General features: G+C 37.7%; 2 protein-coding genes across 2 annotated transcripts; both read right to left on the reverse strand.

Moving 5' to 3' along the window:
- Window positions 1-22,396: 22,396 nt before the first annotated feature.
- Window positions 22,397-104,253, reverse strand: IPO8 (importin 8). Its single transcript, XM_042992040.1, has 25 exons — window positions 103,966-104,253; window positions 97,774-97,855; window positions 91,661-91,817; window positions 88,454-88,612; window positions 87,298-87,454; window positions 83,750-83,839; window positions 81,901-81,995; window positions 80,964-81,048; window positions 78,536-78,670; window positions 76,614-76,713; window positions 73,532-73,608; window positions 73,128-73,244; window positions 72,607-72,696; window positions 71,001-71,166; window positions 69,661-69,821; window positions 68,702-68,827; window positions 64,964-65,030; window positions 61,342-61,467; window positions 60,569-60,666; window positions 57,497-57,592; window positions 41,833-42,053; window positions 37,535-37,740; window positions 34,718-34,921; window positions 34,040-34,156; window positions 22,397-24,346 (listed from the first exon to the last, which is right to left on the reverse strand). Exons 1-25 carry the CDS (start codon window positions 104,047-104,049, stop codon window positions 24,249-24,251), a joined length of 3,114 nt encoding a protein of 1,037 aa, XP_042847974.1. The 5' UTR covers window positions 104,050-104,253; the 3' UTR covers window positions 22,397-24,248.
- Window positions 38,353-40,351, reverse strand: LOC102968139 (BOP1 ribosomal biogenesis factor; the record flags this gene model as incomplete). Its single annotated transcript, XM_007099169.2, is given in 9 exon segments — window positions 38,353-38,551; window positions 38,554-38,741; window positions 38,744-39,155; window positions 39,157-39,473; window positions 39,476-39,622; window positions 39,625-39,804; window positions 39,807-39,869; window positions 39,872-39,941; window positions 39,944-40,351. Coding segments are annotated over 9 exon segments (1,839 nt in total), but the record flags the coding sequence as incomplete, so codon positions are not given.
- Window positions 104,254-110,676: the final 6,423 nt, after the last annotated feature.

A 110,676-nucleotide genomic window follows, 5' to 3' on the forward strand; every position in this document is an offset into this window, starting at 1 on the left:
AAGCAGGCTCCACGCTGCCAGTATGGAGCTGAATGTGGGGCTTGAACTCACAGACCACAAGATCATGACCCAATATGAAACCAAAAGCTGGGCACTTAACTGAGCCACCCTGGCACCCCTTAATTTATTCTATTTATTGATTGACCCATTCATTGTTTAGTAGCATGTTATTTAACCTCCATGTGCTTGTGGTCTTTCCAGATTTTTTCCTGTGGTTTATTTCTAGTTTCATAGCCTTATGGTCAGAAAAGATGAACTATATGATTTTAATCTTCTTGAATTTGTTGTGGGATAATATGTGATGTATTCTGGAGAATGTTCCATGTGCACTTGAAAAGAATGTATATTCTGCTGTTTTAGGATGGAGTGTTGTGAATATATCTGTTAGATCTGTCTGTACCAATGTGTCATTTAAAGCCATTGTTTCCTTGTTGATTTTCTTAGGATAATACATTGGTGTAAGTGGGTGTTAAAGTCCCCTATTATTATTGTAATATTATTTATTAGTTCTTTGTTATCAACTGTTTCATGTATTTGGGTCCTCCTATGTTGTGTGCATAAGTATTTACAATTGTTGTATCTTCTTATTGGATTGTCCTCTTAATTATTATATAGCACCCTTCTTTGTCTCTTGTACAGTCTGTTTCAAAGTCTACTTTGTCTGATGTAAGTATTGCTACTCTGGCTGTCTTTTAACATTCATTTACATGATAGATGTTTATCCTCTCACTTTCAATCTTCAGGTGTCATCAGTCTAAAATGAGTCTCTTGTTGGCAGCATTGGTCTTGGTTTTTGTTTTTGTTTTTTTTTTAATCTATTTTGATACCCTATGTCTTTTGATTGGAGTTTTAGTCCATTTGCATCCAAAGTAATTATTGATATGTATTTATTGCCATTTTATTATTTGTTTTGTGGTTGTTTCTGAAGACTATCTCTGACCCTTTCTTCTCTTTCTTTCATGTTTTGCTGATTATCTTTAGTGATTTATTTCTCTTGATCCTCCACATATTTATTAGTGGTTTTTATACGTGGTTACCATTAGGTTCGTATATAACTTCTTCTGTGTATAGCATTATAACTTATGTTGATAGTCACTCAAGTTTGAACCCATTCTCTTCTCCTCTCCTCCTCATGTTTTAGGTATATGTTATTATCTTTTGTATCCTTTTTTGTGAGTTTTCCACTGATTTTTTTTTTTACAGAAATATTCATTTTTACTGCTTTTGTGTTTCCTACCTCTTTACTGTCACTTGGTCTCTTCTTTCCACTCAGCGAGTCCCTTTTAACATATCTTGCAGAACTGGTTTAGTGGTCACAAACTCCTTTAGTTTTTATTTGTCTAGGAAACTCTTTATCTTTCTTTTTCTAAATGATAGCCTTGTCAGATAGAGCTGGGGGTAGGAGGCTTGGAGTTGGCTAATCCTCAGGAGAACTCATGGGCTTGGTGTACTGCTAGTGGGTTAGGTAGTAAGTTTCTCTGCAGCCCTGCCTCTCATGGGTGGCTCTGTGTTTATGCTGGGGGACAGGAGAGGAAAATGCCATCTGCCAGCTCCTTCGTTTTCAGGGAAGTCTCCCAACATGCTCCAAAATCAGATCTGTTACCTGTTTGCCCCTTGCATCCTGTGAACTGCCATTTTTATATTGCCTTTCCATGCAGGCTGCTGTCTCTTTAAGGGCACTGATAGAGCTGTCACCCTCCTGGCTCACCCAGTGCTGATTCAGACCTTTAAAGCTCCAGGCTCAAAGTACCACTGGTTTTACAAAATCATGGAATTCAGCCCCTCTGGTTTTTAAAGCCAAACATTCTGGGGATTAGTCTTCCCTGTGTGAGCTCCCTGGTATGAGGGCCCATTTCTCTGCCCTCTCCACACACATGCAGATACCTCTACCTTTCTGACTTTCCTGAACTTTCAGATGCAGCTTCTTCTCTATATTTAGTTATAGAGTTTTTTTGCCAGTCTTTGGATCGCTCTCGGGTTTGTTGACTTAGACATGGATAATATCTAGTTGAAAATGTAAGAGAGGATGCGTTCAGGGTCCTCCTGCCCCGCCATCTTTCCAAGTCTCCCCTGGACCCCACTTTCTTACACTATACACAAAGATAAACTCAAAATGGATTCAAGATCTAAGTGTGATATGTAAGATCATAAAAATCCTAGAAGAGAACACAGGAGATAATTTCTCTGACATTGACCTTTCTCTGACATTGACCAACATTTTTCTAGATACATCTCCTAAAGCAAGGGAAATAAACACAACAGTAAACTATTGGAACTACATCAAAATTAAAAGCTTGTACACAGCAAAGGACATCATCAACAAAACTAAAAAACAACCTACTGAGTGGGAGAAGATATTTGCAAATGATACGTCCAATAAGGAGTTAATATCCAATAATACATAAAGAACTTCTTTGGGTTCTTCTCAACACCAAAAAAACTCCCAAATAATCCAATTAATAATTGGGCAAAAGACATGAACAGACATTTCTCCAGTGAAAATATACAGATAGTCAACAGACACACGAAAAGATGATCATCATCACTAATCAGGGAAAAGCAAGTCAAAACCACAATGAGATATCAGAATGGCTAGAATCTAAAATATAAGAAGCAAGTGTTGGTGAGGATGTGGAGAAAAAGGAAACTTTGTGCACTGTTGGTGGGAATGCAAACTGGTGCAGTCACTGTGGAAAACAGTATGGAGAATCTTCAAAAAATTAAAAATGGAATTACCATATGATCCATTCATTCCTCTACTAGGAATTTACCCAAAGACTGTGAAAACACTAGTTCAAAAAGATATATGCATCCCTATGTTTTTTGCAACATTATTTAGAATAGCTAAGATATGAAGCAACACAAGTTTTCATCAATAGATGAATGGGTAAAGAAGAGGTGGTATGTATGCACAATGGAATATTACTCAGCCTTAAAAAGAATGAAATATTGCCATTTGTAATAACATGGATGGGTCTCAAGGGTATAATGCTAAGTTAAGTCAGAGAAAGACAAAAACCATATGATTCGTTCACATGTGGAATTTAAGAAACAAAACAAACAAATGGGAAAAAAGACCAACAAAAAACACTCTTTAACATAGAGAACAAACTAGTAGTTACCAGATGGGAAGTGGGGGGGGGGGGGCGGTGGATAAAATAGCTGATGAGGATTAAGAGTACACTTATCATGGTGAGTATTGATAATGTATAGAATTGGTGAATCACTATATTGTACACCTGAAACTAATATAACACTGTATTATAATTATACTGGAATAAATGAATGAATAAAGGACAAAAGACTTGAACAGACATTTCTCCAAAAAAGTTATACAAATGGACAACAACCATATGAAAAAATGGTTAACATCACTAATTAGAAAAATGCAAATCAAAACCACAATGAGATGCTACCTTATTCCTATTAGGGTGGCCACTATTAAAAAAATTATCAGGGGCGCCTGGTGGCTCAGCCGGTTAAGCATCAACTTCAGCTCAGGTCATGATCTCACAGTCCGTGAGTTTGAGCCCCACTTCTGGCTTTGTGCTGACAGCTCAGAGCCTGGAGCCGCTTCGGATTCTGTGTCTCCCTCTCTGCCCCTCCCCCACTCATGCTCGCTTGCTCTCTCTCTCTCTCTCTCTGTCAAAAATAAATAAACGTTAAAAAAATTTTTTAAATAAAAAAAAATTCTTAAAAAATAAATAAATAAAAACATTCTAAAGTTCTACCTTTCTACTCCTCCAACCAAATTATATGAGTTTGTTTATTTATTTTAATTTCAGTATAATTAACATACAGTGTTATACTAGGTTCATATGTACAATTTAGCGATTCAACAGTTCTATACATTACTCAGTGCTGGTCATGATAAGTGTACTCTTAATCCTCCTCACTTATTTCACCCGTCCTCCCACCCACCTCTCCTCTGGTAACCACCAGTTTGTTCTCTATATTTAAGAGCTTGCTTTTAAGTTTGCCTCTTTTTTTCCTTGCTCATTAGTTATGTTTCTTAAATTCCACATATGAATGAAATCATATAGTACTTCTCTTTCTCTGACTTATTTCACTTAGCATTATATCCTCTAGTTTGATCCATGTTGTTGCATATGGCAAGATTTCTTTTTTTATGGCTAAGTAATATTCCATTGTATATATGTACCACATCTTTCTCCATTCATCTCTTTTTTGTATATAATTTTTATTTTTATTTATTTTGAGAAAAAGAGGGAGAAAAAGAATCCTAAGGAGGCTCCATGCTGTCAGCTGAGCTGGACATGGGGCTGGGTCTCAAAACCCATGAGATGCTGACCTGAGCTGAAACCAAGAGTTGGGTGCTTAGCAGACTGAGCCAACCAGTCACCCCATCCATTTATCTCTTGATGAACACTTGGATTGCTTCCATATATTTACTATCCTAAATAAGGCTGCAGTAAATATAGGGGCACATACATGTTTCTGAATTAGTGTTTTTCTATTGTTTGAGTAAATATCCAATAGTGAAATTACTGGATCATATGGTGACTCTATTTTTAATTTTTTGAGGAATCTCCATACTCTTTTGCACCAGTCTGCATTCCCATCAACAGTGCATAAAGGTTCCTTTTTTCTCCACATCCTTGCCAATATCTGTTGTTTCTTATGTTGTTGATTTTAGACATTCTGACAGGTGTGAAGTAATATCTCATTGTGGTTTTGATTTGCATTTCCATGATTAGTGATGTTGAGCATCTTTTCAAATGTCTATTCGTGTCTTCTGCCCATTTTTTTAAAGTAGGCTTCATGCCCAGCATGGAGCTCAACACAGGGCTTGAAATCACAACCCTGAGATCAAGACTTGAGCTGAGATCAAGAATCAGATGCTTAACCAACTGAGCCATCCATCTGCCCTTTTTTTAATTGGATTATTTGGGGCTTTTGCTGTTGGGTAGTGTAAGCTCTTTATATGTTTTTGGATATTAACCCCATAGCACATATGCCATTTGCAAATCTCTTCTTCCATTCAGTAGGTTATCTTTTTGTTCTCTTGATTGTTTCCTTTGCTGTGCAAAAGTTTTTAATTTTTATATAGTCCCAATAATTTATTTTTGCTTCTGTTTCCCTTGCCTCAGGAGACATAGCTAGAAAAATATTGCTACTGCAGATGTCAGGAAAATTACTGCCTGTGCTCTCTTCTAGGAGTTTTATGGCTTCAGGTCCCACATTTTGGTCTTTAATTCATGTTGAGTTTATATTTGTGTATGGTGTGAGAAAGTGGTCTAGTTTCATTCTTTGGCATTTAGCTGTCCAGTTTTTCCAACATCGTCTGTTGAAGAGACTGTCTCTTTTCAATTTCCTGTTCTTTCCCCCATTGTAGTAGATCAATTGATGATGGGTTTATTTCTGGGCTCTCTATTCTATTCCATTGATCTATATGTCTGTTTTTTGTGCTAGGACCATATTGTTTTGATTACTACAACTTTGTAGTATAACCTGAAATCTTGGATTGTGATACCTCCAGTTTTGTTCTTTTTCAAGATTGCTTTGGCTGTTTGGGTTCTTTTGTGGTTCTATAAAATTTTAGTATTACTTGTTCTTGCTATGTGAAAAATGCTATTGGAACTTTGATATAGGGATTGCATTAGATGTATAGAGTGCTTTAGGTAGTATAGACATATTAACAATATTTGTTCCCTCAATCCATGAGTATAGGCTACCTGTCCATTTGTTTGTATCATCTTCAATTTCTTTCATCAGTGTTTTACAGTTTTCAGAGTACAGGCCTTTCACCTCCTTGGTTAACTTTATTCCTAGGTATTTTATTTTTTTTGGTGCAATTGTAAGTGGGATGGCTTTCTTAATTTCTCTTTCTGCCACTTTATTAGTAGTGTATAGAAATGCAATAAATTTCTTTATATTGATTTTGAATCCTGCAACCTTATTGAATTCATTTTTCAGTTCTAGTAGTTTTTGGATGGAGTCTTTAGGGTTTTCTATATAGTCTTATGTCATCTCCAAATAGAGGCAATTTCACTTCTTCCTTACCAACTTGGACTCCTTTTATTTCTCTTTTTTTGTGTGATTGCTATAGCTACAACTTCTAGTACTATGTTAAGTAAAAGTGGTGAGTGTGGACATTCTTGTCTTCTTCCTGACCTTAGGGGAAAAGCTCTCAATTTTTCACCATTGAGCATGATGTTAGTTGTAGGTTTTTCACTGTGGTCTTTATTATGTTGAGGTATGTCCCCTCTTAACCTACTTTGTTGGAGATAAGTGGATATTGTACTTTCTCAAATGCTTTTTTTTACATCTATTGAAACAATTATATGGTTTTTATCATTTCTCTTGCTGATATGATGTATCACATTGATTGATTTGTGAATATTGAACCACCCTTGCATCCCAGAAATAAATCCCACTTGATGGTGTTGAGTGATTTTTTTTTTTAATTGTTGGATTCAGTTTGCTACCATTTTGGTGAGGATTTTTTGTGGTGTCTTTATTTGGTTTTGGTATCAGGGTAATGTTGGCCTCATAGAATGAATTTGGAAGCTTTCCTTCCTCTTATAATTTTTGGAATAGTTTCAGAAGATAGGCATTAACTCATCTTTAAATACTCAGTAGAATTCACCTCTGAAGCCATCTAGTCCTGGGCTTTTGTTTCTTGGGAGTTCTTTTATTACTGATTTAATTTCATTGCCAATGACACTCTTCAAATATTCTATTTCTTCCTGGTTCGGTTTTGAAAGGTTATATGATTCTAGAAATTTATCCATTTCTTCTAGGCTGTCCAATTTGCTGGCATATCATATTTCATAATATTCTCTTACAACTGTTTATATTTCTGTGGTGTTGGTTATTTCTCACCTTTCATTTCTGATTTTGTTTGAATCCTCTCTTTCTATGTTTCTCTCTCTCTCTCTCTCTCTCTCTCTCTTTATGAGTCTGGCAAAAAGTTTATCAAATTTGTTCATCTTTTCACAGAACCAGCTCCTGGTTTCATTGATCTGTTCTATTGTTTTTTTAGTTTCTTTTTCATTTATTTCTGCTCTAATCTTCATTATTTCTTTCCTTCTGTTAGAGGAGTTAGTTAGTTAGATTCTAACAGGATGCCTAGAGGCCAGCAAAGAAGAAGTCATGGCCAGCTATTGGGAAAGTCAGAGGCCTGTCCAGGCAGCACTCCAAAACAAAACTTACCACACTCGATCAAACCAGACAGGCCAAGATGGCTGACAAAATGGGCCAGAAATCCCTGAACAAATAAGAAAGAAAAAGCTCGAAACACTGTTTCCAAGAATTCCCTGCCTCAAGTAACAAAAGTTCCTCCCCGATGCTAACAACTGTTGATAAAAGGTAGAAGAAACTCAAACCCCAGGGCACGGATGTCTCTCTGCCTTTCTCCCTCTCCCACTCTCACATCTTGAGAGTGTACTTTTGCTTTAACAAACTTTTCTGCTTGTGTCTCTTACCCACTGTGTTGCATCTGTCCTTGAATTCTTCCTTGTCATGAGACCAAGAACCATCAGCAACATCTTTGGGATGGGCTGTGTCAAGGCGTCAGCGTCTAGAGTCTCCCCAGTTAACCTGGCAACATTTCTACTGGTTTTTGGATTTTGTTTTTTCTTCTTTTTCTTGCTTATTCAGGTTTAAGGTTAGGTTGTATATTTGAGATTTTTCTTGCTTCCTGAGGTAGACCTGTATTGCTATAAAGTTCCTGTTAAGGACAGCTTTGGTTGCATCTTAAATATTTTGGATCATTAATTTCTATTTTCATTTGTCTCCATGTATTTTTATTTCTTCTTGGATTTCTTGGTTAACCCATTCATTGTTTAGTACCATGTTATTTAAGTTCCGTGTATTTGTGTTCTTTCCAGGTGTTTTTGTTATGGTTGATTTCTAGTTTCATAGCGTTGTTGTTGGAAAGGATACAGTATCTCTTTGAATTGGTTGAGGCTTGTTTTATGGCCTAATATTGTGGACAATGTTCCATGTGCAACTTGAAGAGAATGTATTTCTGTTTAGGATGGAATGTTCTAAATACATCTATTAGATCCATCTATTCCAATGTGTCCTCAAAGCCATTGTTTCCTTGTTGATTTCCTGTTTGGATGATCTATCCACTGATGTAAGTGGGGTGTTAAAGTCCCCTACTATTATTGTATTCCTATCGATTTGTTCCTTTATGCTTGTTAATAGCTGTTTATATATTTGGGAGCTTTCATGTTGGGTGCATAAATATTTACAATTGTTATATCTTCTTGTTGGATTATTCCTTTTACGATTTTTGTAGCATCCTTCTTTGTCCCTTGTAATAGTCTTTGTTTTAAGGTATATTTTGTCCAAAATAATATTGCTACCCTGGCTTTCTTTTCACTTCCATTTATATGATAAATACTTCATCCCTTCACTTTCAGTCTGCATGTGTGTGTAGGTCTGAAATGAGTCTCTTTTGGGCAGCATATAGAGGGCCTTGCTTTTTTATCCATTCTGTCACCCTTTGTCTTTGGATAATGAGCAGTTAGTCCATTTACATTCAAAGTAATTATTGATTGGTATGTATTTATTGCCATTTTGTTACTTGACTTACTGTTGTTTTTGTAGTTCTTCTCTGTTCATTTGTCTTTAGTTGCATATCTATTACTGGTTTTGATTTGTGGTCACTGTTAGGTTTATATATACATTTATACATATAGCAGTCCTCAGATTAGGGAAGTTTTTAGCTATTATTTCTTCAAATACATTTTCTGCCCCTTTGTCCCTTCTCTTTCTGTGATCCCTATAATACGAATGATGTTACCATTGATGGTGTCACTGAGTTCCCTTAATCTATTCTCTTCTTTTAGTCTTTTTTATTTCTCCTGGTTAGCTTGATTGCTTTCCATTTCTCTGTCTCCAGATCACTAATCTGTTCATTTGTACTCTCTAGTCTAGTATTTATTCCATCTGGTATATTTTTCATTTTAATTATTAAATTCGTCATCTCTAATTGGTTCTCTTTTATATTTTCTGTCTCTTTGTTGAGGGTTTCACTGAGGTTCTCCACACTTTTCTCAAATCCAATGAATATCTTTATGGCCATTACTTCAAATTCTCTATCAGGCATATAACTTATCTCTGTTTTGCTTAGCTCTCTTGCTCTGATTGTGTCCTGTTCTTTAATTTGAGACATATTCCTCTATCTCCTATTTTTGTCTAACTCTCTGTGTCTGTTTCTGTGCATTAAGAAAGTCAGTTATGTCTCCTATTCTTGAAAGTAGTGGTCTTATGAAGAAAAGGTCTGTGGTGTCCTGCAGTGCAATATACCCTGTTCATCAGAAACTGGCACTTCAGGGGTGTCTCCTCTGTGTGTTGCATGCACCTTACTGTTGTGATTAAGCCACATTTCCTTTCTGTCCAGTTATCTTCAATGGCTGTCTTTGCCTGTTGTGGGGAGGGTTTGGCCCCGTATTGATAATAGGCCAGTCTGGGGCTGCCTTGGGTTTGAGTTGAGTCAGAGGAGGCATTTGCCAGAACTGTGGTCACATCAAACTGCAGAACACTTTCCCTGTGTTGCCCTGTGAGAGGCTTTCACTGGTGGGCAGGGCCTGCAGTCAGATCAGGTGTCTACCCCCAGCTCACTTCTAGGGCTGCAGTGGAAACTGTCTGTGTGATATCTTCCCCTCTTCCCATGGCAAAAGACAATTTGGGGTGGTGCTGACCAGTGTAAGGGCTTCTTGCGCATTACCAGGCTTATGGCATCACTTTGGATGATCCCCTGCTGAGGGCAGGTTTGAAGGGGTGTCTTTGCAGGAGAACATGGGGGTGGGGTTCACAATGTTAGCAAGGTTTATACTTTCTACTGTGGGAAGAGTACTGGAGCTGCTTTGGGGAACTCCTGGGGAGATGAAGTCAAAGGGGGCAGTTTCACTGGAGAATGTGGGGGTGGGACATAACAGGGTATTAGCATTGCGTGCACAGGTCTGCTATGGGAGGGAATGTGTTGCTACCTTGGAGAATAGCTGAGGGTTGGTTGTAGGGGTGGATCCAAAGAAGAGCATGAGGTGAGCTGCTGTTAACAAGCTAGGTGTAGAGTGTTGGCACTGCACGTATTCCCACAATTCCGAGTCATGTATCTCGGCTGGTGGGCAGGGAGGGAAATGGTACACACTGCCTCTTTAGTTCTCAGAGAAGTCTCCTAAAGATACCTGCCCCTCCAGCATACATTCTGAGGTTACTAAATAAATCTTCTTCCCATATACCCCGGGTGTTTTTTCAAACCACTGCTTCTATGCTGTATCTCTACAGGGCTATTTGTTATGCTGTCCCTTTAAGGGCAGAGACTCATTTTTCTATTGCCCTCTCTTTCTCCCCAAGTTGAGCCACTGGTTTTTAAAGTTCCTAGTGTTGAGCCCCACTGATTGCAAGAACTCCTTAATTAAGCCCCTCTGGTTTTTAGAGTCAAATGTTATGGGGATTTGTCTCCCCATTGTGAGTCCCTGTGTCTGGGGTGCCTGGGGTGGGATCTGCTCCTCTCCGTTCTCTGTGTCTGTGGTGTCCCTCCCTCCCACGGCCAGTCTCATAGGTCAGTTTTGTTCCTAATGATGTCTCTACCCATCAATTTGATTCCTGATCACATGTCCACCCTTCCTACCATTTTTCAATGTGGCCTCTTCTCTATGATTAGCAGGGGAGAGTCCACTAGTCGTTTTCTAGGTTCTTGACAATGGTGTGGGTGTTATCTAGGTGTATCCATGCGACCAGGTGAACTTAGAATCTTCCTACTCCACCATCTTTTCCAGACAGATGGGTTTTTGATGTAAAACAAAGTTTTACAGCCTTGTGATATCTCAGAAAATTTTCATTTTAAACTTGAAAGCCAAGAGTAGGTCATTTCAATTGATAAGCTTTAAGTTAAATACGTAGCGTGTAATTCTTTTAAATCTTCCTATATGTTATATTCTGCATTAGCTAGTACTCATTTTAACAGAAAAGGCATAAATGACAAGATTAGAAACCTCATCATGTCTCAGTTATCCATTCCAAACTCAATGCATCACCTTTGACTAGATGACAAGGTCATATCTGAAAGTCTTGTGCTTTGGAGACAGAAACAACCAGCTTCTTTAGCAACAAAAATGTCAGGAAGTAGGAAATTCCCTCAAGACCTGGATTTTAGATACCCTTATGAAGGTAGTGGAGATACAGGGATCCTTTTCATAATCCTCTGAATCACAGTGTAGGTGGTTGCCTAATAATTCTTGGTCCCTAGGGCATCTGGGTGGCTCAGTCAGTTAAGCATTTGACTTCGGCTTGGGTCATGATCTCTCAGTTCATGAGTTCAGGCCCCATGTTGTGCTCTGTGCTGACAGCTTAGAGCCTGGAGCCTGATTCGGATTCTGTGTCTCCTTCTCTCTCTCTGCCCCTTCCCCACTTGTGCTCTGTCTCTGTCTCTCTCAAAAATAAATAAAGTTTTAAAAAATAATAATTCTTGGTCCCTAAGTATAATGCTCATAGCCCCTGATAAACTCACCCAGACAAGAGGGGAAGGCCTAACACAGAATGCCAAGACGGGAGAGAGGGCAAAGAAGGGCTGCTGGGGTAATGTGATCTCTCCAGATGGATTCTTTCATCTTAGATGAAAAGGTCAGTCCTATGATCTTACTATTCTTTTGCAAACATTGCAGTGGTTGACTTTAATACAGGGATTAAGGTCTATCCTTTAAGTGATGTAATGTGAACAATTCTTTCTTAATCTTATATTGATTTAAGGCTCTGCATAGGCTTTGATTTAGTTAAGTGTGCGGAGTAGTTCACAGATAGCTGAATTCCAGCAACAACGACAATTGCTATACTTACACTGCAGCTGTTGAGCTGCTAACTTTTCTTTATAACAGTGTTATAGAATAGAAAGATAGTAGTTGTTTGAATACAACAGACATGATTCTCCATTTGTCTGTACTGTATTAAAATGTTTTAAAATCACATATTTTTTTAATTTTGAAAACACTCAAACCTTGAGTTACAGACTAGATTGTTTCCAGACTTTTTCATGAAACTTTAAAATACAGTAAATAATATTACTCCACTGATAATTTTTTAAATAATTATTTAAGGGGATTTCATAATGTCTTAATGATAAGTGACACCTACACATAAGTGCTCCTTTTGAATTGGACTCAGAGTGATTTAAAAAATAATATCTTGGGGCACCTGGGTGGCTCAGTTAAGCATCTGACTCTTGATTTCGGCTCATGTCATGATGTCACAGTTCGTGAGTTCAAGGCCCGTGTCGGGCTCCAAACTGACAGCACAGAGCTTACTTGGGATTCTCTCTCTCTCCCTCCCTGCCCCTCTCCTGCTTGCTTGTTCTCATTCTCTTTCTCTCTCAGAATAAATAAATAAACTTAAAGAAATAATAGCACGGATGTTTCTCTTCCTTTACTAGCTAAATTCTGGGTCAATATACTATGAGTGGCAAAGCTGAGAGAGCGTAGTGGAGAACCAGGGGGTAGGTAGGGGAAATTAAACATAAGTGCTCTGAAGTCTTGTGATGGCTGAAAGAATGTAAAACAAAAATGTAAGAATGCATGAGATAGCATGTTTACATTGTGCCAAAAAAAAAAAAAAAAACCACCCAAAAACAAAAACCAAAACCCAAAAGCCAATACCATACTTATTATTTCAAGGAATACATCACAATATTGTGATGTTACTTGTATCATTTGCCTTGAAGTAACAGGTACGCCCACTCATTGCCCGCCACACCCATATCTCACCTCTAAAGAAAATCAGGGAGGCCAAATGCCTTTTGGGGGTTTGGGGCAAAACCATGCTCTATAGAGGAATTCCACAGAAGGTAGTGACAAACTGACCAATTTCATTCTTTCTTTATAATAGACACAGATTCAAAGAACTATGCAGAAATGGAAGTTCTGTCCTAACGTTTACCAACGTATGTGCTGGTGCTCCGTGAGCCCTGCTGTGTAGCTATCTTTGGGAGCAAGGGTGAGTGAGTAGCTAAGAGGGAGATGATAACCTGTTAGACCTAACATGTTCATGAATCCTTGTGAAAGAGACCCTTGTCACTGAAGGTAACCAGGAATGTCTTTTGCAATCCTGAAAAACCAGAAACTGGGCTTCTGCTTCAGAAATGCCCACTAAGGCTGGAACAGGATGCTTGTTTTCGCCTCCCATTAATCTCTTACAGATAACATAGTCTTTCCCCTTCCTGAAACACAGATGGTGACACAAGGTCTAATTAAAGGTTAGCTGCCGATTAGGTGCATGTGAGCCCTTTGATCTCACTACAGTGCCTTTCTGTGCATCCCCTCACTCTAAAACTTCTGCACAGTAAAGCCCGAACTTTGCAGAGAATAACTATATACAGAGCCCGGATCATCTTCCACCCCATCCCCACTGTCAGTAAGTTACCCTGATAAAACTGTGCAAATTGTATGGAGTTGCCTGCTTCATTTCCGGTCTCACAGTGTCTTCTCAGTTTGGGGAATAGCTTCCTGTCCCTCCCCTAGCTTCTAACGGTAGAGATGAGAGTGTTCCACAGACAACACCTTCCCTCCAGCAGCAAATCATCTACTTCACCATCCAACTGTGGGGGTGGCTGCTGCTGTGGAGCTGTTTTCTCCTCCTAAAGGTCAGGTGCCTGCACAGAAAACTACCTGTCTCTGAGATCGTATTTAGCCTCTGAGAAGCTCAAAGTTCCAAGCTCATTGGCAGAACCTCAAATACCCATTTATTCATTTGTTCATATTAATCATGCTTGGTCTCCAGATACAGGGTATATAAAGAAGGCAAAATGTGTACAAAATACTATATAAAACATAGTCTCTTCCCTCAAATCCCTTACAATCAATGGCATGAGCAATTCAAGGCAGATCAGAAAAAATACAAGTGCTGTGAAAAAGAAGAGGAAGGACCTAACAGCAAGGCCAGCGATTACCCACTGTGAAGGAATTCTAATTTGCTAACATGCACGAGGAGAGACCAGTTGGAGTCAGATGGTCTGGAAATCAGCAGATAGATAGAGCTGCAGAAGTTTCCAGAATGAATGACTGCCAAGCAAGAGAAATGACGGTACTGTCCTCACTCACTAGACTGTACGAATGGGAGTCACTATAAACTAAGAGAGCTGAGTTGGGGACACTGGGCCACAGCTGAAAGGTGCCCATAAGGCCTTACTGCTTAGTTCTCATCTGCCCCAGTTCTTCCCTTCATCCTCAAGGATATCTTTTGGGAAAAGGCCACTCTTGCCTCAGTTGCTCTTAGCTCCCTGCATATTCCAAACCCTTTGGAAATCCTCCAATTTCTAGCTCTTGAGGGGCATCCATCTACTTGTGAAATCTTTTTCACACAGATCTCCAGGGTGAATTTCCTCTCACATGACCTGCAGGGAGCACATGCATTCTCTCACCTCCTCCATCCACAGCAGAGCCTCTCACCCCCTCCTCCCTTCAACACAGCCTTCTCCTCCCTCCGATGCCACTGCTGCCTGCCCCAGACTCTCCCACTGCCCAGTCACTGACTCTCTGTTGCACACACACCTCTCTTCTGGCTATGGGATCAGCCACACACACCTCTCTTCTGGCTATGGGATCAGCCACAGCTGCCCTGGTGTCTGAGCTGCGTCCAACCCTTTGCTCACTGATTTTTGTGGCCTCACTCCCTAGCAGACTGCCCAAGAAGATTCCAACCCATCCAGAGTCAGCACTTACACACTGATCTTAATGGAGAGAATGAAATGGGGATGGGAGCCATTTCAGACCCATCTGGATTTTTTTTTTAACAGATGAAACATATGTGTATGTGTAGTGGTCTCTGGTCACATGACCAAGTTCCCCTTGATTTTCTCCATGGATTTTTTAGTTTTCACCCTCCCTTACTGAAGAGAAAAGTGGACTGTAATTCACTATATTGCTTAAACGACATAATTTAAAATAATTGTTTTCTATCTTAGGAATTTTCCCTGATCAACAATTTACTGGTTTCAGTGTGGTCTTAACATAAGAGATGGGGAAAGGAACTTGCTGTCACGATAGGTAAGTACATGAGAATCAAAGGGCCAGCGTTTACCATTGCACTCAGCTTTATTGTATTGTTATTCCATTTTTTTATTATCTTTTCATTATTTTTGAATTCCAGTATAATTAACGTACTGTGCTATATTAGTTTCTGGTTGAATCACTATATTGTAGTATATATATATACTGTGATTCAACAATCCTGTGAACACTGAATATGTATCAAGATAAGTATACTCTTAGTCCTTCACCTATTTTACTCATCCCCTCACCCACCTCCCCTCTAGTAAATACCCGTTTGTTCACTCTACTTAAGAGTTTTGGGTTGTCTTTTTTTCTTTGTTCATTTGTTTTGTTACTTAAATTTGACATATGAGTGAAATCATATGGTATTTGTCTTTCTCTAATGGACTTATTTCACTGAGCATTATACTCTCTAGTTCCATCGGTGTTGTTGCAAATGGCAAGATTTCATTCTTTTTATGGCTCAGTAATATTCCGGTGTATGGAATCCCTTCATCTAGTGATGGACACTGGACACATGAATTGCTTTCATATATTTAGCTCTTGTAAATAATTGTGCAATAAACACAGGAGTCCATGTATCTTTCCAGATTATTGTTTTCATATTAACTGGGTCAATACCGAGTCATGAAATTACTGGATCATATGGTTATTTTATTTTCAATTTTTTGAGGAACCTCCATACTGCTTTCTACAGTGGCTGCACCAGTTTGCATTCCTACCAACAATGCATGAGGGTACCTTTTTCTACTCATCCTTACCAGCACTAGTTGTTTCTTCTGTGTTTTGTTTTGTTTTGTTCTGTTTTGTTTTAGTCATTTTGATAGCTATGAGGTGATATCTCATTGTGGTTTTTATTTGCATTTCTCTGATGATGAGTGATATTGAGCATGTTTTCATGTGTCTATTGGCTATTTGGATGTCTTCTTTGGATAAATCTCTATTATGTCTTCTGCCCATTTTTTAATTGAGTTGTTTGGTTTTGAGGTGTTGAGTTGTAGACTTATTTATATATTTTTTACACTAAACCCTTGTCAGATATATCATTTACAAATCTCTTCTTCCATTCAGTAGGTTGTCTTTTAGTTTTGTTGGTTGTTTCCTTTGCTGTACAGAAACTTTTTATTTTGATGAGCTCTTAATAGTTTATTTTTGCTTTCATTTTCCTTGCCACAGGACACATGTCTAGAAAAATATCGTTACAGCCAATGTCAGAGAAATTACTGTCTGTGCTCTCTTTGAGGAGTTTTATGGTTTCAGGTCTCACATTTAGGTCTTTAATCCACGTTGAGGTTATCTTTGTGTGTGATACAAGAAAATGGTCCAGGGTGCCTGGGTGGCTCAGTCAGTTAAGCTTCCAACTCTTGATTTCAGCTCAGGTCATGATCTGACCTCAGGCTCAGGAGCCTGCTTGGGATTCTTTATTTCCCTGTCTCTCTGCCCCTCTTCTCCCGCAAAAATAAACTTGAAAAAAAAAGAAAATGGTCCCGTTTCATTCTTCTGCATTTAGCTGTCCAGTTTTCCCAACACCATTTCCCATTGCATATTCTTGCCTTCTTTGTAGTAGATCAATTGACCATATAATCATGGGTTTATTTCTGGACTCTCTATTCTGTTCTGGTGATTTATGTGTCTATTTTTGTGGTGATACCACACCATTTTGATTACTATAGCTTTCTAGTATGTCTTGGAAACTAGAATTGTGATGCCTCTAGTTTTGATTTAGCTATTAGTGGTCTTTTGTGTTTCCATGCAAATTTTAGGATTCTTTGTTCTACTATTGTGAAAAATTTTATTGGTATTTTCATAGAGATTGCATTAAATTTCTGTAGATTACTTTGAGTATTAACAATATTTTAATATTTGTTTTCCCAATCCAGAGCATGGAATATCTTTCCATTTGTTTGTGTCATCTTCAATCTCTTTCATTAATGTTTTATACTTTTCAGAGTACAGGTCTTTCACTTCCTTAGTTTAGTCTTAGGTATTTTACTCTTTTTAGTGCAGTCATAAATGGGATTATTTTCTTAATTTCTTCTTCTGCTACTTCATTATTAGTGTACACAAATGCAATGAATTTCTGTATATTGATTTTGGATTCTGCAACCTTACTTAATTCATTTATCGGTTCTAGTAGTTTTTTGATGGAGTGCTTAGGGTTTTCTACATATAGTCTCCTGTCATCTGCAAACAGTGAAAGTTTTACTTCTTCCTCACCAGTTTCAATACATTTTATTCCTTTTTCTTGTATGAATGCTGTGGCTACAACCTCCAGCACTCTCCTGAATAAAAATAGTGAGAATGGACATTCTTGTCTTGTTCCTGAAAAGCTCTCAATTTTTCACCATTGAGTATGATGTTAGCCGTGGGTTTTTCATATGTAGTCTTTATTATGTTGAGCTACTTTCCCTCTAAACCTACTTTGTTGAGGACTTCTATCTTAAATGGATGTTGTACTTGTCAACTGCTGTTTCAGCATCTATTGAAATGATCATATGGTTTTTATCATCTCCTATTGATGATGTATCATGTTGATAGATTTGCAAATATTGAATTACACTTGTATCCCAGAAATAAATCCCACTTGATCATAGTGAATGATTTAGTGTATTATTGTATTTAGTATGCTAATATTTTGTTGAGGATGTTTGCACCAATGTTGATCGGAGATACTGGCCTATAGTTCTCTTTTTTTTTTTTAGTAGTGTCTTTAGTTGGTTTTGGTATCAGAGTAATGCTGGCCTCATAGAATGAATTTGGAAGCTGTCCTTCCTCTTATATTTTTTGGAATAGTTTGAGAAGAAAAGGTATTAACTCTTTTTTAGATGTTCAGTAGAATTAATCTGTGAAGCCATCTGGTCCTGGACTGGGAATTTTCTTATTACTAACTCAATTTCATTCTGGTAATCAGTCTGTTCACATATTCTATTTCTTCCTGTTTCAGGAAGGTTGTTTGGGAGGTTGTATGTTTCTAGAAATTTATCCATTTCTTGTAAGTTGTCCAGTTTGTTGCCATTTTTCATAATAGTCTCTTAGAATTCTTTGTATTTCTGTAGTGTTAGGTGATATTTCTCCTCTTTAACTTCTGATTTTGTTTATTTTAGTTCTCTCTCTCTCTCTCTTTTTTTGGATGAGTTTGGCTGAAAGTTTTTCAATTTTGTTGATCCTTTCAAAGAACCAGCTCCTGGCTCCGTTGATTAGTTCTATTGGGTGTTGTTGTTGCTGATGTTGTTGTTTCTATTTCATTTATTTCTGCCCAATCTATTATTTCCTTCCTTCTGCTTGTTTGGGGACTTGTTTGCTCTTTTTCTTGTTCCCTCAGGTGTAAGGTTAGGTTGTTTATTTAAGATTTTTCTTCTTTCTTGAGATATTGTTATAATCTCTCTTAGAAAAGCTTTTACTGCATCCTTGAATGAATGAATGTGGACCATTGTGTTTTCATTTTCATTTGTTTCCATGTATTTTTTTATTTCCTCTTTGATTTTTTTTTGGTTGACCCATTTATTGTTTAATAGCATGATATTTAACCTCCATGTATTTGTGTTCTTTCCAGATTTTTTGTTTGGTCAATTTCTAGTTTCATAGCATTGTGTTCAGAAGAGATGCATTGTATAGCTTCTATCTTTTATTTTTATTTTTTTTTATTTTTTTCAACGTTTTTTATTTATTTTTGGGACAGAGAGAGACAGAGCATGAACGGGGGAGGGGCAGAGAGAGACGGAGACACAGAATCGGAAACAGGCTCCAGGCTCCGAGCCATCAGCCCAGAGCCTGACGCGGGGCTCGAACTCACGGACCGCGAGATCGTGACCTGGCTGAAGTCGGACGCTTAACCGACTGCGCCACCCAGGCGCCCCTAGCTTCTATCTTTTAAAATTTGTTGAGACTTGCTTTGTGGCCTAATACGTGATCTATTGTGGAGAATGTTTCATGTGCACTTGAAAAGAATGTGTATTCTGTTGTTTAGGATGGAATGTTCTGAATATATGTTAAATCCATCTGGTCCAGTGTGTCATTTAAAGGCATTGTTTCCTTGTTGATTTTCTGTTTGGATGATCTGTCCATTGTTGTAAGTGGAGTGTTAAAGTCCCCTACTATTACTTACTTTGTTAATAGCTGCTTTATATATTTGGGAGCTTTCATGTTGGGTGCATAAATATTTGAAATTGTTATATCCTCTTGTTGGATTAGTCCCTTTATGATTATGTAGGGTTCTTCTTTGTCTCTTGTAAAGGTCTTTGTTTTAAGGTCTATTTTCTCCAATATAAGTATTGCTACCCTTGCTTTCTTTTCACTTCCATTTGCATGAGAATTGTTTTTCCATCTCTTCACTTTCAGTCTGCATGTATGTTTAGGTCTGAAATGAGTCTCTTGTGGGCAGCATATATATGGGTCTTGCTTTTTTATCTACTCAGTCACCCTTTGTCTTTTGATATGAGCATTTATTTGGTCCATTTACATTCAAAGTAATCATTGAGAGGCATGTACTTATTACCATTTTGTTACTTTAAGTTGTTTTTGTAGTTCTTCTTTTCTTCTCTTGCCCTCTTCTCTTGTGGTTTGCTGGCATTCTTTAGTGGTATACTTGGATTCCTTTCTCTTTATTTTTTGCATATCTATTACTGGTTTTTGATTTCTGGTTTCCATTAGGTTTATATATAATATCTTATACATATAGGTGTCTATGCTAAGCTGATGGTCACTTAAGTTTGAACTCATTCTAAAAGCACATAAAGTTTTATTCCTCTCTCTCTCTCTCTCTCTCTCATGTTTTAGGCACATTATGTCATACTTTAAATCCTTTTATTTTGTGAATCCTTGACTGATTTTTATAGATATACTTGATTTTACTGATTCGACTTGTGCTTTCTATTTTTCCTACTCCTGCCTATGGTCTTCCCTTTCCACTCAAAGAATCCCCTTTCAGATTTCCTCTAAGGTTTACTGGCGGTGAATTCCTTTAACTTTTGTTTTTGTAGAAAACTCTTTATCTCTCCTTCCATTCTGAATGATAGCCTTGCCAGATAAGGTATTCTTGGTTGTAGGTTATTTTCTTTCAACACTTCGAATAAATCATGCCACTCCCATCTGGTCAGCAAAGTTTCTGCTGAAAAACCACCTGATAGTCCTTAAGGGGTTTTCTTTCCTGTAACTGTTTTCTCCTGCTGCTTTTAAAATTCTCTTTATCACTACTTTTTGCCATTTTAATTACTCTGTGTCATGGTGTGGACCTCCTTGGGTTGATTTTGTTGGGTGCTCTCTGTGCCTCCTGGATCTGAATTTCTGTTTCCCTCCCCAGATTGAGGAAGTTTTTAGCTCTTAGTTCTTCAAATAAACTTTCTGCCCCTTTCCCTCTCTTCTTCAGGGATCCCTATAATGTAAATGTTATGCTAGATAGCGTCATTGAGTCCCCTTAATCTAGTCCCATTTTTTCTTTTTTCTTTCTCCTGTTCATCATAATTGCTCTCCATCCATTACTCTGTTCTCCAGATCACTGATCCGTTCTGCTTTCTCTGGTCTTATTCCAATTTTTCATTTCAGTTATTGAGATTTTCATCTCTGTTTGGTTCTCTTTTATGTTTTCTGTCTCTTCGTTGAGGGTGTCACTGAGGTCCTCCACTCTTTTCTCAAATCTGATGAGAATTTTTATGGCCACTACTTTAAATTCCCTATCAGGCATATTACTTATTTCTGCTTGTTTAGCTTTCTTGGTGTGATTTTGTCCTATTCTTTCTTTTGGAACAAATCATCTGTCTCCTCATTTTGTCTAACTCTCTGGGTCTGTTTCTGGGTGTTAGAAAAATTAGCTATGTCTCCTACTCTTGAAAGTATTGTCCTTATGAAAAAGAGGCCCTGTGGTGCCCTGCAGTGCAGAGACCCCCGCTTACAGAAACAGGTGCTTCAGGGGCGTCTCCTATATGCGTTGCATGCACCCTATTGTGGCTGAGCTGCATTTGCTTTCAGTCTAGTTGTCCGCAATGGCTGTTCCTGACTATTGTGGGTACGGTTTGGTCCCTGTGTCAATGGGCCAATACGGGGAATACCTTGGGCTTGAGTTGAGCCAGACCAGGTGTTTGCCAGAGCTGCAGTAGCACCCAATTGCAGGGCACTCTCCCTATGTTGAACCCTGAGATGTTCACTGCTGGGTAGGGCCTGCAGTCAGACCACATATCTTCACACAGTCACTGCTGGCACATTTGGACTGGTATGTATGGTTTTCCTCACCCTTCCTCAGGGCAGGAGTCATTTCAGAGTGGTGCTGGCCAGGGCTGCTTTCATACTATCAAGCTTGTGGCACTGCTTCGGATGGACTTCTGAGTGTGGTTTGGGGGGAGATGGGTGCACTTGTTAGCAAAGCTAGATGGAGAGTGTCCATGCTACGCTGGTTCCTGCAGGTATCTAGGCTAGGGGGCAGAGGAGAGAAATGGTGCTTGCTAGCTCTTTTGTTCTTGGAGAAATCTAAGATCCCTGCCCCTCCAGCACACATTCTGAGATTAGTAAATATATCTTCCTGTATATCCCAGGCATTTTTAAAACTGCTGCTTCTATGCCATATCTCAGTAGGGTTGTTTGCTATGCTGTCTCTTTAAGGGTGAGGACTCAGTTTCCTCTTGCCCTCTTGCTCTGAGCAAAGCCTGATGATTTTTAAAGTTCCCAGTGTTGAGCCCCATTGATCGTAAAAACTCATAAAGTTCAGTCCTTCCCGCTTTCAAAGGCAAAAATTATGGGGATTCATCTTCCCATGGTGGATCCCCCATGCCTGGGGTGCTGGATGTAGAGTCTGCTAGTCTCTTCTATCCATGCCTGAGGTGTGCCTCCCTCCCCTCCTCAGTTTTGAGAGGCGGTTTGGTTTCTAACTGCATTGCTGCCCTTCCTACACTCTTTGAAGTGGCCTCTTCTCTACATTAAGCAGTGAAAGTCTGTTCTGCGAGTCTTTGGGTCATTTTCTGGCTTATTTACACTGATGTGGATTTTATCTAAGTGTATTCATGGTAGTAAGTGAGGTAAGGATCTTTCTACTCTGCCATCTTCCCTGGAAGTCCCCGTTCCACTCAACTTTGACCTCTCCTAATCTGATGACAGTCTATCAGAAAATGGCTCTCTTTCCAGCACCTTTTTTATTTTCCTTCAAAGTCCTGCTGTGGCTTAATGGCCTTAGCTTTTTCAGAGTTTGTATCTTTCTCATCGGGATACCACAGTTGATGAGACGGGCTCTAGCTCCCAACCGCTCCCCACTCTCGCCGCTCCTGATGAGCCCTTGTTACCCTCCCAGGCCAACAGTTACCTTGCTCCACCTGCCCCCAAATAAGGATTTTTATCACCTGCTTAAAGCACCTCCGCATTTCAGATTTCACACAAAGGGGTTCAGAATCCTGGGAATCAGTCCATGTTTTATTTTACAGTACATTCATATAAGTTCCTGCATTTCCAAGGTAACCAGATCACATTCAGGTTAGCACTGCTGGTAACAAAATTATACAACTACCCTGGCTTCAAAAACAAGATAGGATGATACACATTAATATCTGTTTCCCTTTAATACTGTAGAAGACAATACCTCACAAAAATAAAATCACATGCCTTTTACAATCCAGTGTGAAGGCATATTTATGTTAAAAGAAACCATTTTAGACATGTGGAGAAGAAGAGTTTCAAAGCTTAAGATATCTAAAATGTCCCCCCAGTGCCATCTGTCTCTTCTGTCAGCTGGCACATTCAATATCAATGCCTTGGGAAGAGAGGGACAGAGGAAAGCAAGGGACCATTTAGCTCTGAAACTCATGGCTTCTTAGGCTACTTCTGTAAAAACTACTTAAATAACCTAAAATGCTAAAAAGAGTTAATATTAACAAGGGATGGTAATATAGGAAGCACCTGGAGAAAATTCCTCCAGTAACTGAGGGGAAATAGAAGCTGCAGACATTTCACAAAAATGGAAAACTGTATCACATCCAGTAATACATTAAGTTTTGAAAATACACTTTCACTTTACTGTACGAAAAGACTATGATCCATGTTCTAGTCTTGAATCTGTTCATAAAAAGAGCCACAGCCTCCATCTGCAATATTTTCTGTAGGCATCATTACCATCAAAGAGTGACCAATATCCCAACCCTTGAAGAATATAACAAGCCAAACTGAGCTATAATAAAGGCTAGAATGAATTAGGTAGGAGAAAATTCAGATGTGTGAGAAGTAGAAGTTAAATTCATTTGGGTCATTTTTTCTAGATAAAAAAGGTTAGAAAATGTTTTGGACCCAGGTCCAACATAGCTGGAATGATAAGTTGTTGAAAATGCAAGCCCCCATCCAGAAACCACGTGCTTAACGTAGCACCCTTCTCCCGGAAGTTCAATGTGCTTTTGTATTATTACCAATTCATTACATAATGAAGTACATGATTCAGAATATACTTGGACTTATTGTTAATTCCAATGACTAAAGAGTTCCTGCCACTTGCTGCCAAGAAATTTTTGAGTCCTTCACTTATTAGGTTATAAATGGAATTTATACTCATATTTTCTGACCCCAATAGAAACACCACCCCTTTCAAGGCTCAAATATATGATGGAAGAGGGAATAAGACACTTAGTAAGAAAGCCTCAAAACATACAATGAAAAACCAGAGCCAGTGCATGTTACAACCCCTGAAGACAGCCCCCAGCAGCAGGGTGAGCAAGGGGAGCAGTGATGTTTTTGAAACCAGAGTGACTTGTAACTAACTGCCTAACAGTAAAATCACACAGTAAAATGCAGAATAAGTCAACAAATAGCCAAGGTTTACATTATATCTAGAAATATGTTTTATGCTTTAAAAAAAATTGCAATGCACTCCAAAAAAATTTTTCAGATAATTCATGTACAACAGAAGGCACTGTTATCCGCATAAATCCATTGATTCTGCATGGCAAAAACCTGAGACGTGCAATTCAATCCTTTAAATCCACCTTGGTCATTCATCCTTTGGAGAATATGATTTGTCCTTTTCAATCCACTGATTTTGTTCTTCTTTAATTTCATACATTACAGTAGCTGCTTAGAATATATATTTCAGGGTGAGAACGGTCAAAGGGGAAGAGGGAGTGGATAAATGTGCTGCCCAATGTCAGTTATCCGGCACAGCAGCAGGGTGCTGAAAAGCAGCCCACTGTCATCCTCCCCTTGACCTTCACATTCCCCCCGGTGAAGGAAAACATAGTGATGACATTCGGTAGGCTGATGTTCCTTCTTTCAGTTGTTGCTGGGCACAGTCCCAAAGTTAAATGCGGAGAGGACTCCTTTGTTTTCAAACGTGAAGCCTCCCTGTTGTTCAATCTTCTTCTTGGCCTCTAGTATTTGTCAAGAGAAAGGGAGGGGACAAAATTAGAGTATTTAAGGTGACAAAGTTGGAAATAACCTAAAATGAGCTAGATTTATTTATACTTAGCATTGTGAAGGACTGTGACTTATGATATTAGTTATCCTGCCCAACCAAGCATTAGCCTTTTTTGGTTTTAATTCTAGTGTAGTTACTATACAGTGTTCTATTAGTTTCAGGTGTATAATACAGTGATTTAACACTTCCACACAACACTCACTGCTCATCAAGGTAAGTATATTCCTGAACTCTTTCACCTATTTTGCCCACTCCCCACCCCCGTACCTCCCCTCTGGTAACCATCTGTTTGTTCTCTTTAGTTACGAGTGGGTTTTTTGGTTTGTCTCTCTTTTTTTCCCCTTTGTCCATGTGTTTCTTAAATTTCGCATATGAGTGAAATCATATGGCATTTATCCTTCTCTGACTGGCTTATCTTCCTTGGCATTATACTCTCTAGATCCATCCGTATTGTTGCAAATGACAGGATTTCATTCTTATTTATAGCTGAATAATATTCCATTGTACATATATATACACAATTTCTTTATCCATTCACCTATTGATGGACACCTGGGCTGCTTCTATCAATTGGCTATTGTAAATAATAATAGCAATAAACACAGGTGTGTGTGTGTGTGTGTATATATATATATATATATATACATACATACATATATATATGTATACATATATATACACACATACATATATACATACATATATATACACACATACATATATACACACATACATATATATACACACATACATGTGCACATACATGTACATATACATATACATATCTTTGATTAGTGTTTTTGTATTCCTTATAGCTAAATACCCAGTAGTGCAATTACTGGATCATATGGTAGTTCTATTTTTCACTTTTTGAGGAACCTCCATACTGTCTCCCACAGTGGCTGCACCAATTTGCATTCCCATCAACAGTGCACAGGGTTTCCTTTTTCTCTACATCCTTGACAACACTTGTTGTTTCTTGTGTTTTTTATTCTAGCCAGTCTGATAGGTGTAAGGTGATCTCTCATCATGCTTTTGATTTGCAATTCTCTGATGATGAGTGATGTTGAGCATCTTTTTACATTGTCTGTTGGCCATCTGGATATCTTCTTTGGACAAATGTCTGTTCAAGTGTTCTGACCATTTTTTAAATGGATTGTTTTCTGGGTGTTGTGTTGTATGAATAACTTACACTAACCATTTACTGGACTGTCATTTGCAAATCTCTTTCCCATTCAGTAGGCTTTTAGTTTTGTTGGTTGTTTCCTTTGCTGTGCAGAAGTTTTTATCATGATGTAATCCCAACAGTTTATTTTTGCTTTTGTTTCCCTTACCTCAGGAAACTGATCTAGAGAGACGTTGTTATAGCTGATGTCAGAAAAATTACTGCCTGTGCTCTCTTCTGTAAGTTTATGGTTCCAGGTCTCACATTTATGTCCTTAATATATTTTGAGTTTATTTTTGTATATGGTGTAAGAAAGTGGTCCACTTTTCCCAAAACCATTGAAGAGACTCTGTTCTATTGCATATTCTTGCCTCCTTTGTCACAGATTTACTGGCCATATAATTATGCGTTTATTTATGAGCTTTCCATTCTTGATCTTGATCTGTGTGTCTATTTTTGTGCCAGTACCATACCGTCTTGATTACTACAGCTTTGTAATATACCTTGGAATCTAGGATTGTGATACCTCCAGTTTTTTTCTTTTTCAAGACTGCTTTGATTATTTGGGGTCTTCTGTGGTTCATACAAATTTTAAGACTGTTTGTTCTAGGGGCACATGGGTGGCTCAGTTGGTAAGCGTCCGACTTCAGCTCAGGTCATGATCTCACAGTTCACAAGTTTGAGCCCTGCATCGGGCTCTATGCTGACAACTCAGAGCCTGGAACCTGCTTCAGATTCTGCGTCTCCCTCTCTTTCTGCACCTCCCCTGCTCCCTTTCTCTCAAAAATAAATAAAACATTAAAAAAAGACTTAAATAATTTAAAAAAAGATTGTTCTAGTTCTGTGAAAACTACTGTTGGTACTTTGATAGGGATTGCCTTAAATCTGTAGATTACTTTGAGTAGTATGGACTTTTTAACAACATTCTTCCAATGTTTTATACTTTTCAAACTATAGGTCTTTTACCTTCTTGGTTAAGTTTATTCCTAGGTATTTTACTCTTTTTGGTGTGATTGTAAATGGGATTGTTTTCTTAATTTCTCTGACATTTCATTATTAGTGTATACAAATGCACCAGTTTTCTGCATGTTGATTTTGTATCCCACGACCTTAATGAACTCATTTATCAGTTCTAGTAGGTTTTCAATGGAGACTTTAAGTTTTCTATGTATACAATCCCCATGTTATCTGCAAATAGTGAAAGTTTTACTTCCTCCTTATGAATTTGGATGCCTTTATCCCTTTTTGTCTCAAGCTGTGGCTAGAACTTCCAGTACTATGTTGAATAAAAGTGGTGAGAGTGGACATCCTTGTCTTGTTCCTGATCTTAGAAGAAAAACTGTTTTTCACCATTCAGTCTGATGTTAGCTGTGGGTTTTTCACATGTAGTCTTTATTATATTGAGCTATGTTCCATCTACCACTTTGTTGAATGTTATCATGAATGGATGTTGTACTTTGTCAAATGTTTTTTCTGCGTCTACTGAAATGATCATATGGTTTTTATACTTTCTCTTATTAATGTGATATATCACATTGGTTGATTTGCAAGTATCAAACCACTCTTGCATCCTGGGAATAAATCTCACTTGATTGTGATGAATGATTTTTTTAACATAGTGTTGGATTTAGTGTGCTAATATTTTGTTCAGGATTGTTGAATCTGTCTTCACCAGAGATATTGGCCCAGTAGTTCTTTTTGTGGTATCTTTATCTGGTTTTGGTATCAGAGTAATGCTGGCCTCATAGAATGAATTTGGAAGTTTTGCCTCCTCTTCTATTTGTTTGAAAAGTTTAAGAAGAATAGGTATTAACTCTTCTTTAAATGTCTGGTAGAATTCACCTGGGAAGTCATGTGGTCCTGGACTTTTGTTTGTTGGGAGTCTTTTGATTACTGATTCAATTTCATTGCCAGTAACTGATCTGTTCAAATAGTCTATCTCTTCCTGGTTCAGTTTTTGGAGAACTGGTTCAGTACTGGCAATGTTTCTAAGAAGTTATCCATTTCTTATAGGTTGTCCAATTCATTGGCATATAATTTTTCACAATATTCTCTTACAATCCTTTGTATTTCTGTGGTGTTACTTCTCCTCTTTCATTTCTGATTTTGAGTCCTCTCTTTCTCTCTCTGATGGGTACAGCTAAAGGTTTGTTAATTTTTGTTGATCTTTTCACAGAACCAGCTCCTGGTTTTATTGATCTATTGTTTTTCAGTTTCTATATCATTTATTTCTGCTCTAATCATTATTATTTCCTTCCTTCTGCTAGTTTGGGGATTTGTTCTTTTTTTCTTGTTTCCTCGGGTGTAAGGTTAAGATTTTTCTTGTTTCTTGAAGTAGACTGGTATCATTCTTATCTTCTCTGTTGAGAATGACTTTTGCTGCTCCCAACAATCTTTGACCACTGTGTTTTCATTTTCATTTGTCTCCATGTATCTTTTTATTTCTTCTTTGATTTCTTGGTTGACTCATTCATTGTTTAGTAGCATGTTATTTAATCTCCATGTACTTGTGTTCTTTCCAGGTTTTTTCTTGTGGTTCATTTCTACTTTCATAGCATTCTGCTCAGAAAAGATGCATATGACTTCAATCTTTTTGAATTTGTCAAAACTTGTTTTGTGGCCTGATACGTGATCTGTGGAGAATGTTTCATGTGCAGTTGAAAAAATGTGTATTCTGCCGTTTAAGGACAGAATGTTCTGAATATATCTGTTAAATCCATCTGATCCAGTATGTCCTTCAAAGCCATTATTACCATCTTGATTTTCTGTTTGGATATCTCTTCTTTGATATAAGGGGGGGGGGGGGGGTCTTGGAGTCCCTTCCTATTACTGTATTACTATCAGTTAATAACAAATAAAGGAACTAATTGTTTCATGTATTTGTGTGGTCCCATGTTGGGTGCATAAATATTTACAATTATTTTATCTTCTTATTGTTCCCTTTAAAATTATGTAGGGTCCTTTCTTTGTCTCTTGTTAAGTCTTTGTTTTAACATCTATTTTGTCCAATATAAATATTGCTACCCTGGCTTTCTTTTTGCTTCCATTTGCATGATAACTGTTTTTCCTTCAGTCTGCACATGCCTTTGGGTCTGAAATGAGTCTCTTGAAGGCAGCATATAGATTGGTCTTGTTTTTTCATCTGTTCCATCACCCTCAGTCTTTGACTAGAGAATTTATTCCATTTATTTTTTAGGGTTTTTTTTTTAATGTTTTATTTATTTTTGAGACAGAGAGAGACAGAGCATGAGCAGGGGAGGGGCAGAGAGAGCGAGACACAGAATCCGAAGCAGGCTCCAGGCCCTGAGCTCTCAGCACAGAGCCCGATGCAAGGTTCAAACTCACAAACCACGAGATCATGACCTGAGCCGAAGTCGGACACTTAATCGACTGAGCCACCCAGGTGCCCCTAGTCCATTTGAAGTAATTATTTATAGGTATGTATTTATTGCCATTTTGTGACTTGTTTTGTGGTTATTTTTGTAGTTCTTCGCCATTCCTTTCTTCCCTTGCTCTCTTCCCTCCCCATAAGCTGGCTTTCTTTAGTGATACACTTGGATTCCTTTCTCTTTATTTTTTGCATATTACTGGTTTTGATTTGTGGTTACCATTAGGTTTGCATATAACATCTGCTATATATAGCAGTCTATGTTAAGTTGATGGTCACTTAAGTTTGAAACCATTCTTTAGTCCTGTCCTTCCCCGCCCCCCCCACCCGCATATATTAGGTATATGGTGTCATACTTTATATCCTTTTGTGAGTCTTTTACTGGTATTTACAGATATAGTTATTTTTACTTCTTTTGTGTGCTTCCTACTTTTATTACTCATGGTTTTTGTTTTCCACTAAAAGAGTCCCCTTTAACATTTCTTGTAGTGCTGGTTTAGTGGTCATGAATTTCTTTACCTTTTGTTTGTCTGGGAACCTCTTTATCTCTCCTTCTATTCTGCATGATAGCCTTGCTGGATAGAATATTATTGGTTACAGATTTTTTTCCTTCCAGCACTCTAAATATATCTTGTCGCTCGCATCTGGCCTGCAAAATTTCTGCTGAAAAATCCACTGATAGCCTTGTACATAACTTTCTCCTTCTCTGTTGCTGCTTTTAAAATTCTCTTTGTCACTACTTTTTGCCATCTTAATTACTATGTATCTTGGAATGGACCTCCTTTGGTTGTTTTTGTTGGGAAATCTCTGTACCTCCTGGATCTGGATTTGTTTTCTTCCCCAGATTGGGGAAGCTTTCAGCTATTATTTCTTCAAATGAACTTTCTGCCCCCTTTTCTCTCTTCTTCTGGCATCCCTATAATGTGAATGTTATCAAACCTGATGGAGTCACTGAGTTCCCTAAGTCTATTCTCATTTTGCATAATTTGTCTTCCTCTCACCCGCTCACCTTAATTTCCATTATTCTGTCCTCCAGGTCACTGATCCATTCTGTTTCCTCTAGTCTACTATTTATTCCACTTACAGTAATTTTAATTTCAATTTATCATGTTCTTCATCTCTGACTGGTTCTTTTTCAATGTTTTCTCTTTGTTAAAAATCCTCCACTGTTACTTCAAGTCCAGCAAGTATCTTTATGACCATTACTTTAATTTCTCTATCAAGCATATTACTTATCTCTGTTTGGCTTAGGTGTCTTGCTATTGTTTTTTTCTTTTCTTTCATTTGGGACATATTTCTCTCATTTTGTGTAACTTTCTGTGTTTCTCTGTGTTAGGAAATTCAGCTACATCTCTTGCTCTTGAAGGTAGTGGGTAGAGCATGGCATGCAGTTTTAACAAGGTGGTGCCGGTCCTCTGCCAGAGGGGATGTGTCTCTGCCCCGGAGACCATGGCTGGCCAGACCGATCTGCAAAGCATGCAGAGGCAGGGTGCACAGTGTGTGTGTGTTGGCTTTTTTTTAATTTACATCTAAGTTAGCACATAGCACAACAATTTCAGGAGTAGATTCCTTAATGCCCCTTACCCATTTAGCCCATCCCCCCTCCCGTAACCCTCTGTTTGTTCTCCATATTTAAGAGTCTCTTATGTTTTGTCCCCATCCCTGTTTTTATATTATTTTTGCTTCTCTTCCCTTGTGTTCATCTGTTTTGCATCTTAAAGTCCTCATATGAATGAAGTCATATGACATTTGTCTTTCTCTAATTTCGCCTAGCATAATACCCTCTAGTTCCATCCACGTAGTTGCAACTGGCAAGATTTCATTCTTGATTGCTGAGTAATACTCCATTGTGTGTGTGTGTGTGTGTACACACACACACACACACACCCCACATCTTCTTTATCCATTTATCCATCGATGGACATTTGGGCTCTTTCCATACTTTCGTTATTGTCAATAGTGCTGCTATAAACACTGGGGTGCATGCGTCCCTTCGAAACAGCACACCTGTATCTCTTGGATAAATACCTAGCAGTGCAATGGCTGGGTTGTAGGGTAGTTCTATTTTTGGATTTTTGAGGAACCTCCATCCTGTTTTCCAGGGTGGCTGCACCAGTTTGCATTCCCACCAGCAGTGCAAAAGAAATCCTCTTTCTCTGCATCCTTGCCAATATCTGTTGTTGCCTGAGTTGTTAATGTTAGCCATTCTGACAGGTGTGAGGTGGTATCCCATGGTGGTTTTGATCTGTATTTCCCGGATGATGAGTGATGTTGAGCATTTTTTCATGTGTCAGTTGGCCATCTGGATGTCTCTGGAGAAGTGTCTATTCATGCCTTTTGCCCATTTCTTCACTGGATTGTTTTTGGGGTGTTGAGTTTGATAAGTTCTTTATAGATTTTGGACACTGGGGCGCCTGGGTGGCTCAGTCAGTTAAGCGTCTGACTTCGGCTCAGGTCATGGTTTCACGGTTCGTGGGTTCGAATCCTGCACCGGGCTCTGTGCTGACAGCTCAGAGCCTGCAGCCTGCTTCCAATTCTGTGTCTCCCTCTCTCTCTGCCCCTCCCCTGTTCATACTCTGTTTCTGTCTCTCAAAAATAAATAAATATTTAAAAAAATTATAGATTTTGGATGCTAACCCTTTGTCTGATATGTCATTTGCAAATATCTTCTCCCATTCCATTGGTTGCCTTTTAGTTTTGATGATTGTTTCCTTCACTGTGCAGAAGCTTTTTATTTTGATGAGGTTCCAATAGTTCATTTTTGTTTTTGTTTTCCTTTGCTCTGGAGATGTGTTGAGTAAGAAGTTGCTGTGGCCAAGATCAAAGAGGTTTTTGCCTGCTTTCTCCTCAAGGATTTTCCTGTCTTACATTTAGGTCTTTTATCCCCTTAGGTTGAGTTTATTTTTGTGTATGGTGTAAAAAAGTGGTCCAGGTTCACTTAACAGCATGTTGCTGTCCAGTTTCCCCAGCAACATCTGCTGAAGTGACAGTCTTTTTTTCCATTGGATATTCTTTCCTGCTTTGTCAAAGATTAGTTAGCCATACATTTGTGGGTCCATTTCTGGGTTTTCTATTCTGTTCCACTGATCTGAGTGTCTGCTTTTGTGCCAGATCTGTTCGTGTTATCTTGATGATTACAGCTTTATAATACAGCTTAAAGTCCGGGATTGTGATGCCTCCTGCTTTGGTTTTCTTTTATCAAGATTGCTTTGGCTATTCGGGGTCTTTTCTGGTTCCATACAAATTTTAGGATTGTTTGATCTAGCTCTGTGAAGAATGCTGGTGTTATTTTGATAGGTATTGCAATGAATATGTAGATTGCTTTGAGTAGTATTAACATTTTAACAATATTTGTTCTTCCTATCCAGGAGCATGGAATCTTTTTCCATTTTTTTTGTGTCTTCTTCAATTTCTTTCATAAGCTTTCTATAGTTTTCAGTGTATAGATTTTTCACCTCTTTGGTTAGATTTATTCCTAGGTATTTTATGGTTTTTGGTGCAGCGTGCACAGTTTTAATAAGGTTCTTGCGTCCTCCACAGGTGACCAGCTGCCACTGCTGGGACTGAGACCCCACAATGCGCACAGTAGAGAGGCATGGTGTTGGCAGTTTGCAATGGTCTTCTAGGGAAGGGGGCCCACAGCACCAGAACTGAGGCAGGCCCAGCTAAAAAGGATGGGGCATAGTATAAGCAAATTAGGTAGTGAATTCCGGCTCCAGGCTGGTTCCTGCAGGTGTCTGAGTGTTTATGCCGGAGGGAAAGGAAGGGAAATGGCACCCACCAGCTCCTTGTTCCTGGAGGAGTCTTCCAGCAATCTCAGTCTCTCTGGGACACAAAGATTAGTAAATAATTTCCCTCTTGTATGCCCCGGGCATTTTTCAAAGTACTGCTTCTATGCTGTGTTTCTGCAGGCTGTTGGCTGTGCTGTGTCTTTAAAGGGATGAGGACTCAGTTTCCTATCACCCTCCAGACTCTCCCAGAACTGAACCTGCTGTCAGAACTCATGAAATTTGGTCCCTCTGGTTTCCAAAGCCAAACGTTATAGGGATTCATCTTCCCATGCAAGCTCGCACCATGATGGTCTGTTCTCTCTCTTCTCCACACCTGCGGATCCCTCCCTCCAGTGGACAGACCCGTAGTCCATTTAGCTCCCCACTGCATCTCCACTCTTCTATCTTCTCTGATGTGGACTCTTCTCTACAGTTAGTTGTAGAGTTTGTTCTGCCGTCTCTGGGTCATTTTCCGGGTTATTTACCCTGATGTGAGCGTTACCTAGTTGTATCTGTGGGATGACGTGAGCTCAGGATCCACCCATTTCACCACCTTCCCTGGAAGTCCCTGAGTATCAGCTTTTAATAGGGCTATCTCAGTAAGTAGTTATGTTTACTATTACAGAAAAACTGCTAAAAATGAACAAAATGGAAAAACTTTACCTCCCCCAACTTCCAGGAAAAATGACAAAATGAAAAGGTGCAAAGTGGGTTTTTTAATAGTTCTATAGGCTACTGCTGAAAGTGTACCCAGAATTCTCCTGATACAGACTCTGTGCAGGGCTGACAAGAGAACTCTATGCAGAAGAACTTAGGTTCTAAATTCCAGGTGCCTATTCCATGTTTTCCACTAAAGTATTTTTGTAATTACAAATTTTTTTCCACTGATTTTCTAGGAGTGACCATAATAATGTCTGCATAGAACAATTTCTCCAAGTCAAAAACTGAAAATCAACAAGAATCACTAACATGTAAATCCCAGCAAAAGAAATGAAGAGTGTTTCTTTTCCAGGAAGACAAGCTCCTTATAAGAATTCATGAAGTGAACTGGCTCCAAAACAGAGGGTAAGTACATGAATACCACCACCACTAAAAGACACCTATTAATGCACAGGGTTTTGCAGAGCTAAGATATCATGATCAGTGATTAAAAAAAAAAAAAAATCATACAATAATAATTATCTTGAAAGGCTGGCCTCTAACAATTTTTAAAACAGTCTTTATGTGCCACAAGGCTCATTAAGAAGGTAAGAAGGTTGCTCATTAATAAGACTGACTACTGGCACGCTGATGCCCTCCAATCTGGGAATGCAGCTGGCTGACCTGCTACTGTCCTCCGGTGCTCTGCCAGGGTATACACCTCCTGCAGCGCCCTCCTCTGGTCCTCACTGAGCGGTGCCATCAGCAGCTGGTACCAGGCAGCATCCCGATTCTGCACAGCTGTTGCATTTGGGGAGTGTGTAGAAGAAGAAAAAGATAAGAGTCTAGTGAAAATTATCATTACAGAGAACAAAAGTACATGATCAAATTACGATGAAATGATTGCAGAAATTAAGAGACAAACTTATTCCAGCAAAGGATTATTTCTGAGTACCCACTCCATATCTAACCATGTGGGGCTATCAGAGGAAGGTTAGGACATTGCAAATCTCTGTGTTGCCCAGTTCTCGACCTCCTTCACCATCTCTTCCTCCTGGGGTTTTACTATGCTCCCTAAAATCCAGATCTTGGCAAACACCTCTACTCACATGCTACCATGTTCCGCCAGATTTTCCCAGTACCTGCAGTTTCGGCTTCACTCCCACACCAAGAACTCAAGTTGGTGCTTGAGGCAAAACCATGCTCTAAGCCTCCCAGATTTTTCCATTTGGACATCTCACCACTACTAAAACCAAACTTAACATCTAAACTGATTTTGGACAGATCCCAAAACAATTTTTAAACCAAAGGAAATAAAGAATTTAGAGAAAATATCTAAAAATTTAGGGAGTAAAGACATACTTAGCAGAGCTTGTGTAAAAATTTGATATTCATCCACACTATTGTCAAGGTCAAGTGGAGTGCTGAATCCCTCAAGGGCAGTTTCTTCCAACACTTCTTCATCCCAGTCATCCTCCTCCTCCTCCTCATCTTCACCTCTTCCGTTATTCGACTGCATTGCTTGAGCGGTTACATTCGTCTCCTCTTCATCACTTGAAATCTCCTCTGGCAATCCATTAATTATTTAAAAAGAATCAGAACACAAAAGGACAAAACATAAAATTCCACAGAACAAAAATTATAAAATGACATTCTGGAAATGGAAAAACTACCGCCTATTTTTACATGAAATTCTAAAAATAAAACTTTATAGTTTGTTAAATTGAAAATGACTTTAGAGGCACCTGGGTGGCTCAGTCAGTTAAGCATCCAACTTCAACTCAGGTCATGATCTCATAGTTCATGAGTTCTAGCCCCGCATCAGGCTCTGTGCTGACAGCTCAGAGCCTGGAGCCTGCTTCAGATTCTGTGTCTCCTCCTCTCTCTGCCCCTCCCTGCTCACACTCTTTCTCTCTCTCAAAACTAAATAAACATTTAAAAAAAAAAAAATGACTTTATACTCCTCACTGAAAACATTTTCCAAGTAACCCTAAATCTATAGTCCACTGGACATTACTACTGTTTTGCTATGGCTGTCTCATATTCATTTATATAAAAATGCTAATTAATCAGAGTCCCAAATTTTTTGTCAAAAAAAAAAAAATTGTGCAGTCAGTGAATTTTTTTTTAATGTTTATTTTTGAGAGAGAGAGAGAGTGCAAGCAGGGGAGAGGCAGAGAGAGAGGGAAATATAGAATCCAAAGCAGGCTCCAGGCTCTAAGCTGTCAGCACACAGCCTGATACAGGGCTCCAACGCACGAACCGCAAGATCATGACCTGAGCCAAAGTCGGACACTTAACTGACTGGGCCACCCAGGTGCCCCAGTGCATGTGTTTTAAGTAACAATGAGTTCCCACTGAGAATTTGGGTCTCTCAACAGTTAATTCAGTTGATTACAAACTACTCAGAAGTGTGCAAATGAGGTCATTTCTGCTAATAGAAACATAAAAATACAGAAATAAAAAATAGCTACATGTGTGTTGAAAAGTGGAAAGCTGAATTGCATATCACCATGGATTCTGTTTCTATGTTCAGGGCTGATCTGTTCTAAGCAGTTAGCCCAATATTATAAATAACTGGAAGATAGTAAATGCACAACAAAATCAACCCAAGACGGAAAAACCTAGAGTAAAACCCAAACCAGGCAGTATTATTCCAAAACTATTTCTATAAAACATACCACACTAAAGCACCTGAATTAAATGGCAAAGTAGTTTTAGGGATAAGGCGAGAAACAGAAGTTTTGATCATACACACACACACACACACACACACACACACACACACACACATATATATGTATATATGACACATATATATGACAAAGATAGCAAGAAATACCTTTCCTAATTAATTCTATACTTCAGCACAAATTGAACAGGAAAGTCTGGAAAATTACCAGAAATTTTTTCTCACATATTAGTTATAAGCCAACAGTTTACAAAACAAAAAATTAGAACTGAAAAAAAGAATTCTATAATTGTTGGCCTATACTTAGCAAAAGAATAAAAACCCTTCTAGTAAAGATGTCCTACATAGAATTCAGGAAAGCAAATTAGATCAGAAGTTGTGCTCTATGTTAGGAGTTAAAGAGTACCATTCCTCGTACCCAAACTAGGATGATGCTAATTAAGTGCAAAATGTTTAAATCTACACTTGTATGTTTTACATGAAACATTCTGATTTTTCTCATTTAAAGAAATTCTGTTTTTAACAGATATCATAAGTTTCTCAAATTCCACATGAGTGAAAACGTAACAGAAGACCATGGGGGAAGGGAAGGAAACAAAAAATAGTTACAAATGGAGAGGGAGACAAACATAAGAGACTCTTAAATACAGAGCACAAACTGAGGGTTGATGGAAGCAGGGGGATGGGGAAAATGGGTGATGGGCACTGAAGAGGGCACTTGCTGGGATGAGCACAGGGTGTTGTATGTAAGAGATGAATCATGGGAATCTACTCCTGAAGCCAAGAGCACACTGTATGCTAGCTAATTTGACAATAAATTATATGAAGGAAGGGAGGAGAAGGGAAGGGGAAGAAATTCTGCTTTTAACCTGAAGAGGGAAAACTCCATTTGGAGTTGGATTTGGTTACTTCCTGCACCCAAGCAAGTAGTTTTGCAATTACCATCAAATAAAGATCTAATATCCTTGACTCTAACAATCTTATTCTGTCAATTAAGCAAATAACCTTCATTTATGTACTTTACTCCAAATTTAATAATATGTAAACCATAAATTTCTCCCAATTACAATTTTTAAGAACCATTAAAAAAAAACATCAGGCATTCTATTAATCTGTTATACTGATACTTCCCTTAACTAATGGTTCATTGAATTCATGCTGCCGACTTCACAGAGACTATTGGCACAAACAAGAAAATGAAATACTGGTTCCTAACTCATTGTCAAAACTATGTGATTCTGTTATAAATGTATCTGAATTTCTCAGAGTTTAACAACATTCATTAAGCTCAATAATTATTTAAATGTCAAAAAATTAACAGATTTAAATTTACATTACAGGGTATGTCAACCAAACCCAAAATATTTGTTAAATGTGCAACAAGCCAAAGAATGTAACTGAATGATTCCAAATAGACTAAAATTCAGAGAAAATGCATGCTCAAATCAAAATCAATTCTAGCATTCATTACAATTAGAAGATTTTACCGTTTTCTTCCATATCAGCCTTCTCTGCTTTTGAGCGATCTTCCTGGTTTACCAGTTGTCTGGTAGCACAAACCTGCTTTAGGCCAAGGAAAAGGAAAAGAATTGAGGGTACAATCTGTCCCACCACAGCATCTACTGCAGGAGGTCGATTTTGCAATTCCAAAAGGATACTCAGTCCTATTATACACATCTTCCGGTCATGATGCCTACAAATCACAAAGAAAAAAAGGTACTCATGAGAAATGGGGACAACTGAAGATTCTACAAGAAAAAATTGCCAAGGTGATTTTTAAGGTTCACTCAATGGAATTATACAGAGGGATCCTCCATCTTGTACTATGTGAAATCCTATATAAACCAAGTTTTGTAAACCAATTATCATCAAAGAGCTATAAAAGTCTGTAATCAATATGGTGAATTTTACTATAGTATCAATTTATAACTGATTTAAATGCTTTATCTGTGCCTTGGCATAACAAGTTCTATTAAAGCAGGAATACCTGTATTTGACAGCATAAAATTCCTATCCAATAGAAAAAAGGAAAAATTCAGACTGTGTCTTCATTAGATTGGTCTACAAGGTTTCTCAGCACATACACTGTATACTAACCCCCCAGTGCCAAAAGCTATTCAGAAACTCAGCATATAATAAGCAAGCTAAACTTAATGACTATAAGTAAATCAATTAAATATAGTCTGCTATAACCTAGCATAAAATTTGATTCTGAAGGGAAAAAAAATTTTTTTAATGTTTATTTTTGAGAGAGAGGGAGAGACAAAGCACTAGCAGGGGAGGGACAGAGGGAGAGAGGGAGGCTGAATCCGAAGCAGATGAAATGATGAATATATTATAAGCTACTACTATTAGCATTGCTCTTTTTTTTTTTCCCCCCAAGCTGGGCGAACACCTCTATTAAGATCCTGAGCAAACACATGGCCTGGCCCCTGAGGAAACAGGATGGCTTAGGTGAAGAGGCAGACGGTGCCATTGGCCCCTGAGAAAACCCACAGCTGGGGCCAGGGCGGAAAGCCACATCCAGTACACCCAGGTCTTGGCTCAGCATGTGTCCCCGCAGCACCTTCACAGGCACCAGCAGTTGGTTCTGCAGCAGGTCACTGTGTACCATCCTATGGCAGACAATGACACTCCCGTGGTCAGAGCTAGATGTGAAGACCTGGTACCAGGTGTGGAAGGCCACAGCCCTTGGGTCCTCCTGTGGTGCCTCACCACCCTGTAAGGCTCACCAGAAAGGTCCAGATCAAACCACACCAGCTTGCTGTCATAGCTCCCACAGATGACCTTGTCCCCTGCAGGGTGCACTGCCAGGCTGGACACCCACTTACAGTTGGGTCTCAGCTTCTGGGTGAGCTCCTGGCACAGGAGACAGTAAAGGCAGATGCTGCACTCGAAAGTCACTAACACAAAGGATGGGACAGAGTAGAAGGCCACCCACGGAACCTGGCCATGGCTGCAGAAGGGGGTCTGCCTGCAGCGCCAGCTCAGCTAGTGGATCAGCACCCGTGTGTGGCCTGCAGGGGCCAGGACCACAGCCAAGAAGTCCCCACACCCATGCCAGGTCAACAGAGTCACAAGCTTCCCATGGCGGATGTGCAGCCACAGGTCCCCCCTGGCGTTTCTCCTCTGGGGCCTCCAGCCAGTAGGCAGGCTGAACGGCCGGCATCTCAGGTGGGATGAAGGCAGACAGCAGCTGGTCCTCGCTGCCCACCACCAGCTGGGCCCCCAAGGCCAGAATCAGTAGCAGCACCACGTCCTCTACAGCCACAGCCACCAGGCAGATGATGGGGTGAGTGTTCCAGCCAATACTCCTCAGCATACCCACAACGGGCACGGTCCTCGTGCAGCGGGTGGCAGCCACCTCCCAGAGTCATAGTAAGCCATCGTCAGAGCCTGAAGCCAGCCACTGGCCCTCTCCAGGATGACACTAAGGTGGTGGACAAGGTTGCTGGGGCCTCTAGAGACCAGGACCTGACATGCGAGGAAAGGCTGCGGGTCCTGCAGCTGGGACAGTTTGGTGACGAGGTCTTCAGGGTTCACATTCACCCTCACCTTGCACTGCCGTGGACACAGTAGAGGTCAAGGCAGCATGTGAAGCATTCCTGGAGGAAACAGCTATACACAGGCACACCCCGCAGGTTCGGAAACTTGTGTGGCAGGAAGGTAGGCTTCCTCTCACCTGGCTCCCATTGCTCCCACACCTCTTTGCTGGGCAGATACGCAGGAGGTGGGCCGTAGAACTCAGTGTGACGCCGAGGACCAGCTTGGGACTGGGTATGTGTATCTTGTGCCCATCCGGCCCAACATCGGGGTCTTCCACACCCACAGATTACTGAAGCTAGGGGTGGGGTTCTGGGGCCCGTGAAGCTGCATCTGGCCCATCTTAATGGCATATGCCCCAAGTGAGAGACCCTCTCCTTCTCCACCAGGGATGGGATGAAGCTGTGCTTGTCAGCAGGTCAGCTGGTTACTGAGTGGAGCACCAGGTCCCCAGTGAAGAAGTCCAGCTCATACAGATCAAAGCTCATGTCCCCCAACTGGCCCCTCTGCAGCCACCATGCCAGAGCCACCTGCTCATCGGTCAGCCATAAGTCGTGCCCTGTCATCCAGTCCTGCATCATGCACCGGTAGTCAGGATCATCCATTTTGCGCAGAACCTGGTCCAGCTTGTCATGAGTACACAGGGGCTTGTAGCTGTGCCTGCCATCCGTGCCCAATGCCCATGCCCACCATGTTCCAGATGTCCTCTGTCCTTGGGGAAGAGGTCCCGGCCTGCACCTGTGGCCCAGTGGTCTTCTCCATCACTGCTGATCCTATCTTCTCCCTCTGCCGAGTCATCTTCACTCCTGTCACTGCTAGAATCTTCCAAGCCTGAGAACGTGCTCTCTGTCAGAGAAGCGACAATCTCTGCCATCCTGGAGGCTAGGAGGAGGGGCACAGATCAAAGAGAACTCCACCAGCTCCAACTCCAGCTCTGGCTCCAGTGGCCGCTTCCCAGGCCGTGCCTGTGTCACCGCCACACGCCTGCCACACTACCCAGCCGGTCCCAGCCCACTGCATTGCCTGATTCAAGTTACTAAAGCCAAAGGAGTATATTATAACAGGAACTGCACTGGACCTGAGGATGCCCCCCAATAGGGGTGCACATTAGGTGTCAAGAGGATCACAGCAGGAAAGATGATTATCAAGTAGGACTCTAAAGAATCCAAGGAAGCATAAGCCAAGCCTGTCCAGTCTGTGCAATAGTAGAAATGGCCTTTCTATCTTTGGAAAACTGCTTCTAGATGCTAATAAAGAGAGAAGCATTCCAACTGCATAACTGTGAGTGACAAAGCCTCTGCTCCCTAAATCTTTGTCAGAGATAACTTCAAGCACAATTTTTTAAAGTATGTTCTTCCCTTCAAGTCTTTAATAAAAAATCTAAACCAATGACAAATTCCAGTATCCTACAAGTAGAAAAACTAGAATACATACAGCAGCTTGTTAGTATCTTCCCCCATACCTGTTATGCCATGCTAATTCACACCTGTATCACTTGGCAGTGTCCTGACTACTCCTACTGGAATTCTCCTTCCTCAGCATTTCTAAATGGTATCATTTCTAAATGTTATCTTACAAAACTTAAAAAACAAAACACTAGTTGTATCTAATGTTTTAAACAAATTAATTGCAATCTAGCTCAAATTCTAGCATAACAATCACTATTAGGTGTGGGGTCACTTGAGGTGAGCATGTACCTACTACTCGGCATCTCATTTTTCTTATGTTTGAGAAGTAGGAGAGTGCTTCACATGAAGACAAACTCTCGCACCAGGGAAGCACCCAAGCTACAACGAACAATCCTTCTTTCTGACCTCACATTTGAGAACAAGCTCCCTTGAGATATGCAGAGTTCCAATATCCAATAACCTGGGCCAGTACATTTTTACCAGACTGGCATTTTCCTTAGAAACCTGACCCCATTTAGAATGTTTTTACCTATACACACTTAATAGTCATGGAACCTGCTGGACACTTAGTTCTCATTGCCTAAAGATCTAACGCTATCATGCAAGTAAAAAACAACTAGGGACAGACTATACCTAATTTTCAGAGCCTGCATTCTTTCCACTAGATTATACTACTGAAACACAGTTTAATTCTCTAAAAATTAAAATTTGTGTTTACAATGCACTAAAAATAATCCTTAAAAATGAAAATTACCTCTTTATATGCTATTTTACATTTTTAAAATCAATGTTCCAGAAACAGAAATGTAGAGTAAAATCCAAAAGACACATACCCAAGAAAACAATCCGTATCATTCATCCACTGATTTATAAACTGTACAGTTAACGGTCCAGGATTGTGAGGCAACTGAATTTGTTCTAAAGTATGTAGCAGCAAATCAGGGTTGTAGTACAAGGCAGCAATGGCAACCTGAAGACACATGGTGCGGAGCTCACTAGTTTTCACTCCTCGGGTTAGTCTCTCCAAAACAAGTTGAACAAAGAGAGGAATGCACTAGAGAAAACAATAAAGAAGAGAGTCAGCCATACACAGAGAAACCAGATAACTTTTATAGAAAGCAGTATGTTGGTAGAGAGTATTCTCAAATAAGATACCTTAAGGACAATTAAACCTTTGCTTACCTTGTTCTTATGGTATTAAACAAATTTATATTCTCATAAAGCCCAGAGATTAAATGGCCAAAAAGAGGTCCTACAAAGGGCTAATATCCAAAATCTATAAAGAGCTCACCAAACTCCACACCCGAAAAACAAATAACCCAGTGAAGAAATGGGCAGAAAACATGAATAGACACTTCTCTAAAGAAGACATCCAGATGGCCAACAGGCACATGAAAAGATGTTCAACGTCGCTCCTTATCAGGGAAATACAAATCAAAACCACACTCAGATATCACCTCATGCCAGTCAGAGTGGCCAAAATGAACAAATCAGGAGACTATAGATGCTGGAGAGGATGTGGAGAAACGGGAACCCTCTTGCACTGTTGGTGGGAATGCAAATTGGTGCAGCCGCTCTGGAAAGCAGTGTGGAGGTTCCTCAGAAAATTAAAAATAGACCTACCCTATGACCCAGCAATAGCACTGCTAGGAATTTATCCAAGGGATACAGGAATACTGATGCATAGGGGCACTTGTACCCCAATGTTTATAGCAGCACTCTCAACGATAGCCAAATTATGGAAAGAGCCTAAATGTCCATCAACTGATGAATGGATAAAGAAATTGTGGTTTATATACACAATGGAATACTACGTGGCAATGAGAAAGAATGAAATATGGCCTTTTGTAGCAACGTGGATGGAACTGGAGAGTGTGATGCTAAGTGAAATAAGCCATACAGAGAAAGACAGATACCATATGATTTCACTCTTATGTGGATCCTGAGAAACTTAACAGAAACCCATGGGGGAGGGGAAGGGAAAAAAAAAAAAAAGAGGTTAGAGTGGGAGAGAGCCAAAGCATAAGAGACTGTTAAAAACTAAGAACAAACTGAGGGTTGATGGGGGGTGGGAGGGAGGGGGGGGTGGGAGGGAGGGGGGGTGGGTGATGGGTATTGAGGAGGGCACCTTTTGGGATGAGCACTGGGTGTTGTATGGAAACCAATTTGACAATAAACTTCATATATTGAAAAATAAATAAATAAATAAATAAATAAACGTTAAAAAAAAAAAAAAAAAGAGGTCCTAGAGCAGTGAGAGGAAGTCTCCTTCCCTTGTCTTTTTTAATGTTTATTTATTTATTTTCAAAGACAGAATGAGGGAAGGGCAGAGGGAAAGGGAAAATCACAAGCAGTCTCCGTGCTGTCAGCGCAGAGCCTGATATGGGGCTCGATCTCACAAACTATGATCGTGACCTGAGCCTAAACTGAGTCAGACACTTAATCAACTGGGCCACCCAGATGCCCCAACAAGTGTCCTTCCTTTTTGAGTGCAGATTACAGTGAAGACTATCCCACAAGAATCCACACTCAAATGATGGCAACAATCCAAATATAGACCCAGCCACTTCCACATTTAAGGTAAAATGACTAGGTTGGAATTTTTGTGAAATCAGATTAAATGGGACTTAGAAAATAAATAAGCATGACATGACCAGAATTTCTCTTGAGAAAGAAAATTCCTAAGTCACAGAATGTAAAGTACAGCATGGTGACTGCATTTCATAATGCTGTATTACAGCCACCTGGGTGGCTCAGTCAGTTAAGCATCTGACTTCAGCTCAGGTCATGATCTCACAGTTCATGAGTTTGAGCCCTGCTTTGGTTGAGCCCTGCTTCTCTCTCTCTCTCTCTCTGCCCCTTGTGGGATTCCCTCTCTCTCCCCCCTCCCCTCTGCCCCTCCCTCACTTGCTCACTCTCTCTCTCAAAAAACAATAATAATGCTGTATTACATATTTGAAAGTTGCTAAGAGTAGATATTAGAAGATCTTATCACAAAGAAAAACAATTTGTAACTGTGTATGGTGCTGGATATAACTAGACTTATTGTGATCATTTTACAACATATATAAATATCAAATCATTGTTATATTATCTCAATAAAATAAGAAAATTCCTATTAATAGAAGACTGAAGAAAAAATGGTAGACTTCGCATTTGAAAATAAAGGCATCTGACTCCAATTCTACCATTGATGAACCACTTTCATTAGAAGTATTTCCTTTTTTTCAAAAATTTTTTAATGTTTTTATTTATTCTTGAGAGAGAGAGAGGGAAAGAGTGTGAGTGGTGGAGGGGCAGAGAGGGATACACAGAATATGAAGCAGGTTTCGGGCTCCAAGCTGTCAGCACAGAGCCCACTTCAGATCCTCTGTCCTCTCTCTCTCTCTACCCCTCCACCACTCACACGCTCTCTCTTGCTCACTCTTTCTCAAAAAAAATAAACAAAAAAAAAATTTTTTTTAAAGAACTAGTTCCTAATAGTTATTTTCACTAAAAGGGATGGGCTGAAATGATTTGTGTAAAATAAAATCCTGAGGTGTTCATATAAGCTCATTTTAAAATTAAACTTTAGCAGAAAAAAATAAAAAAATAAAAAAATAAAATTAAACTTTAATCCTCAGGGAGGATTGGAGGACTAGGCAGAGCACAGAGGTGGTTGAGGGCAGTGAAGACACTCTGTATGTTACTAGAATGGCGGTTGCATATCATTATACATCTGTCCAAACCCATAAAATATACAACACCAAGAATGAAGCCTAGTGTCCAGCGTGGGCTCTGGGTGATAACGATGCATTATCAACATAGGCACATCGACCATAACCAATGTACCACCCTCGTGTATATGTTGATAATGGAGGACACTATGCATGTGTGGGTAAGGGGTATATGGGATATCTCTGTACCATCTGCTCAATTTTGCTGTGAACCTGTAACTGCTCTAAATAATACTCTATTAAACAACAAAGTTTCACGTAGAAATTTACGAGTTAAATTTAATATTTTTTTTGTGGTCCAAGTTATAAATATATTAGGAGCAGCAGAATACTAACTAGCCTTATTTAGGAGGATACATAAAAGTACCATGTATAGTTATGTGTTTTAGTTTTAAGATTGAGATTTTAGGGATGCCTGGGTGGCTCAGTCTAGGTTAAGTGTCCAACTCCCGATTTCGGTTCAGGTTATGATCCCACAGTCGTGACATCAAGCCCCATGTTTGGCTCCGCACTGATTGTGGAGCCTGCTTGGGATTCTCTCTCCATATCTGCCCCTCCCCTGCTCATTCTCATTCTCTCTCTCTCAAAATAAATAAACGTTAAAAAAAATTGAGATTTTATAAAGAGATGACTAGTTTGATGTTTGATTAGCCCTACTGGTTTCTTCTCAAATTCCAATACAGAGCATTCAGATAGCACAACACATGTAGGATGTAGGCTACATTAAAAATTATTACTATGGGAGAAAGGGGAACCCTCTTACAGTGTTGGTGGGAATGAAAACTGGTGCAGCCACTTGTGGAAAACAGTATGAAGGTTCCCCAAAAAGTTAAAAATACAACTACCCTATGATCTAGTAATCATACTACTGGGTATTTACCCAAAAAACAAAAACACTAATTCAAAGGGATACATGCACCCCTGCTTATAGCACCATTATTTACAATAGCCAAATTATGGAAGCAGCCCAAATGTCTATCAATTGATGAATGGATAAAGAAGATGTGGTGTGTGTATATATATGTGTATACACACACACACACACACACACACACACACACACACACACACACAAATAGAATATTCAGCCATAAAAAAGAATGAAATCTTGCCACTTGTAATGACATAGATGGAACTAGAGAGTTCTTCAGCAAAAGAAGTCAGTAAGAGAAAGACAAATACCATATGATTTCACTCATATGTGGAATTTAAGAAACAAAACAAATGAGCAAAGGAAAAAGGGAGAGAGGCAAACCAAGAACAGACTCAAATATAGAGAACAAACTGATGGTTACCAGAGGGGAGGTGAGTGGGGGGATGGGTTAAACAAGTGATGGGAATTAAGGAGGGCACTTTTTTTTTTTTTTGTCCAATAACTCTTTATTTTTTTTTCAATATATGAAATTTATTGTCAAATTGGTTTCCATACAACACCCAGTGCTCATCCCAAAAGGTGCCCTCCTCAATACCCATCACCTACCCTCCCCTCCCTCCCACCCCCCATCAACCCTCAGTTTGTTCTCAGTTTTCAACAGTCTCTTATGCTTTGGCTCTCTCCCACTCTAACCTCTTTTTTTTTTTTTTTTCCCTTCCCCTCCCCCATGGGTTTCTGTTAAGTTTCTCAGGATCCACCTAAGAGTGAAACCATATGGTATCTGTCTTTCTCTGTATGGCTTATTTCACTTAGCATCACACCCTCCAGTTCCATCCACGTTGCTACAAAAGGCCATATTTCATTCTTTCTCATTGCCACGTAGTATTCCATTGTGTATATAAACCACAATTTCTTTATCCATTCATCAGTTGATGGACATTTAGGCTCTTTCCATAATTTGGCTATAGTTGAGAGCGCTGCTATAAACATTGGGGTATAAGTGCCCCTGTGCATCAGTACTCCTGTATCCCTTGGATAAATTCCTAGCAGTGCTATTGCTGGGTCATAGGGTAGGTCTATTTTTAATTTTCTGAGGAACCTCCACACTGTTTTCCAGAGTGGCTGTACCAGTTTGCATTCCCACCAACAGTGCAAGAGGGTAAGGAGGGCACTTGTGATGAGCACGGAGTGTTGCATGGAAGTGCTGAATCACTATATTGTACACCTGAAACTAACATTACACTGTGAAAAATTTTAAATTAAAAAATTTTTAAATTATTATGGTAAAATAATTATAGTAAATCAATGAAGCCATAAGAAAATGTAAACTAAACTTGAAAAGCTCTTCTTGAGATACTCTAATAATAAAGCTTCATTTTAACAAATGTTTACTATTACTTGCAAAGCCATTAAGAATACAAAGAAACTCTGAGGTTTTAAAACTAATAAAACTAAAATTACCCTTTTACATTAATACACCATCAATTGTGGGGACTGATTATGCAGAATACTTCTATATACTACTATGGATGGATATATCATTATGTGAAGAAGGTAAGATGGGAAAAAAAATATGTACAGTATGCGGCTGTTTAAAAAGGTGAGGAAAGAAAAAAGTGAGGAAGGAAGAATGAATACACCTCTTTGCTTACCTTTTATCTTAAATGTTTAGTTTTGAGAGGGAGAGACAGAGCACAAGTGTGGAAGGGGCAGAGAGAGAGGGAGACCCAGAATGCAAAGTAGGCTTCAGGCTCTAAGCTCCGAGCTGTCAGCACAGAGCCCGACACAGGGCTCGAACCCACAAACCGTGAGATCATGACCTGAGCCAAACAAAGTCAGACACTTAACAGAGTGAGCCACCCAGGCGCCCCTGCTTACTTTTTAAAATGAAAGGATAACTAGACACTGGGGGTGGGCAGACAGGGAGAGAGAATAAGGGGAGAGGGGAGAAGGATGGAAGCCAGACTTCTCTGAATACACCTTGTTTCATAAATTAGATTTCAGAATTATGTACATGTTTTATATAGTTAGAAAAAAAATTAAAGCAATTCCTAAAAGTTAAAATAAAATGAAATAAATGAATCAAACAGCGATTATTTTAAATGACTTTAAAATTTATGATCTGACTATATTTTGGCTATATATATTCCTAGCATATGGACATACCCTGGAGATAAAAACAGCCAGTAGAAAATTTTAAACTGTTAATAATCATCATGTGTTAGAGATAATGTTGGTATAATTACTCTGAGACTGTACGTCCATATTAGTGGGATAAAGAAAGTGAATAATTGTGATGAGAACCAGGATTTCGGGTATGGCAGATACAGATTCAGATCAATTAGGTTAAGTAAAAATAACGAAGTCCTGAATTTGAACTAGAAATGTCTGTGTGTGCTAATGATAAGTAAATCTTAAAATGATACAATATGTATTTCTTGGATCTCTTTGGAAATAATGACCAACTCATTAACAATAAATATCCCTTGTGTTTATAGTCTTGAATACCATTTCCCAAGGTAGGGCAGGACATGTACAAGATGAACCTGGAACATCTAGTCATACCAGACAGCAAGAACACTACTAAACACTACTGGAGTCACTTAAGGTGGGCATGTATGCTCCCAACTGGCCCAAGTTTAAGCAACTTTGTATACCTGAAATACACTGAAATACATAAAACAAATTTGAACCTGTAAGTTCATAATAATATTTAAAAAGCAAAAAAAAAAAGCAAAACACCTCACTGGTCATCTTTGGAGAATGTTAGGAAACAAACTTATTATCTTGAATCATAGAAAATAAAAGGAAATACTCAAACTGTTCCTCAGAGTAACCCCAATAATTGACGAAAAGACATTTCATAGAAATATTTCAGCTAATAAATGAAAAAGAAATGACAGAATAATCACCACCAACAGCAGTAACATCATAAGATGAGAGACAACCAGACATTCTGTGCCTCCTGGTAGAAATAGAAACCACCATCTATGAAGCATTCTTGCCAAAAGTATCACAAATGCATCTGACCAAATCTCTAGATCTAACTACCAAGTTACAGGAAATAAGAGGAATGTAATTTCAAGGCAATACAGCCGTGCAGCTCTACTTAAGTGCACCAGAACTGTAGCTTCCCTAACATTCAAGATTCCCTAGTGACCCTAACTTTCTGACATAGAAATACCAACTTTCCAATCCCTCTGGAACCCAGTTTTAGGAGCAAAAACCCACTGTATTATACTAGAAATTTTTATTTGCTAACTTCAAATGGATCTATCCAACTAAAAGCATTTTTTTTTTCAGCTTCAGGTATAGAATTTAGTGATTTAACACTTACATACAACATCCAGTGTTCATCACAAGTACCCTCCTTATTCCCCATCATCCATTTAACTCATCTCCCTACCCACCTCCCCTCTGGTAACCATCAGTTTGTTCTCTATATTCAGGAATCTGTTTCTTGGTTTGCTTCTCTTTTTTTCCCATGTTTATTTGTTTTGTTTCTTAAATTCCAAACATGAGTAAAATCATATGCTATTTGTCCTTCTCTTACTGACTTATTTCGCTTAGCATAACACTCTCTAGCCCCATCCATATCATTGCAAATGGCAAGATTTAACTCTTCTTTTTATGGCTAATATTCCATCATATATATATATACACACACACACATATATATGTGTATATATATATATATACATATATATATACATATATACATATATATATACATATATATATATACACACACACATATACATATACATACACACACACACACCACATCTTCTTTATCCATTCATCAGTCGATGGGAATTTGGAGTCGATGGGCATTTGGGCTCTTTCCATTGGGCTATTGTTGATAATGCTACTATAAACACTGGGGTGCATGTATCCTTGCTTCCAATTAGTATTTTTGGATCCTTTGTGTAAATACCTAGTAGAGCAATTGCTGGACCGTAGGGTAGTTCTATTTTCAATAAAAGCAATTCTTTAATTCAACTTTTTATTACCTATCAGACTCCTCCAAATGAAATTTCAACTTGTTCCACTTTCCACAACCTCTCCTACTTTACTGAAAAGATAAAGCTATTGGATTTAAGCTTCCACACCCCTTCTTTCTACCTCAAGACATCTCTCGAGCATTATTCAAACAGCACTTTCACAACATTAGATGTTCTTGGGTTTGGAAAACAAAAACATTCCAGAGTTAAATTAATTTGGAATACACAGATACTAACACACTCTTAGACACATTTTCAGATAAAGGCACAAGAAGTCAAGCAATAATGAAATCTGTTGAATATTGTTTTATCTAGTATTTCCTAGACTTATCTGACCATTGAATACTTTTTTGTAATGAACACCTACTAATACCATTAAATGGTCACAGTTTGAGTAATATCATCACTCTATTCCCATCTACTGGTATCCATACAATCTGTAACTGTGGGAAAAGTCATCTTTATAACTTTCCAAGGAAAACCTGTGCCCTCAAGCTTTTCCCTGGCCTCCTCATCTAACACCTTGTTTTTTCAGGTGTTTTCTATGCAATGTTTGCAATGGCACCCACTATAAATCTTATTCTAGGTTTCTCTTTCCAATGCTTCTCACCTAGAACAGAAGCAGTACCCTCAGACTGCAACTAGCAATAGCCTCCTTGCTCCTCTTCACAGCCAGTGTATGCAGAAGACCAGTTTAGATTAAGGCTACTGCTAGCAAACTCATTATCCTAAGTCCCTAACTTTGATCATGTCATTTCTCTGCTCAATGGATTCTCTGTTCAATTGCTTACAGCAAGGGTTGGTAAACTTACAGTAGATATTTAATAATACTTTCAACTTTGCAGGCTATATACAGTCTCTGTTGCACACTTTTTTTTTCTTTAAACATCCCTTCAAAAATGTGAAAACCACTCTTCATTCCTAGGCCATACATACAGGTCACAGGCTGGATTTGGCCCACAGGCCATAGCTTGCCTACTTCTGGCTTAGAGGAGAGATTCTGAACTCTTTGGTATGGGTATATTCCACACCTTCCAGGCATGATTAGATTCTACTGCTGAGGACTTTCCAAAAGCCAGTCAACAGAACTGAACCCTTCTCTACTTTCACTCAACTTCCGTTCTTTACTCTCTCCTTGTTCTGTTGACATCACAATGTCTTTCTACCTCACCTACATCACCTAAAACAGTACTCATTGAAGGAGAAAATGAGCCTTCAAAAATACATGTAAAACTTTATCAACCCGGAAAGGAGGCTGGAGGGTCACTCTTCTAAAAAATAATGGAGAACTTGGTGGTAAGCAGCAAATAAGAGGAGGCTGGTGGTTCCTCCTAATTAAAATAAAAAGATAAACCATAAGCTAGAAGTTCACATGAGAAAAACAGGAAAGAGACAGTCAAGAAGAATCCTCCTGGGGTCAGAACTAACTCAAACATGGGCTTTGAAAACCTCAAAACAGCCATTATAAATGTTTAAAAAATAAAACATTTTCTTAATGTTTATTTATTTTTGAGAAAGAGAGCATGAGCAGGGGAAGGGTAGAGGCAATGGGAGACACAGAATCCAAAGCAGGTTTCAGGCTTGAACCCACAGACCACAAGATCATGACCTGAGCTCAAGTCGGATGCTAAACTGAGTCACCCAGACACTCCTAAAAGAAAACATCTTTAAAATATAGGAAGCTATGATGACCATGTCTCATCAAACAGAAAATATCTATTAGGACATGCAAATTGCAAAAAAGCATCAAATGGAAATTCTAGAGTTAAAAAATGCTATAGGGGCACTTGACTCAGACAGTAGAGTATGTAGCTCTTGATCATGGGGTTCTAAGTTCAAGCCCCACGTTGAGCATGGAGCTCACTTAAAAAAAAAAAATGAAAAAAAAAAAAGAAAAATTCATTAGAAGGGCTCAACAATAGATCTGAACTGGCAGAAGAGAGAATAAGCAAACCTGAAGATAGATTGAAAAAGAGTATGTAATCCAAACACCAGAGAAAAGAGAATATAAAGAAAAATTATCAGAGCCTCAAAGAAATGTGGAACACCATTAAGCACACCAATGTATATGTAGAGGGAGAATCAGAAGGAGAGAAGAGAGAAAAAGAAGAAAAAATACTTGAAGAAATAATGGCTGGAAACATTCCCAGTCTGACAAAAAACAATCTATATATCCAAGAAAGTCAACAAATCCAAGTAAGATAAAAACAAAGACATTTCATAGTAAAAATGGTAAAAGACAAAGAGATAACATTTATAGCAGCATGAGAAAAAACATAGATAGCGACCAAGTACAAGGGAATGCTAGTAAGACCGGCTCAGTTAAGGGTCCAACTCTTGATCTTGGCTCAGGTCATGATCTCACAGTTTGTGAGTTTGAGCCCCAAGTGCAGAACCTGCTTAGGATTCTGTCTCTCCATCTCTCTGTCCCTCCCCCACTTGTGCACACACATGTGTTCTCTCTCTCTCAAAATAAATAAATAAACTTAAAAAAATAAGATACTGGAAATAAAAGAGCAAACTAAACTCAAAGCAAATGGAAGAGAATAAATGGTAAAGATTAGACCAGAAACTAATGAAATAGAAAACAGAAAAACAATAGTGAATAAAACCATAAATTGGTTCTTTGAAAAGATCGACAAAATTGGAAAACCTTTATTTAGCTCAACTGACCAAAAGATAAAAAAGAGAGAGAGAAGACACTAATTACCAAAACTGGGAACATACTACCAACCTACAGAAATAAAAAAAATATGAACTTCATGCCAACAAATTAGTTAACATAAATTACACCAACAAATTCCTAGAAAGGTGCAAACTACTGAAATTAACTCAAAAATAAATAGAAATATGAATACACCTATAATAAAGGTGTAGAAAAAGCCATTTGACAAAATTCAACATGCTTCATGATAAAAATAGTCAACAAAGTACAAACAAACAGGAACTCCCTCAACCTGATACAAAGCGTCTATGAAAAACCCACAGCTAACATCAGACTTAATGGTGAAAGGAATGTTTCCCCTTAAGATTAGGAACAACACCTCTCCTTTCACCACATCTCTTCAACATTGCACTAGAGGTTCTAGCCAAGGCAATTAGGCGAAAAAAATAAAAAGCACCCAGACTGGTAATCCTAAAAAGTTTACTGAAACATTAATCTAATAAACAAGCTTGGCAAGGTTGCAGGATACACAATAAATACATATTTTTAAAATGTATTTCTAAGCATGGGCAATAAACTTGAAAATGAAATTAAGAAAATAATTCCATTTACAATAGCATTAAAAAGACTAAACTATGAATATTTTAACAAAAGAACTGTGAAACTTTTACTGTGAAAACCAAACAACATTTTTAAAAGAAATTTGACCTAAACATAAGGAAAGAGATCCCATGTTCAGGGGATAAAAGACTAAGTATTCTTAAAATGGCAATATTTCCCAGATCTACAATGATTCTACAGATTCAGCAGAATGCCTCTCACAATACCAGCTGACTTCTTTGCTGAAATTGACAAGCTGCCCTAAATTTCACATGGAAACTCAAGGAACCCAGAATAGTCCAAACAGTCTTGCAAAAGAACAAAACTGGAAGACTAGAACTTCCTAATTTCAAAATTTAATAAAGATAGTGTAGTCCTGGCTTAAAGATAAAAAAAAAAATCAATCAAATAGAATGAGAATACAGAAATGAACCTCACCTTTATAGTCAATTCATTTGACAAGGTGCTAAGACAATTCAATAGGGAAAGAATAGTTTTTTCAACAAATAGTACTGAGACAACTTGCTATCCACATGCAGAATAATGAATTAACTCCTTTCTCATACCACACAGAAAATTTAACTCAAAACGAATTAAAGAGCTAAATGTTGCAGCTAAAACCATAAACTTTTCGAAGAGAACACAAGGAAATCTCTGTGAACTTGTATTTAGCAACAGGTACTTAAATATACCACCAGCCACAAGCAACAAAAGAAAAATTAGATAAACTGGGCATCATCAAAATTAAAAACTGCTTCAAAGGACACCATCAAGAAAGTGGTAACACAACTGTGGCGCCTGGGGGGCTCAGTTGGTTGAGCTTCCAACTTCAGCTCAGGTCAGGATCTCACAGTTCGTGAGTTCAAGCCCCTCTGCGCTGACAGTGTGGAGCCAGTGTGGGATTCTCTCTTTCTCCCTCTCTCTTTGACCCTCCCCCACTTGCATGCTCTCTATCTCAAAATAAATCAAACTTAAAAAAAAAAAAAAAAAAGATTTAAGACAGTGATAACACAATCCACAAATTGGGAGAAAATTTTTGCAAACTGTACATCTGACAATGGACTTGAATTTAGAATATTTAAATAACCCCCATAACTCAATAATAAACAAATAACCTAATTAAAATGGGCCAAGAATCTGAATAGACATTTCTCAAAAAAAAAAAAAAAAAAAAAAAAGATATACAAATGGCCATAGGAAAAGATACTCAACATCATTAGCCATCAAGCAAATGCAAATCAAAACTGTGATATACTACTTCACACCTACAAGGATGGCTATAAGAAAAAAAAAACTGATCAAGAAAACAAGAGCAACAAAGCAAGAATTGATGAGGATACAAATGGGAATCCTCCTCATTCACTGCTGGTAGGAATGGGAAATGGTGCAGCTGCTTTGGAAAAAGTTTGGCAGTTCTTCAAACAATTAAACAAAGAACCGCCACTCCTAGATATATTCCAAGAGAAATGAAAGCACGTCCACACAAAAATCTGCATAGAAATGTGCATACCATTATTCACAGTAGACAAAAAGTGGGAATAATCAGGGGCACCTGGCTGGCTCAGTCAGTAGGGCATGTGACTTCTGATCTCAGAGTCATGACTTCAAGCCCCTCATTGGGAATGGAGCTGACTTAAAAAAAAAAAGTGGATATAATCCAAGAATCCACCAACTAACGAATGGCTAAAATAAATGTGATATATCCACACAATGGAATATTTGGCAATAAAAAGAAATGAACTACTAGTACGCATGCTACCACATGGATGAACCTTTAAACCATTATGCTAAGTAAGAAAAGTCATTCACAAAGGACCACATGATTCCGTTTATATGAAATGTCTAGAATAGACAAATCTCTAAAATAAGAAAGCAGAATAATGGTTGCCTAGGCTGTGGGGGGGGGGGGGGGGGGGGTAGGTGTTAAGGGGAAATGAGGAGTTCTTTGGGAGATAGTGATGGAATGCTCTAAAACTGACCAAAGTAACCATAAAATACCTAGGAATAAACCTAACCAAAGAGTGAAAAATCTATACACTGAAAACTATAGAAAGCTTATGAAAGAAATTGAAGAAGACACAAAAAAATGGAAAAAACATTCCATGCTCCTGGATAGGAAGAGCAAATATTGTTAAAATGTCAATACTACCCAAAGCAATCTACATATTCAATGCAATACGTATCAAAACAACACCAGCACTCTTCAAAGAGCTAGAATAAACAATTCTTAAATTTGTATGGAACCAGAAAAGACCCCAAATAGCCAAAGCAATCCTGAAAAAGAAAACCAAAGCTGGAGGCATCACAATTCCAGACTTCAAGCTGTATTGCAAAGCTGTAATCATCAAGACAGTATGGTACTTGCACAAGAACAGACACTCAGATCAATGGAACAGAATAGAGAACCCAGAAATGGAACCACAAACGTATGGTCAACTAATCTTTGACAAAGCAGGAAAGAATATCCAATGGAATAAAGACAGTCTCTTCAGTAAGTGGTGCTGGGAAAACTGGACAGCGACACGCAGAAAAATTAACCTGGACCACTTTCTTACACCATACACAAAAATAAACTCAAAATGGATGAAAGACCTAAATGTAAGACAGGAAAATCCTAGAGGAGAAATCAGGCAACAACCTCTTTGGCCTTGGCCACAGCAATTTTTTACTTGACATGTCTCTGGAGGCAAGGGAAAGAAAAGCAAAAATAAACTATTGGGACCTCATCAAGATAAAAAGCTTCTGCACGGCGAAGGAAATAATCAGCAAAACTAAAAGGCAACCAATGGAACAAGAGAAGATATTTGCAAATGACATATCAGATAAAAGGTTAGATCCAAAACCTATAAAGAACTTATCAAACTCAACACCCCAAAAACAAATAATCCAGTGAAAAAATGGGCAAAAGACATGAATAGACACCTTTCCAAAAAAGACATCCAGATGGCTGACACACACATGAAAAAATGCTCAACATCACTCATCATCAGGGAAATACAAATCAAAACCACAATGAGATACCACCTCACACCTGTCAGAATAGCTAACATTAACAGCTCAGGCAACAACAGATATTGGCAAGGATGCAGACAAAGAGGAACCCTTTTGCACCGCTGGTGGGAATGCAAACTGGTGCAGCCACTCTAGAAAACATTATAGAGGTTCCTCAAAATATTAAAAATAGAACTACCCTACAATCAATCCAGCAATTACATTACTAGGTATTTATCCAAGGGATACAGGTATGCTGTTTCAAAGGGGCACATACACCAACGTTTATAGCAGCACTACTGACAACAGCCAAAGTATGGAAAGAGCTCAAATGTCCATAAACAGGTGAAAAGATAAAGAAGATGTGGTATGTATATACACAGTGTAATATTACTCGGCAGACAAAAAAAGAATGAAATCTTGCCATTTGCAACAGTGTGGATGGAACTACAGTGTATTATGTTAAAATAAGTCAGAGAAAGAGCATATGATTTCACTCATATGTGGAACTTAAGATACAAAACAGATGAACATAAGGGAAGGGATGTAAAATAATATAAAAACAGAGAGGGGGACAAACCATAAGAGAACAAACTGAGGGTTGCTAGAGGGGTATTGGGTGTGGGGATGGGCTAAATGGGCAAGGGGCATTAAGGAGGACAGTTGCTGGGATGAGCACTGGGTGTTATAAGTAAGTGATGAATCACTAAATTCTATTCTTGAAATCATTATTACACCATTTATATTAACTTGGATTTAAATTTTAAAATTAATTAATTAATTAAAAAATAAAACTGACTATATGAATAGTTGCATGATTCTGTGAATATATTAAAATACACTGAATCCACTGTAAATGAGTGAATTATATGGTATGTGAATTATAGCTCAATAAAGCTGTTACCAAAAAATACATGGAGCAAACATTACAGAACTGAAAGAAAAAAAGACAACTCCACAATTTTACTTGAAGACTTTTTTTCTCAGTATCTATCATACCATGATTACACCAAATATCAAATTAATCTTTGTTGAAAATTTGTAATACTTTTTAAAAATTTTTATTTTGAGGGAGAGAGAGAGAGAGAGAGCAGGGGAGGGGCAGAGAGAGAGAGAGAAGAATCCCAAGCAGGCTCAGTGCTGTCAGCGCAGAGCCCAATGTGGCGCTCAAACTCACAAACCGAGCTGAAATCAAGAGTCGGACACTTAACCAACTGAGCCACCGGGTGCCCCTATAATACTTTTTAAATCAGTAAAAGAAACTTTTTCTTTTTTGTACAGTATCTTCATTTCTGGTTAAAAGAACAAATCTGAGAATATTTCAGTAGAATCTACAAAAACAAAGGGAAAATGCAAATCTCTGGGAAACCAATTAAGTAGAATTTACATATTCATCTCCTTCATGATTCGCTTGATAGCCTCTTAAATTATTACATATTTTTCTGTTTATTTCTTTCTCTGCTAGAATGCAAGGTGCAATTTTCAAATTGCATGGGTATTTTTCCTTGCCATTTAAATAGGATTTGTACCAGGAAGCACAAACTTCAGGCTATCTTTTTAATTTTCCATCATATAATATAAACAAAATGTCAATCAGGTAAAATTTCAGTATAAACATCAAGTACAAACTTTCCATACATGTATTACCTGATCAATTCCCTTTCCTTTGCACTGAAGAATGATGACTTCAAGGAGTTTGGCTGCATGACATTCCGCATCTTCTCCTGCATCTCCACATAGTACCTACAGTAATCACAATTTAGCTTAGCAGTGAATGGCACTGCAGAGAATTTAATCAAGTGTACATGAAGCAAATAGCTCATAAAAATTCACACATTAGAATCGCAGCTTTGCTTTCTAAGTTTGCCCACCCAAAAGAAGGAAGGTCAAAATAAAGTACATCTATCTTCTTTATCTACTCTAATTCCTTTTAAGAAGAAAGAATTCACCTATTTAACTTTGGATTAATAAAGTTAAGCTATAGGAATTAACTTCAGATAAACGAAGCTTCCCTTAAAGGCAACAAAACAACAAACCAATAAAATGAAATGAAATTTTCAAACCTTACTTTTAAACAATGAAACAAACCCTGTAGTTTCTGTTTCTTTTGAGTTCTTGTCCATATATACTCACTTTTTTCAAAATAATAACCATAATTTGATATCACACACCTTTTAATTTCTCCATTTGGACTTTAAACTACAAACATTTTCCATCGATGTTATAACTTAGGACTGTAAGTATTACAGTAGATAAATATAACAGTTTACTAGATATTCCTCTATTGTCAATGCTGTATTTTCACTATTATAAACAATTCTACAATGCACATGTTCATACATAAAATTTGGAATATAATTGCCTTATAATAAGGTTCCCAGAAGAGAGATTCGCAGAGTAGAGGCAAGCTTATGTTGGAAATTAAGAAATATAAAAAAAATTAATAAATGTTCAAACACAAGCTATAAGAAAAAGAACAGACTTAACCCAAAGAACAAAGAGGAGACAGAAATTAAAAATACAAACAATACAAATAACAGAAACAAAAAACAGATTCACTGAATAAAGACAACAAAGTAGACAGCCTTTGTCAAAATTATTCTTAAAAAGAACAAAATTTTAAAAATATTAGAAATGATAGTTGCAAACAAAATACTTAAGCTATTTGTTTAAACAAAAGACATGAAAGACATAAATACAGATAAAGGAGAGATTAGAAATAAGTAAATATTATGGAGAACATTATATTCCTTATATATTTGAAAACTCACGTTAATTGGATAATTCCTAGGCAAATACAATTTAAGAAAACTGAATTAAAAAGAAATTCCAGGTAAAGAAGACAGATTGAACATTCCCATTTAATTTTATTACTTCCCAAAAGACTATTAAAATGATAGTAAAGAGATTTTAGAGGCATAAATCCACAAAGACAGAGAAAAGGAAAAAGTAGATAGCTATAAAATTTTGGAAGCTGGAAAACAGATGGATCAGTGAGCTGAATCCTAAGCAGGTAGCTGGCAACACCAAGAACCAACACTATTTACATAAAGTTTAAAATTTACCTCTAGGGCAATGTATTTAGATCTAGATTCTAAATGTAAATGGGCTCTGGAACCAGAATGCTTGGTTCAAATTCCAGCACTGCCACTTATTATCTGTGTTTTCAAACAAACTTATTAACCTCTGTGTCTTACTGTTTCCATCATGGTGGCATACAATACAGAAAGAATAAATAAATCACTCCTTTTTCCCCAAATTGTATTTGCTTGGTTTTTTGTTTGTTGGTTGGCTGGTTGGTTGGTTGGTTTTGGTCCCCACCTCCAAAAGGAGAAGAAACAAAATATGTTTAGTAATTTAAAAAATGGGCTCTGAAGCCAGACCACCTGGGTTCAAATATGGTTCCAACAAAGACTAGCTCTGTGACTTAGGACAATGTACTAAACCTCAGACACGATGCAAAAAATTATACCTTGGTCTCCTCTTTGACCAAAAGGTGATACCTTCCTCATAATATTGTAAAGATAAAATAAGTTAATATGTATAAAATGCTGAGGAAATACCTGGTATACAGGAAGAGTCCAGTAAGTATTAGTTATTACTAAAAACCAAGAGTAGGACATATATTTTAACTACTTGGTAAGTCTAAGGACATTACTGTGAGCATCACTTTTATCCCAGCAGATATAATACAGAGCAGCTGTACTAATGGGTGTAGGACTGTTATGTTTTCTGCTTGCTGCTGTCTCTTTCCCTTTCCCTCAATAGCACTTGTCTACACAACTTAGGAGAAAATACTAAGTACTGCCAAGTGATTTTGATTTAATAAGCTAGGTATTACAGAGCTAAAGGAGTCTTTAAAAATCATGATTCTACTCCTTTCATTTATATGTGATGAAATTTAGGGACCTCCCAAAATCTCCCAGGCTCTTTACAACTGAACTGAGACTTTAATCAGATGTGCTGATTGGCAGCTCAGAGCTCTTAACATATCTTGGTACACATCTCTTTTAGTGAGAAAGACAGGTTGTAGACTAGATACTTTAGTCCCAACTCCAAGGCCAAACTTAGATATTTGGCAGCTTTATGCAACATACAGTTTTATATTTATGTGTATATAAATATTCACCTAAAGGAGAAAGGAAAATATTATTTATACTCATCAATGATTCCTAGATATAACCAATAGAGGGCAAAATCTAACCCGTGACAAAGACAACACAGTAGACATGTCTGCATGTGAATCTAACAGTAGCCAGTATATGGCTGATAAATCAACCTGTATTGAGCTAAATGATACTGTTTTTCCAACTATTCCAATTTTTTGTCTTATTTATAATCAAAATATATACATCTAGTTGTTTCCAATATACACATTCAATTTAAAAAAATCAAGAATGACAAACTGTGTGCTTATTTTCTTAGCACTTTTCTTTCATCAAGTAGTAAGTTTGCATTTTTGAAGGAAAAACAAACAAAATTATTTACCCTGACCATTATAAAGTACACAGCTATAAAAGTGGCAAGCATTCTTAAGCACAACACAAATATAAAATTTTCAAATAATAATTCCAAGCTCTATTAGAAAATACAAAATGGCAAATATATGTTGATGGAGGCAATACAGAACTAAAGGTGTAAGAAACAAATTGAGAGTGACCAGCAGTAAAACACTCAAACATTACTAAGAACCACTACAACTGATTAGGACACGCTTACCTTTCTACACATTGTAAAAAGTATTTCTAAATGCTTTGGATTAGATAATAAAGTATTTGTATCTATTGTCACATAATTATGCAGGAGAGGCATCATATCTGGAAAAAAAAAATTCAAAATCCCAATGAGACTTGAGTAACAGGAGTAGAAATAAATGATTCCCACGGAAGCTATATTTCTATAGCACCCACATATTACTATCTTCCTTCGCAGCCACAAATGCTAGTAAGGAAAGTGACAGATCTGCCCTATTTATAGATGAGGAAAATGTGGATCAGGAAGATTAAAATGCTCACCATTTATTATAGTGATTGTTCTGAATGTTTGTCCTTTTCTCTAAAGGACTCATCACCACTTCACAAAGTGTGTATTTTCTTGCTTATCTGTGTGTTCCCCACCTTCCCTCCCCCCAACCAGAAATGGAAGCGTCAAAAGAGCAATGCTGTCTATTTTGTTCACTGCTATACCGCTATACTTAGAACAGTGCTTGAAATATAGACCGTATTCAGAAAATACTAACTGAATTAATGTATGGACATTTGTTCTGACTGCAAACTAATTTGAGATACAACAGGAAACAGGCTCCTTCCTACTGCCTGTATCCCTAGCTCTGGAAAACACTGCTCTAATAGCACCACCCTTTCTTTACTCCACAGAGAAATAACAACTGTTTTCTGATTAGTACCGGAATCGTATGTGTCTTTATGTCATGTGTCAAAGGAAATAATGTCCAGACACAGAAAAGCAAAAATGTTACATGGCCAAAGGCATACCTGTAAAGTATTCAAAACAATCCTGCTGAAACACCTCATATAATATACCTAGCAGCTGCCACATTTGAGGGGAAATGCCATGGCAGGTTAAACTGTAGGCCAGTGAAAGAATTTCTTCATAGAATTCTAGAAGGAAGAAAATCTCTAGTTAGAATGCTAGGAAACAGCAAAAATTAAAACACAAAGACCACAGAGGGGAGGATTGAGACTATCTACCTGCATACATTCCTCTGCACCTAACATACTTGAGCACCCCTTTCTCAGCATTCCCATATTTGCCACCTTCCATCTGCCCCCTACCCAACAGGACAAGGCAAAGATTTGCTTTTACTACATTTCCCTAGAATACTGGAAATACATATTTTCTTGATACTGTGTACTAAAATATAGTTATACTTCTAAAGCTATATTAGAAATGGGTACAAGAAGGAATTGTTGTATATCTCTTGTGCACAGTACTGTTAACTTACAAATAATTAGTGTTCTTTGGAAAGCTTAATTAAGCTAGGCTACAATATCTTCCGATCTCACATATTTTTACAAACTATGTTCTGGACCGTATTTTGTCAATTTACAAATCACGTAATACTTGTGCAGTATTTTAAAATTTATCTCAAGTCAGTGATACCCACTATAAAGTAGAAGAGTCCAAAGAGAATATTCTTGTATTTGCATATATATTTCTTATTGCTCTCAGTCAAAAGTACATCATATCTAAACATACAATCAGAAAATACAAATCTCAATACAAAATTTTTCAAATAATTCCCACCATGTCCATCACTGAGCAAAAGTCTTTTAAGTTCAAAGATTTTTTCCCTCTTATTTATTTTAATTTTTAATGTTTATTTATTTTTGAGAAAGAGAGGCACAGCATGAGCAGAGAGAGAGGGAGACACAGATCCAAAGCAGGCTCCAGGCTCTGAGCTGTCAGCACAGAGCCCGACGTGGGGCTTGAATTCAGGAGCTGTGAGATTATGACCTGAGCCAAAGTAGGATGCTCAACCCACTGAGCCACACAGGTGTCCCTCCTATTTAAAAGGAACTAATATTCACTCTGGAAGCTTGGAGGTTTTTTCTGTAATATAATTTTTTTAATGTTTATTTTTGAGAGAGAGAGAGAGAGAGAGAGAGAGAGAGAGAGAGAGAGAGAGAGAGAGAGATGGGGACAGAGGATCCAAAGCAGACTCCATGCTGACAGTAGCAAACCCAGTGGGCCCGAAACCACGAACCTAACACTGAGATCATAACCTAAGCAGAAGTCGGACGTTCAACCAACTGAGCCAGCCAGGTGACCCTGTAGCATTATTTAAAACAATATATATGGGAAGCCTGGGTGGCTCAGTTAAGAGTCCAACTTCAGCTCAGGTCATGATTTCAAGGTTTGTGAGTTCAAGCCCTGCCTTAGGCTCTCCTCACCTGCTTCAGATCCTCTATCTTTCTCTGCCCCTCCCCCACTCATTCTCGTTCTCTCTCTCTCAAAAAATAAACATTAAAAACAAAGAAACAATATATTCAAAAGCTGATAAGACAGATAGTTGCCTTACCAAGAACAAAATAAAATGTAAATTACAGATATTGGGAAAGAACTTGTTATGTAAGACAATCACTTGAAAAACAGCCTTATCTGAATATGAAACATCTGAAAGTTCTGTTCATCATTACCCCACACCTTGGAGAAAAGGAGAGCAAATGCCTCTTCCTAACTTTATAAAGGCTCAAGACAGAAAAGGAGCCCAATATTTCCTTGCACACGCTCAGCACGTGTGCACAACCCGATACTCAGATGCTGAAGACCAGGACTCTGAAACTTGACAGAGAAACTAGAAGGCACAAAGCTGTTGCAGATTAATTTTTGCGGCTGTGCTGGAGGCTGAACTGTGGTGGGCAGCAATCTAGAACCCAGTGTGGACAAAGACAGCACTGACTTTCTCAGCAGACCACTTCTATGGCACAATCATGCTGGCTCCAGCCAATTCCAGCCTTCCCACGGATTCAGTGAGCTATCAAACATCCTTCCACTACATTCCATTTATGCTTGAATTCGCCAAAAGTTATTTCAATCATTCTCAATCAAGAAGACTCTTAGGGTGGGATGATTATACTAACTTTCACTTCCTGCATAAGATAAAGCAGATAAAGCAGTAATAGCTAAACCTGGCTTCTAATAATAAATGAAATCTTATAAGTAAATTAGCAATGAAAACAGGCAATGGAGAAAAGGAAAGTAAGACAATGGAAAGAGACTGGACCATGGACACAAACAAAGTCAGGCTGCTGTGGTGGGGGTCCCAGAAAAACAGATTCGGCCCATGACATCTTACAGAACTTTTTTTTTTTTTTTTAATCTAAGATCCTGCATGGCCAAATATTGGTTCAAAAAGGGTCATTAACATTACATCACAACTAAAGACACAAGAAAAGACCACCTGTCACCTTAAAGCTAGGAATGAGATACTAGACAGGCAACTGGAGCCATGGCTTTCTCATCTGTTCACTACACCCAAAAATAGGCCCCTTTCCTTAACATCCTGACATTTCATTTGCTCAAATCAAATAGCTGGTATAGACAGATGAAAAAGTTAGTATAAACTATTTCTCTTTATCTTACTTCACAGTGTCACTCCTCCAGATCGCTTTATTTTAAATGGAGAATTTTTGGTTACAATCTCTTCCATGAATAAAGACATAAATGAATATGTTCTTTTTTTGCTTATCAGAATCTCTAGGGTTATGGTCCAGAAATCTTCATTTGAACTAGCTCCTTGGTGATTCTTATGCATACCAAAGTTTGAGAACTACAGCTTTATAGCAATGATTTCAAAAGTAAGGGGTATGTACCCTAGGCAGTGTACTGAAATGGGAAATAATATCTAGATATAGATATAGATATATGTATATAATATATACATAGTATAAAATGTGTGTGTATATATGTATATAATGTGTATTAGAACATTTTATATAGACATTTAATCCCATCCTTCTACATTTCTGTTTTTATATATGTAAATGTGGTTTTGTAACATATATATTGCCTATAATTTGTATTCAAATATCATTCACATATATTAGAAATGCATGCTCAATTTTCTATCAATGGTGTGAGTGAGAAAAATTTTAGAGACAATTGCTCTTAAGCAGTAACACGCTTTTCTTTCAGCTTTCTGTCTGCACACTATGTAGGCTGCAACACTCTCCAGGGCACAGGACTGGGGGCTGCCACCTGCAAAGTGCTTGGATACTGGAAAAACAGCCTCTTCTACAAATTCCCATCTATTGTAACATCCTGATTCTATTAGTTACTGGTTCTATTCAGAAGTTGGGCTCTATAATAGATAACGGAACAATAATTATTTCATACTTCTGAAAAGACATAGATCTATCATTTCACATTTTTCAATTCCAAGACTAGGAATTCTTAATTGGATGTATTAAATTTTTCTCTAAATGAAAATACAGATATATAATACTCGAAAGTATATCCAAAAAACAGAAGAAAATGAAAGCTTCTCTCCTTCAAAATTGTCCATACTGTTGAATCTGAAGGGCTAAAAATGCACTTTAAGTTTACCAAGTTAAAAAATATCAATTAACTTTTTTACTCTACCTTTGAACTTACCAATTACATGTTTCTGTAAAACGAGATCAATGATACGCAGACAGATGTTCTCTAACTGCTGAGTAACCTAAAGACAAATTTAAACATTTAGTTTAAAATCCATCGTGATAACTGGGGTGCCTGGGTGGCTCAGCTGGTTGACCATCCGACTTCCGGTCAGGTCATGATCTCACAGTTTTTGAGTTCGAGCCCCACATCAAGCTCACTGCTGTCGGCACACAGCCCGCTTAGGATCCTCTGCCCCCTGTGTTTGTCCCTCCCCAACTTGTGCTCTCTCAAAAATAAATAAACATTAAAATAAATAAAAATAAAATAAAAGATAAAATAAAATCCACCATGGTAACTCTTACTCTATAAATACTAACCCAGTAAAAACATCAACAAAACTTTTTTGGAGGGATAAGTTGACAATTCTAAATTTCAAGTGAAAAAAATAACCAAGAAATTCTGAAAAGCAGACGAATGATGGAAGTGAGAGTTAAATCCATAATAAAATTATAAATTAAATTAGTTCCTAACCTCATATTTTACAATAAAGTAAGTTCCTAGTGAATGAAAGATTTCAACGTGAAAACTTAGGCCATAGAAATACGAGAAGAAATGAAAAGAAGTTGTGTATAATCCTGAAGATGGAAAATGGCTCAAAGGCCAAAAATCAGAAACAAATATATTGAGCCATTTGATTTCAAAAATTAAAAATATCTGCATAGTGTAGGGAAAAGTCAAAGATGAATGAAAAATTGAGGGAAATATTTTCAAATGGTACCACAAATATCAAATTGGCTCCCGTGAAATCAAGTCAAGAGGAAAAAAAGGCAAAGGTCATAAAAAAGAAATACAAACAGACTTTAAGCTTATAACAAGATATTAACTCTCATACATGAGAAGGGTACAAATTCTAAGCCCAAGATTACCATTTTTCACCTAACAAACTGGCAATGATCAAAAAGTATTAGCTGGGAAGAGAGGCACTGCTGTACATTGATTTGGGGAGTGTAATGTGGCCAAGTTAGCAATTATCTCTCAAGATCCTTTGACCCAGCAAGTCCACTTCAAGGAATCTGTCCTCCAGACATATTATTACCTGTGCAAATGACATGTAACAGGCCATTCACTGCAGCAATGTTTGTGATTAGTAACAACCAAAGGTCCGTTTAGGAAGGGACAGTTAAATGATATTCATTAATGAGGGACTGGTTGAATAAACTGACACATAAAGAAAGATTATGCAACTACTAAAAATACTAACTTTAGTGGCTAATAATTATGGAAGGATCACCAAGACATAATTCAAAAATGGCAGATAAAAACTGTATACTATCATTTTCATAAAAGAAAAAAATACACACTCATTTTTTTTTACTTAGATGTTATAAGAGAAAATATCTCTGGAAGGGTACAAAAACCTAGGAGAGGAACTACCTCCTCCACAGAGGAGAATGACATCTGGGGAGCTGGAGTGAGAAGGTGAAATTTCACTGAATACCTTTTCATGTCTTTTGAATTTTTCAACACAGGTTGTACTAAATATTTTTTAAATAAGCAAAAATTAAACTCCATCATGGGTTACATTGTCCATCTAAGTATCCTATTTCAACTTTTGAGCATATTCTTTGAATATTCAGCTTTAAAGTACTGTGTTAAAGTTCAAATGATCCAAAATCTCCAGTTTGAAAATTTGTCAATATATTTAAATCATTAAAGAAAACTGCATATACGTAAACATCTGGCTTAGATTTCTAATTTTGTTCTGCATATATTCAGTGTGCATGTATTCATACACATGTGATTTTTCCTTTTAAGGAAAGATTTTTCTCAAAGTTTGCTTTTAATAAGCCAAAGTTCAAAATCCCAAGACAGGCAGTCAGGAGACCAAGATTCTACTCCTTGTTTTGCCTCTAATTATCTATGACCTTCGTAAAGCCACTCACTGAAGGCTTCACATTTTTTTCATAGGTAAGGAAGCTGGATTGGATTAGTGCTTCTCAATTTTAAACCATGCCTCCTTTGATAATCACAGTAAGTTCACATGCTCCTTTATCTGAAATGCAAAATTAATATCAAGAGTAAAAATATTAAAACAAAAAGGTAAAGTACTGTTTTGTTTTCAAACTAATCCTGCTGCTCATTTTACTACTGCCCATCTTCGACACACACATATGTTAGAAAACTGGATTAGGAGATTTCTAAGGTCTCCAAATTTAAAAATACGAGTTCTGCATATAAGGCAAAAGAATTATCCTTCAGTATGCTTGTTGTAATTTGGAACATCTCACTGTTCCTGAATGGCCCATACAGTTTTAACAAGAATACAAAAATAAAATAATGAATATGGGAATAAAAATTCACATTAAGCCTTTTTAGGTGAAGGAGGCCTGCCCAAGAGAAGAATATCGAACTGTTTTTAAGAATCCAGTAATTTTCCACTGGTGTGTGATAAACACAGGATAAATCAACAGCCACGGGGTTTAACAATGCTATTTAAAGAACCACCACCTGCTTCCTAAGTCCCACTGTATGAAACAGGAGCTGCCGCCATTGCTGAGCAAGTCAGCCTGAGCTCACAGAAGGAACCAACTCAAATCTGAAAGGCGATGTAATACTTGGGGAGGAGGGTGGCAGGTTTCAGGTGGAGATAAATGGATATATTATCAGAATAATCTGACTGCAAACCCAAAACTCTATGGCCATGAGCAAGACTCCTGATACTACATAAACTTGTTTTCCACTTCTGCAAAAGGACACTACCATTTACCAGCTCCAGTGATCTCATGGTGACACTAGTAAAATCCTATCAGTGAACAGAGGGGAAAGCACCTAATAACTATCTGCACAAATTCTTCTCCCAATATGGTTCTGGAATTCAGTTTAAGAAAGATGATGTTTTAAGTTCTTCTTCCCTTCCATTCTCATGTTTGTTACATTTGAATTTTGTTCCACTACTTAATATCTGCCACTGTGATTGAATGGCTATCACTCTCTACAAGAAGGACTAGACTGTGGGTTCCAAAAGGCAGAGTTCGGGGCGCCTGGGTGGCTCAGTCGGTTAAGCGGCCGACTTCAGCTCAGGTCACGATCTCGCGGTCCGTGAGTTCGAGCCCCGCGTCGGGCTCTGGGCTGACAGCTCAGAGCCTGGAGGCTGTTTCGGGTTCTGTGTCTCCCTCTCTCTCTGCCCCTCCCCTGTTCATGCTCTGTCTCTCTCTGTCTCAAAAATAAATAAACGTTAAAAAAAAAATTTTTTTTCAAAAGGCAGAGTTCATGTCTTATTCAATTTGATATTCCCCAAAAATCTAGCCTGGAACACAGATGTGATGAACTAAACTCAGTTTAATAATACAGAAATGTCCTATATACCTTACAACAACATGTAATATTTCCCCCCTCAATCATTTTAATATGGCCTTTGAAAATTTGAAGGTAATTTTTAAAATCTAACAACATATATAATAGCAATTTTAACGTTGATTTATTTTGAGAGAGAGAGATAGAGAGCAGAGAAGGCACAGAGAGAGAGAGGGAGACAGAGAATCCCAAGCAGGCTCTGCAGCTGTCAGCACAGTTGACATGGGGCTCGAAATCATGAACCATGGATCATGACCTGAGCCAAAACCAAGAGTCAGACACTTAATCAACTGAGCCACCCAGATGCCCCTAAATAGCAACTTTAAAGTCATGCCCATTGATCATATAAATTTCAGTTAATGGTACTATAATGACATAATAAAACACAAATTCCACCTCTTTATGATCTTCTACAACTGTCAAGATAGTATCAATAGTATGTAAAATTCCCATCGCCATTACTGTTTTGTCTTCGATTTCTTCATATTCATCACTTTGAAGGACTTTGCCAAATATCTCAGCCTATGAACATAACATAAACATATTCAACAATTAGTAATGTTACACCTACCCCTCGTTGTTGTAAGTTAATAAAAGGGCAGTGGTACTCATCTAGACGTCAGCATTGCTCAAACATAAGTTACACACTTTACCAAGTAAATCAATGATAGACTATCATGTTTTAAGTACAGTCAATTTTTCCTTATCTAGTCACTAGAGTGGAATATACATTAGTTATAACAATTAGCTATTATTTAACATCTGGTTGTCATTAAACAAATAAACCCAAAGTCTAAGAAAACTGAAATCTAGCAATAGTCAAGTGAAAAATTTGATAGAAGGTAGAAGACAAAGTTAAGAAATCACCTAGAAAATGAAACAAAAAAGACAGATAGACATGGAAGATGAGGAAAAAAAGGTAAGAAAATTAAAGACTCGGTCCTGATCCAATATTCCTTATCAGAACTATAGAATAGAAAAAAAAAAAAAAATGGTAGGGAGAAATTAATCAAATAAGTAATGCAAAAATTGCCCAAAACTGAAGGAAATGAGTTTCCAGATTCAAAACCCACAAAATGAAAATTTAAAAAGCTCACAAATTACATCATTGTAAAATCTCAGAATATTACAGATGAAATGATCCCAATGTTATTAGATTTAAGTCTAATTAAATATAGAAATTAACAACTGTCAGAATTACTAGAGCAAACATTTTTATATTAACATTTCAATTACATATAAAACTGAACTCCAAATTTTGGAATTCAATTTACTTAGATCAGTCAAGGCTTTTATTTTTATTATTCAAGGCTGAATTTATTTTCAAACTAACATAAAACTTTGCCCATTCTTACCAAATGTTGGGTCATATCAACAGCAATTGAAGCTACTTCTTGACTATATTCACATATCATCTTCTGGATAACATTAGTAACATCATCATTTTCTGTCTCTCTAACAATGTGCAACAGCTCCTGCATGATAGGCCTTACGTGTGGCTTCATATATTCCTTAGCTAATGCAATAAAACAAACAAAATGAGTAAAAAAATTAGGTATTCAAAATTGGTGATAGGAATTAACTTGGTCACAAGGTTAAGTGACACAGGGTAATAGGCTCTTGACAGATACTTGCTTTATGGTATAAGATACAAAGCTGTACCAGGGCACCTGGGTGGTTCAGTCAGTTAAGCGTCTGACTCTTAGTTTCGGCTCAGGTCATGATCTCACAGTTTGTGAGTTCAAGTCCCGCATCAGGCTTTGCACTGAAGCACAGAGCCTGCTTGGGATTCTTTGTCTCCCTCTCTCTCTGTCCCTCCCCACAGCACATTCTCTGTTTCTCTCAAAATAAAAAAAATTTTTTTAAAGCTATACCAAAATAATCTTCACTAACACATCCACTTCCCCTTAATTAAAGGTAATCAATCCTACAGAGGAAAGAACGGTCCTGCCCAAAATGCCAAGACCCTTCATTGAGAAATTCTAATTATACAAACGTTCTATCATCAGGATGACTTACAGAACATGTATATATCAAGATATAAGTATAAAAAATCATGTACATAAAAACTATGCTGAATACTTCCTCCCACATGTCCTTGTACAATATTCAGTCTTCCCACTGAAACACTGTTGAACAGAAGTAAATTAGATTCACGTACTTCATAAAACTGAATTTACTTCCCAAGGTTTACTTGAACTTTGAACAGAATATTCTTCTGAACAAACAAACGAGTTATCTGTGTTATCACTCACCAGAAATTCCACTTGCTACTTTCCGAACTAGTAGAATCAGAGTCCTAGAGCTGAAAGGTCTCTTGAGGCCATTTAGTTCAATCCCCTGAATTTAAATATATGGAAAGCTAACCCTTGACAGATGTTATGCCTCTACACAGGCTTACACAGCAACCTAGTAGCACAATCAAAATTAGACACCAGGTCTCCTGATTCCCAGCCTACCCCAGCGGCCAATAACTATCAACTTATTTCCTAATCCAAAATTTTTCTGGAGACCAGTCAATAGGAACTCCTGAAAAGGGCAAGGATAAACTGCTATAAAATTCTGAGGGAACAAAAGCTCAGAAATCTAAACCTTGCACCTGAAGACTCAGAGAAATCATCCTTATTAGGATAAGAAGAAAGGATTTCAAAAAATAAAATAACATAAACCCTTTAAAAGGTATTTTTGGCTTTACCTTGTGTCTGGTTAGAAATTAATGACTGAAGAGCAAGGGCAGCTTCAACTTTGACAGGCATCTCCTTATCTTCAATCAGGCTCTTCTTTGCCAGTTCGACTGCATTTCTCAGATTGAGCTCATTATGAAACTTCAAAGAACTAAACGCATGAAGTACCCAACAGGACTATAAGAAGAAATTAAGTAGGAAACTGTTAGGATTGTGGCATTCTATAATAAAGTCATGCACATAAGAACTTCTTAGTAAAATATCATTAACTCTACCAAGTACTGTTTGTTTTTGGAGGGTAGCATATTACCCATAGTTTTTAACTTCTGGACTTCCCACTCTTTTTATTTAAAAAGGCAGTTGTTACTTCTAAATTATCTATACGCAATTTTTCACAGGGAAAAGAAAATGGGCCTAACTGAAGCGTCTCTGAAAAAAGAAATCCTGTTTATGCTTAATAAATATTATGAGTCATAACTAATGTGTTATTTATATGTAAGAGCTACTACAAACCAACATTTAACTTTCATTTGCTGGCCTTCCCAGCAAACAAATGAAATATTATTTTCCCTTACTCATGTAGGGACTTAGCAAACTTTTTTGCTCATATAAAGTATGAAGAATTTTAAATCTTATATAGATTACCAAACTTTAAACTATTAGACCACAGAATCATATTATTACTTTAATTCTCCATGTACATAAGACACAATTAACGGTAATTTGTTTTACTGCTAAAAGACTTTTAGCAAGAGAATTACAATTCACACAGCCTGTCAAAGGTTACAGCCTACCTATAAAAACATTTGTATGCCCTCCATACCTCTAATCTACATGTGCCCAAATACTTCTCCAGGGAATGTTGCCATCTGTTTATAAAAAGGCTTTAGTGTGTAAGACATTGTTAACGTATGTTCTTTATAGCAAGACATTTTTTGTGTTGATGTAATTATAAAGATAAACACTAGGCTCTCGAATTAAAGTTCTATTTTTATTTCTCCATAAAAGATATTGATTCTAGAAGTCATATACACTTAGAACACAAATAAGTTTATGTGAATTATTATCTTCTCCATTTTTCTAAGGCATATCGACCTAATATACTATCTGTACTAATTAAGGTTTTAGCCAAACTAGAATTTCAGGTTGTTTTGGACACTGAAAATTAATCAGTTTACAAATTTACATTGTACTATTGCTATAACATTATCCCTCTCACTCCATGTTTTATGAATGCAGCAAGTGGGGCTAGAGTGAAAATCTAAAGCAGCTGGAATTAAAATCCATAAATCCTTTATTTATTAGTTTGTTCTTTATTCAGCTTATGTGACCATAAGGGACAGTCTGACTGACTTCATTTTGTTCCGATACATGGTAAAAGGTCAATTTATCCAAAAACATTTAGTTCAAAAAATATCTTACAAATGAGCATTTTTTAAAGTTTATTTTTCTTAAAAAAAAAAAGAAAAGTTTATTTTTCTTAATAATCCCTATACCCATCGTGAAGCTCGATCTCACAACCCCAAGATCAAGAATCATATGCTCCTTTAACTAAGCCAGCCAGGTGCCCCACAAATGAACATTTTAAGAAACACAATGGAAATATGGAAAACTTACTCTAGCTCGAAGATATCCCAGGTTAGACAATAATAGTGGAAATACATGATTCTGTAGCAACAACTCCATTTGGTCCTTGAATAAACTCTTCTGTTAGGAGATAGATATGAAGTTTTAACTTATCAATGCCTTTTTCATATATAAAAATCACAACCAAATAAAGTGTTTATTATGACTTACGCTTAGTATACTTCTATGTGTAATTTTATAAAATTATTTGACCTACATATTGTATGTTTTAAAACAAGAAATAGTACCTTACAAAATAATTTGATACTGATTGACTTTTGCAGCAATAACACTAAAGTCATATTGCATCCTTTTTTAATTTAGCAACAGTTTCATGCTGAAAAACTGACAAAGTAAAATTTTTGTTTTAATCAAAGAAACGGGTGACAGAGAAAAGGATGTTTACAGTCAAATCAATTATGCAGAAGCAGTCACAAGTTTTAAATTATTCATAACTGTCATATCCTCTCATTTGCCTATGCTCAAGTAAATTATATTTTGAGTAGTTGAACCTTCAATAAAATATCAGCAAGGGAACCAATCACATGCAGGGCTCCATCTTTCTTCCTAGGGTCAAAGTTCGGGTCTGTCAGGATTTGATAACAGAATGCCATCATTTTTGGTAACACCTACAGAAACAGAAGAATCTGTTTTAGTCTACGTGAGCTTTCACTGCCCAACTGCTATAGTATTAAATAGGATGTACAAATTTTCAAAACTAAAGCCATCTTACTGTGTTTTATCAAGCAATTATAATTAAGAAAACAACCCTTTTCCCTTACTAGGACAGAAAAATATTCCTAAAGTGATAGGTTATAATGAATAATATAATTTGTCAAATACTAGGGGTATAACAGAGTGTCAAATCCACACAGTGCACCTCTCAATCTTGGATTTAAAAAGAATTACTGCATACCTCTTTTCTTTTCTTTGCAGCAGTATATAAGAGAGTCTGGGCTGCTGTGGTGGGAGAAGCATAATCTTCAAAAATATCTAAGATTTTAAAAGGTTAAACCACATTAGTAAAAATACAATTACTTATTATAGATTTTAAACCTGACTGACCACTATTCCAAAACAAAAAAATAAAACAGTCCACATATGACACTGGTTTATAGCATAAAAAAGTTAAAGGTGTACCGGTGCTCCCATGCACAATTATTTATCAAACTCTGTAGGCTGTCCTTTTAAACAAGCATATTAAAGAGAATAATACATGGCTGGCATATCTGTTTCACAGGAAAAGTGCTTTCTATCAAAAAACAACAACAATTTATTTAGTGCTTACTATGTGCCAGCACTGTTCTAGGCTCTGGGGACACAACGATCAAACAGGGCCCTCACAGAGCTCACATGGTGGAAAAAAAAGAAACCAATTATACACATATACACACATACACACATAATAAGTCAGGCTCAGAACAAATATACAACAGGATAAGGAGAAAGAGAATGATGGAGTATGGAGAGTGAGGGAAATGGGGTGTCAGGGAAACCATCTTTAATTCTGTTAGGGGAACACTTAAGCAGAAATTGAATGAATGAGGGAGAAAACTCTACATGGAATTCTAAAGAGAAAGCTCTCCAAGCCAAGGAACCACAAGTGTAAAAGCCTTGATGGACTGCTAGGCCAGCGCTCAGCTCTGTCAACAGGTAGATTTAGCAGGTATTCAATGGGCATTTATTGAATACACACCTATTTAAAACACACTGTTTAATGTCAAGAAAAATTTCACAAATTTCAGAATAGGTAGTTATAGATAAAAATCTGAAAACTTGAAAAGTATCTTATATGCCCATATTTCAATATATAAAAAAAAAAAATCTAAGTCTTTGCCAAAATATAAAATACAAATGTAATAATACTAATAACTATCACTTATTGAGTGCCAGGCACTATACTAATGAGATTACCTACTGTACCAGGCACTTACTTCTTTGGTAGGCACTATGCTAAGATTTTACAACCATCTAACATTCTACTCTAAGCAGTTAAATAAGTTAATAAACTATTATCCTGCTTAATCTTCCCAACACTATTAGCACTGCTGATTTTATAGCTGAAAACACTGCATCTCAGAGAGGGTAAGTAACTTGCCCACAATCACACAATAAGTGGCCAAGTGGGGCACCTGGGTGGCTCAGTCGGTTAAGCGTCTGACTTTGGCTCAGGTCATGATCTCACAGCTCATGAGTTCCAGCCCGGCATCCGGCTCTGTGCTGACAGCTCGGAGCCTGGTGCCTGCTTCAGATTCTGTGTCTCCCTCTCTCTCTGCCCCTCCCCTGCTCATGCTCTGTCTCCTTCTCTCAAAAATAAACATTAAAAAAAATTTTTAATAAAATTTAGAAATAAGTGACCAAGCCAGCGTCACACCCATAATGTCATAACATCAGGAACCTGTGAGCTCTCATAGTTTTTACCAAATCTAAAAACATTATTAGTATCAGTCAATGCATTTAGGTAAGAATAATTTGTTCATGTAAATAACTATAAATGACAAAAATGTAAAAAGAAAATTACACGATTCTATAATTATTCTTTCCTATAGTTATCCAAAAGTAAAATATATGTATCCAAAATATATGCATCCAATATATCCAAAAGTAAAAAAATAGTAGGCACTATGTTCTAGTACACAAAAGATTATTTTTCAAAAAATACTTCAGTTAGTCTTGAATTGTCCATATTATTTTAATCAATAAAATGTAAATTCTATCAATCAACACTCACAGCTCTTAAGTATTATATTTCTAAAAACTGAGATACTATCTCATTCAACATGAAAAGTGAAATAATGATAGCTTCCTGAACACTAAGCAAATACTCTGCACATTAGAAAAACACACAGGTATTAAAGAAAAACTAAACACTAAAAGAATATCTTGAAGAAGACAGAAGAAAGATAGGCTAATCACTCTTTTCCAGAAAACAAAAGCGTTAGGAAGGAGAAATAAATCATGCATATGTGAAATGACTTTCAAAAGGAAATGGTAGAATGGAGGGATAAAGCAGATGGTAAATACTGTTTCTCATTCATTTGCTTTTCCCATACTTTGTCTCCAAGACAAGAGGCATTCCCTCACTCAATAGACCAAACAATACTAAGTACAAAGCACTGTAAAAATAATATAACCCAATAATTTAGCATCTATACCAGCAGACTGAACTGAAGTAGCCAGAGACACCTGGCCCAACAAGGGAAAAGCACCGTGTTGTCACTATCTTCATCATGACTTGGGCAGGGCTAATTTTATCAATTATTTATTTCAACATTTACTGAAGGTAGACTAGAGCCAAATACTAGTAGAGGAATGGAGAGGTGTAGGAGGGATGGAGAATGCAACATAAAGCAAATAAACAAGATAAAGTCCCTGCCCTCAAAATGGCTCTAAGCTGCAGGAGAAACAGGTATTCAAACAACATTTTGCTATGTTAAGTGACAGTATTCCATGAAGCGACTCATTTAAACCAGGGTAAAAGGGAATGAACTCAGGCAACCTACACAACTCAATAACTGCCAGAAAAATCCAAGCAAAAAGAACCTCCAGAGAACGGGACCACACAGTGGTAATCTCACTCTCTTCTGGAATACTTAGCCACTAAGATAAAGAAGCATACTAAATTGGAATGCTCCTAAAATATGCAGAAATCCAAACGATCCAGACTAAGAACAACCCAACCTACAAATGGGTATTCCCAAAGGTAGAGATAGGGATGGTCCCTCCAGATCAGCATCAAAACAGAAAACGTTGTAGCTGGCTCCATGACTGCTTCGGCACCCCTAAGAGGGGTGAACAAAACAGCTTTCCATCTTCTACACTCAAAGGCCTCAAGTCCACTGGCTCAAGAGAACATCAAACTCTTCAGAGTTTCTCATGTAAAGCAGAACTTTGGGAATTTAATACAGCAATAAAATCTGCTTAAAAATATAAATTAAGTTATATTACTCTACATATCAAGGGACTAATGTAATGAGGAATAAAATCATCTCGATTACCAAATTTCATTCTTATATATTCATATGGATCTTCTTGCCACAGTTCTTCATCCTCATCTTTATAACACATCACAGAAAAAATCACATCTTCAGAGATATTCTAAGAAGAGAAAAAACAAAACAACAAATGGCTATAGGCTATTCAAATTTGGGGAATATTAATAATGTATTTACTGATAGCCTTTCTGATGTTCGTTTTCCAAACTGTTAATCTTTGTGTTCAGCCTGTGTTGGCTGAGGGGAAAGCAGGAAAGCAAGAGCCTGCGGGTGTGGGGCAGACAGAATTAAACTTAAGATTGTTTTTAAACAACTGATTAAAATATAAAGAGATGAATGGAAACGCTATTCTTGGAAGCAAAAGCAGGGATAATAAAGTTTTACTAACAGATCAATATTAAACACACCTTAATTCTTTAAGGAAGAGAGATAATTATCAAGCCAAGATTATATTTATTATTGTATTTCTTATTGTGAACATTCTTACATTTCCATTTTGGTCCTACATGTCAACGTGCCAGCAATATTAAAATTTCTTTTCCTCTTCCACTTTCAAAAACCTAATTTCCTACTCTAGAAATGCAGGTTTCAGTCAGAAAAAAAATCACATCTGCTGCTAATGCTCTACTAAGCCCATTTAACAATTATACATGTAGAAATAGGATCATCTCTTCTCACTTATTCCAAATTAAATTCTGGGAGAAAAAAATTCAACCAAGAGACTGGACTTTTCTTATTCCTATACAATGGCTATGTAAAAATAAGGCCAAAGGCATCAAGTAAAGAAAAAAAAATCCATTCTTACTTTATAAGAACATAGTATATAAAATGAAATCAGTACCATTATTAACTGCAAAGAAATTATCACTATTTGATCAATAGGATTAGACAAATATTATTAAGAGGTCTACAGAAAACAAAAGATATTATATTTATAAAACCAGTAATAAAGTAATACTAAGCAAATTCCATCCTGGACACCAAAGGCAAAGTAAAGAAATGTGTTTTCCTTTTTAGGAACTATCATAGAGATTACAGAATTTAAGAATTCACAGTTTGAGAAAAAAAAAATTCAGTTCCTAACATCCCTGAATTACCTAAAATTATCTACATACATATAAGAATTTATTCATTAATGGCTCATAATTTTTGATTCTCATTTGTTCTTTAATGAGGCTGAATTCTATCTTTAAGTAAACAATTGATATAAAAACAGAAAACTATAACTTCTGCTACAGAACTTAAGCCAAAAAGAAAAATAAAAACCTCATTAGCTTCTATCTACAAAAGAAAATGATCATGCTTCAGGCTTCATCTACTGCAAAATAATACTACCTTAGTACAGCCCTGGTGACTCTTTTCAAAATGCTATTGCATACAATACCACATGTGATCCTAGTGACCTTTAGATGAGAGGGATAGAGGGGCGCCTGGGTGGCTCAGTCAGTTGAGCGTCTGACTTTGGCTCAGGTCATGATTTCATGGTTCGTGAGGTCGAGCCCCGCGATGGGCTCTGTGCTGACAGCTCAGAGCCTGGAGCCTGCTTCAGATTCTATGTCTCCCTCTCTCTCTCTCTCTGCCCCTCCTCCACTCATGCTGTCTCTCTTTCAAAAATAAATAAAAACATTAAAAAAAAGAAGATAAGAAGGATAGAAAAACACTAGCCAACTGAACAGAGGAGAAATTGAGGCCACATGAGACTCCAAGAAAGACCAAATGAATCCAGGTCTTACAACTCTATTAAACTTGAAAGCTTCACTCTTCTCAAATACTTAAATTTCCAAGCCCTTCCTACCAAATATAAGACTGCACACATTTGAAATTAATAGAAATAAAAATATGTTAAATATGACATACAGGATTAGTGTCTAGAAAACCTAACTTAACCAGAGAATAATTTTGGAGAGCTATTCCCTGACACTGACCTGTATGTGTGGCTTCATCTGCTTCCAGGTGACAGAATGAACAATCCCTTGATTGAGATAGTTGAATGCTTGCTGAAGAACACGGGGGGCTACATACTCTTTCTGTCTATATTGGTCTAAAATTTTTAGTAGTACCTACAGGTAAATGGGAAAGAAAGTATAGGAGAACATAAATAATTTTAAGGTTAAAGGGAGGGGCATTTTAGGCATGACATAAAACCCAGAATCCACAAAAATACAAATAAACTGATTTTTAGAGAAACCAATATTTTGTGAGAAAACATGTGGGCAGTTTTAATTAGATGGATCCAAGTTATACTGAACTGAAGGACGTCTCACTGGGATTTCCAGCCTTTTGTCCTACTTCTAACCTGTGGAACAACGCAGAACAAGTCACAAGTCTATGCTCTATTCCATGTAACTAAGCTCTTCAAATAAGCTAAGACTCCGGTTAAGAGAAATAATAACAGACTTCACAAAATGAACACTGAAAACATCTATACAGCAAGAGATACCATTAACAGATTTTAATTATTTGATAAAGCTGCATTTCAAATTGGAAGAGAAATAATAAGTTATCCAGAAAACAGTATCAGGACAACTGATTAGCCCCAAGAAAAAAAAATAAATTGGCTCCCTAACTAAACTCCATCCCAAAATTAATTCCAGATGGGGAACTATTTCAACAACAAAAATGAAAGCATAGAATGCCTAGAAGAAAATATCGAAGAATTTTATTTTATAATCCCACACCACAGAAAGTCTTTGTAAATATAACACAAAACTGAAAAGTTTTTTTTTTTTTTTTTAAATTGTTTCTAAGGAAGGAACCATGCCCAAAGTGGCTTATGACTATCCCAAGGACCTGCCCATCAGAGATAGCACTACGACAAAATCCAAATCTTCCAATTCCTGGTCCCAGAGCACTTCAGGATAGCAAGCTTAAACCTAAACTGCTAAATAAATAAAGAGAGTTCTCTCAAAACATGTACAGAATTGATGAACTCAGAACATAAATTCAGCTCAAGTTATGTAAAATTAGGTTTATAAGCATTGTAAGAAGTCCCACCATCGCCTAGATGCCCTTTCTGCAATGCAGGCCAAAAGGGGATGCTATGGAACATGGGTCTTCCTAGACAGTTTGGCTCACCCAAAGAAACAACAGCAAAGGAGACAACAGTTTTTAATAAGAAAGTAATTTTTAAATGCTAGGAATATATATCTTAAATAACCAACGTACAAATAGTTTATGACATGGATGCAATGCCATCAAATCTGAATGTGTATGTACATACAAAACATACACACGTTTACATGACACTGGAAAAACTCAGCCGAACACACTTCAAGAAGGCATCAACTTCAAGATGGTTAATGAGTTTAACTGCAGTGGAAATAATAGAAGACAGAACTGCCTGGCTTCCTGATTATCCTAGTTTCCATACTGAACGGCTGAACAGATAATTTTATTCATTATTCACTAATATTCCCTACAGACTGTCTTGTGGGCCAACAAAATAATTTGTGAGAAAATTACAGCCATAGCTTTCCTGAATTGTTGCAAGGTACTTTTTAGAAATGATAATCTATAAAATGATAGTAGACAAAACGATCATCTATAAAAGGAAGTACTCCATCTATGATGACAGGTTTGAGGCAGTTAGCTTGATATCACTGACAATAAAGAAGACTAATATGCATAGATTTATAAAAATCTAGAAACACCCTCTATATCATTAAAGCCTTTTACTATGTCTGATTAATCTTTGCTTCCTCACTGTAGTCCTGAAACAGCCAGTGCTTGAATAGTTATTAAATTTTATTTGTTGAAATATAAACAAAAATGTGATTCAAATGGCAATACAGATCAACCAATCTTCATGCCCAAATGTCCTGTGTACGTTTTAAATATTAATATCAACTTGGATTATTTCTCAAGAACTCCTAATTTGCACTGTAGAGAATGGTTCCTCAACTTCCACAAAAATGTGTAAGTTCTCAACCAAAGATCTTAATTTCTGAGCTCAAGCTCTCTTGAAATGAATCAATTCATTACATAAATCTTCTGATATAAAAGTTTAGAACAAAGAGGGGAGATCAAACGAACAGAGAATAAGAAACCCATAAGAGGTCCAAGAGTTAATAGAAGAACCCAATCTAAGCACTGGTCACTGTGACATCAGTATCAATAAACTTAAAAGCTTTGAATCTAGCATCTAGGAGTTTGGAAGGACACTTCTTATGCAAGCTGCCCTAGGACGTTTGGTTCTAAAACTGACTGCACTATATTAGATTCCCAGATCTGCCATTTTATCCCCTATAAATATATAATGTGTTAATATGTTCATAATCTACTTTTAAATGAATAGAAATGACAACTATTTTCAGGAGTAACTGTCCTTCTATTTAAAAAGCATACGTTTATTACCTGCTGAATTCCCACTGCATAGGTTTTCAAAAAGAATTCAGAAAATTCAAAGTATTCTTTTGTGACATTTCCTGGGCTTCCATATCTTAAAACACAAAGAGAAAATGTTTAAATGCTGTAAAATTTTAAAACAAGAGCATGCTTAGTGGTTTAAATACCATCCCTTGGTGAAAGATCTATGCTATGTGGGCAGAAAACTAACACTTGCCCCTTTTCCACAAGCCCCAAGATGAAATCATAATAAGCTTGTACTTAGATTCTGGGCCATACTTAAAATTTCAGACAGAAGCTTCCACCTACTTAACCAAAAGTTCCTAAAGGGCAAATATTACAAATAAAAATATTAGATATGACTCTTTTTTCTTTTTCAAAAAATGCATCAATAATTAAATTTCACTAACTTTCTTATGGAACTAAGTAGCCATGCACCTTCTTGTACAATTCCTAGGTATTTCCAATGAACTAAAAAATGTCATGCCCATTCTTTTTTTTACAGAAGAACAGAAAGACCAGAGAAGACTGTCCACATCATTATAATCTCAAAGCCAATAATCACAGTCAGGCCTACCTTAAAACAAACAAAGGGTGACTTCTTTTTGCCCACTGTGGCTTTAAAGACTAACAGTGAGGGGCACCTGGGTGACTCAGTTGGTTAAGCATCTGACTTTGGCTCAGGTCATGATCTCATGGTTCTTGAGTTTCAGCCCTGAGTCGGGCTCTGTGCTGACAGCTTGGAGCCTGGAGCCTGCTTCAGATTCTGTATCCTGCCCTCTCTTTGCCCCTCCCCCTACTCGCTCGCTCACTCTCTCGCTCTCTCAAAAATAAAAAACAAGGCTTACAGTGATATACTGTGAAGCATCAAGGGACCTATCGAGCTTTATTATATTCAGTACTGAGGTACTGACCATAAGATCACAAATCTAGTAAACAGAATTACCGTTCAAAGAGACGAGCTACAATATGTAGTGCCCATTTCTTACACTTCCACCAGACTAGTTCTGGTCTATCATCCTCATCAATCTGCAGAGTCTCCTAAGGGGACAAAAACACCCAGATTAAATTCCTGCATGGTAAAGGGGTTTATGTAAATAACAAAAGCAAAATAAATCTTATTATAAATTAATATTATAGTGAGTTTAAGTTGCCATACAAATGCAAATTCTTACTTACGGATTGCTAGGTAGGAATTAAATAAGCAAAGCAAATTTCAACTAACTAATGCTATTGTTCACATTTATCTCCTACCTTCAAAAGGCCCAAATGAATGTAAAACAAAATACACAACACCATGTCCCTTGAGGAAACTCTGGGATGACAGAAAGGTTTTATATCTTGATCTGGGAAACAGTGATGCAGGGAAATGTTTGTCAAAATTCACTGATCTTTTACCTAAGTTTTGTATATTTTGTATATAAATTAAACCTCAATATAATCTGTCCCAAGATATGGATAAAAGAAAGAATATTGCATATTTGAAGACAAGCTTACATTTAAAAATGTGTAATTTATTTTGACTAGTTATTAGGTTGACTAGTGAAATACAGCATCACTGTTATTACAGATAAAAATGATACACTGTCAATGTTAAAAAAAAAAAAAAAAGAACTAAAAGAAAAAAAAGGCGGGGGGGGGGGGTGGTGCCTGGGTGGCTCAGTTGGTTAAGCAGCTGACTTCGGCTCAGGTCATGATCTCAACAGTTCCGGGGTTCGAGCCCCGCATCCGGCTCTGTGCTGACAGCTCAGAGCCTGGAGGCTGCTTCAGATTCTGTGTCTCCCTCTCTCTCTGCCCCTCCCGAGCTCATGTTCACTCTCTGCCTCTCAAAAATAAATAAATGTTGGGGCGCCTGGGTGGCTCAGTCGGTTAAGTGGCCGACTTCGGCTCAGGTCATGATCTCACGGTCCGTGAGTTCGAGCCCCGCGTCGGGCTCTGTGTTGACAGCTCAGAGCCTGGAGCCTGTTTCAGATTCTGTGTCTCCCTCTCTCTGACCCTCCCCCATTCATGCTCTGTCTCTCTCTGTCTCAAAAATAAATAAATGTTAAAATAAATAAATAAATAAATAAATAAATAAATAAATAAATAAATGTTTAAAAAAAAATTTAAAAAAAAAAGAGACACCATCTTTCATCTACCAAACTGGCAACTTTAGAATTTAACATGACAGACATTCTCAGTCCCTATTTAATAAAGTATAATCCAGGACAATGTTTCTAGAGAGCATTTTGTAAGATCTGTCAAAGTCTTAAACACTTCTAGGAGTTTATCCAAAGAAAATAATAGTGTATGTACATAAAAATTTAACTACATACATCCTTATAGTTCAAACACCAACACCCTAAAGCCACCTAAATGCCCAGCAAATGAAGCATTCAACAAAAATGACAATATAAAAACATTCATAATAAAAAATATTTACAAGAGATTTTAAATGAAAAATGAATTTCAAAACAGTACCTACCTATGCTATTTTTATAAATAAAATGTGGCCATATATAGATCCAGAGGGGAAAAAAGGCCAGAAAAATAAATACCAAGTTTTAAAAATGGTTTCTCTCCTTCAAAATAAACTTAATTTTAAAAATTTAAAAAAAAAATGGTTCTTATCGTATTTAGTAGAATATATTTTATTAATTTTGCTTATCTGAACTTTATAAAAATAAGTATTACTATTTTTATGAGAATAGTAATTGTTTTTACAAATAGCAGGCTGAGATAATCAATTGGCCCACCACAAATATCCCAAACCCAAGTTTTCCCAATTTTTCTGAAGAACAGAAGCCCTTCCTTACAGGAGGAACTGTCCTGTCAATAATAGTTCGAAAGATCTCCATCCACGCTGTCATGGTCTGGTTAGTCACCAGTTGAAGAGGCAATGCATACTGAAAGCAAAAGAACGAGGTCATCAAACAATAATTCTTCCCCTCCGAAAAAAGCCACAATTTCACCTATATTGGAAGGCTGAAATACATCCAATGGTTAACGTTTGACCATGAAAATGGTGATTTCATATGGTTCAACGTAAATTTAACTTAAATATAAGCATATATACATAAACTAAAACTTTGAAAATCTAGAAGTATACATGCCATGAATTGTTTCTCTGCAACCTTTTTAAATGAAAAAGAAAAAACTTTATTACAGTAAGGTCTCATTTATTCAGCATGAGATTCTAGGTAAGTGATTTTTACCATTTGCCCCTTTGTGTATCAAGCTTTTCCTTTTAACCACTTTTTTCCCCAGCTTTATTGAGATATAATTGACATATACCATTGTGTAAGCTTAAGATACACAATGTGATTATCTGATGCACATATATATATATATTTTTTTAATTGATTACCAAAATAAGATTAACACCTCCATCACCTCACACAATTACCTTTTTTTGTGGTGAGAACTCATTTTAACCACTTAAATGAAAATCTTTACCTCATGACACACTTTGTTCAATTACTTTCCTCTACACTGTAGCACAACACCATAGCTACTCTATAACCACACTGTGAGTTACAGGAGGCAAGGCACAGTGCCTCTGCATCCATGCATTTTCGAAACCTCTACACGTTAAGAACACAATGACAGGTAAGAGGCAGTCTCTGTCCTCACAATGCTTACACTCTAGTTAGGGAAAACACACATATAAACAAGGAATTACAATATGGTAGGATATATAATACAGATAAAAAAACAGTACAACATTGTTAAAGGCACACATGGAAGGATCGCCTCATCCAGGCTGGTGGGATCAGGGACATCTTTCTAGAAGTGATACACAAGCTGAGACCTGGAGAAAGAGCACAAACTGCCCAGGGCATAAAGGACAAGAGTGTTCCTGTATTTTTGTACAGCGTTTCAGAGGCTGAAGGCATGACGTTCTCATGAAGCTGAAAGGATTTCGGTATGCCTAGAGTGTAAAGTACAAAGGTAAGAATGGTAAAAGATAAGGTGGAGCCAGAAGGGTTTTATAAGCCATGTTAGGAAGTTCCCAGCTTAAGTGCAATGGGGAATGGTTTGGGCCTGAGATAGGGAGCAGAGGAGGAGCGGATTCAGCATTAGTGGGAGAGTGACGAGGAGTTCACTTCTGGACAAACTGAATTCTGAAGTATGTATGGAATATCCACATGCTCTGTACACAATGTTTAATAAATGCTACTTAGACAAAGTCAACTTAATTGTATCATACTCCTTAAAATAAATTTTTCTGCCTCTTCCCAAATTATCAGACATTAACTTTCTCCATACATTATCCTTGTATGGTACCTCTTAAAGCTGCCTGAATTTTTGCTTCCAGGATTCCCAGAGGGAGCATATTAATGTAGTAGCATAAAATAGATTACCAAAGTGATTAAAAATGTTGAGGGTTTGCATTGGTTTTTTATGTTTGTAGCAGCAAATGTTGAGAGAAAACATTCTAGACTTTGCCCTCTTAGCAAATCAAACAGAGGTGGAGGCTTTAGGAAAATCATTTCATCAGCCTCTTACTTCCTGATTCCTACTATGCTTCTTTAGATGGGAAAGGGAAGTCCAGCCTCTGTATAAATGGGATGTTCCTCTATCTAACAGCAGAACATCTCACCGAATAAAAAATATTTCCCTCAGAGTAGAGGGCTTCTCCCAAGGAAAATTTCTGAACAGTGTTTTAATAAATAGCCAAAGGTACCATATATCTTCCTTCTCTATTAGTTTTAAAAAAGGGCTGGGGTGGGGGGGCAGAATATAGTTTCCAAGTATCCTAGTTTCTTCTCTCTTTTCAGATACACTTCCTCCTCCCTTCCATCTCCCCACAAAAGGCTAAGCTGGAAAAAAAAACACACACAAAAAAAAAACAAAAAAACCCTACATCAGATCATTCTCTATTAAAAGTTTAAGAGATGCTGGAGTGCCTGGGTGGCTCAGTCAGTTAAACGACTCAGGTCATGATCTCACAGCTCGTGAGTTCAAGCCCCGTGTTGGGCTCTGTGCTGACAGTTCAGAGCCTGGAGCTTGCTTCAGATTCTGTGTCTCCCTCTCTCTCTCTGCCCCTCCCTCACTCACTCTGTCTCTCTCTCAAAAATAAAGAAAAACATTAAAAAAATTTTTTTAAGTTTAAAAGATTCATCTAAAAATATAAATTGTTATTAAAGTGAAATATTCTGAAATACTACAAAAGTACTTAATTAAGTGGCATATGGAGCCAAGAACAAAACCAACTATCTCGGCTCTCTAGCTCAACAACACTACCCTCTTGCCATGACTAACTAAAAAGTCATGTTAGAGGAGTCTAGGTGGCTCAGTTGGTCAAGCGTATGATTCTTGATTTTGGCTCAGGTCATGATCTCAGTCATGAGATCAAGCCCTGTGTCGGGCTCCACGCTGAGTGTGGAGCCTGCTTAGGATTCTCTCTCCCTCTCTCTATGCCCCTTTTCCACCCCACGCTCACTCTCTCAAAATAAGTAAACTTAAAAAAAAAAAAAGGCATGCTAACAGAGATATGACTCATTCATCTTCAAACACTTTAGAGCCTGACAATTATTCTTCCTCCACCCAGATCTAAATAATTTATCTAAATCTTTCAAGGATTAAATTTAAAATATTTTTATATTTAAAACATTCCATCTCTGTCCCCTTCTAATTATGTTTTAGACTCTCATATTAATGTTCTTTACAGCTTTCAGATAAGAAAAAGGAAGTAGTTTAAGTGAAGAAAAATGAGGTACTAAATCTTTTTTGTTAGCTTTAAATTGGGTCAAATTGCAAAGAAACTATCACCAGTATGATTTCCCAGTAAAAGAGGGACCCTCTTCTTTTCCTTCCTCTTCTCCCATAATCCTAATTTATCAGTAGGCAGAATGCTGACAGATTAAGCAAGTAATTTAGGGGCAGTTAATTACCCTGGTTCTTCCTTACCCAGCACTTCAGACACTGGAGTGAAAGGTATAGTCAGTGACTCTGAGCTCTGCCACTAAGATAACCTTGGATGACTAAGTTAATTTCTGTGAGCCTATTCTCTCATGAGGTTGTTTTTGTTTTTTGTTTTTTTAAGAAATACATGTGAGGGGCACCAGGGTGACTCAGTCGGTTAAGGGTCCAACTCTTGATTTCGGATCAGGTCATGATCCCAGTTTTGTGAGATCAGGCCCTGCGTCAGGCTCCATGCTGCCAGTGGAGAGCTTGCTTGGGATTCTCTCTCTCCTCTCTCTGTTCCCCTCATCCCAACCTCAATAAATAAAACATTTTTAAAAAATAAATAAATACATGTGAGAATATATAATAATTTTTAATAACTGACATTTATTAAGCACTTTCCATATGTCATATTTACAAGACCCTATATTTTTCTTCTGCAGTAGAAACTTACCTGAACAAGTGCATAAAAGATTTTCAGAATCTGTTTCTGTAGTAAAACAGAATAATGTGAGGAATCAGGAAGGAGCTGCATGATTTGTTGCTGAATACGAGGCAGAAATATTTGCATTGCTGCTATAAGAGGCTCTCTTTCCTCTGCTTTCTTATATCTACATGAGCAAAGACAAAAAGACAAAAAAATCATTTCCCCCCTACAAAAGAGCTATAAATAATGAATAAAAAATATTTTTTAAACTAGATAAAGCTAACAAAACATTCCAAACACTGGCTAACATTTTGTTTGGACTGTTAGAATAAACTTGGAAGAAACTTTGAAAGAGCACATCCCTGTTTTAGGCAGCGAAACTAAAATCTTTCTAGAAAGATTTAAATTGATTTAAAAGCATTCTAGACTATTTTGCAAATTTCCTAAATGAATTTTTCTACTAAATTTTCATCATACCACAACTCTTCCTATAAAATACAAGTTGATATGCCTTTTTAAATGGACAATCCTATTATAATGTGGGGGAAAAAACATTTCTTCTTATAATACGCTAAATTGAGAAGTTAAAATAGCTTGCAAACTTAGGTGTTCTTAGATCATTTCAATTGCTCCCAATTTAAAATAATCTTCTAAAGACTCTACAGAGTCTGAACTAACTAGTTTTTAACTATAGGACTCTGCATACCTAAGAAGGAAGCAATCCTCTTAGAAACCAGAAAGCAATGCTATTAAATGTGACACTAGTCTCCTATCTCCCAAGCAACTTCTATCGAAAAGAAGGTTACTAGCAAAGAAACTTCAACATCTTGCATCCAAAAAGTTAAATGTTTGGTTTACTTAACAATGCACCCACCTGAACACAAATGTTAGAGTACCTCTATATGAGAGTTTCCAAGGAAAGCTGTTACTAAATGGGCCTCTGAAACTGACAAATTCAAGAAACACTGCATATCTTATCACTGCCTTAGAGATTAGCAATGTACAATAGCAGATTAAAGATTCTTTGAATAACTGTAGTAAATAAACATGTTTGTGCTTAACCTAACATTTCCCAAACTAACCTGATTTTGCAGAACACCCATAGAGCAGATCTCTCTATTGCAATTTAATCCTTTCTAAGTAACACAAGACTGGTATCTTCAGCCAACAGAAATCAACTTACTCATATGTCTTCACCAGTTGATACAGACATAATAAACTGCCAAGCCAGCTTCCACTGCTCTGTGATTGCAAGTAATAGTCTATCTTGTCGACTACCGCTGGCCAGTGACCAGGGAAATCATATTTAATGATGGCACGGAGACACATTGTTAACTGGACTCTATAAGGTGGGGGAAAAAAGTCCAAAATCTAAGTAGTTATAAATATCAGGTTTCAAACACCTCTAATAATTTTCATAAAAACACTCTAACTCCTATTTACCTATATTATATAGTTACATATCAGGGGTAGGGGGAAAAAAACAACAGTCCTATAAAGGAAAACTTCCTCAGTATCTTTACTTATGGAAACAAACAAAATAGGTAATTTCCTAAAATGAATGAAAATTTTCAAACAGGATTATCCTAAATACAGCTTTGGGGAAAAACAAGAAATTAAAAATAAAAATTCATTTAAATTTTTGCCAAAAAAAAAACAAAACAGGCAACAAATCCACCTCAGCTCTGCAAAATTTTCCAGCTTTTGGTTATTATATCCTAAGGGGAAAACAAAACAAAACAAATAAAGTATTGTATAATTTCAACTGGAAAAAGTCTAAAAATAGTCAAAGTAGGTAAAACAGAGGCCGTCATAACCGTGGGAAGCATCTCTGTGAGCCAAAACCTTGAAGCATCCATTATCAGTTAATAGCCAACACAGTATGCTGCTCCTATCAAAGCTTCCTGAGGTAATAATTTCTTTACTTTAAGAATAAGAAACTATTAGCAGGCAATTCTTGAAGATGAAAGCTAAGAGTTATTTGCAAAGAAATGAAGAAAAAGGCAGTAAGAAAGTCATGAAACAGAATTCTCTTTAATTTTTTTTTAATGTTTTATTTATTTTTAAGAGAGAGAGACACAGAGTGTGAGTGAAGGAGAGGCAGAGAGAGGGAGACACAGAATCTGAAGCAATATCCAGGCTTTGAGCTGTCAACACAGAACTTGACACAGGGTTTGAACCCACGAACCGTGAGATCATGACCTGAGCCAAAGGTGGACGCTCAACCCACCGAGCCACCCACGTGCCCCGAGAGAATTCTCTTTAATAACACCACAAAGTTAAGTGATAAAAGATGTGACCTCATAACGTTTAAGTCGGTAATCATTTCTCCAATGGGATCCCTACTGTATTGAGATTGAAAAAAAAATAAGGAAAACATTTTTCTTCTACAAACAATCAATATGTCCTTATGTGGTCATTTGCAAATGGTTAGGAAACAAAACTGTGTGTTCAGTTGAATAGCCAATAACTAGGATTCTCTGAAATGAAACTCACAAAATAATACCTTTACTTTATGTTACAAAATCCACTTGAAAAATTTCCTTTGCAATACTCTTAAACTTTGAAAACAGTTCTTCAAAAGTGATTACAATTAAGCCTTAAGGACATAAAGCAACTGCCTCATAACAAAGATAAACGTCTCCTCTTGCACCACCAGCAGTTGTTCCTAAACAATAAATAGGTCATATTTGTGTGCAACAAAACTGAAACTTTTCATTTTTCTAAATTTCACCTTCAGGTGACCCTCCCCCGTCAACCCTTTCTTATTCCAATCACACCAAGAATGGCAATGAGCAGCCATCCTTTCTTACATTACTGTGTGGAAGGATCACACAATTCAGAGAGGAAATGTAAAGATCTGACAAGACACAAACACATGACAGTAGCATAGGGGAACCACTGCCAGACTGGCGTTCGGGCACCCCACTGAGAATAATGGCGATTGTCTTTAATCAATATGCCTACTTTCTCCTCTTAACTAACAAAATAACTACACAAAGAGGAGTTCAATGTTTATTCTCCTTCCTTTTGTTCTCCTCCCACGTTTTTCCCCTACTACTGCTTATGACATAATGTACATGAGACACTCGGGGATAAAGCTATATCTCATCTCTTAACATTAAACAGTTTCATTCCCCTACCTCAGGTTCACCTATTTCCCTCCTCCCTTTTCAACAGAAACTTAATTACAAGCTCACATTGAAAAAAAATCTATTTTTCCTTTTTTAAAATTGCAAAATTTTTATGACTCAAGAGCTCTGCTGTGCAATAGGGGAAGCCACTAGCTCTATGTTAACACTTTAACCAAAATTAGATGAAAAATTCAATTCCTCAGTTACAGTAGCCACATTTCAAGTACTCAATAGTCATGCCATGGCTATAGATTTCCATCATCATAAAAAGGTCTCTTGGACAGTGCTGCTCTATAGCATCTAATCTGAATTTTTTTTTTTTTATGTTTGTTTGTTTGTTTATTCTTTTGAGAGAGTGCACACACCACAGTGGGGCAGAGAGAGAGGGAGAGAGAGAGAATCCCAAGCAGGCTCCATGCCATCAACCTGGAGCCCGATGCAGAGCTCAATCCCACAAATTGCGAGGTCATGACCTGAGCTGAGAAATCAAGAGCTGGACGCTCAACCCACTAAGCTACCCAGTTGACCCTCTAACCTGAATTTTAAAAACCAGGGGCTCCTGGGTGGCTCAGTGGGTTGAGCATCTGACTCTTGATTTCAGCTCAGGTCATGATCTCATGGTTCATGAGTTTGAGCCCCACATCGGGCTCTGCACTGACAGCATGGAGCCTGCTTGGGATTCCTCCTCTCTCCCCGCCCCACCCCTGCTCATGTTCTCTCTCAAATAAACATTTTTTAAAAATAAAATAAATTTTAAAACAATAAAAAATAAAAACCAGAGCCAATCTTCTAGCTTATACCTACTCTATCCTGTCTTCTCCAAAGGAAAAGATACTCAGTTCATAAAAAATGAGTAAAAAGATAGGTAAAGTATAAAGAAAAGTGGTAGGTTAAAATTCCCAGAAGTCAATTTCCCTGTATCAGGGTGGGGGAAGTGGCAGAAACAGATAGTAAAACGTAAAGAAACCATAACTAAGAACACAGATTATTTAAATAGCAAGGATTTATATAATCTTAGTTAAGTATGATTTTTGCCTTAACTCTTTGTGGCTAATTATGGCAACTAAATCTTTTCCAAAATATTCTGAGGCAAATAATTACAAATGCAAAGACAAATAAGTAAAACAATATTTTTTGAGTGCCCACCTTCATTACTTTACCTCTTTAGAAATACGAACTTGAAGCTGATGATTAAATCCAACCTCTCCCATCCAAGTATTTTGTGCCTGCTACTAATCATATATAGCATAATGTACCTCACTAAATCTGGAGACCGAATTATTCCTTCCACAATGTTATCACGTATTTGCTGGCGATCATTTTCATGAATGTTGAATGGAAATACCGCTTCCCCTGGTGGAGGTTCTCGGTCAGGCCAGTACTGTGTCACCATGTTCTTCAAGTAAATGGCAGCTAAGATAGAGGAAAACAATGCTAATGTAGCAGTATTGAAAAGATGGCTTTAATTCAGCTTTACAGAGCATGCAAGGCTAAGCCCTGCTAAACAGGATACTCAGCAAAAATGGAAAATCTTACAATTATAAATAGCAAACTGGGGAAGGGAAAATGTGTAAGAAATGTAAGTTTCTCTTTAACTCGTAAAGCAAATTTAAGCAGAAAACATTTCATTAAATCAAGCTTCCGAGTTTATATGACAGAAAAATGATCGAGGAATCAAGTATGCATCCTTAGACTAAATACCAGGTAGTCTAAATGAAACTATCTTAATGTACTTTAATATCATAAAAATCATACAGTTCATAATGCCTATGCTGAGTTTACAACAGGTGAAATTCTACTGTCCTTCATGTAGACTGCTTTTCCTGTTTATTTTCTTTCACTGGCTACTATCCTGCACATACTACCATATTTGAAATATTGCTAATTTTTGTCTAACCCTTCTAAAATAATTACCACTTATAAATACAATAATAGGGAAAAGGACATCAGCCTTCAAATATTCTTGTAAAACCTCAGGAAATTTCTCAGCTGTTTATTTCTATCAAAATACATAATTAATCATTTTGTTCCTATTCTTTCCAGCCATCTTCAATAGTTAGCAAAACGCTTCTGAAAGAAACAAGCTGACATACTACAACAGGGTTTTGATAGGGAAAGTGAAGCTCTCTAATTACCCCAGCTGAATACTGAATGTAAATACTCACTTATAATATCATATGCTTATATATACATAATATATAATAAAGAAATGTGAACTACAAAGACGTGTGACTGCTTGAGACTCTCTCTCTCTCTCTCTCTCTCTCTCTCTCTCTCTCTGCCCTTCCCCACACCCTCTCTCTCCCTCAAATAAAAATTTTTAAAAATCATAATATAAATCTTCAATTAGTTAAAACAAAATTGAACTTAATGTAATAATTTAAAAAGAGAATATTAATTTCTCTTATGGATAATCATGGATTGCTAAGAATGATGAAGGAAAAGTACCAAAGATAATTCAAACTATCAATAACCTAAAAACCTCCCTTTAATTATTTAAATTATTTAAATATTTAAATTATTTAATTATCTAACCATCTGCCAGACCTAAGAAACAAAATCAAAACAAAACAAGTATCATCTTAATCCAGTCATAAAGAAATTATTAAACTTTATTTTTCTGCAACATCTCCTTACCATTCCAAGCATCTTAAGTTTGAAATTAACTTTCTAAAGCATACACAAAGTTCCCTTCTCAAGCATAATGAATCACCACTTACGCCCTATGCTCTGGACCCAGACCCACAACTACACAGGTCAGTCAGTCCCAGAATGTCAAAGGGGAAAGGATGCCACTATGAACTCATGGAAGCAAAATGCTGTGCTTTTTGAGTTGATGTTTCTAAGCTTTTCTATTTTCATTGTAATTTAGTAGCCGCCCCCCCCTCAGTTGAATCTGTTAATGGCTAGGAAATCGAATAAAGTGTGTAAATTATATCCAAAACAAAATCAAATAGATTCTAAGAACCAAGGAACTTCATACAAACAAGACCCACGAATTTTAATGGAAGAGTTTCTTGTAATGCTTCTGGACTGATCGGAGGCATATTCCTGGTTTTTTCTAGGTTCTGTATTTTAGAACATTAAGGTTAACCTTAAAGAATCACCTGTGAATTGCTTAGCTATAAGGTGAATTTTTATATCCTCTCCCTATCCATCTTTTAGAAATACATACAAAAAGCCAGGAGAACAAAAAGCAAGCAACTGACAGAAAACAGAAACCATGCTATTCTTTAAATGACAGTCCCCGCACCAGGCACTAACAATGCTTCTTTGGGTCTAATGTAACACCCACTCCTCAACTACCACTTTTTTTTTATCTTTTTTTTTAAAGATTTTATTTTTAATCTTATTAATAAAGATTATTAATAAAGATTAATCTATTTATTTTAATTTTCACACCAAACATGGGGCTTGAATTCACAACCCCAAGATGAAGGGTCACAAATTTTAAATCCAAACTACTTTTCTGCTGACAGTAACTTGAAAATGTACTAAAGAAAAGACATTTCTTAACCTAAGTTTACATATATTAGAGGGTCTCCTCACAGGAAAGGAGTAAAAAACTGGAAGCAAAGTCACTTGAGAGATTCTTAATCATAACTGTACTAAATTTAAAATGGGTTCCTGGGGCGCCTGGGTGGCGCAGTCGGTTAAGCGTCCGACTTCAGCCAGGTCACGATCTCGCGGTCCGGTCCGTGAGTTCGAGCCCCGCGTCAGGCTCTGGGCTGATGGCTCGGAGCCTGGAGCCTGTTTCCGATTCTGTGTCTCCCTCTCTCTCTGCCCCTCCCCCGTTCATGCTCTGTCTCTCTCTGTCCCAAAAATAAATAAAAAACGTTGAAAAAAAAAAAAATTAAAAAAAAAAAATAAAATGGGTTCCTTTCTCTGCATATTACATGATAATATTAATAATGCTATTATGCCTCTCAATACCTCAAAAGGAAACGAGAACATCCAAATTTATTTTATTCTGCTTACCAATATCAAAATGTTACATTTTTTTTTCCTATTTCTTCACAGTAAGGTGATATAAGGAACATTCACTAATGAGCTTGATTGATGGTAGTAAGAATATTTTAGTATTGCCCACAAACCAAAAAATCAAGAACTGAATATTCTGCAGAACTATGTCTTTCCAGTTAACACTAGCAAATTTTTTACAGTTTTATGCAGGCTTATTTTTTTTTTTTTCAAAGCAAAGATCACATCATTCTTTTTTAAATGTCATGATAAAACAAGTTACTTGTCTGGGTGTCACCATAAGGTTCTTAGAGCATCCTTGTATTTTAATCATAGATTAAATAGGACAGAAAATGTATAAGTGGCATTCAAATTTAGGACAGTTATAATGTAGAATTTTACACTGTGTATTTCAGATTCTATGATAAAATGGATGCTCTAGGATAGAAAATTACCTAATAAATTAAAAAATGAACCACCAAGATAAACTCTGTCCTGTGACTAACAGATTTGAAATCTACATAAATTATGAAGAAAAATTGCCTACAAATTCCATTTACATTTTATATCAAAACTTAATTACCTAAGTTATTAAGATTCAAAGATGCATAGAGGATATGAGGAATCTAGCATTTAATGCAGTACTGATACAAAAAGTAAGCAAAAGCAACTTGGTGAGAAGAGTCAAAATTCTAAACGTTGAGGAGCCTGGGTGGCTCAGTCAGCTGAACATCTGACTCTTGATTTCAGTTCAGGTCATGATCTCACGGTTCGTGAGTTCGAGCACAGCATTGGGCTTGCTGCTGTCAGCCCAGGGCCTGGAGCCTGCTTCAGATTCTGTGTCTCCCTCTCCCTCTGCCCCTCCTCTCCTCATGTTCTGTCTGTCTCTCTCTCAAAAAATAAAATAAACATTAAAAAAAAAAAGATTTAAACTGAAGTACTCCCCCACTCACACTCTCTCTCAAATATGAATAAACATAAATATATATATATACGTATATATATATACGTATATATATATACATATATATGTATGTATATATGTATATATATATACATAAATATGTATATATATACATAAATATATATATATACGTATATATATATACGTATATATATATATCAAATTGTTTAAATTAACTATAGTAGTGGGGTGCCTGGGTGACTCAGTCAGTTAAGCATCCGACTTCAGTTCAGGTCATAATCTTACAATTCCTGGGTTCCAGTCCCACGTCGGGCTCTGTGCTGACAGCTCAGAGCCTGCAGCCTGCTTCCAATTCTGTGTCTCCCTCTCTCTCTGCCCCTCCCTTACTCACACTCTGTCTCTCTCAAAAATAAATAAACATTTAAAAAAAAAAATTTTTTTTAAACCAATAGTTAGTTGATCATAGGTATCAATGGGGGTGGAATTAAGGGCAATCCAATGAGTTTCTGTAATGTTTATACGTCATGTAAAGAATACATATTAAATTAACAAAATGCTTTAAGAGCTTTAAAAATACTATTTCTACAAAGCTTCACAGGAACTTCACAATGGCCCAATAAATACTTATTTAGGTTATTAAAATAGGTTCCATTTAGCAAAACTTTATTTCGGAACAGCCCTATTTTATGAAACAAAGATTAAACAACTGAGAGTTATGGTTTCAAAAAATCTACACAGAAGTCTTATAAACCTTATTAAAGTAACAAATAATTGTAATGCATATGTTTCTCTATAGGTTTTCCTTTGTTTTCTTTTTTTAATGTTTATTTATTTTTTGAGAGAGAGAGAGACAGAGCACAAGCAGGGGAGGGGCAGAGAGAGAGGGAGACACAGAATCGGAAGCAGGCTCCAGGCTCTGAGCTGTCAGCACAGAGCCCGATGTGGGGCTCAAACCCACAAACGGATCATGACATGAGCTGAAGTCAAACACTTAATGAACTGAGCCACCCAGGCTCCCCTCTACAGGAAATAATACATATTGCTGTTAAGTATTTTCCCAAAGCTAATGATTCCTTACCTTTTTCTTTGTTATGTTCAAGGAAAATTAAATACTTTCATCAGCATATGGAGTATAAACTCATCTCTATAAAACTGTTAATTTGTACTTCTACCTGAACATATGCAAAAATTAATGTTCACCTAATATTAACAATGGCCATTTCTGAGCAATGAAAATACTGGGCAATTTTTTTTACTTTCCTCTTTGTATTTTTCTGTATTGCCCAAATTATTTACAATGAGCATATAACAATAACATAATAAAAAAAGTCTTTTCAGATTTTTAGCATTTGTCATTTTACTCCTTTTATCTTGAAATTACTATCTTTTCAGGACTCATGACACTCCAAGGCTTTCTCCAGTTTTTACTTTCTGGGCTTTAATGACCAGCTCATTAAAAAGGCAAAAAGAGGAATACACAGCATCATGGAACTACCATAAGGTCCCAGAGACTTCAAATTAAGTTTCATGTTTAAAACAAAAGTCCTGGGGCGCCTGGGTGGCTCAGTTGGTTAAGCATCCGACTTTGGCTCAGGTCACGATCTCGCAGTCCGTGAGTTCGAGCCCCGCGTTGGGCTCTGGGCTGATGGCTCAGAGCCTGGAGCCTGCTTCCGATTCTGTGTCTCCCTCTCTCTCTGCCCCTCCCCCGTACATGCTCTGTCTCTCTCTGTCCCAAAAATAAAATAAAAACGTTAAAAAAAAATTAAAAAAAAAAATAAAACAAAAGTCCTGCTCCCCAAACATGTGTTTAGGATCATCTGTGCATATATTATGTCCATGATCTGACTTATGAATGGAGCTCAAACCCACATACATAAATTCATAGTCTTACACTGTGGGACCAAAGAGTGGGCCACCAGGAATAAAAAAAAAAAAAAAAAAAAAAAAAAAATTATGGGGATTAACCTATTAAAATTGTGAAAGCCAAGGGAAAAAATGGCAAAGTTACCAAGGAATCCACAGGTAAAAAGGAAAGAAGAGGAAGAGGTAGGGGAGATGTAAGAGCTCAATATCTACCTCTAAGTTTCCAGGGAAAAAGAAAGTGAGTTTCTAAGCCATTAGAAATGCTTTATGTGTGGGGCACCTGGGTGGCTCAGTTGGTTGAGTATCAGACTTTGGCTCAGGTCATGTTCTCGAGGTTTGTGAGTTTGGGCCCCACATCTGGCTCTGTGCTGACAGCTCAGAGCCTGGAGCTTGCTTCCGATTCTATGCCTCCCTCTCTCTCTCTGCCCCTCCCCCACACATACTCTGTCTCTGCCTCTCAAAAATAAAGAAAATTAAAAAAAAATTTTTTTAATAAAAAAAAGAAATGCTTTGTGTGTACTTCCATTTTTTAAAGAAATCACAGATACTTAGAATTAAAACAAAACTCTAGTTGTGCTTTTACCTATAAATAATTTTATAAAAGATAAAAAACCTACTCACCTGCCTGGCGTACTGGGAATTCCACATGGTCAGAGACTATAATCCGAAGTAAACTGGGGGCAAAATTGATAATCTTGTAGGACTGAAATTACAAAGAAATATTTATAAAATAGGGCAATACAAACAAGTAACTGTTAACACTGTAACTGAATACATTACTATGCAAATAAAAGGAAAACTTTTAAAGTGAAATTCTCTAAGGCAAAATTAAGATTACCAAAATACTTCATATCAAAATTGTAACAAATTGATGAATAAAGGAGTAAGAACATTTTTACAGTTTTTTTAACATACGTTGTCAAAATGCTCTCTAGAAACTATGTAGCAATTTACACAGTTTTTTTTTTAACATACATTGTCAAAATGCTCTCTAGAAACTATGTAGCAATTTACACTCCCTAAAGTAGAATACCCCCATCTATCCAATACAAGGATTGGCATTATCATTCTTTCAAAACTTTAAAACCTTACTCTCATATCATTTCTGCTAGGTTGAAATTTTATCAACAAAAAGGTTGGCTATTTGTTTTCTTCTACAAATTCAGTATTCCCTTTATCCTTTTTTAAATAAAATATTTGTTTTATTCTTTAAAAATCCTAAGAGCTATTTGTGAATTTAAAATCTTAACCTTTTATTGCACCTATACATTCCAAGTGTTTCTTCCCAGCTTATTTGTGCTTCAATTTTGCTTGTATTATTTTTGACAAACAGAAACGTGGAAAACATGGGCTACAGAAAACAGGAGATCCAACGCAGGAAAACAGACAACAGACAAGGAAAACAAGATAATGTTAATTATGGAGAGGAGGAGGTTATGGAGATTACGGAGGTTATGGAGAGGAACCAGTCCAGATTGGAACAATGTGCCTCACAAGACAGTGTTGAGAGGTGTCATCACCATCTGCCCTCTGCTGTTGGAGCATCTTTTAAACTTGACACCCAGGGGCACCTGGGTGGCTCAACTGGTTAAGCATCTGACTTGGGCTCAGGTCATGATCTCATGGTTCATGAGTTCAAGCTCCACATCAGGCTCTGAGCTGTCAGCACAGCACAGGAGCCTGCTTGGATTCTGTGTGTGTGTGTGTGTCTGTCTCTGTTTCTGTCTCTGTCTCTGTCTCTCTCTCTCTCTCCGCCCCTCTCCTGCTCACACTCTTTCTGTCTCTCTCAAAAACAAACATTAAAAAAAAAGTTTTTTAATAAAAAAAATAAAATAGACTTGACGCCCAAGTGAGCCTATACTGAATGCCTGCTGCCTAGGTCACTTCCCACACACATGTTCTACTTTGAACTACTCCTGAGTTTGGCCATGGTGACTTTAGAAGTTAAAAAATACAGGGGCACCTGGGTAGCTCAGTTGGTTAAGCATCCAACTTCATCTCAGGTCATGATCTCACAGTTCATGAATGTGAGCCCCACATAGGGCTCTGTGCTGACAGCTCAGAGCCTGGAGCCTGCTTCAGATTCTGTGTCTCCCTCTCTCCCTGCCCCTCCCCTGCTTGCTCTCTCTCTCAAAAATAAATAAACATTAAAAAAAATTAAAAAAAAAAAAAGTTAAAAAGCACAGAGCAGCCCATTCCTTCTGACCATATTCCCTCCAGATGTCTACTACCTGGACCATGTTACCACCGTGCCACATTCCCAGAGGTTACAATTGGCCTTGCCCACAGACATTCCCAGAAAGGACTCAAATTCTCAGTGAGGCTAAAGCTGACAATGATGCAGAGAATCTGTTCAGTTTACCTTCTCCCAGGAGCCTGAATCTATGGTGGCATCCCTTTCAATATACCGTTAGGTTTATGTATGCCACTCAACTTATTAATTTATCACCTTTCTTATTCATTTATTCATAATAGCATTTATTAAGATAAGCATTTGACTAAAAAATCTGGAGAAAACCCGCATCTTTAAAATATCAATCTTTTCCATCCAAGAACATTATGCTTTCCAAATCTTTCTATAAAATTTTGAATTATCTTATAATTGTTCTCCTTTTTATCCTGTATAAATCTCAGAATCTTCAATCTGTTGTATATAAAGTAAATTCTCTTTCATTTACCATTGAAACCACCATTTTAAAGTAGTTTTTAAGAAAACAGATTTCTTTTAACAGCAGTTTACAGGAGTCAAAATTAATACAGATTTAACCCAATCTAACCTATCTTTACATTCTTATTAAACAACTCATGTTTATGATAATGAAAGATCCTTTAGTGAATCAAGATTAAAACTCTACTTGGGACACCTGGGTGGCTCAGTCGGTTAAGTGTCTGACTTCAGCTCAGGTCATGATCTCACGGTTTGTGGGTTTGAGCCTGGCATCATGCTCTGTTGCTAACAGCTCAGCCTAGAGCCTGTTTCAGATTCTGTGTCTCCCTCTCTCTCTACCCCTCCCCCACTCACACTCTGTCTCTCTCTTTCAAAAATAAACATAAAAAATTAAAAAAAAAAAAAAAACTCTACAGTTTTACATGCCTGGGCGGCTTGGTTGTGTAAGTGGCCAAGTCTTAATTTCAGCTCAGGTCATGATCTCACAGTTCAAGAGAGCGAGCTCCACACTGGGCTCTGCACAGACAACGTGGCGCCTGCTTGAGATTCTCTCTCTCACCCTCTCTCTCTGCCCCTACCCTACTTGTACGCTCATCTCTCTGTCTCTCTCGCTCTCAAAACGAATAAAAAGAAAACAAAAAAACAAACATCTATAGTTCTAATCCATACAGTTAGATACTTAATATACAAAGTACAAAATCTTTACACTTGATTAATGGTATCTATTTAAGAAGACTTATTGTGGAGATTGCTTTTATTTCAACACTATTGCCTTTATACACATTTTGGAACTCCTCTTTTTGCAAATGCTTGCCATTTCAATGAACTTGTACAACTTTTTCTCTTCTCCTTTCAGCCCTGATTCAGCCTATGTTAATCTGGCCAGCTAAAACATTCAAGGGTAAATCCAGATAGAGTCTCATACTACTTTCCTCACAAATATTTCTCCCATTTCTTTTTCCACCTTGGGCTTCAAGTTTCTAAGAAAAAAAAAAAAAAAAAAACCATTTCTTGATATTTACTTTGTATCTGTGAAGCTTTCTGAAAACAAAAGCTTGCTTACTGGGGCACCTGGGTAGTGCAGTCAGTTAAGCCTGATCTCAGGTCAGGTCATGATCTCATGGTTCATGAGTTCAAGCCCTGCATCCGGCTCTGCTGTCAGCACAGAGCCTGCTTCAGGTCCTCTATCTCCCTCCCACCCCCGCCCCTCCCCTGTTCCGTGCTCTCTCTCTCTCAAAAATAAATAAGCATTTAAATAATTAAATAAATAGATATATAAATAGATAGATAGATAGATAGATAAATAAATAAATAAATAAATAAGAGTTTGCTTACTTACCTAAATTCTGCATCTGATGAGAACTCATTTAAAGCAACGATCTGATGTTTCCCATTCTCTGCCTCACTGTTCCCACTACATTAACTTTTCTAGTCCTCCAACATCCAAGTTGAAGTCCTTTACTGGACTTGCTCTTCCCTCTGTTGCCTTCCCAGTCCTTCAGTTGCTTCACTCCTTCACAACATCTAGGTCTCTACTCAGGAGAATGACCACCCTATTTGTACACCCCAACACTGTCTCTCCAGGACTTTATTATCTATAGCACTAATGACCTGAAATTATATTATTTACTTGTCTGTAAACCCCACTAGAATGCAAGCTCCGTGAAAGCAGAGCCTTGTATTAGTGCCTGCATTATAACTCAATAAATATGTTATTCATATAAGCAATCTCTCTTAAAGGGCAACAGAAATGATATAGATAGATGCACGGAAAAGCGGGGATTCCAAAGCTTGGCAATGAAAGTAATTATCTTTATTTCCCTATTAAGGCCATGTGGAGAATGCTTTTTTAGAAAAAGATACCTTTCTATATGAGTTATGGGAGCAAGATATCTACCCATTTCTACTTTCCTTTGCTGCTGCTAAAGGGACTTCTGCGTCTAGAGACAAGGAGGAATATATTCAGGATGCGTTCTTAATATCATGAGAGAAATGAAAATGCGTTTTCCCATATATACAACATCATACACGGCAATCAAGAAACCAGTCACTGGTAACAGATATATGTTGGCTATAGAAAAATATAGCTTCAAACAAGAATTTACCCTTCAGAACACAGGCTGTTGTTTTGAAACTGCCTACTCTTCTACCTAACAATTGACAAATCATCAATACACTGCTCCCATTTCCTCAGCCTATTTGCTGAGGGGGGGACCTAGACTAAAATAAATGAACTGGACCCTAATCACTTATGGTAGATGACCCACCCATTTATCCAACAAAGCAAGATGTTACAGTGGCGATAAAGAATAAGCATACAAAACCCAACATTATAACCGTATTTTACTATAAGGTTATGCAACATTATACTTGTCTTCTACTTACAGACAATTCCAAACAAAACACAACTCAGAGCATATTACAATCCAAAGCATTACACAAAATATAAATACTAAGCGAGTGGCACAGCAATAGGCTACTTTTAGAAGTTGCAGAGGAAATTATGGTCTGTGATGAAATGGGTGGATATGGGGCAGGGCAGAGTCAGGGTGAAATGGTTTTGGATTGAAATACCATGAAGAAAAATGCAGAACTGGGCCCCAAGTGTCTCTCCTAGTTCTGCAAGCTTTCCCACCAACCTTCTCCTTCTATACAGTCTGCACTTAAATACTGATGAATCAGAAACAAAGCAAGGATAGGCTAACAGAGGCAGGAAGGTATAACATGACATCAAAGATACAATCCCTACTGACACTATCAAAATAACATCTGGCCTCATTGTGAAGAGAAGGGGGTCACAAACAGGCCAACTCCCCTGTTCATACTAGTAGACTGCAAGTTCAGCTCTTGCTTTGTTCCTTCTAACCAACCCCTGGATTGCTATTCTTCTGGCCAATCAACATATAGTACCTCTACTCTGCAAAGCCCGGGACAGGTACTGACTTTAACTTTCCACTAGTGAGCAAGAGTCCTTTTCTTTTTGAGGTACTAACACATTCTTTTAGGCTTCAGTTTAACTTAACCAGTGTTTTCACTCTCCCTTTTATCTCTTCAGAATCCTGAATTCACACTTACTCCAAGCACCACTCAGATTTCCCACTGGATTTCAAAGATTCAAAACGCATAGCTGCACTTTGAAGTCAATTCCAACCAGGGAAAACTTGAGAGAACTCCTACAGAAACTTTTACTTAAGTTGCTCTCAAACTTCAGGAAGCACAGAATCACCTAGCCAGCTAATTAAAACATAATTAGGCCCCACCCCAGAGTTTCTGATTCTCTAAATGTGAAGCCCCATAACTTCCATTTCCAACAAGTTCCCAGGTGATGTTGATTCCTTTACATTTTAAAGAGTACCCCCAAAATCAACCAGCTGTCACTCTTAATTCGTGAGAGGTCTATCATTATTTACAGGTGAGGAGGGAAAAACATAAGGTAAATTTTGGGATCATTACAATTTCTAAATGTCAGTGGTAACGCTGGAACAAGATCAGGGCTAGTAAGAACAGAGAAGATAAAAGAAAGTCTTACACATTTTAGCGTTTATAAGACATCCCTCCAAACACAAATTACTCGACGTGTCTTTTGTAAAGTAGTACCACCATGAAAATTGCCTGTTATTCCCCCAGCACTCTCCCGGCAGCGTTTCCCAGCAGTCCAACAAAACTCTGCCAATCAGTGTCAAAAACAGTCCTACCAAGCCCACAGAAGCAGGCGCTGGGCAGGGTTTCCCACCGCAACACCTAAAAAGGGCTGGTCTGGAGTAAAGCCGAACTCAGATTTGAATTTTGAGCGAATTTTCCCACCCGTGTCCCTAAATCAGCGAACTTAGGGAAATCACACCCTGCAAACACCAGCAAAGCTTGCCAAAGCCTCTTTCTCCGGACCAAACGGGCTAAACAAACTGCACCGTGGAAGGAAAATGACACGAAAAGATGCAAAGGTGGCCAACAGGTGCGCGAGTTGTTCAGAAAACATCCAGGGAGTGCCGCTCAACTGGACCCCGGGGGGGGGGGGGGGCGAGCCGGGCCGAGACCAGCGCCAGGGTCCGAAGCCCCCGTTGGGGTGGAGATCAGGGGCGCCGAGGAGGGAAAGCCGGGCGAGACCGCGGGGGGTGCCAGGGGGGCGCCGCAGGCCCGCTCCTCACCTGGTTGAGCTCATTCTCAGCTGCAATTCGCAGCTTCGGGTCGATGGTGCCCTTCAGCGCCTGGATGATTCGGTTGAGGTCCATCTCCCCGGGTGGGGGCTCCGCGGCCCCCGGACCAGTAGGCCAGACTGCAGCTTTAGTTTTTCTTTTGACCCGCTCAGCCTCCTCCTCCGCGACCCCTGGACTACCTCACTCCCCACCCCCCGCCACCGTCGCCACCTGCAGCCACTTGCTGCGCCACTCTGACTCCGCGCCCCCTGTCCTCCCTTTCTACCCCCCACAACTCGCTCTCCATTCACCCTTTTACGACAGCCGGTGGGAGGCGGGAGAAGGGAGAAGAGGAAGCGGCGCTTCCTTTACGGCGGCCTCTTCCCCAGGGCGTGATTCTATGGCCGCTCCCACAGGCGGCCTCCATGCTGCTGTACGAAAAAACAGTAGTGGCTTCTCTCCGGGAGGGAAACGGCACTTACTGGCTCCGGCAGGCGGCCGCCATGCTGCCTTACGGAAAACAGTCTGCCGCTTCCCAGATGAGGAAACCAGCGGGCTCGGTGTCTCTTTACAGCTGCTTCGTAATTAAGCATATACAGATGGAATGGCACTTTTTCTTAGTACGAAAACTGGGCATCACAACTGAACCTGTGCCAGGGCAGACTTGTTGGGACCTTAAGATCATCTAGCCCACACGAGGACAGGGTTCCCTTGGTTTGTAGAAACCATCATTCATTCATTCATTCATTCACTCACTGAACATTTGTGAAACAGATGTTTCTGAACCAGAGTACTGAGATATTTAGGTGCCACATTACAACAAGATGAATGAGATGCAGGTTATTATGAAGGAAATTACAATCTGATAGAAGAGACAGATGTACAAACATTTGAAGTAATTGGAAATAAAGAGATCTGAGAAACTATGTGCCTGAGGGTTTCTGAAAAATGTCCTACCTTCTCAGAAAAGTAGTAAAAGGCAAGAAGGGTTATACAATTTCCACCCACTGTGGCCATACTTGACCTGATAAATTCAATGGCATAGTGGATGGCGATATGTCTCTAACCGCTTCCAGTTTTGCCCTTCTTTAATCCATTCTCCACACTGCCATCAGAGCATTTCTTAAAGATTAATACTGTCATGTCCCTTCCTTGATGATTCCCATCAATTTCAAGATAAAATACAAACTCCTTACCACTCCAGGGTCTTAGGAAACCTAGTGCCTTTCAACTGTTCCAACCCTCAAGACTCTTCTCAAATTCCCTACCTTGTCTCATAGAGCCCTGCAAAGATGAGCAAAGCCATCAGGCTCAACTCACTCAAACACAAATGAATCTCTGCTTACCCCTCTTCACATCCTTACCTCCAATACAAATCCAATCCTTTCCCATCTCTTCTGGGAACTTGCTCCATAAGTTTCTCCCTTTTCTATAGACTTTTCATTAAAATAAACGTTTAGTATTAGTACATGCCTGCACTTGACAATTTTGTAAAACTTTTTCCTATATTTTCAACCCCTTTCTCTACACGGATTCAACCTCAGCCTAAAAATATTTCCCCAGGTTAAAAGACAATCTTTCTCCAGTAATGTTAATTATTGTTCATTCTTTTTCACTTTTCATTCCAAAGAATGGTCTTCACTTCTTGTCTCTACTTCCTTACTTTCCACTCATGCTTCAATCAGCCATCCCCAGGCTTCTGACCTCATTTCCCCCACTGAAACTGCCAAGTGAAAATCAACACTGATCCTTTAGATACCAAATGCAAAAGACATTTTCAGTTCTTTTCCTAAAACGTCTCTTTCTTTGGTATCTGGCACTATATTACGTGCCCTTCTTCTTCTTTTTTATATGTTTCCTTATTTTCTCTTAAAGAATATATTTGTAATGTTTTGATTACTGACTTGATCACCCAACTGTTAAACACTGGTGCTTCTCAGGACTCTGTCTTCAGCCCTCTTTGTCTTCAACCTATTCTGCTTTTGTCATTTCATCCACTTATATGCTTATATCCACAAAACTGCTCCTAACCAAAATCTCTTTTCTTAAACTAGATATTGCAAATACCTACCATGTTTCTACCCAGATATACCCAAATCCTTTAAGGCACATGTCTAAAACTGAACTCTGGTAGTACTGAAGATGTAGGATGTAAGGATGCAGAGAAACTGGATCACTCATATGTTGTTGGTGGGGGTTTAAAAGGATAGCACCTCTCAGAAAACAGTGGTCAAACAAACTGGCACACCTATACCATGGAATACTACTGAGCAATAAAAAGGAATGATACATTTAACAACCAGGATGGACCTTCGGAGAAGTGAAAAAAGCCAATTCCAAAAGGTTACATACTATCTGATTCCATTTATATAACTTTTTAAATGTAACATTCTTAAAATAACAAATTACAGAAAGAACAGATCAGTGGTTCTGAGGGCTTAAATGGGGCTGGGGACAAAAGGGAAGTGGGCATTATTATAAAAGGGCAACATGAGGGATCCTTCTGGTGATGGATATGTTCTTATCTCCACTGTACCAATCTCAATATCCTGGTTGTAATATTGTATCATCGTTTTGCAAGATGTTACCATGGAGGAAATTAAAGGGTACACAGGCTCCATCTGTATTATTTCTTATAACTGCATGAGAATCTACAATTATCTCAAATAAAAAATTTGACAAAATACATAATTAAAGGGAACTGATGCGCCCATTAAACCTCTGCAGACATTGGAAAGACTCAGTGAAGATAAATTACTAAAAAACAATGTTGTCAAATTAGCAGTGTCTAAGGCAACAGGAAAAAAAAAACACATAAGTATCTATGATTCTGCTCTCAGATTTCTTTGCAAGTATTTTAAAATAGCTTTCCCTAAACTATAACTCATATTTAAATTCTATATGGCTCATTGTTTATGAGTCCCTTTTTTTTATTACTTTACATGAGAGGATGTCTTTATTTCTTGATACACTCACATTATTTATGGTAGAATTTGAGCCAGCTATATTGTCTTGTACCATCATGGTTTGCATATGCCTCTCCTGTTTGTACCTCTGTTTCCTCATCTGCTTCCAAGAGCTGTTGTGAAGACTAAATGAAATAGGCACATTGCCCATGGTACGTGCTCAGTATTAACTATCTTTGTATTCTATTTAAAAGAGAGGAGAGACCTTGTTCAACCTTTGTTGAAAGAGACATAGTGAGACCTAGTCTCACACTAAGCATGGTACATAAAAAGTAATCGATAAATGGTTGAACGAATAAGTAAATGCATGTGAGAGAGGTAAGGGTTCTGAAACGGGATATCTACAATAGAAATTAAGAAAGTAAGACAGATATGAGACATTTCACAGGCTGAATCAACAGGAATTTGTGACTTACACAACATATAAAGTAACAATGGGAAGTCAAGAGTGATTCTGAAGTTTCAAGCTTTGATGACCTATGGAAGTCATTAACCAGGGAAAACAGGAGTATTAAGTTTTGGACAGAAGATCAGTTTGCCTTTCAACATGTTGAACTAGAAGCGCTTATGAGTTCTACAGCTAGAGGTTTCCAGTGACAACTGGAAATTCACATCTAGCTCTCCCTAAAGAGCTGGGTGAGGAGGTAGGAAACTATGGCAGGGATTAGAGGAAGGAATGCAGGGATGCTGTTAGAGAACTAGGAATCATCTGTCTATATAGGTTACTTGGCACAGAAACATGGACATTACCCAAGAAATACAGCATAGAGAATCACTGGCATGATTACAACTCAAATTACAGGATGTAGTTTTTACTCCAAGCACTGCCACTGTAGCCTTTGAGATTTAATATGTTTAGTCCTCAAAATGGAATATCACACAGCTGTCCTCCCCATCTGCCGGTCTATGTTAGTAGACTTGAATCTAGTCCATACCGTAAAGAGAAAATGGGAGTAAAAACTCAACACACAAAAATCCTGATCTGTAAGTTTAATAATACATCTTTTAAACCATGATAATCTGTAAGTGAATACCTCTACCCCAAAAGTATCTACAATGGCATGGTTCTACATCATAGCATCTGCAATATATGCAAGAGTATATACACACATTTTCTAAATATAAGACCCTTAGTATTTGGGTAATAAAAGTCAATGAGAGTCTCCTTTAAAATGTCACGTGTAACCAAAGATCCTAAATGGACTTTTCTAAAAGAATGTGACAGACCTCTCAGTTTTAAAAATAAAAAATCAGGGGAGCCTGACTCAGTCGGTTAAGCATCTGACTCTTGATTTCGGCTCAGGTCATGATCTCACAGTTTGTGAGATCAAGCCCCACATTGTGAGGCTTTGCACTGACAGCACAGAGAGCCTGCTTAGGATTCTCTCTCTCTCTCTCTCTCTCTCTCTCTCTCTGCCCCTCCTCCTGCTTGCTTGCTTTCTCTTTCTCTCTCAAAATAAATACACATAAAAAATAAATTTTAAAAATAAAAATAAGAAATCAGTGATAAATAAGCTAAAGCAATAAGGGATTAGGAAATTTCTGAAAGAAGCCAGAAACTTCCTTCTCCAAGAGACTGAAACAGTAGTGGTATGGGGAGGGATAAAGGCTAAAGATAGTAGTATTAACTAGAACTAAAGAAGAAATATTTAGTTTCAAATCTGGCATTTTTCTCAAAATGTCATTTCTTTATTTCCTCAGGCTTTCCACATTTCACACTGGAAAAGGAGTCATCCTGTCTCAGCTTCAGAACCTACTGGAGTTACAACTAAGGACAGTCTCAACTGACTCCAGTTTACCCGGTTCACAAAGTGTTTAATTATAGCAAAACTGAGTAGTGCACCCAAAACGTGTGAGTGCAAAATGATGGGTAAAATATGGTAAAAGCAATAGCACCTGAGAACTGAAGACGAGGAAAAAATACTTTAGAAATTCTAGGCTGGGGCGCCTGGGTAGCTCAGCCAGCTAGGTGTCCAACTTCAGCTCAGGTCATGATCTCATAGTCTGTGAGTTCGAGCCCCGCGTCAGGCTCTGTGCTGACAGCTCAGAGCCTGGAGCCTGCCTTGGATTCTGTGTCTCCCTCTCTCTCTGCCCCTCTTCCGCTTGCACTCTGCCTGCCTCTCTCTCTCTGTCAAAAATAAATAAACATTTTGAAAAAAGAAAAAAGAAAATGCTAGGCTGGATTTGGACTTGAGAGAGCGAAGTCTGGCCCCAGCACTTCTGCTAGTGGCCTTAGAAAGTCAATCTCCAAAAGACTCCATCTTCTTATCCCAAAGCAGTGTCTACCTCACCAGGGCCACTGTGAGGATCCAATAATATCATACATGAGGCAAATGCAAATATTAGTGCAAAGTGAAGGTAGTTAGGTTTTTACAGTAAAACTCTTCCATGTACTGCCCCGGGCTTAATGATATAAAAACAAACCCTCAACTTCTATCCAAGACAAGGTGGTATAAGAACCATGAAACCTACCACTTTTTAACAGGGGCTTCTGGGTGGCTCAGTTGGTTAGGCATCCAACTCTTAATTTCTGCTCAGGTCATGACTTCATGGCTCATGGGTTCAAGTCCCCACTTCAGGTTCTGCATGCTAAGAGTGCGGAGCCTGCTTGGGATTCTCTTTCTTAGTCTCTCTCTGCCCCTCTCCCACTCACACTCTCTCAAACTTTAAAAAAAATTTTTTAACAAGTGATATGTACATTTCAAACTCTACAGCAAGGTTCAGAATGAAAAGTAAAAGTCTTCTTCCCTCTTACAACCCCCTTTCCTTAGAGGCAACATTATTAAATTTCTTGTACATACTACCAGAAAAACTGATCCAAGTAATCATACATACATTCTTTTGGAAATGTTTACAGGAACAATATCGCACTCCATAACTTCCCTACTGGCGGGCATCTAGGTTGTTTCTCCAGATTTTGCTTTAATCATTCATACTATACAGAATATCTATAGGCATGTATCATGGCATAATTCCAAAACTACCTGTAAGATTCCAACAGTGGAATTTCTGGGTCAAAAAGTATATGCTTTCTTATCTTGAAAGCTATTGCCAAGTTACTCTCCCAAAATACCAATTTTATTCCCATCTATAGTGTGAGTGTCCATTTCCCCAAATCCTTGCCAAAATATGCCCTTCAAAACTTTATGTATGCTTATTTTTCTGTGTATGTTTGTACAAACTGCCTCTCCACACGTTGCCCTTTTTGGGGGGCCATCTTTTTCTTGATTTCCTCTGATTGCAGGTGGTCATTTGTGTTTTGACATTATTTCCACCAAACAGAAGTTTTGGAGAATAAATTCTATGTGTAAAATTTGTTCATCTTTTATGGCTTCTGGGTTTTGTGTCCCATTTAGAAAGCTCTTCCTTCTCCCACATTAGTGCCTCCATCCTCCGCTCCAAATCACACTACCATGAAGGCCAAAGTCAACTAGTCCCACCACTGTATTCAAAGCTTCCAATTAAATCTTTGGTGCCCCACTCTTAAATATGAACAGTCAACCAGTTATCACAAGGTTCTAAGCAAATATAACAACACAGTTAAGAACACAGATAAGAAAGATAAGAAACTAGAACCAACAGAAAAACCGTAGGGAATAAACTACACAGGGAAGAAAACTTTATCCTTAGAGTTAGAAAATAATGCAATCGTGAAACAAGAACAGAATACATACATGTAAGGAACATCCAGATAAAAGAAGTGTACTTATAAATTTTAAATGTAGCAGAAATTTAAAACTCTGTGAACAGACAGGAA

Source organism: Panthera tigris, chromosome B4, assembly GCF_018350195.1.
Source record: "Panthera tigris isolate Pti1 chromosome B4, P.tigris_Pti1_mat1.1, whole genome shotgun sequence".
Lineage (NCBI taxonomy): Eukaryota > Metazoa > Chordata > Mammalia > Carnivora > Felidae > Panthera > Panthera tigris.

Excerpts from the sequence above, each read along its gene's own strand:
- IPO8 (XM_042992040.1), bottom strand. The coding sequence starts at position 104,049 with ATGGACCTCAACCGAATCATCCAGGCGCTGAAGGGCACCATCGACCCG. Across the intron at positions 69,822-71,000 it reads AATTTCTAACCAGACACAAG|CTAAGGAATATATGAAGCCA; the intron begins GTAAAGCCAAAA and ends TTATTGCATTAG. Across the intron at positions 65,031-68,701 it reads TTGTAGAAGATCATAAAGAG|GTTACTCAGCAGTTAGAGAA; the intron begins GTGGAATTTGTG and ends ATTTGTCTTTAG.